The 144,179-nt window shown below is 42.5% G+C and overlaps 3 protein-coding genes and 1 long non-coding RNA gene across 6 annotated transcripts; 1 reads left to right on the top strand and 3 right to left on the bottom strand.

Moving 5' to 3' along the window:
• Positions 1-23,151: 23,151 nt before the first annotated feature.
• On the bottom strand, positions 23,152-47,746 carry ROPN1L (rhophilin associated tail protein 1 like). Of its 2 annotated transcripts, XM_064375749.1 has the most exons (6): positions 47,622-47,746; positions 47,326-47,497; positions 40,725-40,848; positions 39,033-39,194; positions 26,441-26,616; positions 23,152-23,330 (listed from the first exon to the last, which is right to left on the bottom strand). In XM_064375749.1, the coding sequence occupies exons 2-6, from the start codon at positions 47,454-47,456 to the stop codon at positions 23,231-23,233; spliced, it is 693 nt and encodes a 230-aa protein (XP_064231819.1). In that variant the 5' UTR covers positions 47,457-47,497; positions 47,622-47,746; the 3' UTR covers positions 23,152-23,230. The 2 variants fall into 2 exon arrangements, with proteins under 2 accessions (XP_064231819.1, XP_064231820.1); XM_064375750.1 differs by having other exon boundaries at positions 47,326-47,746.
• Positions 23,359-24,198, bottom strand: LOC135274745 (uncharacterized). The gene is given in 5 exon segments (XM_064375737.1): positions 23,359-23,782; positions 23,784-23,871; positions 23,874-23,991; positions 23,994-24,041; positions 24,043-24,198. Coding segments are annotated over 5 exon segments (834 nt in total).
• A 4,218-nt stretch (positions 47,747-51,964) lies between the features above and the next one.
• On the bottom strand, positions 51,965-134,852 carry MARCHF6 (membrane associated ring-CH-type finger 6). Its single transcript, XM_021675374.2, has 26 exons — positions 134,642-134,852; positions 112,841-112,937; positions 111,926-111,999; positions 108,768-108,911; positions 103,830-103,902; positions 100,468-100,636; positions 99,225-99,414; positions 96,828-96,889; positions 96,215-96,247; positions 94,071-94,122; positions 90,198-90,256; positions 88,886-88,966; positions 88,582-88,650; positions 88,427-88,501; positions 87,488-87,622; positions 84,779-84,898; positions 83,267-83,367; positions 78,990-79,127; positions 77,729-77,933; positions 74,808-74,877; positions 73,639-73,820; positions 72,603-72,737; positions 66,320-66,409; positions 63,266-63,398; positions 59,416-59,551; positions 51,965-55,493 (listed from the first exon to the last, which is right to left on the bottom strand). Exons 1-26 carry the CDS (start codon positions 134,658-134,660, stop codon positions 55,403-55,405), a joined length of 2,733 nt encoding a protein of 910 aa, XP_021531049.1. The 5' UTR covers positions 134,661-134,852; the 3' UTR covers positions 51,965-55,402.
• Positions 134,853-134,988: 136 nt separating this feature from the next.
• On the top strand, positions 134,989-143,231 carry LOC110569235 (uncharacterized). Of its 2 annotated transcripts, none has more exons than XR_010342568.1 (3): positions 134,989-135,171; positions 136,021-136,948; positions 141,430-143,231. It is a non-coding gene; the product is annotated as an uncharacterized LOC110569235 (long non-coding RNA). The 2 variants fall into 2 exon arrangements; XR_010342569.1 differs by having other exon boundaries at positions 136,021-137,177.
• The last annotated feature ends 948 nt before the right edge of the window (positions 143,232-144,179 follow it).

Raw genomic sequence — 144,179 nt, 5'->3', positions numbered from 1 at the left:
TGAAAGTGTGGCGTCCTCTCGTTCTTTGCGCTTTCACTGGGAGGTACGTGCCCGAGCTGCTAATCATCAGCCATCTTGGATCTCTCTCCCATTTTTGTATTTTTTGTAGAGACAAGGTTTTGCCATGTTGCCCAGTCTGGTCTTAAAACTCCTGGGCTCAAGCGATAACAGCTCATTTTGGCCTCCTGAGTAGCTGGGACTAGGCATGCACTACCATGCTCAGCTAATTTTTAAATTTTGTGGACTCACTATGTTGCCCAAGCTGGTCTTGAACTCCTGGGCTCAAACTATTTCCAGTCTTTTTGTTTTCTGCCAACACTTGGGTGTCTGCACCTGGACAACAGCATTCTCCCATCTCATTGTTATAATCAGCATCTCTCTTTCCCCTGGCTAGACTGGAGGCATTCCAGAGAGACACTGGGCCTGCTAGCCCGGGGTCCTAGTGGATTTCGGATCATAGAACAGGCCCAACACATGTTATTGACAGGCCTCCCAGACTCTCTGTGTGGCTTTTGAACTCCATGTTGGAGAACACGCTGCGGTTCGGTGAATGTCTGTGAATACTCTCAGAAAGGCCATAACCCACTTCCCTGCCTCAGCCTCCACCTCTGGAAAATGGAGTCAATAAAAGCTCTCTCTCATGGGGCTTGTCAGGCATACCCAGTGCCCATGAAACATTCAGGACAGTGGCCAGCATCCAGTAAGCGTCTCGGAGCATTTTGTGTGTCATTTATGTTTTGTTTCCTCTCCCACTTCCTCTGTTTCACTCACTCTTTCCTTCTCATCTTCTCCTGTAATGTATTCTTCCCATCCCTGTCTCTCAGTTGAGGAAGCCATTGGATAACATGGGCCCCCACCTCTGCAACAGGGCAATGCTTCGGGCTGGCCGTTTGGCAGCTGAGAAGATCTGCTGAGATGCCCCTACATAGAAGTCTCCCTCCAACTCTGTGTGTCTATCCCATCTGCTTCTTTCCAGCCTCACCCTGCCACCCCAATTTTCAGCCGCTGTCTAGTCAGGTGCTGATGCTCTGACCCTCCAGACGTAGTCCCTGATTTATCTTGCTGGGAGCAGCAGGCCGGAGACCCCTGCAGAGGACACTCGGCAGCTGCGCTGGCCCAGGGAGTTAGCGCAGGCTCCTGCCTTCTCTTGGCCTCCAAACAATCTTTGCTTAAAAGGTGAAAACACTCATTTTCTTTTGCACATGTGCTTTTGACTCTGATGACTCCATTCCCACTAGTCAGAGTCTCTTAGTAAGCATTAGCATAGGAGCAGTCGGTGCCAACTGTCCGGTTATATTCTCTGAGCAGCCAGGTGAGCTTGGGCGTGTCCTTCTGTCACTCATGTGTGCAGCCTTGGACCCCAGAGTCAGGGCACAGGGCAGGGAGGGGCCCTCTTGGTGAACCCCCTAGGTCAGCAGCTGGCACACATCTGGAAGATGCTTCCTCACAGCTGGATCATGCTGCTAAGTTCCACCCCGCTGAGCTTTCAAAGTGACACTCAGTGTTGTCATCCTTCTCTTTGTGTAAGGACAAAAGTCACTGGATTCAGGGCCCATCTTAAATCCAGGACGCACAGAAATGTGAGAGAACATTTCTCCCAGACAGAGGTAAAGGGGCAACCTTGAGGAAGGTCGGGCTGCCCAGGTCAGAGCAGAAACAGATCTGACGTGGAGGCAGGAGGCCAGCACCAGCGTGATGTTGGGGTGGAGGGAAAGGCGAACCCACAGCTACTGGTAACTGGCCCCACCATGGGGCGTGTCCTGCCTTAGCTCGCCATCTTGTCAGTCCTCACAACCACGCATGGGCAGGTATTAGTGTTCTTCTATTTTGTAGATGAATAGCTTTCAGCAGATTAAACTGTGGATTCATGTAAGAGCTTGGATTCCCATCCAGCTCTTTAACTTCCTAAAACTTGTGCTCCTGGGTACACACGGATATAAAGGTGGGAGCAATAGACACTGAGAACCCTAGGAGAAGGGAGAAAAGAACGGGGAAGGGCTGGCTACTTCCTATCAGGGCCTGTGCTCCCTGTCTAGGGGATAGGGTCCACAGAAGCCCAAACTTCAGCACAACACAGTGTACCCTGGCAACACACCTGCACGTGCGCCCCTGAATCTACAGTTAACGTGTGAAAGAATAAAATAAAAATACAAAACAAAACGTGGCTCTTGACCACGACACTAGGCTGACTTTCCCAGGGCAGGGACTTCTAGAACTTTCCTGCAGAGTTTATACAGGGGAAGGGAGAGCATCACGTTCAAATCGTACAAAAGGGAGAAAACTTTCTGTTGCTGTATACTCATTCCAAAACGACTAGGAAAAACCATGGAGGAGACACTGAAAATACAAAACTTCAATTGACATCAAGCTGAACTGGAAGCTGCTGGAGTAGCTAAAAGCCTTTTACTGGTGGAGGAGATTCTGCAAGTCTAGGCCTGTTTCCGACAGGCCAGGAGGTGGCGGCAACCCCAGTGTCCAGGGTCGGATGAGTGGTGAGGTGAACGGATAAACAAAACGTGGCAGGGACCCGCAACAGGATTTGATGCCCCCTGAAGGAGGAAGGAGACTCTGCAGGTGTCTCAGGCCTCCCGGTGGCTGGTCCCCAGACGGCAGGCTGGGCGAGCCAGTCATCCATGCCCCTTTGAGCCCATAGTTCTGGGAGACAGGGAGACCCCAGGGCCCCTAAGCGGAGCCCAAGAGTTGCTGTTAGCAAACAAAACATTTTTGGCAACCAAGTTGAGCAAAATCTCAGTTTTGGGTCATTTCACTGAAAGGGCAAGTCCCCGGCCTCGTACCACCTGCCTTTTTGTTCCCCTCCCCTCCCCCTCACGGTCCACACTCCTGAAGGACCTCCGGCCACCCTCGTCACTGTTCTGTGTCTCGGCTTCTTCCTCCTTCAAGCTAGAGGAGGGCAGATCCGCCTGCAGCCCATGCAGCCAGCTCGGAGAGGGCGTGTGCCTATTCTGAGGGGTATTTGAATATCTGAAGGGCAGTTCGCTTAGTCTTGGAAGGAGCGACTAGACGTGTGACAACGCGGGTCTGCTCCCGCACCCACGCTGCCCACTCCAGGACGCGGCAGTTACTGAGGCGTCACTGTCCAGCCAGACGCTACATTTCCCAGCAACCCTTGCAGCCAGGCAGGGCCAAGCGGCCTGTTCCCGCCAGTGATGTGGGAGCGGGAGCGAGGTGAGTCCTGTCCACGTAAGGCAGGGAGACGAGCGTGCCCTCCCTCCCTTCCCTCTGCCGACAGCACTCCGAGACCCGAGAGCATGGGGTGGCAAATTCTTCCTGTAGAGATAATAAATATTTTCAGCTTCCCAAACTGCACCATCTCTGTCATAGCTAATGCTGGAAAGCAGCCAGAGACATATGAAAATAGGTGGGCCGGGCACGGTGGCCCACGCCTGTAATCCAGGCACTTTGGCAGGCTGAGGAGGACTTGAGCTCGGGAGTTCGAGACCAGCCTGGACAATGTGGCAAAACCCTGACTCTACAAAAAATACAAAAATCAGCCTGGTGGGGTGGTGCATGCCTGTGATCCCAGCTACTTGGGAGGCTAAGGTAGGAGGATGGCTTGAGCCCAGGAGGCAGATGTTACAGTGAGCCAAGCTTGCACCACTGCACTCCAGCCTGGGTAATAGAGCCAGACCCGGTCTTAAAAAAAAAAAAAGACAAGATGAAGAAGATGAAGACAAAGACGAAGAAGAGGAGGAGGAGTGGGCACAGCTATATGTCAATAAAACTCCCCTTTATTTTTATTTTATTTTTTCCAAGGTGGAGTTTCGCTCTTGTTGTCCAGGCTGGAGTGCAATGGCACAATCTCTGCTCACCACAACCTCTGCCTCCCAGGTTCGAGTGATTCTCCTGCCTCAGCCTCCCAAGTAGCTGGGATTACAGGCATGTGCCACCACACCTGGCTCATTTTTTATTTTTAGTAGAAATGGGGTTTCACCATGTTGGTCAGGCTGGTCTCAAACTCCCAACCTCAGGTAATCCACCCACCTCAGCCTCCCAAAGTGCTGGGATTACAGGTGTGAGCCACCATGCCGAGCTGTTAATAAAACTTTATTTACAAAAATAGGCAAGGGGCCATAGAGAGCAGGGGTTGGCACCCAGTCGTTCACACGTCAACCTGTGCATTGCTCATCTGGAGGCTCAGAGAGATTCCGAGTTCCTCATAGTGAAAAGATGGCTGCAGGGCATCACAAGGAGGACTTGACCCCACCGCCAGGTCCCTGTGTGGAGAATGGATTGTAGCAGTAGGTCTCAAAGTGAGTATACATCAGAATCACCTGAAGGGCCTGTTAAGCACAGATGGCCAGTCCCACCCAGGGTTTCTGATTTAGTAGGTGTCTGAGTCCATTCCTGCTGCTATAACAAAATAGCTCAGACTGGGTAATTTATAAATAAGAGAAATTTATTTCTCACAGTTCTAGAGGCTGGGAAGTCCAAGATCAAGGTACTGGCAGTTTCACATCTGGTGAGGGCCGCTCTCTGCTTCCAAGATGGCACCTTGTCACTGAGTTCTCTGGAAGGTACAAACGCTGTGTCTTCATGTGGTGGAAGAAATGGAAGTGATGGAAGGCCGGGCAGCTTTCTGAAGCTTCTGGTATAAGGGCACCAATTCCATTCACAAGGGCAGAGCCCTCAGGACTTCATCACTTCCCAAAAGGTGCCACCTCTTACACCACCACAGTGGGGATTCAGTTCCAATGTGAAATTCAGAAGAACACAAACATTCACACCACAGCAGTAGATCTGGGATGGGCCCAGGAATTTGTATGGTGGATATATCCCCAGGTGCTGCTGCTGGTCCCAGGCAGACACTTTGGGAACTACTGGATTTAAGGAAAGCTTGGAAGCTTCCAACCAGGCCTTCCTGACCACCCAGTCGGACCACAGCTCCTCCCTCTGTCACGTCACCTGCCGCCTTTCCTCCCAGCACTCGTCACTCTCTGAAATGCTCTCCTTCCTCACGTTCACTTGTTTCCTTCACTGGAATGTCAACCCCCAAGAGCAGAGACCCTTTCTGTCTTGTTTGCTGCAAAGTCTCCAACACTGAGAAAGTTTTCAGCTTACAATAGGTGCTCGGGGGGTATTTCTTGACAAGAAATCAGCTGATGAGGGGTGACAACAGGAGCTGGTAGGAGGGACAGTTGCAGCGAGGCCTGTTAGGAGACAACTCTCCATGGGTCTTGAATTTCTGCGCATCTTGCAGGCTGAGGTACTGATGGTCCTTTCTTTTCTTTTCTTTTCTTTTTTTTCTGAGACAGAGTCTCACTCTCTCGCTCAGGGTGGAGTGCAATGGCACAAACTTGACTCACTGTAACCTCCACCTCCTGGGTTCAAGTGATTCTCATGCCTCAGCCTCCCAAGTAGCTGAGATTACAGGTGCATGCCACCATGGGAGGCTGATTTTTGTATTTTTAGTAGAGACAGGGTTTCACCATGTTGGACAGGCTGGTCTTGAACTCCTGAGCTCAGGGGATCCACCTGCCTTGGCCTCCCTAAGTGTTGGGATTATAGGCATAAGCCACCATGCCTGGCCTGACTGTCCTTTTGTTCCAGACTGTCCTTTCAGATACAGCAAACGGCCCTGGAGAAAGAAAGAGGCGGTGTCTCCCTACAGAGCAGAGGGCAGGTTTGGTATTGTCCAATATTATAGAGATAATGTCTCCCTCTGGGGCAAAGGTCAGGTGTGTGCCCTTTACACTGCCCATTATAAAGCATCTGCATACCCTGAGCTCAGGGTTTCCCCTGGTGATGCCAATTCACTTCATGGCAGCATTCACCTGGGTCCTCCACGTCACCACCATGGGGCTTTGGGAACATGGGAACCGGGGCAAACATTCGGTTTGGATTGACCATGTCTTCCGTTCTCTGCACTCTGATGCTTTGATATCTGGGACCTTGCTGACCCTGGAGGGAGTGACTGCCCACCAGTACTAGCCAGTCCCTAGAGATGGTAAACCAGGCTCCGCAAACACGCTCTTCAAATGCAAACCAACCAATCGCAAGCCCATGCCCCAAACGCCTCCTCTATTGGGTTTTCACAGTCCAGGCCACTACCCCCCTGCCTAATCACCCTGGGAGCAGGTACAGACAGCTAGGGACACAAACAAGGCTTTCGCCAACGTGTCTGCTGTCTCCTGAGTCTGTGGACAACGTGTGTGGTCCTGCATAGCTCAGCGCGGCCCCTCCTCCTGGGAACTGGGAGTACCACACTGTCCTTTCAATGGCATCATTTCGTGATCTGTTGGCCTTACTATAACTCAAATATTGCATGAATACACCATATTTTGAAGCAAAACTTATGCTGCTTGCTGTGCTGTGCTGTGAGAAAGTCCTTTGTCTCTGCCCCAGGAGTCTCAGGTCATTAGGAAGCATTTGTCAAACCAGCAGGCTAACTTTTAGCCTAGAAGCAGGTAAAATCTCAGACCCTTCACAGCGCTTCACAAGACCAAGGTCTGCTACTGGTGCGAGTTTCATAGGAACTGTGGTGTTTGACAGAAGATACAGATGATTTAGAAGCAGAGAAGATGCCCTTCCCCTCTCCCCCTGCTCAAACTGGATGTGAGAGGAAGTTGGAGCCACTGGGAAGAGCTGTGGGTTGGCGGGGAGCTGGATTATCTGGCTTTTTTAAAAGGAGGAGGGAAGTTTGAGGTCAGAGGGGGATTTGCCAGCCCCGGTTGTGGAGTTCTCAAACAGATCCTCTCAGACTTCAATGTGCACCCAAATCGCCTGGGAATCTGATTGCAACTCTGGGTCTGGGCTGAGGCCCAAGATTCTGCATTTCCAAGGCCCTCCCAGGGGATGCGATGCTGCAGGTCCTTGGACCACACTCGGAGGAGCCATTCACACTGGAAGACACGCTCAACATAAGGCCACACTCGCTGGCACGCCTGGAGGATGGGGAGGGGAGGGCTTCCGTACAGTTCCCACGTGGACTCCACTCCTTACATTGACCCACCCCAAGCACACGCAACCTCAGTTTCAACGTGTGCATCCATTCACCAACCAAAATAGGATTCTCGAGACCATGCCTTCCAGGGGATCCTAGGAATTTCCTGGAACAGACATGGGGTTGTCAGGGTGACCCTGGTCTCTAGTCCCCTCCTGACAACCCTACTCCAGGAGGTTCAGCTGGATCCCCCTCCAGCCTCCTGGAAGTCCGGCTGTGCATCAATTGCCTGGCACATAGATGACAGCCATTAAATGCTTTTTAAACTAATGAAAAAACTCTATTAATCCATATTTGTGTATTTTGTAGTTCCAGGGGACAATCAAAAGAAAATAAATTCCCCAGCCGAAATAACTACATTGGTTTATGGCCTATTTATTCATTTATCTGCTCCCGTGGAAGCTAAGACGTTCTTATTTATTTTTAGAACCTCCCATGCTTGGACATGGCTTATTTTTTGTCTTCAAGCTCTCCTGAAGAGCTGACATGTCCCAGCCTATTACCGCAAAGCCATGTCGTGCATTCATTCAGTGAGAGGAGACAGGAGGGACATGAGATCACATAAGAGGTCTCTCCCAGGGCTCCCAGGAAATAGTCACAAGGTGGGACGGCAGACAAGAGTGGCCCTGAAGAGTCGGCGGAGCTGCCCCCGAAACAGCCACCAGCCAAGTCCCAGCCTGGTGTCCTGTGCTCTCCCTCGGGTTTCCAGGGAAGCAGGTGTGGCAGCCCCACCTCCCCCGACCCTGTTCTCGCTCCACTTCCAGAGAGGACGGTGCTGGCATGCACTCTGCAGCCCACGTTTGCAGCTCTGCCAAGCAGGCGTGCAGTGACTCAGTGGCGGTTTAAAAGCCACTCACCTAAAAATGTGGAGGGAAGTTTGAGCCAAGACTGAGTCCCGATCCTAATCCTGTAAAAATATTTGAAAAAGAATAGTCATCACATCTCGGGGGCTGGGCTCAAGATTTTTCTAGCTCTGACTCACTCACAGAAATTGGGCCAGTCTTTCAATTCTCTGAGTCTCAGTTTCTGCCTGGATGCATGGAAAGAGTCATTGTAGATCACTGTCACCTTCCCTTATACACTGGGGACTCGAAAGAGCTGTTACACACTCCAAAGTGACTAATTTGTAGCTTAATTATTTGTAACGTCTTTCTAACATATCCACACAAGTTACCGGAATTATAGCAGCCACCTCAAAAACAGGGACACCGGGAAAATCATGATAACAATAAAAACAGCGTGCTAAAATGTGCTGATAGCGAAGGTATTGATCTTCCTAATCCTTCTGTGTGGACAAGAGGCTGCAAATATTGGTGAAAACGTCATCCTCATCGTTATGACATATCTTTACAACACACAACATATGCTTTCCAAAATTGGCCATGCCATTTTGCCATCTTCCCTCACTCCTGAGATAAGTAGAAAACAATTCTTATTTTCTCAGATTAGCACTTCTTTTAGGCATGAGAAACCTAGCAAGAGTTGGGTAGGAAGATGTACTGGGTTGAAGAGTGTCTCCCACCCCAAAATTCACGTCCAGCCAGAACTTCAGAATGTGACCCTCTTTGGAAGCAGGGCTGTCGCAGATGTAATTAAGATGAGGGCATACCAGCATAGGGTGAGCCCTAAATCCAACGACTGCTGTCCTTTAGAAGAGGTGAGGACGCACAGTGGTACACACAGAGAAGGCCATGTGAAGAGGGAGGCAGGGATTGGAGTGATGTGCCCACACGCCAAGGAATGCAGGGGTTGCCAGCAGTCACCAGAAGCTGGAAGAGGCAGGAAAGACCTCCCTGCCTCCACCCCGCCCAGAGCCTTGAGAGGAAGTGTGGCCCCGCCAATCAAGTCCAAGAAGCTAGAAGTTCAACTTTTTAATTTGGACTTCTAGCCCCCAGGACTGTGAGAGAATAAATCTCTGTTGCGGAAGCCCCTGAGTTTGTGATACTTTGTCAGGGCAGCCCCAGGAAGCTAATACAGAAGAGGAACGGGGAAATTGGGAGCCAGAGGCTCAGGAAAGAGCTCACACCTGATCCTTTCCAGAGACACACAGTGCAGGGCCCATCCATGTGCAGTCATGAAGCCGGTAGGACCCCGGGCCTCTCTGTCCACTCCCCTCTGAGCAGCCAGCACCTCAACATCTCTGGCTACACCCATGGAAGGAGAGCACCACCTGACCAAAGCAGAAGGAAGGCAGGATAAGAAGGTGCAGCAATGCGTGTGCCCCATGTGCACACTGCTGACCAAAGCTTCCTTCAACAGTTTTATCCCAGAGGATTTTGAGTGTTTTTTTCTTTTTCTTTTTCTTTCTTTCTTTTTTTTTTTTTTTTTTTGAGACAGTCTCACTCTGTCACTGGGGCTGGAGTGCAGTTGTGTGATCTTGGCTCACTGCAACCTCTGCCTCTTGGGCTAAAGTGATTCTCCTGCTTCAGCCTCCCAAGTAGATGGGCTTATAGGTGCCCACCACCATGTCCAGCTAATTTTTGTGTTTTTAGTAGAGATGAGGTTTCACTATGTTGCCCAGGCTGATCTCGAACTCCTGACCTCAACTGATCTGCCTGCCTCAGCCTCCCAAAGTGCTGGGATTATAGGCATGAGCCACCGCACCTGGCCTTATCCCAGAGGATTTTCCAGAATATTAAGCATACGTGTCCTCTTCCTGCCATCCTCGTGGAGCATCTGCCCATCAGCCATCTCGCTCCTAAGTTTTCTACCCTTTTCTGCAGGTCCTGAGAGAGTCTTGAGGGCCAACCCAAATCCTTCCTTCCTGCCCGCCCATCAACAAATGTCAGCCCAGTTCCCGGCCAGCTGCATGTCCTTGTTCCACCTGTGGTAGGACCGCTTTGCTTTCTTCATCTATGAAGTGTGAATAATGGTAGCAGGAGCTACCTCTCAGTGAAGGTAGCAAGTCCGTGGACCAGGACACAGAGCACCCCGCACAGTGCCCCTGGCAGTGGCACTCGGTAAATGTGGCTTAACCTCTTTAACATGCTGAAGCAGGTCAAGGTTAATTGCATAGTCCCAGGGTCAGCAAACAATGGTCCACAAGGTAAAAATGGTTTTTACATTTTCAAGTAGTTAAAAAAGATTCAAAAAGAACAGTATTTTATGACGTGAAACTCTGTGAACTTCAATTTTAGTGTTCATTAATAAAGTTTTATTGAAATACGGCCACAGTCACTCATTTTCACATTGTCTGTGGCTGTTCTCATGCTACACAGCAGAGCTGAGTGGTTGCAGCAGAGACTGCATGCCTGCAAAGCCCAAAAGATTTGCTATCTGGTGCATTACAGAAAAGGGTTGCAGGTCTCTGACAGATTTGAGACAAATGATCTAACTTCAACTCCTAGATCCAAGACTTATTAGCTGTTTGACTTTAGACAAATTATCTGCCTCCATTTCATCTTTAAAATGGACATGATACTCCTTATTTTAACATATTTTTTGTGAGAATTAGATGCATTATGATTTTTTTTTTTAGATGGAGTCTTGCTCTGTAGCCCAGGCTGGAGTGCAGTGGTGCAATCTCGGCTCACTGCAACCTCTGCCTCCCAAGTGCCGGTTCAAGCAATTCTCCTACCTCAGCCTCCCAAGTAGCTGGGATTACAGGCACGAGCCACCCTGCCCAGTTAACTTTTGTATTTTTTAGTAGAGATGGGGTTTCACCATGTTGGCCAGTCTGGTCTTGAACTCCTGGCCTCGTGATCTGCCCGCCTTGACCTCCCAAAGTGCTGGAATTACAGGCATGAGCCGCTGTGCCCAGCCAATTTTTAAGGTCTTAGTGCCCAGCATATAAAAATACAATTAGTGGGTTAAATTATTTTCATGTCTTCATTTTAACGCTCATTCTTTCTAACTCCTTAAATATCACCATCCTTCTATACCAGAGTAATATGCAAAAAAAAATTATCAAGCCTTCTTTCCACTTGAAACACAAAATAAATTCTTTAAAACTGACTTATCATTTTCTTCTTTTCATCATTGTTCCACATGCAAACAGATCCAGGAAACCTTAGCTCAGACTTCTGAAATCCCAGATGGATTCTAATTTGTTATGTTGGAGAGAAAAAAAAATCTGTATTCCCTAGCAGATGCACAAGGACTGTTTTGTTAGTCACATCTGCCACCTTCCTACTTTCCAGCACTAAAAGAACTTTTTTGCAAGATCTTCAGATCTTGATTCTAAAATGCAAAAGCAGAATGATGACGCATGTATTTCCCACCTTGCCAGAGATATTTTCCTTCTTTGCCTAAATGGTGTCTAGAGTTTACATGTAATCACGCTTCATAACACATAGAGGGGTCTGGCAGAGCTGGAGCAGGGGTCGAGGACATTGAAAGTTGCCCCCCAACCTGCTTTCACTTCTTCGGTGTGATCAAAGTGTGGCTGGGCATGTGGCTGCTCAGCTAGAGACTCCATTTCCCAACCTGCCACGCAATTCAGTGTGGTCACATGACTAAGTGAACCCCTGCTGGGATGTGAGTGGAGGTGACAGACACCACTCCTAAGTCTGGGTCTTAAGACACTGACCTCCTGCCTGCTCTTCACCTTCCTATGAACTGCACCCATGCAGATGAAGATGAAAGTCCATGTGATGGCAAAGCAACAAGATGGGTGGAACCTGGATCCCTGAATGATCATGTGGAGCACAGCATCTCTATCACCAAGGACCCTTCATCTGAGGGCTGGTATTTGAGAGAAAATAAACATCTATATGCTTTAAGCCACTGTGAGATTGGTTACTTTGTTACTGCAGCTTAGCTTTACTCTAACTAATAGAAAGTCTCTGAGTCCATCACCTTCCATAGTTTACAGTGAGGAAACAGAGTGATTGTGCAATCCTCTCCAAATCCCATACTTAGTTGCAGAATCAGGTCTGGAACCCAGTCTCTTACCCTGTAGCCCCATGCTCTGTCTGCTTAACTTGGGCATTATTATTTATTTTATTTTATTTTATACTTCTCCCTTCTCAAGTATTGAATTGGGCATTATGTTTACTCTTTAGACACAGGCCTGTGTCACTTCCACTCTCTGAAATTATCACCTGGTGCTTGGCACACAGTGCCACTTGCTGCTGGGAACAGTGCATCAGTCTGGGTCCAATCAGGAGACAGAAATGACAGAGTGATTTGAACAGGGAAAGTTTTATATAAATAATTAGTAACTACAACAGGAACTGGCTGGCAAGAAGTAAAGAAAATTTTACAGAATATATGAATAGCAGATATGAATAATAGACATTACCCCACAGACTGGAATGGTACACTCAGAGAAACCCCCCAGCCCTGGGCTGAGATCCAGGTCTTGTTGAAGAGGGTGTGTCTGTTGCTTGCAGAATTGCAGAGAAGAGGCTGTGGTGCCATGCTAGCGGAACTTGCTAGAAGACTGCCCACTAGATGGTACCAGGGAAAGGCATCCCTGGAAAGCTGTCTCTCTGGAGGTTTTCTGCTACAAAGCCACCTGAGGGGCTTTTGAGGGGAGCTGCTGGCCATACCAACAATAAGAAGCAAGCAATTTCTCCTCTGGAACACATTTACGTTTAACCAACAATCGACTTTTGCTCATCTGTTCTCTATTTTCTTTAGAGACTTTTAAACTTTTTGTTTGTTTGTTTGTTTTGTTGTTTATTTGTTTGTTTTGTTTTGTTTTGAGACAGAGTTTCTCTCTTGCCCAGGCAGGAGTGCAATGATATAATCTCGGCTCACTGCAACCTCCGCCTTCCAGGTTCAAGTGATGCTCCTGCCTCAGCCTTCCAAGTAGCTGGGATTACAGGCTCCCGTTCCATGCCCAGCTAATTTTTGTATTTTTAGCAGAGACGAGGTTTCACCATATTTGGCCAGGTTGGTCTTGAACTCCTGACCTCGTGATCCACCTGCCTAAGCCTGATTTGTCTCAAAATATGACTTTAAAATATACACCTGTTTTTAATACTGAGTCATTAAAAAAAACCCCACCAAATCAGCAAAAAAGCACAAAATCAAGGCTCAAGCTTAGCCGCTCCTATTGAGTTATAATACGGGAAGAACTTTGGTCAAAACTGCATTCCTTTTCTGTTGTTGTATAACCAAGTGTCATAAACTTAGCAACATGATCCATATTCATCATCTGACCTTCTCCCGGTGGAGAGCCCAAGCCCAGTTTGGCTGAGTTCTCTGCTCACCTGGCAAGAAACCTCATCAGGGCGTGGGCCAGGGCTGCAATCTCAGCAGAGGCTCCGGGTCCGCTTCCAGCTCATCCAGGTCACTGGCAGAATTCAGCTCCTGACGGTGTAGAGATGAGGTCCCGTTTTTTGGCTGGTAGTCAGCTGGAGGTCATTCTCAAATCCCAGCTCATGGTGACAGCTCATGTTTTCGAAGCCAGTGTGAGAATCCCTTTCTAGTCTGCTACATCTGAGTCACATCACCGAACACAGTTGAGGGGGTAATTGTCCCACCGTGTACTGTCCTGTACCTGACTGTACACAGACCTACCCACACTCAAGGAAGGAGATTCAATGGGACGTGTCCACCAGTGGATGGAATCTTGAAAGCCACCTTAGGAGTCTGTCTGCCACGGAAACTCATTGAAAACCTGTAGAAATTAGAACGTGGTTTTTTTTTGTTGTTTGTTTTTTGTTTTTGAGACAGAGTCTCACTCTGTAGCCCAAGCTGGAGTGCAATGGTGCAATCTCAGCTCACCAAAACCTCCACCTCTGGGGCTCAAGCAATTCTTGTGCCTGAGCCTCCAGAGTAGCTGGGACTACAGGTGCACGCCACCACACCCAGCTAATTTTTTGTATTTTAGTAGAGACGGGGTTTTGCCATGTTGCCCAGGGTGGTTTTGAACTCCTCAGCTCAGGAGATCCACCTGCCTTAGCCTCTCAAAATGCTGGGATTACAGGCATGAGCCACTGCACCCAGCCAGCCAATTTTTCTAGAGCAGGTCTATCTTCTCTCTATTCTAGAACTCTCTATGATCCTCCAGATGAGCAAGATTCCTTCACTGTTCAACTTTCCTCAGCCTCAACCTCCCCCACACTCTTGATTCCTTAAAGGGCTTTTATTTTTGGAATCAAAAGAAAACCAAACCCGGGTCTTGCTTCAGGACTCTGTCCCATCTCTGGTGCCCCCTTCGTACTTAGTTTGCATGAAAAGAGGTAATAAGTGTGCTCATTTCCCAGGGCTGTTGAAACAGATCACCACGAACTTAGTGGCTTCAAACAACAATTTCTTGTCTCATAGTTCTGGGGGCCATAAGTCCAAAATCAAGGTGTCGGCAGGACCACGCTCCCTCTGAAGCTTTTAGGAGGGATTCCGTCCTTGTGTCTTCCAACTTCTGGAGGCTCCAAGCACTCCTTAGTGATGGCAGCCTCACTCCAGTCTCTCTCTGTCTTCACATGGCCTTCTCCCCTGCATTGGTGTCTCAATCTCCCCTTTGTCTTTCTCTTATAAAGGGCACCAGTTATTGGATTTAGGGTCCACCCTAAATCCAGGATGCTCTCATCTTATGATCCTTAAATTAATTACATCTACAGAGACCCTTTTTCCAAACAAGGCCACATTTGTAAGTTCCAGAGTTAAGACATGGACACAGCTTTCTGGGAGTCACTCACTATTCAACTGACTACAGCCATGGAGATGATTGATTTAGAAGTTAGGTCACATTAATTGCAAAGGCCAGGTGTTCACCCTGATATTGTGTAAGCCTGGTGGGGGCCTGGCCTGGTGGGTCTAACTAAATTGAGAGCTGAGCTGAGGTGGTGCTGGCCTTAGAGAGGAGGAGGAGAATGAGGATCCTAGCTCCTGAGAACCCTGACACTCTGCCCTCCTTCCTCCTCACCACCCCCCTTAGTACAGACAGGCTCCATGCTGGGCTCACAACAGACTGGGAGAGCCAGGCAAGCAGGACCACTGTGGGGTGTTGGACTGGGAACTTAATTAATCCCTCTTTCTCATCACCCATCTATAGTATGAGGTTAATAACAAAAATTTCCACTTGATAACAGTTATGAAGAGTAAATGAGTTAGCATATGGAAAGCAAGCTGAATTTTAAGGCAGCCCCCAAATCCCCAACACACCCTGTATAATCCACTGTCCTTGAGGCCTGGCATTTATGGGGTTGAACTAGATGAAATGGCCATTTGGGGGATGAAAATTTGAGATTATCAGTAGCTAACATGTTTCAACATAATAGTGTCACATGTGTTAGTGACTGCTAGCACCTACTAGCACTAGATCCACACCCTAATAAGGTTTTTTTTTTTTGAGATGGAGTTTCACTCTTGTTGCCCAGGCTGGAGTGCAATGGTGTGATCTTGGCTCACCGCAACCTGCACCTGCTGGGTTCAAGCAATTCTCCTGCCTCAGCCTCCCGAGTAGCTGTGATTACAGGCACGCGCCACCACCGCCCAAGGCTAATTTTGTATTTTTAGTAGAGACAGGGTTTCTCCATGTTGGTCAGGATGGTCTCAAACTCCCAACTTCAGGTGATCCGCCCACCTCGGCTCCTCAAAATGCTGGGATTACAGGCATGAGCCACCGTGCCCCGATCCTAATAAGCTTCTTAATCAAAGGAAGAAGAAAAGGACCTCTGCCTCCCAGCGCCAGGCCAAAAAACCCAGAGAAAGCTCTCATCAGTCAAGTGCAGGTCATGTGCCATCCCTTTTGGGCAAATCACTGTGGCCAGGAGGTGGGCACTATGATGGGCATAGCCAAGATCACAAGCATCCCCTATTGGCTATACCCCAAGCCCAAAGCACTTAGACACCAATTCTTGTTCATGACTGGATGATGGGTGGACTTAATACATAATAAATGCACAAGTGAAAATCAAACAGTAGAAAAAAGTTACACAATGAGACGTAGGCTGCCTTTTTCCCAACTTCTCCTCCTCAGAAGTGTCTTCCTTTTTTTTTTTTGGTACCATTCCAGAAACAATGTATGTACTGCAAGCTTGTATATGAATATGTAGAGATACGAGTCTCCCCGACCGTGTCTTCACCTGAATGCCCACGTACTGGATATTTTGCACTTCTTTGTTCAGGGCTCTGTTATAGATAAGATTTTTCTTTTTGGTGCTGCAAAGAAAAATTAGTACCAGCACAAAGGATCTCTCAGCAAAGCAATTCTTTTCACTTCCTGCAGAAAGGGTACTCCCATTAGCAACTTTACCATGAGAGTATAATGAACAAAGCAAAGCAGACATATTTATTTCTTACACATTTGGGGTTGCCCTTACTGCTGTGTCTGATCTCCATTGGCTGAAGCCAGACAACACAATCTAAAGTAAAACCTGATTGGCTATTAACTTGAAACTTTTCTAAACAGGTAAAAGCAATGGAGAGCCAAAACAAAGGAAGTGCAAACAAGGAAGGGGCATAGGCTGCCAGCTGGGACACGCCTGTGAGCCCGTCCAGCACAGATATCCTGGTTAAAGCACAAGGACACAGAATGTACCATGTTACCATAAGCACGTCTAGCCGCTACATAGGATAGGGCTTCTAGCAAAAAGGCAAGAAGGATTTTGAAGAAAGTGTTTAAAACAAACTATTATTTCTAACACTTATAAATTTTTCTTAAACAAGAAAGAAAACTTTAAAGAGGAACTTTTCTACCTCCCACAGGCACTGTCTTCTCTCTTTGCTCCGCCATGCCCTGAGCCCAGCATGGCCGACCTGCGTATGATGAGGCTTTCTTCTCTCCAGGTTCTGGGTGAGCTCAGCCAGGATAAGACCCTGGTGGAAGACCCCAGGGTGGAAGACAAACAGGAGGAGGGTATTCATCCCCCAGTCACCTCCCTGGGGGGATGTGGGGATTGGCTGCACCTGTACTAAAGCCACAGCTCTCACCAGGAGCCCTCTCCTCAGCCCCGCCATCTGCACCGGGAGCCCCCTCCTCAGCCCCGCCATCTCCACCGGGAGCCCCCTCCTCAGCCCCGCCATCTCCACCGGGAGCCCCCTCTCCTCAGCCCCGCCATCTCCACCGGGAGCCCCCTCCTCAGCCCCGCCATCTCTCCCGACCCCCGCGACAACTTCTTCTGCACTTTCAAGCTGAGGGACATAAAACCCCACCGCAGCCAGCCCAGGAGACTACAGCCTCTCTCGTGGGTTTCCCTCAGCCCTCCCCAAGCTTTAGTGAGCGGTCTCCTGTGCAACCTTCCTTGAAAACCCTGTTCCAGGGTTCCTCACAGGCGGCCCCACCTACACACTTCTCCAGTTGAAAGTCAAGGAACGGATCAGACCTGTAATCCCAGCACTTTGGGAGGCCAAGGTGGGCGGATCACTTGAGGTCAGGAGTTTGTGACCACCTTGGCCAACATGGTGAAACCTCGTCGCTACTAAAACTTTTTTAAAATACAGAAAATTAGCCAGGTGGGGTGGGTTGTGTCTGTAGTACCAGCTACTCAGGAAGCTGAAGCAGGAGAATCTCCTGAACCTGGGACACAGAGGTTGCAGTGAGCCGAGATTGCACCACTGCACTCCAGCCTGGGCAACAGAGTGAGACTTATCAAAAAAAAGAGAGAGAGAGAAAAGAAAAGAGAATCAAGGAAGGAATTCTCCCACTCCTCACTGTCCCCTCCCCGAGAGCCACTTTCCTCGGAGTTGGGCTCCCAGGCTCTGGAGTCAGACTGTCTGGACCCAGTTCCAGCCCCTGCCTTTCCTGCGGCTGGAACGGGAACTTCATTAGCTGCAAAACCCGCACGTGGCAAGGGGTCTAGCCCTTAGTAGGTGCTGGGTAAATGCATTTTCACCTGAGCCCGAATATTATCCCCACCCAAGTGTCCTTCCAGCGCCAAGGCCCCGCGGCCAGGGAACTCCGTGGGCTCTGTGTGGCTCACCTGGTCGCGCCCTGCTAATACTTTCAGCGAGATTCGAGCATGGGGCTGGGGTTTGAGGCGGCGACTGCGTGGGACACGCGCCCAGAAGGGAGCCATTCTATAACCCAGGCCAACGGGCTCCAACTCAGCACAGGAAAGTGGGACCCCTGCTCCCACCTCGGGGAAGGCGAGGAGGTTCCAGGAAACGGTGCAGGTCAACCCCGCCACACCCATCCCGTTTCTTTCACCTGTGGGGGCTTCTGCCCTCACCGAAAGCCGCAACGGGGAGTGCTGTTGGATGTGAAGACTTGAGAGACGGGAGTGTGAGGCCAGGTGGGCGGGCCTGGGCCCTGGGTGAAAGGAGGACCTGCTGCCCCTGGCATCTTAGTTCCAAGCCAGTCCCTCTAAAGGGGGTTAATTCTGCTGTCCACTAACAGGGCCCTGGTGGGGATCCCCTTCAATAACCAAGGAGAACAATTGTACAAAGCGACTTAATGGAGTTGGGGTTTTCCTTACGGGCGGGGACCTGAGCCCATTTCACATGAGACGCTAAGGCACAAAGCCGCAAGCCTACAAGGGTTTCATCCACCTCTGAGAATGTTTAAGACTTGAAAAAAATTATTGGCTGCAAATTATGGAAATGGCAAAATCAGACTCAATAAATGATTAATTTCTGTGTTCATTCCTCATTAATTGTTAAATTGAGCATACATAATCTCACTACATTTGAAAACGATTTGTAAGTTAGATTCTCTCACACAAGAACTCACAAGTTGCTAGTGATTGCCAAGAAAAAACGACTAGTTGTAAGTTCAACGAGTGATTGTTAGCACAATCATTTCAAAAGCAAATCATCGGCCCTGCTCAGCCACCTCAGAACTCCACCATGCTGAGTAAGCACATATTTCTGGATTCATCCCTGCTTTCATTGTTTCTTTTCCTATAAATCATAAACCAACAGAAGAAACATACTCCACTTTCTTTAGAGATGAAAACTATAGAGGCTAACAAAGTTAGGTTGAAACCAAATAAGCCGCTGGCTGTTGCTGCCTGGACAAAGACTTAAGACCTTAATTTCAATGGGACAGACCATTCTTATTTTTAATTTTTATTAATTATTATTTTTTTTGAGATAGAGTCTTGAATTATAGCCCAGGCTGGAGTGCAGTGGTGCGATCTCCGCTCACTGCAACCTCTCTCTCCCAGATTCAAGCGATTCTCCTGCCTCAGCCTCCCAAGTAGCTGGAATTACAGGTGTGTGCCACCACACCTGGCTAATTTTTGTATTTTGAGTAGAGACGGGATATCGCCATGTTGGCCAGGGTGGTCTCAAACTCCTGACCTCAGGTGGTCCACCCACCTCAGCCTCCCAAAGTGCTGGGAGTACAGGCATGAGACACCTCGCCCATAATTACAGACCATTCTTTAAGTCATAAAACCACCATTTACTGATTCGCATCTTGTAGCTTTTCAATTCTGCTTCCCACCCCCCCACACTGCAATTAAGGAAAAGCAGATATTTTTCAAACTCACACCATATGAATGCCAGGGACTTTTTTTTTTCTTTTTTAGAGACAGGATCTCACTCTGTCGCCCAGGCTGGAGTGCAGTGGTGCAGTCATCGCTCACTGTGGCCTCAACTTCCTCAGCTCAAGCTGTCCTCCCACTTTGGCCTCCCAGGTAGCTGGAACCACAGGCATATGCCACCACTCCCAGCTAATTTTTTTTTTCTTTTCTTTTCTTTTTTTTTTTTTTTTGTAGAGAAGAGGTCTCACTACATTGCTAGGGCTGGTCTCAAACTCCTGGGCTCAAACAATCCTCCCACCACGGCCTCCAAAATTGCTGGGATTAAGGCATGAGCCGCGGTGCCAGCAAAGGCTCCATCACCTTTAGAGTTTATTTTTAAAGTGGCTTTAATTGGAAAAATTGTCTCTGTCTCTTGAGGTGCTAAATCCAGATGTGGCTTTCTCTCCGTGTGCTAGCAAATTCTCCCTTCTGGTACCGGAGCCCCTACCAACCCCGTTAGGGTCCGCAGGCACCCCTCCCAGCCCCATTGCAGCAAAGGAGTTTCTGCTGTTCTCCCAGAGCTACTTTGTCCAAACACACCAGCCACTTGAATAGTTTATTTTATCCAACATCTTGACCAGTTAAAGATATTTGCAACAAAGCTGGTAGTTATTAAATAAACCATTTGAGTTAACCCTAAAGACAAATAACAATCTGAATGAAAGCCCAACTCCTATGGCTATTTTAACAAGAAATAACTGCAGGCTATGAAGGAGAATATAGATGATTCAGCCTGTAACAAGAAGAGTCCAAATCAATGGAAGAAGAGGGAAAGTGTTTTCCTTGATGAGAGGAAGCCCTCTGGCTGAGTATTCTGGGATTAGGAATCCGGTTTATGAGGCACAAACAATCCAGTTTTTGCTCATAGAAGCCTGGCACCTTAATCAGGTATTAGAGCAAGATATTTAAAGCTCCTCGACTAAATGGCATGGAGAAGGGATCCCCCTTCAGACTTTGTTAGTTACAAAATCAGCTCATCTTCCACCCTTGATGGAGCTTGGCCTCTGGGCACTTGGAGCCCCAATGGCGACAGTCAACCCTGAGGCAGGGACAACCCCTAGGGGCTGGAGTTAGCTAAGAGTGACCAAAAACCAGATGAAGACCCCAAATCCTGTTGGGGGAGGGACAGGGACAGAGCGTTAAGGAGGAGAATCCAATGCATGGGTGGATCTAAGGGCTGTGCAACTGAGTCTCGTGCTGAGCCGGCCGGTGGCCCAGCACTCAGGGGACGGGACCTGGGTGGGCGCCCACGCCAACTCTGCTTTGACCCAGAGACCACTCTAAGGAGCGTCCTGAAAACCCTGGGTCTGGCTGGGCAGATGAGCGCTTATACTCCAATGAGGCCTTGGCATTTTGGTCACCACTCTGAGATGACACAGGTGTTCAGACGGTGTCATGAAAGGAAAATGAAAACTCAGGACCCCAGTTCACTCTGCCAGAAGGAAAAAAAAATTAAGTGGAAAGCTAAGTCATACAAGAAGCTGCCTTTCCTTTTGCTCCTAAGCAAAGCGCTACAGATAAAAGGTTGAACATCTCAGATAGCAGCTCTGCGTCCACCTTGTCTTAGGTGAAATGCAGATTTACTGAGCACAAGAGGACGCATAACTGACAATTCCCCGCCTGCTCCTTTTCCCTGGCAGCCTGTGGACTCAGTGATGACCATAGCCTCCCTTTTCCCCTCCAGCCCACTTTTCCGCTTACAACAGTGAAGCCCTTTGGAGAGAGGCACCGAGCACAGACTGCCTCTGCGATCCCGTGGTTTTTTCCTTCCAGGCATGTCCCAAGCCTTGGCAAAATAAACTTATAAGTTAATTGTGATCTGTTTCACATACTTCTTGGTTTACAGTATCAACTAGGCAAGATTAGTTCATGTTTCTTTCTTTTTTTTTTGTTTTGAGACACAGTCTCGCACTGTCTCCCGGGCTGGAGTGCAGTGGCGCGATCTCGGCTCACTGCAACCTCTGCCTCCGGGTTCAAGCGATTCTCCTGACTCAGCCTCCCGAGCAGCTGGGATTACAGGCACCCACCACCACACCCAGCTAATTTTTTGTATTTTTAGTAGAGACGGGGTTTCACTATGTTGGCCAGGCTGGTCTCAAACTCCTGACCTCGCGATCCACCTGCCTCGGCCTCCCAAAGTGCTGGGATTACAGGAATGAGCCACCGCACCCAGCCTTCCTCCCTCCCTCCTTTCCTTCCTTTCTTTTCTTTTTCTATTTAGGTTTCTTTTTATACCAGTAGAGCCAGTTAATGTTTCCACGTGAAAATCTTTCTGTTTGAACATCAGATCTCTCACTTGCTAAGTCAGGGTAAAGCCATTCTGGGGGCTGGAGAAGGAATGCACTGTGGACGAACTCCTGTCCCCACGAACAAAATTCAATAGGTGAAGTCCGAACCCCCAGTAACTCAGGCTGTGATTGCATTTGAAGACAGGATCTTTAAAAGGTAATTAACATGATGTCATTAGCATGGACCCTAAAACAATATAACCAGCCTCCTACTAAGAAGAGGAAATGAGGACACAGAGAGGCACATGGGAAGACCCGGTGAGGACGCATGAGGAGGACAGCAGCTACGAGCCACAGAGAGAGGCCTCCTGAGAAACCAGCCCTGCCGACACCTTCACCTTGGACTTCTGCTTCCAAAACAGTGAGAAAGAAGTGGTTCTGTGATGTAAGCACCGCGTCTTTGTGATGTAAGCACCGGGTCGGTACTGCGTCCTGGCAGCCCTTGCTGACTCATACAGAACACTGCTTCTCTTTCTATGACCAAGTCATTCCCAAGAAAAACTCACTTTTTGAGACAAAAGCCCTTTCAAGGGACAAAGCGGGGGGTTGTCCACCAGCAGGGGTGGGTCTCATCACAACCACACTGCTGTGTGTCTCCACGCTTCATTCTTTTTATTACTGAAACACCACCTGCCTTTTTGACAGGGTGAAAAACTGCTCCTGATTTATGCTGTATACATTCAGATTTTCACACTGAGTTTATCTACGGTGATAGTCACCTACGCTCAGGCTTACCAAACTCCTCTCCACGTGCCTTTTCTTGGGTCCAGTGATGCTGTGCTGCTCACTGAGCTAGCCGGCAGTTTGATGAGGTTCTCCTGGTAAATATGGGCAGCCTCAGGGGTGAGAGGAGGCAGGGCTCTACTTCCCTCCCCATCACCTCCCTATGAGACAGTCACAGTGAAAGCAAGTCTCATCCAAATGCTGCCAGATGGAAACTTAGCAAGCTGTCCCCAAAGTCGTCATGTAATCTGCCCCTCTAAGTTTTACCGATCTCACTCCTTGGGCCCCCAGACAGGCATTCGCGTGAGTTCCCTCCGTGGCCTGAGCCGTAGCCTTGAAGCTAATCTGAATTATCCACCAGCTTGGAGTCATGAAGAAGAAAAGCCACTTTTCTTTTTTTTCTTTTTCAGATGGAGTCTCGCTCTAGTGCAGTGGCACGATCTTGGCTCACTGCAACCTCTGCCTCCCAGGTTCAAGCGATTCTCCTACCTCAGCCTCCCAAGTACCTGGGATTATAGGCACCCACCGCCATACCTGGCTAATTTTTGTACTATTTTTAGTAAAAATGGGGTTTCACCATGTTGGCCAGGCTGGTCTCGAACTACTGACCTCTGAAAAGCCACTTTCCAAACTGCCCAGACCCCACTTCTGACTCTGCAGTTTCCAAATCGATTATTTAACTAAAAGAGTTTCTTTTACTGTTTCGAATTTCTTATAGTTAAGATCCTCACAAGACAGTGAAGAGCCATCACTGAACAGGCCCCACGAAGCACCGCCACACTCAGTTTCCATGAAGAAAAGCCCTCACACTGCAGCTGTGTGTGATTAATGAGAAGCTGTATTTGGTGCCAAAATTGTAAAGAGGGCTATTTTGACATGAAAATGTGTTCTTCTCTGTATTAATGGCCTACGTCTTCAGAGTTTTCAAGGTTTTCTAAAAGTTTCCTCTTTGGAAAGAAGAAATCTGAAAGTCCTATCATGCCGCTCCTCCTAGCGTCTCTAAATTGGAAACAGATAAAGATACTTATTAGTAATTTCTCATAGCATACTCAGTAACATTTTGTAAAACACAGTATGATTTAAAATGTCTACTATAAAAAACTATTTTTGGTTGCTCATCAGTAATTCTTACCTCCAAAATTAAAGCATTCTCTTTTCTTGTACAAAATATACCAAAACCAAAACCTATAATAAATGTCCCTTTATTTCTAGGGGAAAAGATCGGTACTATATTCAGATGTTTTTCTTTTTTGATGATTTGCAGTCTCAGGAAGGTGGTGGGAGATGGGGATGCTGAACAGGGCCCCAGTTCTTTGGAGGCTGGGGACATGGGTTTGGAACGAGATGGGAGCGCCTGTGTCCCAGGCGGCTCCGTCAGGTGGAGCAGCCAGGTCAGAGAGTATAAGAGGAGAAAAGAGGTGAGCGGACCAGGCAGGAGAAGGGGGCGGCATGGCCAGTTGGCGGTGCAGAAGCAGAGACTATGGGAATCAGGAAGAGAGCTGGGGACAAAGTAGCGGGTCATCTGTGTGACTGCAGACACAGGGACGGCTTGGGAACTGCCATCTTCCATGAGGGCAGAAGAGTTGGAGTGACTGTAGATGACAGAGCAAGGACAGAAAAAGGGGACCATGGAGTCCAGAGGCTCAGTCCATGGTGGTCACCCCAGAGGGAATGTGAGTTTGAAGGAAGGAGAGGAAACAGGGGCAAGGAGGGACAAAGAAGGGACAAGGAGGGGAGGAGGGCTGGGACAGGCAGGACAGGGGGCACAGGACACAGGGCTCTGCTGGGGCAGGAAGGGAGGCCGAAGCTGGTGGATCACTGGAGCCCCAGCTCCTGGTGCCATGGCCTGCATCCCGGGCAGCACCATGGCAGGGCGGAAAGGGTGGAAGGAGGGACAAGTCTGGGTGGTGATGACAGGTCAGGAGGCCAAGGCAAGGAGGAGTGTGTGCCATGCCAGAAGGTGGCCCTGGGACCAGCCTCCATTGGTCCCCATCCCTGGCTTACTGTCCTCTCGGCACTCAGTACGACCTGCTGTCTTAAAATCTGCATGTCTGGTGTCTGCTTCACAGATATGACCTGTTCACTGACTACATCCGGGCACCTGCGCCAGTGCCCAGCACAGAGCAGGTGCTCAATAAACTGTACTCAGGGCAATTCAAGATGAGAGGTGTGGGGCTCAGGGACAAACCATCACCAGCACTTGGAGGGGTGGTGGCCCCAAGAGGAAGTGCTGGGAAGACCTCAGGGGCACCATCTCCTTTGGGGCTGGGGCCTGGAGGACCTGGGCCCTTTCCTCCTGCTCACCAGGCTTACTCTGCAGCAGCGCAGCGTCCCGGACCCTGCCCTGCCCTGTACTGTTACCACTGCCTCTGCACACCCCACCGGCCCCAGCTGCTTTCTCTGCCTCCCCATAGGTGAAGCAGGGCGCAGAGCCAGCACCCAATGATGGTTTAAGGAATGAACACAAGAACTTCCACAGGACCCAAGAGCTTTGTTCCTTTTTACTCTGTATCTTTAAAGGAAGAACTCATTAATCTTGTTAAAAATGTCACAGGTGATCAGAACACTGGACAATATATTCTAATGTTAGCACCAGCTCATGCTTTAGAGCAGAACCAGCCTTACATCGCACACAGCCTGGTGCAAATACAGTATCACATGCAATGTGTCGGGGTCACATAGCAAGTCCATCAGAACAAGAATTGTGTGACCGATGTCAATGACATCCTCAAGTTTCTACAAATGATCCTGCATCCATGGCATCACTGCCAGGCTGTCCACCAGCAGAAATCAATGTCTACGTTTCACTATAGTGAAATGAATTATTATTATTTTTTGAGATGGAGTTTCGATCTTGTTTCCCAGGCTGGAGTGCAATGGCATGATCTCAGCTCACTGCAACCTCCACCTCCAGGGCTTAAGTGATTCGCCTGCCTCAGCCACCTGAGTAGCTGGGATTATAGGTACCCACCACCAGGCCAGGCTTCTTTTTGTATTTTTAATAGAGATAGGGTTTCACCATGTTGGTCAGGCTGGTCTTGAACTCCTGACCTCATGATCCGCCCGCCTCGGCCTCCCAAAGTGCTGGGATTACAGGCCACCACACCCAGCTCTGTCTCACTTTTTAACATACTACAATTTAATACCACCTGACACACTGTACATGGGAATCAGGCTAGATTTGGGATACACGGGTCTTAATGACAGGTTACATTCTCTCCCTCTAAAGTCTAAAGAAACCTGAGCCTCAACCTACACGGGTGGAAGCCACAGGGGAGGAGGGCTCCCTTCTGAGGTGCTGCTTGATTTCACTGATGGCCTTTGATCTGCAGCTCCACATACGCCCACCCCGAGTACCATCAGGTGTGCTTGAATCTTCTGTCAAACACAAGATTTGTTGGGACAAAGTTATTGCAGACGAGGGGCACGATATTGTGAAATCTATATTTGGTCTTCAACACTGTCTCCTGTCATCCAACTCCTAAAATCTGTGGAATCCCCAAAGTGACTTATTTCTGTATGCTCGTGACTGGCTGGCGACCCAGGCAGCTTCAGGACGGGGCTGGTCACTGGAGAGCCTGAGGCAGGATTAGAGGGGTGGGACTTTCAGCCCAGCCCAGCCTGGGAGGTGGGGAGGGGCTGATGGCTAAGGGGATCCCTAATAGCCAATGATTTAATCAGTCATGGCTACATCATGAAGCTTCCAGAAAAAAAATCCTGAAAGGACAGGTCATGGGAACCCCGATTTATAGCCAGTTGATCAGAAGCACAGCCAAAATAACCTGGGGCTTGCAACTGGCATCAGCAGTGGGGCAGGATGGGGGCAGTCTTAGGGACTGAGCCCTCATCCTGTGGGATCTCACACTATCTCCAGGTAGACGGGGTCACGGTTGAATGAGAACGCACAGCTGGTGTCTGCTGTAGAACGGCTTGCTTGCTTTTTGGTGAGGAAAAACCCCCACACATGTGGTCAGAGCCATCTTCTGTGTTGATTATTGTTGCAGTGTGAGAGTAAAGGGAAAACTGAGTTTTTCCCTCCATGGGAGAAGTCAAACAGGAAATTCTCCCACGGCCAACATACCTGGATCCCAGAGCGTGTGCATACTTACATATTTTCCTTGAGAGAGGCAAGGTAGGACTCAGTCTCTGAGGGAGAGATGTCGGGGTCTAATTTGGCCAAGTAGCGGTAGACGTAGGAGAACGTCTCGAAGGGGATGCGAGCGGGCCCGCCCTCTGGATCGTCCGTGAGGATCTCGCACAGGTGCTTCAGTGCCGTGTTCAAGGACTAGGGGCGCCACAGCCAGGCGGGGAGAAAAGCAGTTACTCCTGGCATCACTAACGCTGAGAGCAGGCACCAGCAGAATCAGCACTCTAGCATGTTAGACAGAAATTCTCCAAAAAGTATGAGCTTTGTCTGAACCGAGAACTACGTGAATGTACAATTGCCACAATGAAAAATCAAAAGGAAAAGTCTGAACAGGGTGCAATTGACCAGAAAAAAAATTCTAATTCACGGATCTTATTTTCTATTAAAGTAGTAATGACTGTTACAGTCAAGAGAAAGCATCAATGTCTTTAAAACCAACTTCCTAAGCTAAAGCAGGAACGTGCAGCCCCATCTGGCCCAGAGACCCACCCGGGGAGGTGCCCAGGATGGTGCTGCAGGCAGAGGGTAGGGCTGGCAGCCAACGGCCTGCGTGCCTACCAGGAGGCTCTGTGTATCGCCGACACCTGCCTGCCAGGCCCAGGGAGGGCTCTGTCCTGGCTCCGCCCTGCTCACACAGAAGCCTCTGGGCCCTGTCTCAGCTCCAGGACAGCACCTGGACTTCCTCCCTGCAGACCGTTCATCTCTCTCACACCCTTCCCCACTGCTGGGCTCATCCCAGACAGCAGCCCACCCTCCGCTTTCAGCGGGAAAGCAGGTCATCTGAGCAGCCTGCCTGCCTGCCTCCACACAGCAGACGCTTTCAGCACCTGCCCTCTCCGCCAAGCCCCTGGTGGGAGCAGCTAACAGGCCAGGCCAAGGTCATCTTCATGAGACCAGAGGCTGCACAATGCTGGAGCTGCAGGCCTGGGCACCAGGGTTCCCCTGGGACCAGCCCATGGCCTCCCACCTCCAACCTGCTCAATTCATCCTTATTGAAAAAAATATGAGAGGAGTGAGTGTGTGTGTGTGTGTGTGTGTGTGTGTGTGTGTGTGTTTAAGGAGGTGGGGGAAACCATGTAATGTAAGATTACTATCTTTTAAAAACAGAATACATAGCCCAGGTCTCTTTTTCTCCTTCTGTACCAAGACATCATGACCTGCAGCCTTCAACACCCTGGCCAGGGTGAGCTGTGGGGACAGGTATTCCAATTCCGCAGGTGGCCTCTGAGACCCACGCCTCAGTCCCCACCTCAAGTCCCTTCTGTGAAGCCTGTGCTTGCCAGAGTGACTGTCTCATACCTGCCTGGATGATGACATTGCCTACTGATGAAGGTGAGCTCACAAGGGTGGCTGCTGAAATGTAACCCCCCTCTCCAACACACACACATGGACAGCCCTTCCTTCCCTCCACATTCGCCAACGGCCTGTTACAGGCCAGGATGTAGCAGTGAACAGACTAAAGCCTGCTCAGGCGGAGATCTCAGTGGGAGAGGCGCAACACCTGGATTCTGGAGTGCTCTGGAAGGGGCTTCCCGGAGCAGTGGGCAGGCCGTGCCAGGATGGAGGGTGACATTTTCAATCGGGTGGTCAGGGAAGGTCAGAGCAGATAGCATTTAAGCAGACCCAGGGGAAAGGAGCCAGTCAAGTGGGATGCTGGGAGAATTCCAGGTACACTTCTGTGTGCTCCAGAAACAGCCAGCAGCTCCGGGCAGCTACAGCGGGCCATGGAGGGGAAGGAATGTGGGAACTGAGGTCAGCGGGATGGGGTGGGGCAGGCCACGAGGATCTTTACAGGCCCAGCGAGGATTTGACTGGGTTCTATGGGAAGGTGTCAAAGGGTTTTAAACAAAGATGGAGCACTTTCTAAGTGGAGTGTTTCTAAGGAGTCTTTCTGCTGATGTATGAAGAGGAGGCTCCAGCGATGAGGGTGGAAGGCAGAACCCAGTGAGGAGGCTGCTGGAATAATCCAGCCAGGGGCCTGGGTGGCGGCGGCTGGCAGCTGGTAAGGGCCGGACTCGGCCTCTCCTGAAGGTGGAGTTACCAGAACTCACTGGCGGCTGTATGCGGGGAAAGACAGAACCATGAAAAGTGGCTCCAATGTTTGGAGCCTGAACAGCTGGAAGGGTGGATTTGCTATCAACTGGGAAGTTCCAGAGAGAAGCAAGAAGCTGAGTTTGGGGTGGTTTCCACTGACATTGTCAAGCGCCCAGTGAAAGTGATGACTAAGGTGGCTACTTAGTGGGCCTGGTGCTCTGAGGAGCATGGGTGAGATGGTGTACACAGGCGAGATGGTGTACATGGGTGGGATGGTGTACACAGGAGGATGGTGTATACGGGCAGGACGGTGTACACGGGCGGGATGTTGTACACAGGTGGGATGGTGTACATGGGTGGGATGGTGTACACGGGAGGATGGTGTATACAGGCAGGACGGTGTACACGGGCGGGATGTTGTACACAGGTGGGATGGTGTATATGGGTGGGATAGTGTACACGGGGGGATGGTGTACACGGGCGGGATGGTGTACATGGGCAGGATGGTGTACATGGGTGGGATGGTGTACACGGGGGGATGGTGTACACGGGCGGGATGGTGTACATGGGCGGGATGGTGTACATGGGCAGGATGGTGTACATGGGCGGGATGGTGTACATGGGCGGGATGGTGTATACGGGCAAGACGGTGTACACAGGGGGATGGTGTACATGGCGGATGGTGTACATGGGGGGATGGTGTACATGGGGGGATGATGTACATGGGTGGGATGGTGTATATGGGTGGGATGGTGTATATGGGTGGGATGGTGTACACGGGCGGGATGGTGAACATGGGTGGGATGGTGTATATAGGAGGGATGGTGTACACAGGGGGATGGTGTACATGAGGGGATGATGTACATAGGTAGGATGGTGTATACGGGTGGGATGGTATACACAGGTGGGATGGTGTACACGGGAGGGATGGTGTACATGGGCGGGATGGTGTACATGGGCGGGATGGTGTACATGGGAGGATGGTGTATACGGGTGGGATGGTATACATGGGTGGGATGGTGTACACAGGTGGGATGGTGTACACGGGAGGTTGGTGTATACGGGCAGGACGGTGTACACGGGTGGGATGTTGTACACAGGTGGGATGGTGTATATGGGTGGGATGGTGTACACGGGGGGATGGTATATATGGGCAGGATGGTGTACACGGGTGGGATGGTGTACATGGGGGGATGGTGTATATGGGTGGGATGGTATACACGGGGGGATGGTGTACATAGGCGGGATGGTGTACATGGGCAGGATGGTGTATATGGGCAGGATGGTGTACACCGGGGGATGGTGTACACGGGGGGATGGTGTACACGGGGGATGGTGTACATGGGGGGATGGTGTACATGGGGTGATGGTGTACATGGGTGGGATGGTGTATATGGGTGGGATGGTGTACATGGGTGGGATGGTGTACAGGGGCGGGATGGTGTATACGGGCGGGATGGTGTATATAGGAGGGATGGTATACACGGGGGGATGATGTACATGGGTGGGATGGTGTATATGGGTGGGATGGTATACACAGGTGGGATGGTGTACACAGGAGGGATGGTGTACACAGGCGGGATGGTGTACATGGGTGGGATGGTGTACACGGGAGGATGGTGTATATGGGCAGGACGGTGTACACGGGTGGGATGTTGTACACAGGTGGGATGGTGTATATGGGTGGGATGGTGTACACGGGGGGATGGTATATATGGGCAGGATGGTGTACGCGGGTGGGATGGTGTACATGGGGGGATGGTGTATATGGGGGGATGGTGTATATGGGTGGGATGGTATACACGGGGGGATGGTGTACATAGGCGGGATGGTGTACATGGGCAGGATGGTGTATATGGGCGGGATGGTGTACACGGGGGGATGGTGTACACGGGGGATGGTGTACACGGGGGGATGGTGTACATGGGGTGATGATGTACATGGGTGGGATGGTGTATATGGGTGGGATGGTGTACACGGGCGGGATGATGAACATGGGTGGGATGGTGTATATAGGAGGGATGGTATACACAGGGGGATGATGTACATGGGTGGGATGGTGTATACGGGTGGGATGGTATACACAGGTGGGATGGTGTACACGGGTGGGATGGTGTACACGGGAGGGATGGTGTACACGGGCGGGATGGTGTACACGGGCGGGATGGTGTACACGGGGGGATGGTGTATATGGGCGGGATGGTGTACTTGAGCAGGATGGTGTATACCACCGAGCCCCATGAGGTTGCTGAGGGGGGAGGAGAGCACATGGACACACCACACCACCAAGAGCTGGGGAGATGAGGGACCAGCATGGGGATGCAGAAAGGGTGGCCAGGAGGGAGGCTGCTGGTGAGTGAAGGAAAGCGTTCCCTGGTGGAGAGAGCAGTCTCCTGTGTCAAAGCACACAGGACAGGCCAGGAATGACAAGGACTGGCAGGAGGCACAGGATTTCCTCAGAGCCGGGTGCTGTGCTGGAGCCGGCTGATGGGAGCCAACTGCTAAGTTTCCAGCAGTTGTGTGAGCTGGAGGACTTCACCTTGGCAGCCTGAACTCAGCAGCGGTGGGAGTATTTACACCACATCACTTGGCAAACATGACTGAGAACCAGGGCCTTCCCAGGCAGGCTGGAACCCCGCAGGCTGCTGGGTGGAGTCTGAGGGCAGGCTGAGGAGCTCCTGCTTGCAGCAGCCTCAGAGGTGGCCCCGCATCCCTGGGGAAGCGCCTGCAGGGATGAATCCAGGCTGTGCTCCCAAGGGAAGCCAAGAAACAAACACAGCAGGGCCAGCACCAAGCACTGTCGCGGCGGGAGAGCTGCAAACGCAGGGAAAAGGCCTCCAAGAGCCAGGCCAGGCCTGTCTGGCTCCACAGCAGCTGTGTCGGGAATAAACCCCACATCCTCAGGGTCAGGAAAGGGCTCTGAGCCCGCTCCAGGCTGTGGGGCAGAACGAGCCTCTCCTACAGAACACCATGGTCAGAAGAAAGCTGATAATGCAGCATGCTGTCCTCCTCTGGGAGCGAGAATAATGACAGTCACCTCGTGTGGTTACCATGAGGAGCAGAGAGACACCTGGCCAAGGCCTGGAGGGGCTCAGCAATCACCCAAGGTCACCCAGCCAGGCCTGGAGCACAGCCAGTGCGTCTCTGAGCTCATGCCAGGGAGTACTCTATTTTGTCATGCCTAGCAGTCACCAGGCAGACTCTGGGAGCAAGGCCTGGGGCAGAGACGTTGCCTATTTGGGGACTTAGACATTTGGCTGCAGGAGATGGAGCCCTGACCAGAACTGATCTCCCTGTCCCCAGTGGCCTGATGGGGCAGCTCCTCCCATTTCCAGCCCCTGCCCATGCCGGCAGTGCCAGTGGAGGTATTGCTGAGGTGGACATGGTTCGGGGTGAGTGCAGCCCCCAGGGCGATGCGATGCTCTCCCTAGGAAAAGCACAGAACCCAGCCTGCGGAGCTGCGGGCACCTCTCCAGGACCACTGCACATGTGGCTCCTCTAAGAGACTGTCCCCAAGAGAAGACTTGCTGAGGGTAGAGTCGTGCATTTCACAATCCATCTTCCTTGCCTGAAATTTTCAAAGACATGTTGTTATGCTGGGATTTGCGTTTACACCTGACATGAATGGAAGTCCGTCACCACTGCGTGCAGAACTGCCGGGCCTCAGGAAGGATGAGTCAGGAAGGAAGGAGTTGGCATGGATGGAGCAGGCAGATGAGATCTGTGTAACACGCTGTTCCAAGGCTTCAGAGGAAGTGGTATTTCAGGAAAAATACATCAAAACACTCAAGCATCGCTGCCTCTGCAAAGGCGTGATGACACTACCCATGTCAGTGTTTCTGACAATAATCTGCAGCAATTTTTATATCCAGAAGGATTCATAAGGCAACTTCCTTGATCTTGGGCTGCAAGTTACATTTCTCAAAATGTGTTTCTCAATTCCAAAGGCCTGTGGCTGGCATGGTCACTTGCACACCAGCCAGAAGACCCTCTCCTTGGCCCGGCTGTCCCATGCTGCCCTCCTGCCGGTTGCTGATTGAGTCTCCTGTGTGCAATAGGTGCTGGGTAGAGGTGACTGGCAAGCTGCACTTAGTTTTTTGCTTTTGTTTTTATTTTGAGATGGAGTCTCACTCTTCTCACCCAGGCTGGAGTGCAGTGGTGCAATCTTGGCTAACTGCAACCTCCGCCTCCTGGGTTCAAGCAATTCTCCTGCCTCAGCCTCCCCAGTAGCTGGGATTACAGGTGCCTGGCACTATGCCTGGCTAATTTTTGTTAGTAGAGACAGGGTTTCACCATGTTGGCCAGGCTGGTCTCGAACTCCTGACCTCAAGTGATCCACCCACCTCAGCCTCCCAAAGTGCTGGGATTACAGGAGTGAGCCACCGCGCCTGGCCAAGCACTTAGTTTTTAACCAAGTATTTCCAGCTGATCCATAATCTGAAAGTAAAATGGAGATGTGTGCAGATCACAGGCACGGAGGCACCTACTATTTTCTGGGCATTTCCGGTGTGTCACCTTGGCGAATTTTTCAGTTTCTGAATTACAGCTGTTCCTATGACACGAGGCCCCTGAAGAACAGTCACCTCACGCCTCCCCCAGGGCCCCTCTCAGCGAGCATGGACACGAAAATAGGACTGTTTTACACCGAATAGAACACAGGAAGTCCCCCTCCGCAGCGTGGCTGCCTGTGCTGGGGTAGAGACTGGACTTCAATAAAGTCACGCTGATAACCCCGCACTGCATTTTCAAAAGCCTGAGGGCCTTTTCATCAAATTCTATCATCCTCTTGAGTTTGCTAATTTAAAACCGGTTTCTGGGGCTGCCAGCAGGTGAGGGTGGGAGGCCCGTGGCTGGGGTGTGATGCCCCTGTCCAGGACAGAAATGGAGAGGCCACAGCAGCCAGCATCAGCGGCCCATGGGACTCTCCAGCGGGCGGGGCAAGGTTGGTCAGTGGAGGCTCCTGCCTCTTACCTGCAGAGGGAGGGATGTGAGCAATCGGGGAACTGGAGATGCAGCCAGGGGAGTCAGGAGCCTCAGGGGCTCCTTTGTCTTCAGGAACAGCTTCCTAAATGCGCCTGTGGCCTCAGGCTCCCACTGGGGGCGGGGAGGTTGGCTGGGCTGCAGGCGCTATGAGAAATTCTGTTGGCCTTTCTTGGACATCTCTGAATGGGCTTTCGAAAGCGGCAGCGAGTAGTAAGCAAGACGCAGCCTCTGTCACTGGTGCAGGCGCCATCACGTCAGGCCAGCAGGGTGCCGCGATGGGTCAGTCACCAAATCCGACACACTGTAGCACAGCTGGATGGGGTGAAGTGCTGAGGACTCCCGAGTGAGTGTTGTCAGGGGAGGCCGGGGCCGAATGCAGTCCAGGATATGAATCACTTTAGGACACAAAATAATTTTGACAATCGTCCCGAGGAGTTGTTACTCTCCAAGACAGGAAATCTCAGGCATAAACTCGAAAAAGGTGGTCCTAACCTGTGGGTTGCACACTCCTTGGGCGACGGAACCACTAGGAGGGGTCCTCCCTCTCCCCACTTCCAAGTCACCTGCTGTGACTCGGCCTCTCTCTGCCTTGGGGCACCAGCCTGCATTCCGGCGGCAAACGGTGCCTTCCTCAAAGGGCTGTTGAGAAGATTCCAGAGAATACACACACAGGGCTCTGCACACTCCTGCACACAGGAAAACACTAGAAATCATGCCCACTGCATGCACCCTGTTCAGATGGAAAGCTACGTTAGACACGTGTAAATCTATGGTTATAAATGGAGAGGCTTCTGTGGGTAATAAAGTTCAAATGCGTTTAAAAGCCTGACTGAAGTCATTGTTATTTGTGTTGATCATAATGGACTGTCAGTGTGAGTATGGTGATGAAAGACCTGGTTCACAATTATTTTCTTATGTTAAAAAAAGATCCCCATCCTTAAAAAAACAAAACAAAACATTTTCATCCACAGCTTTAATGCTCAGGATCATTAACAGCATTGCAGAAATATAAAAAAGAAAGATAAAAGTCAGCCAGGCTCTGTGTCTTGTACCTATAAATCCCAGAACTTTGGGAGGCCAGGGTCAGAGGATTGCTTGAGCTCAGACAGCCTGGGCAACATGGCAAGATCCTCGTCTCTACAAAAAATGAAAAATTAGCTGGGTGTGGTGCCAAATGCCTGTAATCCCAGTGACTTGGCAGGTGAGAAGATCGCTTGAGTACAGGAGGCTGAGGCTGCAGTGAGCTATGACCACGCCACTCCCCTCCAGCCTGGGTGACAGAATGAGACCCTGTCTCTTAAAAAAAAATTTAGTAAAACAAAAGTCACAACATGCACATCAAGACATTGAGAAAGAGGACAGGAGTCTTTAAACACCCAGATGGCAATTTAACGTCCTATTCACCTGCCTGGGGCAGCTCGCAGTGCCCCCTGAATGGGTAGCTTTGGATGTAATAACTAGAGCAGTGTTCAGGCCTCCAAGGGTACAACAGGACATCGGCCCCAAGAATCTGGGGATGTTTGCCCACCTTGTTCACTCCGGAACCTTCGGCACTTAGAACAGGGCCTAGTGCAAAGTAATCCACAGTAAACATTTGTGGAATGAATGAATGATACGTATGACTCAGAAATTGAAACAGAGGTTTCCAGTCTTTTTAGAGATCGTCAACTCAATGGGTTTGACGAGTTACTTCTAAGAGAAATGTAACAGCACAGAGAGCACATCTGCCACCAGCCACACCCACGCCATGGACGCAGGGAGCAGGAATGACATCTATCCCGCTCATGCAGGCAGTGGCTAGACACCAATTATGCAGCATCCTATGAGAAATAAACTTCTGCAGGCACTAATCCACTACAAATTACTTCTCATCGCACTTCGCTTCTTTATTTCCTCCTTTTTGAAGGTGTTTTTTAAAATCAGAAAAATGAACGCTTATGATGCCAAACAACATGAAGAACCCCCTTCTGGAATTCACAGCTTTGTGTTCTTAGCACACCTCCAAGCTACCCGGGGCCAGCATGGTCAACGACACACGTGTCCACACCAGGGCCCGGCGGGTCCAAGCACCTCCTGTCTACCTAGCACACCCCGAGACAAGTGTTTGAACTCATGCTGAGCACTCTGTGGGCTGAGGGAGCCAGGGCAAAGCAGGCGTCCCTGGCAGCTGACATGGACCCCAGAAGACCACATGCTCCTCTGAGGGAGGAGAAACCCGTTTTCACACTTGAACCTGATCCTGAGTCCAGAGCCACACGGGGCCAGAGCAGAGGGTGGCTGTGGCTTTCTACAACCAGCAGGGGCCTCCAGCACCTATGGAAGGAGTCAAGGGCAAACCCGGAGCCCTGCTGCCAGAGGTGGCTCAAGTTAGGAGACAGGCAGGAACCTGCAGTGACCCACAGCACACTTCCTTGTAAATGTACTCCCTGTGGGTAAAGGCACATATGATAGGAAGGAAACAAAAGAATATGTGCTGTCTGTGATGTCTCTTCCCCAGGAGTCAGGTGAGATGGTGAAGCTCTATCCTAAACACAATGTCTCCATCTAGTGTCACACACTCGAAAGGGACATCAGGCCTTATTTTCCAAATCAGATTCGACTTTGTTTTAAATCTAGTTCTTAATTTTCACCATTACGAAGGTGAAAATTATAAAGATAGATCCAAAAACATGAATTATTCTACTTTCTCATCATTGTTAAATCAAAATTTTACAACTAAGCTTAGAGGCAGAAACCACCAACATTAATTCAAATACTACATACAATTATACATTAAGATATTGATTTCAGGGCTGGGCGTGGTAGCTCATGCCTGCAATCCCAGCACTTTGGGAGGCTGAGGCAGGTGGATCACCTGAGGTCAGGAGTTCAAGACCAGCCTGGCCAATACACGGAAACCCTGTCTCTACTAAAAATACAAAAAATTAGCCAGGCATGGTGGTGTACGCCTGTAATCCCAGCTACTTGGGAGGCTGAGGCATGAGAATCACTTGAACCCAGGAGGTGGAGGTTGCAGTGAGCCCAAATCACACCACTGCACTACAGCCTGGGCAACAGAGCAAGACTTTGTCTCAAATATATATAGATAGATAGATAGATAGATAGATAGATAGAGAAATATGTTGATATATATATTTGTATATTATATATAATATACAAATATATACATTTATATTATATATATATTTATATATTATATATATTTATAATATATAATTACAGGTATAAGCCACCATGCCCAGTCTGAAATATATGTTATATATAATACATTATATATAATACATATGTTATATATAATATATTATATATAATACATTATATATAATATATAATTATTATATATAACATATATACTATATGTATATATGTATATATACTACATGTTATATATATATTATATAAATATATATATATATTTCAGGCTGGGCACGGTGGCTTATACCTGTAATCTGTAATCCCAGCACTTTGGGAGATAGATCACCTGAGGTCAGCAGTTCAAGACCAGCCAAGCCAACATGATGAAACCCCATCTCTACTAAAAATACAAGAATTAGCTGAGCATGGTGGTGTATGCCTGTAATCCCAGCTACTCAGGAGGCTGAGGCAGGAGAATCGCTTGAACCTGGGAGGTTGCAGTGAGTCAAGATTGCACCACTGCACTCCAGCCTGGGTGACAGAGTGAGTGAGACTCCATCTCAAAAATACATAGCTAGATACAGATATAGATAGATAGATAGATAGATAGATAAATAGATAGATAGATTGATAGACAGGTTTCAAAGAGTTCCAGATGAACAAAGTGACATAAAAATGTCTCCAATAACAAAACATATTTGCCTTAGTCTATCCTGATAGTAGCCCCCGAGACACTCCCCTGGTGCCATCTGCACCTGTCCTTGCTACTGGAGGGTACCCGGGCTGCCAGCATCCAGGCCTTGGCTCAGTTAGCCAGGGGCTGACGGGAAGCACCTCCACTGCCTTTGGGCAGTTACACAACAAAACTCCTGCTCTCTCTGCAGCCACACCACACCCGACTCCCTGAGGGCACGGAACTTCCCACTGGGGCCCTCCGCTGGTGAACTGCGCTACGCTGGATGTGACATGGTGGAGGAAGCGAATGAGCTACGCGGCCTGTGATGCTACAGATGAATACATCTAGTAATATCATTTAGAATGAAAAATTCAGAAAATTACAACACAGTTGTCTTTTCATCAAGTCAAAACCAACTAAAATTCCGCAATGTACCTCTTGGGGGACACAGAAACCTGTGTTTAGGAGGCCAGGGAACAGGAAGCAGGAGCTTCGGAAATGTCGTGGCTTCAGGCCACAGGGCAGGGGGATGGGACGTGGGAGAGGACACAGGTGGTTGGAAGTGACTGTTGGTGTGTTCGTGACCACACTAGGTAGGTTTGTGGGTGTTTACCATCACCCGTTTCAAGTCATTCATTCCGATTAAAATGGAATGAAAGAAGTCTATGCATGAACCAGAGCTGAGTGTGGGCTGTGAAGCAAAAACCACGGCGCACCCAGTTACACTCGTAGGGCCACAGATCAAAGGGAGGGAGTAAAAGAAAAGTGTTTGTCTATGTAGTCAAGGGAGCTGGTTCTCCTTTCTCTGCCTCCTTTCTTCATAAGGCCAGGTTACTCTTCCTCCACTCAACCACGTCTCACAGTGAGACCTTAGCTGAGAAGACTGACGCTGGGTTTGCAAAGGAAGTCCTGCCGACATAGTCCCAGCTCCGACCTCTCCCTTCTCACCCCGACTTCCCAGGCTCACCTTGCCACCTGGAGGATCATGTCCTATTCCTACGTCTCTTGGCTTATACTCGAACATCAGGAAAGTTGCACTGTATCTATGAGTTATTAATAATAGATTTCTAAGGCTGGATGTGGGTGGCTCACGCCTGTAATCCCAGCACTTTGGGAGGCCGAGGCAGGTGGATCACCTGAGGTCGGGAGTTCAAGACCAGCCTGACCAATATCAAGAAACCATCTCTACTAAAAATACAAAATTAGCCGGGCGTGGTGACACGTGTCTGCAATCCCAGCTACTCGGGAGGCTGAGGCAGGAGAATTCCTTGAACCTGGGATGTGGAGGTTGCAGTGAGCAGAGACCACACCACTGCACTCCAGCCTGGTCAACAAGAGTGAAACTCCGTTTCAAAAAATAAATAAATAAAATAAAAATAATAGATTTCGACTAACGTAGAAAATAAGTGTATGCCTCTTTCCACAGATGAGCAAAACAGGTAACAGTTTACAAAATGATTTGTAGTTTTAAAAAGACACTGATGCATTTTCTTCTAAAACCTAAATATATTTTAATAGTATCCAAATCTTTCATCTACTATTAACTTTTAAATTGAGGTATTCATTAGTAATTTCTGTAACCTTAAACAACTATAAGCCTGAAAATATTAATATAATAGGCCTCTGGGGGGAAAAATGCTTTTCTAAGACAAAGATACTAACGTGTTCCCTTTAGCTACTGAAACTAAATTTCAGAATTACTAATATGCTGTATATAGGTACGTACCCCACCAAGCATGCTACATCCAAGTGCCAAGAATTTTATCCACTCGATTTTGTTATCACAGGGATCCAGTTGTAAGAGCGCTTTGAATTTTTCCTTCGGTAGGCACAAATTCTTCCACTTCTGCTCCAGATCGGTTAGTCCCACGTATTTCTTGTGGTGGCACTGTTTAGAAAACACAGTATGACACAATGTAGGTATGTTTTAAAACCTGGGAAGCAACAGAATGCTCGTGACTGCTTCAACATACACCAAGTAAGCCACCCCACGCCGCTGAAGGATGAACTCTAAACTCATGGCAGTGGGTTGCATCAGCCCTGGGGAGGGGGGCAGAGAAGGTGGCGAGCGGCAACCTTTTATTTCTTAAATGAATAAAGGATGGTGAAGTGGATACGGCATCATGTTATGACTTAATGAAATGGGCATACAGATACTGGGTATGTGATACTCTACTATCTGTCTGAAATGCTTCGCAATAAAAAATAAACCTCAGTAAGTAAAAACATTTTAGAAATACAGTCTCTAAACACATTAACAGTTAGACAGGATAAATCTTAAAACTGAAAATAAATGTATTCCTTTTTTTTTTTTTGAGACAGTCTCATTCTGTTGTCTGGGCTGGAGTGCAATGGTGCGATCTCGGCTCACTGCAACCTTCACCTCCCAAGATTAAGCAATTCTCCCACCTCAACCTCCTGAGTAGCTGGGATTACAGTGGCATCACACCCTGCTAAGTTTTGTATTTTTATTGAAGATAAAGTTTCACCTTGTTGGCCAGGCTGGTCTTGAACTCCTGGCCTCAAGTGATCTGCCCACCTCGGCCTCCCAAAGTGCTGGGATTACAGGCGTGACCCACCGTGCCCAGTCTTCCTTTTATTTTAAACAATCTATCAAGACTGATAACTTCTGCACTCTGCTAGCGGTATCTTGGGTGAAAAGGCTTTGAGTGATTTCGGCGTGTCTTTTCCCAAGCTACACCATTCAAAAGTTATTTGTTTCCCTTAAGGGAAAAGTCCAGTTTCAAAATTCGGCATATCCCGTGCAGAAGCACAGCACTTCACAACGTAAAATGGGGATGAATCAGTTTGAAAATCAAGGTTATGCCACTGGTGTCGCTTTTAGCAAGAGAACCAAGTCATGAGGAATGCCAAGCCTTGCTCCGTTACCCACGTCTCTAAAAACAGGATGATGTGTGGGGCCAAGTGCAAGGCAGGAAGGGGGCCCAGGCTCTCCACAGAACTGGACGCCAGAGGCCGCTGCCCACCACGGGCGCCAAAGGGCAGCCCCGCCTTCCAGATGGAGAAGGCAGAGGCTCACTCAGGCCCACACACGGCTTTCACAAATGCACACCTGGAGAACAGACTGGAAACTCTCTGGGTTCTGGAAATTTGTATTTTTTGCCTAGCAGAATCTAGTGTCATCTAAACTTTGCATTTAAAAGAAATTATATTTCACTTTTCTAAAATCCACCCCGGATAGTTACTTTGGGTTGTTTAAGCTAGAAAAAGACCTCGTGAACACAATGTATCTCTTCCTTGAATAAACCTTGATGATGCGTGGCAGAGAAGGCAGGGCTTCAAGGACCTCTGGAGGTTTTGAAACGCACCGCTGGGGTGGGTCCCGCTCCGTCGTCACCACAGTGAACAGTAAGGCAAGCACAGGTCAGCTGCCTGAGGCCACAGACCCCCCTCGTACCTGCTTGTGCAAAACTTTAAGGAGTCCTTGAGTCAGGCCCGTGTCTGTTTTCTGGGTTGCCGTGGGCATTTCCATCCTTTCCTTTACAGGAAGTGGGTTTCCTCTCGACAAGGCTGAAAAATATCTAATAAATAACAGACATCTCTGGAAGCTCATCAATACACAAACAGCAGCTATGCAATACATTTCTTAAATAACCCCTGAAAACAATGGTGATGAGGAAGGACCAGCATCCCGGGCTCGAGTCCTGGATCCTCCACTAAGCTCTCTGACTTAACCTTTTCTGCATGCCTTAGTTTTTCTGTTGGCCAAGTGGATAATGAGAGTGCCTGTTGGCAGGTCCGGGAGCACTGTGTGTGTGAGCAGGGCTTGGCGCAGTGACCACCACTCACTCCTTCAACGTGTATTATTCTTCCCCAGCCCCCAACACCCTGCTGCACTTCATAATTAGCTGGAACTCCATGTAGTGTTCTTTTTTTCCTCCTAAATTTTTTGAGACAGAGTCTCACTCTGTCACCCAGGCTGGAGCGCACTGGCATAATCACGGCTCACTGCAAGCCTCGACCTCCCAACCTCAAGGGATCCTCCCGCCCAAGCCTCCTGAGTGGCTGGGAATACAGGCATGCACCACCACACCTGGCTAATCTTTTTCATTATTTCTTGTAGAGCTGGGGTCTTACTCCATTGCCCATGCTGGTCTGGAGCTCAAGGGATCCTCGCAGCTTGGCCTCCCACAGTGCTAGGATTATAGGCGTGAGCCACTGTGCCCAGCCAACATCCCACAACAGGTGGGTTTGGTCTTGCTGCTTTTTGAGGTGCTTAAGCGTCTCTGCATATTCAACTCTGAGGCAGCCCGGGAACACACAGGCCACCTATTTCCGCACTGCGAATGACAGGTGCCGGCCTGTCCCACCCTTCCACTGTTCCTGCCTGGCATTTGTCCCCTTAATTGTTCCTTTCTGGGACACTGATATTGCTGCTGATGTTGGGGACAGAGTGGGGAACTACTGGGGCAGTAAGTCAAGAGGGAACCCACACCCAGCCTCTGGCTCGTGCTGGCATGGATGCCAGGCAAGACCTTCTGAGAAACCCATGCCCCTTGGTATCTTTGCCAGAGGTGGCGATACTGAAGCCACCTCCTTTGGGGCCCTAATGACTTTAGCCTGATGAAAAGAGACAGCATGTCCAGGAAAATGAACATGAAAGCATCCGCCAGGGCCACAGGTCAGAGTTTAAAGCCATGAGTAGTTAGAAGCTTCTCGTACAGATAAATATGGGTAAGTTGATATTTGATAGACTAAAATAAACTTCCTATCTCATCCTTTTTCTTTTCTTTTTTTCTTTTTCTTTTCTTTTTTTTTTTTTACAAAGATGGGTTTCACCATGTTGGCCAGGCTGGTCTTGAACTCCTGACCTCAGGTGATCCACCCACCTCGGCCTTCCAAAGTGCTAGGATTACAGGTGTGAGCCACCATGCCCGGCTCATCCTTTCTCTTTACGTCCTTCCAATTTGACTTTCTTTTCTTCTTGTAAGACAACTTCAGCTCCATTTTGTGGCTTTATTAATGATTGGAAGGAAAGTTAAAATGATGGCGGCAGTGAGTGAGACAAACGTGGCCCTAAAGACCTAAAGGGTGCAGGTGAAGAACGGGCACCCAGTTTGCCACATTCCTACTAATCAAGGTTTTCATCTATTTCGTAGGGGTAATTCCTCATAACTCAGGTAAGGAACCCGGGCTGGATGCAGCCTCTGGAGGCAGGGCTCTCGGCGGGGAACAATGCTCCCCCTCTTCCTACCCCAACAAGGCATTTGGCAATTTCTGGAGACTTTTTTTTTTTTTTGAGACACAGTCTTGCTCTGTGGCCCAGGCTGGAATGCAGTGGCACCGTCTCGGCTCATTGCAACCTCCACCTCCTGGGTTCAAGCGATTCTCCGGCCTCAACCTCCTGAGTAGCTGGGATTACACATGTGCACCACCAAGCCCAGCTAATTTTTTTGTATTTTAGTAGAGACAGGGTTTCACCATGTCACCCCGAGGGTCATCTCAAACTCCTGAGCTCAGACAATCCACCCACCTCGGCCTCCCAAAGTGCTGGGATTACAGGCGTGAGCCACTGTGCCTGGCCTGGAGACGTTTTTGTTTGTCACAACAGAGGGTGGATGGTACTCCAGGCATCCAGCGGGTGCAGGCCAGGAGGCTGCCCAGTCCCACCATGCACAGGACGCCCCTTCCTCCTGTGCCCTCCCCAACGGTCAGTAGAGCCGAGGCTGGGAAAGTCTGCTTTTGAGGCGAGACCAACTAATATTACTCTCTGCCAGTTCCCGGAGGTGCACGCGAGCCAAAGCAGCCTCTATTACTTGACCGATTCTTGCGTTCATTGTCCTGTGTGAGGCCCAACTGCACAGTGGTATCATAGGAACAGCCGACTCACCTCACGGTGGAGTCCACAGGTTCGGGGGGAGGCTGGCTCATCTTTGATATCTGGCCACCTGAAAGGCCCCTAAAGAACCCTAACCTGAGGAAACAGGAACGCCTACTTGTTTGCTCTTTTTCTTTTTTTTTCTTTTTTAGACAGGCTCTTGCTGTGTCACCCCAGCTGGGGTACAGAATTGTGAACAGGGCTCACTGAAGCCTCCAACTCCTGGGCTCAAGCAATCCTCCTGCCTCAGCCTCCTGAATAGCTGGGACTATAGGCACGTACCACCACAGCCGGCTCATTTTATTTTTAGTACAGACAAGGTCTTGCAATGTTGCACAGGCTGGTCTCAAACTCCTGAGCTCAAGCAATCTGCACACCTCATCCTCCCAAAATGCAGGGATTACAGGCTTGAGCCACGCGCTCAGCCCACTTGCTTGTTCTTGGGACTACAGGCACGTACCACCACAGCCAGCTCACTTTCAGTACAGACAAGGTCTTGCAATGTTGCCCAGGCTGGTTTCGAACTCCTGAGCTCAAGCAATCTGCCCACCTTGTCCTCCCAAAAATGCAGGGATTACAGGCTTGAGCCACATGCTCAGTCCACTTGCTTGTTCTAAAGCAGTTATGTCTGTGGGTATCCTGGTTTCCTGTTTCGGTTTTGATGGGTTTTCTTCTTCCTGTCTCCACCCACTTCTTCCTGTGCTGCTTCCTCTTCCTGGAATGCTCTCCACCCCACCTGAACCCCAATCTCTCTGCCCACAAAATCTCTCAAGGACCAAGTCACTCTTCACTTAACTTTCATGACCCTTCATTTTTGCACCTACCAAGTCCCGCTTTGAGTTACTTATGAACAGCTCTCCCTAACAGATTATGTCCTGTGACAGCTGAAATGCATTTGAGCCTATTGCATACACACTGCCGAATGAATAACGCCTGGGTTTTCTCCTAAACTCAAAAGTTGATATTGGCCAGCCACCGTGGCTCAAGCCCGTCATCCCAGCACTTTGGGAGGCCGAGGCTGGAGGATCGAGGTCAGGAGTTCAAGACCAGCCTGGTTAACATGGTGAAACCCCGTCTCTAGTTAAAGTACAAAAATTAGCTGGGTGTGGTGGCATGCACCTGTAATCCCAGCTACTCTGGAGGCTGAGGCAGGAGAATCGCTTGAAGAGGTTGCAGTGAACCGAGATGGCACCACCATACTCCAGCCTGGGACACAGAACAAGATTCCATCTCAAAAAAATACAAGTAAAAATAAAAATAAAGGCTCCTGAGAAAAATTAGTAGCATGGTGCATTCAGAAAGTTCCTAATTAAGCCATTTATTTATTTATTTGATGGAATCTTGCTCTATCACCCAGGCTGGAGTGCAGTGGCACGATCTTGGCTCACTGCAAACTCCGCCTCCCAGATTCAAGTAATTTTCCTGCCTCAGCCTCCCATGTAGCTGGGATTACATTCGTGCACCACCACACCAGCCTAATTTTTGTATTTTTAGTCGAGACAGGGTTTCACCATGTTGGCCAGGCTGGTCTCAAACTCCTGATCTCAGGTGATCCATCAGCCTTCGGGCTCCCAAACTACTGGGATTACAGGCGTGAGCCACCATGCCCAGCCTCAATTAAGCCTTTTAGAGTGAAGTTTAGGCCAGGTGCAGTGGCTTACGCCTGTAATCCCAGCACTTTGGGAGGTTGAGGTGGGTGGATCACTTGAGGTCATGAGTTCGAGACCAGCCTGGCCAACATGGTGAAACCCCATCTCTACTAAAAATACAAAAATAGATGTGGTGGCAAGCACCTGTAATCCCAGCTACTCAGGAGGCTGAGGCAGGAGAATCGCTTGAACCCAGAAGGTGGAGGTTGCAGTGAGCTGTGATCTCGCTACTGCATTTCAGCCCGGGCAATGAGTGAAGCTCTATCTCAAAATAAATAAATAAATAAATAAATACACACATGAAGTGAAGCTTAAAACAATTGTCTCTAAGCTATTATTAAATACAATTTAATGTTCCAAGAAAAAGTTGTTAAATCTTGGAATTTTTTTGTAGACACAAACTCTTATAAATCCTTTTATTTAAGCTTGAGTAACAGTTAAAACCAGAGGCTATATTTCTTTAGCAGGAACCTTGAAAGAGTCTTTCAGAAACAATTGATAAAAGGGTTTCTCAGAAGGCAAGCACTGGAGGGAGAAGCAGCTCAGCTGGTGGGTAAAATAACAGCCCCAAAGGTATCCAGGTCCAAGGCCCTGGAACCTGGAAATGTCACTTGACATGGTAGCAGGGATTTTGTAGACTGATTAAGGATCTTGAGTGGGAAAATTGCCCTGGACTCTCTGGATGGGCACTGAATGCAATCACAGTGTCCTTGGAAGAGGGAGGCAGAGGGAGATGTGAAGATGCTGGCCTTGAAAACGGAGGAAGGGGACATGAGCCAAGGAGTCTAAGGAACACAGCTCTAGAAGCCGGAAAAGGTAAGGAAATGAGCTGGGTTCTCCTGAGAGCCCAGCAAAGAGCAAAGCCCTGCCAATGTTGGGATTCACATGGGTGGCTGGCAAAATATTAGGGAAGATATAGATTATAGTCTCAAACCTTTTGGAAGGCTGAAAGGTTTTAATGACAATGGGCTGAAGGCAGCCAGTTCATACATTAGAGTATTAAGTTATAGAGTAAAAAGATTAGGATAATAAAAGCTTCCCCAATTAAATCCATGTACCCCACATTCCTTTGTCTCTACTCTGTTTATTCATGTAAACTCTGTGCCGGATGGTCCTCTCCGGGGAGGTTGAAGGATTACCTGTTAATGGTGTTTATTCTGGGCCCAGAATCAAGACCTTTTATCACTCGTAAAACCTCTCTTTTAACCATGTTAATTATCCACAAGCATGTTGACTTAGAAGCTCTGTTATTAAATCTATACTGAATAAATGCAAGGAGGAACAGGGAGTGGTGGTCAGTTGGCTGCAATCTCCCTCTGAGAGCAGCCAATGACCATCCCTAGCCCACTCGACACTGTATTGTGTGTGTGTGAGTGCATTCATTCACCTGGTCACTAAGTCAGGATCTGCAGGACAGACCTCCATAGGTGGTGATCAGTGTCTTATGCCAACACCTTGATTTTAGCCTAGTGGAACTGATTTTGGACTTTTGGCCTCCAAAACCGCAAGAATGTATGTCTGTGTTTTCAGCTGTCAAGTTTTGTGGTGATTTGTTACAGCTGAAGGAAATTAATTCACCTTGGTTATAGAGTTTAGAGAAAGTCAGCAAAATTTGACTTTTTTTTCTTTTTAAATTATTTTTCTTATTAAAAAAATAGAGGTGGGGTCTTGCTATGTTGCCCAGGCTGATCTCAAACTCTTGGGCTCAAGCAATCCTCCCAGCTTGGCCTCCCAAAGTGCTGGGATTACAGGCGTGAGCCACCAAGCCCAGCCAAAATTTGACATGTTGATGACTAAAATATTTAAATTAAACTTACACTTATGTTGACTCTTGTCATCATAAGAGTTTTTGTTTTACATCTGTTTATTGAAAAGGGGCAAAGAGCTCTCCTGTAAAACCAAGATTTATTTTAATGCCTCTAAGATCTGTTTACTTGTAACTCTGAGATTATGAATGTGTATTCCTGGAAAGGGTTGGAATGTTTGTGGCAAAAAAACTGTGAAGGTTCATTCGCTGGACAATTTACCCTGAGCCCTTCTTGGATGATGACCGCAGTATGACCTCGGCCATTCCGGTTCTAATAAATTTAACCAGCTCTGGGTATGCATAGCTCTGAGAGGATTCTCTGCAGATGAGGAACTTAGCTAAAAGAGTCCTCTTTGTAAAATCATTTCACAAATAAAGTGACCGCAACCGTGTAATATTAACATAATATAGACACTTCTTGCCCAATGCAATTGCTTTGTTAAGTTTTAGTCTATCTTCATAAACACCACTTTTTAACAATTGAGTTGACATTACTTTGTAGGTAAGTGAGCATTTTACAGTAATTTCGGGTTTCATGGTCAATACATCGAAATGGTTCCTAGATAGACACTCAGGTATAGATGTCACCAATGCTAAGGGGAAAATTTTGCCTGATATTCTAAGGACGCTGGGCGCTGCGTCGGGCCCCTGGTCCGGGAGAAGGGCTCTCTGGTTCTGTCTTGGACTCGCAGACCGGACCGCTCCCCCGGCCAAGGGCGCTTACCCCGCGGACCACTGCAGCACGTCGGCCGGCTGGGTGCGGATGGCAGCCTTGGTGAACTGCTTCAGGATGTCCGGCAGCTCCGGGGGTACGTGGATCTGCTGAGCGCAGAACATGGTGTCCGGAAGCGGCATGGCTCTCCACAGACCGGACCAGACTGGGAAATCGCGGCGCGCTGGAGGGAGGAAGAGCGACCGTAGGCTCAGGCGCGGCGGAGCAGCTAGTAGCGCGGGGCTCGTGGCCTGGGCCGCCCGCCCTCTCGCTCCTGAGGTTGGGGCCGGCTTCCCGAGAGCTCTTACGGGCTCCTCCGCTGGTTTCTCGAGAAATGAGGACCAACTGCCTCTCCAGCTACACACCAGACCCTGCAGTTCGCGAGCTCCGGCCGCCGCTAGGGACGCGCTCGGTATCCAGGCAACCGGGACGCGCGCAGGCCCCGCCCCCGGCACCGCGCTCGCACACGCGCACGCGGCCTTGAGCGAGGCGGAGCTGCCCCGGGGCGGGATAGGGAGGTACTGGCGGGGTCCGGCTGGGAGCACTCGCCGCTCACCAGTGGTTCAGAGCCGCGAGAGCTGAGCGTCTCACCTAGGAAAGGGTCTTCGGATCTGTTTCCCACCGCCGAATGTGAGCGGCGAACTCACAAAAGACTCTTTCTTCCCCGTGCTCTGGCTACGTGAGGCTGAGGCGAGGGTACTCGGGCCTGCTAGGAGGGAAGCGGGTGAAGTGACGGGGCTGATCGCCCGGGCAGCGCGGGACCGCCTGCGCCCGAAGCCACTTCTCCCAACTTCTCTGGCCTCGAACTTCGCACTTGCTGTTCCCTTGCCTAAGCGGTCCCTTAGCGAGTCTCAGTTTCTTAAGTTAAAAAGCCACTTAGACAGTGGGCAGTTCCAGCTAAAACAATATTGTATTTCTTAAGATAGGGTGGTTGAGCCAATGTGACCGGCTCTAGGAGAAAATAAGTCACATCTCCTGTCAAAAGAGCTTCGAGTGGAAGGATAGGAGAAACCTCGAATTTGGTGGGTGCTGACCAAGGCACCATAACTTTGCTTTAGGGAGTGACGTGACTGGCTGCTGCAGTTGCCGTAAACAGCCACCGTATGGATGAGACCCCCCAGACCCACCTCCTCCTGCTCACCTCCAAACAGGAAGATGGAGAAAACTACAGTGAGCTACTTCCAAGAGGGGTCAATGGCAAGCCCTCTCTTCAAGAAAAACTGGGGAAGTTGCCCGATTTTGATCGTTTCCGTTGGGTCCAAAATACACATATAAACATTTCTAAATTAACAGCATTGGCAAAAACTGAAAATATTTCTCAACAAAGGAATCTGCGCCAGGCGCGGTGGCTCAGCTTGTGAATCCCAGCACTTTGGGAGGCCGAGGGGCGCGGATCGCCTGAGGTCAAGAGTTCTAGAACAGCCTGGCCAACATGATGAAACCCCCGTCTCTACAAAAATTAGCTGGGCATGGTGGCGCGTGCCTACACTCCCAACTGCTTTAGAGGCTGAGGCAGCTTGAGCCCGGGAGGCAGAGGTTGCAGTGAGCAGAGACCGCGCCACTGCACTCCAGCCTGGGCGACAGAACAAGACTGTCTCAAAAAAAAAACAAAACAACAAGGAATCTTAACACACTGTTGAGGATGTTAATTAATACCTTTAGGGGGCAGTTTGACACTATAAAATTTTTTATGATTGTGCAATATTACTTCTGGAAATTCATCTTACATAAATACTATAAAAAGTAGTATGTACCAAAACTTTTACTATACCATATAATTAAATGGGATAATTGTCTTCTGTAAAACAAATCATGGCCTGGCTACACAATGGTATGAAAAAAGACACCCATGATATATAAAGTGACAAAAAGCATCTTGTCAATCTGTGTAGTATGACACCTTTACGGTGATAAATGATTTTGTGAATGTATGTCTGGAAGCACATAACTAAATTATAACAGCAATTACCTATGGGAAATGAGACAGGGCTTTCAGGTTTTATTTTGGCCACATTATTTTGATTCTAAATTCATAATTTATTTACTAACTTAGCAATACTATTGAGTACCAAATATGTGCCAGGAGAGTGTTCTGGAAATACAGTAATAATTCAGTTAAAAAAATAAAATCTTTGGAGCTTACATTCAAGTGGGTAAAATATGCAAATATAAACAAAGGTAAACCACATGTTTAAAAGTACAAAAGAGAGCAGGGAGTACAAAATACAGCAGTGAGATGAGACAGGAATTCCCCAGTAGCTGCAGCTTTCGATAAGCCTCAGTTAAGAATGACACTTCAGGAAAGAAATGAGGAGGCTGAAGAGCCTGAATGAACATTTGGGTATGGCAAATAGCAAGTGCAAAGGCCCTAAGGCCTGACCTGTTTTGGAAGCAGGGAGGACGGCGGAAGCAGGATGAACACAGAGGTGATGGGTCACAGAAGGAAGGAGAACATTCTGGATTCAACGCTGAAAATGAATAGAAAAAAGAGAGCAAAGGCAGAGGCAGCAAGCTCAGGAGAAACAGCAATTGAGACTTCTTATGTAATCTAGATGCAAGTCATTTATCAGAAATGTTTTGCAAATATTTTCTGCCATACTACAGCTTATCTTTTTGTTCTCTTAATGGTATCTTTCAAAGAGAAGTTTTCAATTTTGATAAAGTACAAGTTATCAATTTTTCCTTCTTGGATTGTGCTTTTGGTGTTGGATCTAAGAAATCTTTGCCTAACCCAAGGGTGAACATGTTTTCCTAGTTGTCTTCTAGAAATTATAGTTTTGGGTTTTATATTTAGAACTATAATCCATTTCGATTTTAATCTTTGCATGTGTTAAGATATGGATCAATTTTTAATTTTGCATCTGATTACCCAATTATTCCAGCACCAGCTTTTCAAGACCTTTGCATCTTTGTCAAAAATCAGTTGTTCACATACATGCTGGGCTATTTCTGGACTCTATTCTGTTCCATCAGACCAACGCACAGCCAGCAGAACGGACTGATCCCAAAAACATATGAGTGAATGAATGGGGGTACTGGGTATGAAGCTCTTCTTTAGGTGTGTCCTAAAGATGAATTACTGAACAAACACTGAGCAGAAAAACTCCAGCACTGTTAAATACATAAAGAAGTTTCAGAACAATAATTAAACAATGTAAAATGAGGCAAAAAAGGGCCACCATGTAGCGTTTACATATGGGTGGTTTTGGAGAAGTGTGTAAGTAGAACAAGATAGCAGAAGGCTAAAAGAGTAATGGCGGGGCGCTACATACACAGAACAGTGACCACGGAAGTGGCTAGGCCATCTCTCCCGGGTGAGTCTTTCTCTGTGTTCCCCATGGCATTTTATTCCTACCTCTGTAATACAATCTTTTGCTCATGTTTCTGTTCCACTTTGAGCTCCTTGAAGGGAGACATTGTACCTCATTCAACTACAGTACTAAGTACAGTGCTAAAAATAAAACGGACACCAAAATAAAAGCATTGGGGAGGAGGGGAATGTTACCTCCTCAGCCCAGTTCTCCTTTCTCACTGTACGTTTGCAACAAGAGTAGCTATGAACCGCGGAGTGGAAGGGGGAAATTCATGGCCACTTTCTGAACTTAACCATGCAATTTCCTTTGCTCAAAAATTTCAACTTCACAGACTAAGGATATGTATGATTCAAATAGCATTTCCTCTATCACCCCTGCATTTAAAGTAAATAAAAATGCATTTGGTTGGGGGAAAACAATCATGGAAAAAATCTTGAATCTAGAAACAAAGAAAAATCACAGTCTGTGAAGCAAAAGGATCCCCTCAGGGCACTCAAGGAAAAAGACATCATGCAAATCTTTCCTTTTTCTCTGGGACATATGGTGAAGTATGTAAAATGGATTTGATTGGTTTTACTCAAGTATTCAGCTAAAAGACAATCTTAGCGAAACTCTTTCTGATCTCATAGCAGACATGCAAAAGTGGGCAGTATCTTGCCATCGCACAAAATGTGGGGCTTTCCTCTTCCCAGTGAGGAGAGTCTACAATCCAAGTTGGGGAGACTGGACGGAAGGAATGTGTTCTCTGCAACTATACATAAACTTATACATAAAGGGGAGGAGCCAGTCACATTTAACTGGAGTTATTTTTCTTTCCTATTATATTAAAAACGTCTAGATTATCTATGCGGGTAACAATGCGTAGTTCTGCAATCTTAAAGCAATTTTGCAACAAGGCAAAAACAAATTTAAAAAAACTAGACTACACCTAATATCCATTTTATTCAATTTTGTTCTCAACTTAGAAGGCAATGTATGACCATCAGAATATATGTACATAAAATTGGTCTGGGTACCTAAGGTGTTTAATAGAAGATTAACTAAATGTTCTATCTAGCTTCTACAACAGTTATTCCTAGACCTTAGTCATTATATCTTTTTTAAGGTACTACGACACTTTCATGAGGCACTCGTACAAAACAGGAATGAAAAAACATACATAGAGTGTCTTATCTTTACGTTGTATTAATGCCAAAGATATTGTCAGGAATTATTTTAAAGAAGCCCTTACTCATGATAGCTATTTTTAAAAATGGCACAGAGCAGTAACAGGCTGAAAAGAAAACATTTGATCGAGGGGACAAATTAAATAAATATAAGACAGCTTAACCAAGAAAGTTAGCGAATCTCCACAAATGAGGCTTTTAATAATACTTCAGTGGTAAGACATTTTAGTTTTTTTTCTTGATGGCTGAATAATTAACAACCTAAAGGAGTATTTTAAACATAATCTTTTAATTTTACAATGTAGAAAACTTCTCACATTAAGGAGAGAGCTTAGAATACTCAACCCTGAAAATGAAAAGAAGTAGCTAACTTGCCAAGTTTTAAAAAGTGCCAGTGTGGCACTACATTTTCCTGCATGCGTGCGTGTATTCACGCACATTCGCAAACGCAATACAATGTAGAAATGTCCAGTGTTTGTTTTGTTTTAAAAAGTCATCAATTCAACCTAAATTCAAGAATTACACTTTAATAGTGGCATTTTGCCAATACAGAAATGACGTATCTTGGATCAAATCATTTGAAGGAAAGTTGTTACTTAAAGGAAAGAAAATACACAAGAATCCACAAGAATAACAGTTACATTAAATGTTGAAATAAAATTTTTTTGTTTACATCTGGAATTGAGATGGCCCATCTTCACTGTTTCTGCAGAGAACTAACGGGGGAAAAGAAAATTACCTAAATACATGGAGGCATTTTTTAAGGCTAGCTATGCACAAACTCCACATTGGCATTTTTCTTGTCTTCATCTCAACTATTAGCATTAAATAGTTTAAAAATCAAACATAATTACTAATAATGAACAACTGCACACTTCATATACTATGACCATTTGATAACCAGTACAACTAACCCCAAATGCTGATTTGTCCTCAATTTATAAATAGTAAAAATAAAACAAAAAGGTCTTTCCTAGTTAACTTTCTTGAAGGTTGTTTTAACCCAATATAAAATGAAGCAAAATTATACTATGATTTAAAAAAAATGTGAAGGCAGCAATACTAGCATTTTCTGAACTATGAGTTTTAAATATTTAAAAGACTCTTGATTAATATGAATAATAAAATCTGGATGCTGCCCAAGCAAATACTATGCCAGAAAATGCTTTCCCTATGAAAATACTTATCTCATTGAAAACAACAGGATATAAAGTACAACTGAAAAACTAGGGGAGAATTCTTAAGTAAGACAATATTAATTACCTGCCAGTAGAACAGAGGGCAATTTTTTGGCCATTCATATTGTTTTTTTTACAAAACAGCTGATAAGATTCATTTAAAATTCTGTAGGATTAAGAATTTTTAACCTTTTGAAGTACCTGCCTAGGATCTCTGTTAAAACAAGGTAAGTTCCAATGACTTTATACCAAGATCCACAAATTCTTTGAAAATTAAAAAAAAAAAGTGAAATTATCAAGTTGGCCAGGCATGGTGGCTCACGCCTGTTGTAATCCCAGCACTTTGGGAGGCCACGGCAGGCAGATGGATTACTTGCAGTCAGGAGTTCAAGACCAGCCTGGCCAACATGGTGAAACCCATCTCTACTAAAAATACTAAAATTAGCCAGGCATGGTGGTGTGCACCTGTAGTACCAGCTACTCAGGAGGCTGAGGCAGGAGAATTGCTTGAACCTGGGAGGCAAAGGTTGCAGTGAGCCAGAATCATGCCACTGCACTCCAGCCTGAGCAAGAGAGACTCCATTTAAAAAAAAATATATATATATAAAATCAAGTTATATGCCCAATTCAATATTTTTCTCTCAAATAAAATAATTTACATTAGAAATACACCATGACAGGCAGCATTACATTTTAAAATCCTCTTACATTTTTATAGGCCTAAATTTCTGAGTAAAGGTAGGGCAACAAAGACCTTACCTTCCAATGAGAGAAAGGGCTACTCCAAAGTGCCAAAGAGTGTTAACACTGAATCCTATGTCAAGCATTATTTCTGATACTGATGTTTTTAAAAATATATTTTAAAGTAATCATTACTTACCACTTAGGGGAAAAATTTCTGATGTATAAAACCACCAGAACACATTGCTCTTGATTTTGGTAGCTTATGTTTGGCTGACTTGCACATGTTAAAAATTCTCAGATTTTAGTTCATGGAGTTTAATACTATATGATAATTCTTTTAGTTTCTGAAGACCTATGCTATATACTTCCTGTGAGACCTTCTAAATTATCATCCAAAAACAAATACTAAACTTACAATGTACCTCTAGCATTAAACACTTAGATCATGTACCCAACCATTCTATTTTTCTAAACTTCTAACTCGAAGCTTTGGTTTTGAGGGAAAAAGTCTGTAAGGTTCAGTTCTCTGAGATTTTTCAAAAAGTTTCCAATGAAATAAATTCCTATGTTAAAAGGCCACCTCGGCCAAGCTTCCTCCTCTGGATGCATAATGAATTGGTTTTATTTGAAGTTTTATTCTGTAAACAAAAAACTTTGGAAACTTTGGGATTTCCTGATGAAAAGCTCGGAGAAATGCATACGTAATCCTCACCCAGTGAAGCAAGACTAAATGTTCTAACCAGTCTTCTCCAATGCTGTCAATCTAAGACCATGACCGCATCTATACTTCGCAAGCATCTCTGAAGTCCTAAATCCAGTAAGATGCAGTACAGTTGGTGATGTCATTCTGAAAGATGTATGACCTTGCATGACTTTTGGCCACTGCTACGAAAAAGAGATAGTTGTGTGTGGAAAAGGGAGGATAGTGGTGGGGGTTGGGGGGAGTGTTGGGGAGCTACTGAAAATCTTCATTTGGACTTTTTTCTAAGTATAGACATGCCCCTAACAAGCACTGAAACCCAACTCCCAATGCTGATCACATCAGGAATATTAAATTACCAAATTAAAAATAATTTCCTCACCTAGCACAAGATACTATACAATATAACAAACACAGACACATGAAAAAATCAGGCAGTAGAAAATGTACAACAGCTTTGGTGTTATACAAAATAACCTCGACAAACAACTAACAGTGAAGCATAAAGTTCATGTTTTCTTACCACAGACACTCCACTGCTGATTTCTGCTTGTTTCCTTTTACGTTCTTGGTAAGGTCTGAATAGCCAAGAAAGAATGAATGTACAGTTCCCTTAGTGAGAGCTGCTAGGAGCATCATGAACTGTGCTCCACAAGACGTCACTGAAAAGTCTTGCCTGTGCACTACTGCTCTGTGGCACATTTCCTGTCAAGATCACAGCAGGTCCAAAATAAAGTGACAACTAGATTTAATAAATTAATATACATTTTGTTTAAAGATGTACAATGCACATTCTGTTTAATCCAAGGTTTTAGGGTATCAAGGAACTTCTATTTACACATATACAAATCTCAGACAGCAGTAATGTCAGAAATGCAGGGAAGAGCAGCAGAGCCTTACACCACTGCTCTCTGAATGCTGAGAACAAAAGTCAAATACATTTAACTTAAAAACAACGCTGAGAGATCACTGGGAAAAATCTCCAAGGAGAGAAGTCCACAAAAAAGGACACGAAAAGGAGAAGGTCAAGTTGCTGAGACAACCACTTTATTCTTGGGATGACTGTGGAGGTGGTGGAGATGAGCCTTGTTTGCCAGATTTCCGTTCATAGTTCACAAGTCGTTGCCCCACAAGGTATCTAGGTTGCAAAAACAAAGTGGTTACTCTCTTCTGTGAACTTACAGAGTAAAATATTCTTATGTCTTTTTTAATCTAACTCCTACTTAAAATTCGTCAATGGTTGGGTGAGTCAAAGGGAGTCATGAGTGAACACCTGTGTAAAGGCCGGCACGTCTAGCTGGGTATGGGTTTGTAGGAAGCTGCAGGAGCAGCAAAGGCTGGAAGGCTTCCAATACTGTGCAATGCAGGACATGATTCAGTCAATGGTTTAGGGGGTTCTTATAAACTCAGACACTTGGAGACCAGGGGGAATACAGTAAACTTATGCAGTGGATTTATCTGTTAAGGTTCAGATTTTATAAAACAACTTAATGAGCAGATCTAAGGAGATGGACTGAAAACAAGACCATCAGAAAGCTAGGAAAGGGCTGGGCAAGGTGGCTCACACCTGTAATCCCAGCACTTTGGGAGGCCGAGGTGGGCAGATCACCTGAGATCAGGAGTTTGAGAGCAGCCTGGCCAACGTTGTGAAACCTCATCTCTACTAAAAACACAAAAAATTAGCCAGACATGTTGGCGTGTGCCTGTAGTCCCAGCTACTAGGGAGGCTGAGACAGGAAAATTGCTTAAACCCAGGAGGTGGAGCAGTGAGCTGAGATTGCACCACTGCACTCCAGCCTGGGTGACAGAGTGTGACTCCATCTCAAGGGGGAAAAAAAAAAGGAAGAGACAAAAAGTAAAACCAGAAGCTCTTGTTACAAAAAAGGAAGGAGAAATCAAGGGACAAATCTCAGTGAAGTCTAAGGGAAGATGGCATGGCACTGAGTGTGAGTGATAGGAGGTAGGAGAAGAACATGGTTCAACAACAGAATGGCAAGTGTTATGTATGTGATGAAAGGAGAAGGCAATGGCAGAGCCTGCAGGGCTGCAGAAACAAGGCAGATGTTACTGTGGTTGGAGCGCCAGGGCTGGAGATCCTGCTCAAGGAGACAGATATCTCCAATGCCAGGGAAGGGTGACAGCTGCATAGAAGGCTCACTGAGGGGCTGCCTCACTTAATGTGAGCAGATGGCTTACAGGCTGACCCCCAGAGAACAGCAGTGACAAAGCTGGATGGCAACAAACTGTAGGTGGCTGGGCACAGTGTTAAGGGCACTCGTTTGGAGGCAGGGATATAGATCAAGGAGAATGTCCAGTAAAAGCCCCCAGAGTTGTTAAGGAGACTGAGGGAAAATGAAGCCTGCACATGATGGGCTGCCAGGGAGCTTTCCTCCATCCCCTTCCACCATTTAATCATCAGTGAAACAAGAACGATAGTCCCATGCTGCAGTGTTGTTTTAAGAAAGGGAAGTGTATGAAACCCGGCAACAAAGGCTTAGCATGTTTTAAGGGCTCACTGTGGAATTCTTACTTTTCACTATTACCTTCTCCACCTTGACTTTCATCTTTCACTTTTCTGTAAATGTACACAAGGCTACGGAAATATTTTGGCAGTTTATGTACAGTACCTTAATATGTCACTTTTTGGGCCGGGCGCAGTGGCTCACGCCTGTAATCCCAGCACTTTGGGAGGCCGAGGCGGGTGGATCACGAGGTCAAGAGATCGAGACCATCCCGGTCAACATGGTGAAACCCCGCCTCTACTAAAAATACAAAAAATTAGCTGGGCATGGTGGCGCGTGCCTGTAATCCCAGCTACTCAGGAGGCTGAGGCAGGAGAATTGCCTGAACCCAGGAGGCGGAGGTTGCGGTGAGCCAAGATCGCGCCATTGCACTCCAGCCTGGGTAACAAGAGGGAAACTCCGTCTCAAAAAAAAAAAAAAAAAAGTCACTTTTTAAAAAGTATGGAAATCTTACTGCTTCTTTATCTATAATGTCACTGTTTTATTCCTTTTCTTTTGTCTTACCTTCTTTTCTTAAAGTTAACCATTCCTTACCCCACTGTTCCCCAACTAACCAGTTTTTTTTTTTAAACTTTGAGGATTTTGTAAATGTTTAAAACAGTGAAGGGTGAGCAATATCTAATAAAATATACACAGCACTACCTGGTACATAGTAATGACCAAATATCAAGACACACAAATAATATGGTCAGCATTGTGGCAATGACAAAATAAGTAAATAAAAAGCATACAGAAACAAAGTTAACTAAATTGTCCAAGTCCAAAAAGTAACTCAATGGCAGAGAAAGATTCTGAACCCAACTCCCTCTCTTCCACCACCACTCTCTCACACACAAGCCCACCACACACACACACACACACACACACACACGTGTGCGCTCTCTCAGCACCTCCTATAGACCAAACACTATGCTAAAGAGTACATATACCTTAGCTTTCTAAAAACCAAAACAAACAAAATGCTTCAAGGCTTTGCTTTGTTAAAAACAAACAAACAAACAAACAAAAAAGTACATATACAACAGCAGACAAGACATGCCCTCACCAAAGTCTACAGTTCAACACTTTTCTGCATGAAGGAATATATCGGAAAAGAGGAAAAAGGACACTGGGCTACAGGAAAAAGCAGAAGATAAAGCATGAGAAATAAGAGGTCAATGGGAACAGACCCTGGCAAAGGCCGAGAAGGACAGGGTACAGAAAGGCAGGCGCCCAGAGTAAAGGAAGAAAAAGGCAGAAACTTCCCTGAGGGCATGTCTTGCTTGTCATTCTGTTCGCAGTAACTTACTTTTCTGCTAAAAAGTTAAGAGCTAAAAGTTGATTTTCATCATCGGAAAGACCCTTCCTCTTCTTTCAGTTGACAGTCCTTGGTACTCTGAATGTCGAAGTATATGTGTATTTTTTACTGTCAGTAAATGCTTTGGAGAAGTCTTGAACACTATAAATTTCATTCTCAAAAATATTACTCCTCAGAGTAAATAAGGTAACTCTATAATTTGTTGTGAAAAGGGGGACAAGCCCAAGTAAAAGGGGATACTGTTCATAAGGACACAGAGGCAGCAGGTGTAAACTGGGACTCTCTCAGCCAACTGAGATGGATAACAATAAACTCACTTTTTCTGCTAGACCCCATTGAAGCAGATCATTCAGCTGACACTTAGGACAGGAAAGGTCAAATATTACCCTGGGAAGGTGTTTTCCTTCGCTTTCCTCAAACTCTCACTGAGATCAAGTGACAGAGTTTTCAATGGTTTCCTCAAGACAGAGAGTCCCACAACATTTTTACGGCAACCCTCAAGCCTCTCTGTGCAACCTCAGAGGCCCTGCATAAGCAAGAGGGGCTTACGCAGGCACTGCTGGTTTGTAATGCAGGCTTATTTTTATCTAAAACTATTTAATATATCGTCAGACCAAAACATTTGAAAACTAAAAAACTATTTGGAATAGGCATTAAAAAATCTCCCGGCCAGGTGTGGTGGCTCACACGTGTAATCCCAACACTTTGGGAGGCTGAGGTGGGCGGATTATGAGGTCAGGAGATAGAGACCATCCTGGCCAACATGGTGAAACTCTATCTCTACTAAAAATGCAAAAATTAGCTGGGCGTGGTGACGCACGCCTATAATCCCAGCTACTTGGGAGGCTGAGGCAGGAGAATCGCTTGAACCCGGTAGGCAGAGGTTGCAGTGAGCCAAGATCGCACCACTACACTCCAGCCTGGTGACCGAGCAAGACTGCGTCTCAAAAACAAAACAAAACAAACAAAAAAACAAAAAAATCTCCCTCTCCAAAATAGTTTCTCCCAGTCTTTTCCAGCTCCATAAATGACAACTCCATATTCCCTCCCTGTTCTTTGGACCAATTAAGTCCTTGATTCCACTCTCCTTTACACCTTATACCCAATCTGTCAAGAAACCTTGCTAACCCCACCTCCAAGTATATCCAGAATCTGAGCACATTTCCCTCCTATGATTTGTCACATCAGACACATAAATTAAGAACTGAAAACACAAGAGATGAATAAAACACCAGACTTACTTGTCATTTTTAATATGTTCATAAAGGCGCTTAAACTGGCGGACTTGGAAGGACAAGATTGCCATCAATACCACAACCATCAGTAAAAATGGATAAATCCGCCGATGGACTAAGTTTTGCATTTCTGCAGTAACACCTAGAAAACCAAAAAAGAAAAACTTTAAGTGTATGTGAAGTAACAGTGACATGAAACATAAACACGTCCTTCCCCTGGGAAGAATGGACTAGGGCAGACAAGCTTTCTAAGCCTCAGGTCTGTTGACTTTCTACAATCTGTGTGGGTCATGAGCCCTTTCTGACACCCACCTTTCTCAGTTGTAAAACAAGGAGGCCAGGCATGGTGGCTCACGTCTCTAATCTCAGCACTTTGGGAGGCCAAGGCGGGTGGATCACTTGAGGTCAGGAGTTCTAGACCAACCTGGCCAAGATGGTAAAACCCTGTCTCTACCAAAAAATATAAAAATTAGCCAGATGTGGTGGTGTTTGCCTATAGTGCCAGCTACTCAGGAGGCTGAGGTGGGAGAATCGCTTGAACCTGGAAGGTGGAGGTTGCAGGGAGCTGAGATCGCGCTACTGCATTCCAAACTGGGCAAGAGAGTGAGACCCTGCCTCAAAAAACAAACAAACAAAAAAGGAACTGGATAAGATTACTTATCAAGTTCCATAAGCAGTGGTGTCATTTATACATTTCAACTGCATCATGGTTTAAAGAGACAAAACCAAAACCGTGCTTATATAATAAAAAACATCCTTAAACTTTTAACACACATGCATTTGTTTTTCTGTATGTAACTCATGAGTTTTAATACTTCCTTGGCAGAGGGAGTTGGGGGCTTTAAAATCAGAGCAATATTTCAAAAAAAAATCAGAAAATTAATACCCTCAGGTGGATTATTCCAAACACCACAACAGTGTGCTGTACATAAGCTCTGGAGCTGAGCTTGAATTTGAATGCTGCTCTTATCCCTTAAAAACTAGACTTTGGGGTAAGACTATCAATCTCTAAAAACCTAAATTTCTCATTTCTAAAATAGAGTTGATAAAACATATTCAAAAGCTACCCTAAGAATAACATGGAAGAATTACATAAAGCATCTAATCAGGGCAAAACAAGTACTAACATTTTTCATTTGCCACTCTTTTTCCCTTCCAAAGACTTTCCAGAAAGGCTCACAATAAATTTTTTTCATTGTATTTTTTTTTTTTTTTTGCTACTGCAAATCAACACAACAAAATTTTTAAAAATGAAAATATGAAGGACTGGTTTGGAAATCCAAATTCTTAAGTCTATGTACTATTAATGGGCAGAACATAAAAAAAGAAAATAGGGCATTCCTATTCTAGACAAAACCAGTAAATAAAGAGTCAAAATGATTTAATTTTAATAACGTATTCAACTAATAAGCAATGGGTTGGGCTTGGTGGCTCATGCCTGTAATCCCAGCACTTTGGGAGGCCAAGATAAGGTGGATCACCTGAGTTGAGAAGTTTAAGACCAGCCTGGCCAATATGGTGAAACCCCGTCTCTACCAAAAATACAAAAATTAGCTGGGCATGGTGGCGGGACATGCCTGCAGTTGCAGCTACTCAAAAGGCTGAGGCAGGGGAATTGTGTGAACCTGGGAGGTGGAGGTTGCAGAGAGCCGAGACTGTACCACTGTACTCAAGCCTGGGTGACAGAGAGAGATTCCATCTCTCAAAACAAAACAAAACAAAAGTAATAAGCAATGGGCTCTGAAATATATTTTGCATGTATATTTTAATATGGTATTTATGATACTGGGCATAGTCACAATTCAAGCCAAAAAAAAGCCTTGAAGTTTCTATTTAGAAGGAACCAGGAGGGCCTGGCGCGGTGGCTCACGCCTGTAATCCCAGCACTTTGGGAGGCCGAGGCGGGTGGATCACGAGGTCAAGAGATCGAGACCATCCTGGTCAACATGGTGAAACCCCGCCTCTACTAAAAATACAAAAAATTAGCTGGGCATGGTGGCGCGTGCCTGTAATCCCAGCTACTCAGGAGGCTGAGGCAGGAGAATTGCCTGAACCCAGGAGGCGGAGGTTGCGGTGAGCCGAGATCGCGCCATTGCACTCCAGCCTGGGTAACGAGCGAAACTCCACCTCAAAAAAAAAAAGAAGGAACCAGGAAACGATGCAGTTTGCACACTGTGGGTCCTCCGATTAACTGTTCCCTGTTTCCCATGCCACCCTGAAGACTGAGGAATACATTGCTTAGCTTCTGTCTATACAAACCTGCGTTTAGCAATTTTTTTTAAGAGACAGGGTCTTGCTCTGCTGCCTGGGCTAGACTGGAGTGGCACAATCTGTAGCCCTGAACTCCTGGGTTCAAGTGATCCTCCTGCCTGAGCCTCCAGAGCAGCTGAGATTACAGGCATGCGCCACCACCCTCAGCTAATATATTTAATTTTTTTTTTAAAGACTGGGTCTCACCATGTTGCTCAGGTTGGTCTTGAATTCCTGGACTCAAGCAACCTCCCACCTCAGCCTCCCAAGTAGCTGGGATTATAGGCACAAGCTACTGGACATGGCTAATATCTTTACCAGCTGAGAAACAATGAGGCTGTTAGAAGGCAAACCAGTAGCCAAAGGTAAAGAAGGGCAAACACAAAAAGGGCTTCCAAGGGGCTGGAAAAGTTCTATTTCTTGACCTAGTAAGGTAACATACAATTATACATGTTACACTGCAAAAAAGTTTGGTTGTGTTTTTTTTAAGCTCTTCTCTCATGGTTAAAGGGAGGAGGGGGGCATTTCTGGCAGATGGATAAGACAAAGTGTAGAGATAGGCATGGGAGAAGAGGACATGGTGTGTTTGATAAGAGGCCATTCCAAGGCTGTTTAATCAAACTCAGAGTATATGACATAGAGTGAGAAAAAAAGTAAGGTGAAACTGAAGCCCACATCAACGCAAACAAGCAGCCTTGTAAACTATGCCAAAAGGTTGGACTGTATTAAAGGCCACAGAGGGACCAATGAAAAAATGTTCACCGAAGAGGTACAGTGAGACACACTCTTTTGAAAGGTCATTGTGCCCAGTGTGAAGAAGTAATTAGTGGTAGCAGGTTCAAAGCTGGGAAACCAGATATGAAGGTGTCATAGTTAAGGTAGGAGATGAATGACTCAACAAGTCAGGAGCAAAGGCACCAGAGAGAAGAGACCAGATTCCTCAGGGAAGAATGAGACACTTGGAGACCATATGGACATGGAGAACAGAATAAGGTGACATGGATAGTCTTCAAGGTTTCTGACTTAAACATTGTTGGATGATAAAGTTTGTGACTGAGAGATGGAATTCTGGAGAAGAAAAAGATTTGGAAAGAAAAGTCTCTGCTTATAATTTTGAAAATATGCTGGGTTTAAGGAGCTATGAGGATATTTCAGTACACAATCAACAAGACAGTATATTTCCAAGTATAAACATGCTGCACATTAGCATCTCCTCTTTGAGTCTCCTTTTATGCCCAAGAATATATATTTTTAAATTAAATATAATGACACTGTTACTTAATTTTACAAGTATATGATCACAGCACTTCTAGTCAGGAGACAACAACTTGAAGGAAATCTGATCCTGCCTATTTTGGACAGCACGTACATTTCAAATTTTACCACCTGCTAGAGAAAAGAACTGTACCAAAGAGCTTTATGATCCTCTAATCTTACCCAGAGTAGTCAAATCTAAGAAAAGTGGTATTTTGAAATCACTGTTTTAGCTGGATTCATGTTTAGAAATAAAGCATATGAAGTGAGACATCCTTTTTACTGGGGGTGAAAAGAATGATCAATGTTCATAAAAGTGCTCCTTCAAGGCTCCACAACCAGCATTACATACCTAGTAAAGGAACAACACCAGAAGCTATGACATAAGGTACACACAGGGAAAGCAACAGCACAGAAATCACTGGAGCTGCCAGTTTACGAACAATATAGTGAAGGTCAATGTTCCGGATGCCATTTGCGTAAACCTGAAACATTACAAAAAACAGTTAGAACAAAGATACAAGACAAATTCCTCCAAGTTATTAGAGCAATCTCTAATGAATACATACAACTAAATCTGCCAACCCAAAAAGAGTCAAACTGTTTACTTTTTCTAAAGTCAAGGCAAATTCTGGCATACCAATATAAAGCATGGTGCCCACGAGTTTCTAAAGAAATGTATTTACCCACTAACACTCTGCAGTTAGCGCTGCTAAATGATGAAATAAGATACTAATCTAGAATAATTTATACCTACTTGCACTATACAATACCAGACGACATTCAGTGGTATTCACCGAAGACCACATAACTTGAAGTAACTTCATACATCTTATGTAAAAGACATGTAATATGTAATGTTGTATTATACAAATACTGCATTCATTTTTTCTGAGTATGACAAGAAAACACTGAAGCAGGAAAAGTTTCTGAAAAGCTTGCATAAATCAAATTTTAACAAATCAAAAAGTATTTTATTTAAAAATTTAGTGTGAAAGAATTCTATAGTGAATATAAAAAAAGAAAGTCCAAGAATTACTAGAATGTTTCCATCATCTTATCCAGAAAACTCTACAAGAGTACTGCAGAGGAAAGAATGGATGGAAATGGGAAAACCTTGGGAACAGAAATTTAGATGGCATGCAGACAGAGATGAGGCAGAAGAATGCTATTTAACCTTTTAAAGGCATGTTTCCATTCCCAAAGACACCTAGCTAACCCAAATGCATTTTAATCAATGAAGTAAGGCATCCCAGTGTTCCTCAACCATTCCCAACCATTTTACTTAAATTTACAGAGACACATACACATGCAAGATAAAATAATGAATAAGAGAACAAAATATTTAGAAGATCAATGATATTCCACAGCCTCTAGTATGAATAAACCTCATCTCCACACTCCTTTTACAAGGGCAGAGTTTAACTTGGTGACTCTAGAGTGGACTGGCCTGCATTCTGATCCTGAAGGGATATGCAGCCAGAAGCCCCCAATCCATCACACTCCCAGTGGACTTCAGAATTAGCCCATACTCTAGAGAAACACACAAACACACAGCAATTCTCTGGCTTCCCCACCTCCCACCCCTAAGAATCAAAATCTTGAGGTACAGGCACTTTTTGAATGAATTTTCTTGAGCACACTTGACTAAGAACTATTGTCTTATCTTTTCATACCTCAAAAAGAGGTGTACTTTACTGCTGGAGAACTGTAACGTCTTATTTATGCAGCACTGGCCTAAGAATAAAAGGGGTCCCCACAAGTACGTTTGCTAGATAACTAAAGTGTAAAGAAGTACCAAAATCTGTTATGTTGGCTGTTTGGGATAGAAATTTTTCTTAAATGAATTACCATACTTCCTAGTCTTATTATCGGAGTGCTAAAGCACAATCGACCTTTTCCAAGGTATTGCCACAACAAATTATCTGGCAGTTCTGTAATACAATAATAGTCTTAGGTACTATGTAGCTAGAGCAATCCAAAACAGCTCTCCTTTTGTAATCTATTTTTTCCTCTGCCTTTTCTTTTATTACCTCGAGCAATAACCTTCCCCTTACCCCTAATGTACTATTAGGCTTAGAAACATCAGTATCAAGCTTCACCAGAAAAAAGCACATATTATCATTTTGTCTCCACTATGGACAGAGTTCTAGATACTGTAAGCTACTGGTTAACCTTCAGATAAAGGATGACTTAAACATGGTTGATGAAAATTCATGGGAGTATAGAAGACCATAATATGTCACCCTAAAAATATGCCTCTCTGGCATAGGGATTGTTTTGAGCTGAAGGCAACTAAGAAAGAGTAGATGCAGGAAAACTTTCTGCCCACCCTCTATTGCCTAGAAGCAGGATATAAATGTATAAAGACAAAAGGAGCCCATCCCACCTCCCTCTACCAGTGAGGACAAAGACTACCCACTGAAGAGAGCTTCAGACCTTTCCGGGCCTCTAGATGGCACCAGAGGAATCTACACTGCCAAGTTTGACTAAGGAGAGGCATCTGCCATTTGAGAAGCAATGAGACTATTAGAAGCATTTGCCACCCCTAGAGACTCAAAGTCCTTTTCCTTTATCTTGTCACTTCTCTAAAAACTTATTGTTCTTTGTTGAAGATTAGCTGAATCTCAAAGCCACCTCCTCTTTGAAATTACTCACTCCCTGGGTACCTCCATATCTCCATGTATATATGTATATATATTTCCATGTATATACAGGAAAGGCAAGTAGCTTAAGGTCATAAATGGAGAAGAAGCAAGGTATTTCTTCAAAAACTTGGGGGTTTAATGCAAAACATTAAAAACAGCACACTGCACATATCTGTCTACAGCTTGTACTTTCCCCCCAGCTCAGAAACATGACTGGGAGCTATCACTATCAAAACAAGTAACTCTACTTCATTTTTCCAACTGCTGCATTGATAGTCCACATTTTATTTGGCCATTCTCTACCGGTGGACATCTGGATCACTTCTCATTTTTTGCCATTATAAAAAATGAATTTGCAGAAACTGCCTTGCTCATGCCTCCTGCATACATGCAGTAGATTCTCAGGTCAAACTGCTGAGTCATAATATATAAGCATTTTTAAACTTTGATGGTGCCAAAGAATTCTCTAAGGTGATAATTTCATATATGACATATGTACATTAATAAACTTTTGTTTTTCTGTTGTTAGAGTTTTATTACAGGGTTCCATTTTAACTAAAAAAACAAGGGTTGAAGAAAAAATTATTTTCCTCCCCTTCAGTGGTAAAACAAAACTGCCATCTTTAAAAAGTTATATACACTCATTAAACAAAAAGTAGAAAACTCAGCAAAGTAGGAAGAAATAAGAGGCATATCCGCCAAACATAAACACACAATTCCAGAATGTCTTTCCTAAAAATTTTTTTGATTTTCCTTACCTGTTCAATTACAGTTTTCAACCACCACTGAGGACCCATCAATGTTATAGCTGCAATGATTTTGGCATGCAGAACTCCAAGTGCCCAGTCCTAGAGTAAAAAAACCATTTAACAGATTTCTATTGTTTTTTAACAATAAACCCAGCAGATAGGCTGTATAATTTTCTTACATTATTTCACATCAAAATAGAAGTTCTACAGGATTGAAAATAATTTTACAAAAGACTAACATATACTGAAAACCCAGAGAATATTTTTTCCCCAACAGCTGAAATTCAATGTTTCCATAAAAAATCGTTCTTCTACCTTTTAAAAATCTATATGGTTTTCCCAAGAATTAGAAAAAAGTCTGGACATTAATGGAGATCTCAAAAAGCAAATAAAATAAATGCCAAGATTTTATTTCAAACTATCTTTAGGCGATTTCACTGGTTTCAACTGAGCTGATTTATGTCAAATTAAGACTGTGGAGCAAAGTTTGACCATTCTAAAGGCTTACATCTTAGATAGCATCTAGCTTGAAGCATTTGTGGTTCTACTGGGGAACTGTTACTAGGTTCCTCCTCATGGTGCAATGAACTCTTTTGGCCTGCCCACTCTCCAACTCTCCACCGGACAGTCAGAGTGAGGACTACCTCCTCCCTCCCCATCACTCCCTCTCCCAACCACCAAGTATCTATTTAAATGCAAATGAGATCATGAATGTAAATTTCCCTGCTTAACAACCCTAAAGTCCTTAGCAAGGCACACAGAACCCTTTATAACCTGGTCTCTATCTAGCTTATTTAAAAAAAGAAAGAAAGAAACCACATGTGACATTTAGACTTATTCTTACATAAAACCAACATCTTTACAGAGAAGACTGGAGTCCTTTGGGACCTATCTTAAATCCTGATCCCTCCCCAGTAATAACTACTATTAGTTTTGGGTACATACCAACCATGATTTTCCCCATGCATTTGTCTATCATATATATATCTGGGATATAGTCATCTATATCCCATAAAAAATATTTAGTATCATTTTTATACAGACTTCGCTCAGACTGTTAATTCTTGTCTTCACTGTCTACCATCTTGAGGCCAATGTTCCCATTTCTTTACTGGTTTGATTGGTTAGTCTTCTAAGGACCTTCTTCAAATGGGGTGAGAGGTTGATACACATACTGAATTCTTGAATACCCTCAAATATCAATCTTCATCCTGATTAGTGAACAGCTAAATGACTTTTTGTCTGGGTAGAAGAAGCTTGATTTTTGTCCCTTTTATCTCAGCTGTCTACAAACTCTCTAATATCTTATGATTTTCAGTGCTATAGAAAAAAGTCCAATGACAGTGTAGATTTTTTGAAGATTGTATAACCGAATAAGTGTTTTTCTCTTGAATTCAATCTTACCAAATCTGGTGAGCCCTTTCAACCTACGGAATCAGATCTTTCTTTAATTCAGTTAAGTTTTCTCCTAGTTTTGTTTCAACGCTGCCTCACATTTGCTCCTTCTGGAACCCCCATTATCAGTATGCTGTCTCCTAGATGTTTCCTCCAAAACCCTTCTCTTTCTCCTCAATTTCCTCTTCCATTTTGCTCAGTGCTTTGCATTAATAATCTTCAAGACCTCCAAGCCAAGGCCAGTGGTGACTGTCTATATCTTTTTTCACTACTAGATTTGTCTGAAATCCATGTCATACAGCTCCACAACTGCGTTTTGCTTTAGAGCTGCTGTTCGTGTGTGCGTGCGAACATACTGCACTCGGTGTCCTGTGTGTTTGCTCTTCTCTGTGGAAGCTCATGGCTCTGCAAGCAGTTCTCTGTCAAACTGGCTTCTGTTCTGACTGCTCAGCCTTAACTTCCTTTCTGTGGCTGCTGAGTCTCCTGAATATAAAGAACTTGCTATAATTTCTTCTGCAGCCTCGAAGAGACTTGGGCCTGGCTGAGAATACCCTAAAGGGCTTCAAAAGGATCTTTTACCTCTTCAGACCTTTAAAATGACCATCCAAACAGTCTCCTACTGAGGAATATGAAGAAAGCTTCCCTGCTTTTTCTACACCCTTCCAGGCTCACGGACAGAGAAGATGCAACCCACCAATTCAGCTTTCCCTCGGCCTTTTGGGAGTCCAGCAGACACCCAAATGAAATTGTTTACCCAAGGAGGTCCACGATCACTGTGATTCACACTCTCTAAAACCCCACTGCTTTGCAGTCCTTTCTCGCCAGACAAGACACACTATACTAGCTCCTCTGCTAGAATTCCAAGTGAGACCACTATCTCACAGAGCTGCAGCCACTTGCTGCAGGAAAGGCAAGTAGCTTAAAGTCATGAATGGAGAAAAAACAAAAACTTGCGAGTTCCTTCAAAAACCTGGGGGTTAAATGCAAAACATTAAGGACAGTACACTGCACATACCTGTCTATAGCTTGTGTTTTCCTCCCACTCAGAAACATGCATGGGAGTTATCGATATCAAAACAAATAACTCTACTTCATTTTTTCAACTGCTGCATTGATAGTCCACATTTTATTTGGCCATTCTCTATTGATGGACATCTGGATCACTTCTCATTTTTTGCCATTACAAAAAAAAGATGTATTTGCAGAAACAGCCTTGCTCATGCCTCCTGCATACATGCAATAGATCCTGAAACGTCAACTGCTGAGTCATAATATATAAGCATTTTTAAACTTTGATATCACTGAAGAATTCTCTAAGGTGATGATTTCACAGGCAATGCTGAGTACTATAAAGACCACCAAAAATACAAGTATAACTAGAACAAGTTGCATTTATTTCTCATTGCAACAGGAGAGTAACATGCATGGAGAACTTGGGGCCCCTCAGTAACAGTGTGCTAGAAAGGGCTTATTACAGGATTTCAGCTTGTGTTAGGAATCTGAGGGATTTAAGGAAGCAGGAATTTGTTCTGTATCAGATGCTGTTAGAAAGCAGAGCAATCTATGAATGGTTATCTTAATAAATAAATCTTATCTAGAAAATGAGGCAGAAGCTAAAACTGTAATTGGTAATGAAGCAGTAGCCAATCATGTTAGCCAGTAAAGGGGAATGTTTCGTCATTTTTGTGGTTTGAATAACGCTCATGTTCTGTGTTCAGACACGACTGCAGAGGGCCTTGCTTTTGTCTTCCTCTATCATGATCAGAGTGACGGGGTATGATGTCACGGCTGCTTTGCCCTTTTTCAGGGCTGCATATTGTATAACATTAAAAGGCAGATAGTATCTGCTTGTCTCATTTGCAGCAACACTATGCTTGATCACTGACTGGGTTAGGGTATTGTCAGCCTGACCCCTCCGCTCGTTGTGTGTTTCCCTTTGAGCCCATCAAGTAATCCATAAGGTGACACTTTGCCCCCATGCAAACAACCACTTCTACACTGCAATGATATCATAACATACCTGCAAATTTTTTTCCCCTTATGTGGTAGGGGGTCTATGGCCTCTTCCCTTGAATCTTAGCCAACATTTGTTACTTGCTTATACTCAGTAAAATGTAGTGAACAGTCATGCTATAGGGCTTCTGACATGGGATTATAAAAGATGATGCAGCTTCTTGCTTGTGGGGTCACTCATTCCTCTGAACTACAACGTAAGAAGCCCAAGTACCTTGAGGTTACTGAGCTATTAAGGAGGAGCTCCAGTCAACAGCCCCAGATAAGTAGCAACCAACAACAAGCATCAACTCTCACACTGTTAAATGATGCTACCTCCAAATGATTCCAGCCCTAACTGTCAAATCATTCCCAGCCATTGAATCTTCCCAGCTGAGGCCCCAGATATCACAGAGCAGAGACAAACCGATATGCAGTCTTAATATCTGACTCACAGACTATGAACAAAAGTAAGATGATTGTTTTAAGCCACAAAGTTGTGAGCTAACTTGTTACACAGCAACAGCAACTGAAGATCAATCAATCTTTCATCTGTTGGGGCCAACAGCCATTAACAATCCTTGTTAGAATCAATTATTTTGTTAGGTATTACAAAATAGTATTTTTCTAATCGTGTTAATTTCTCTACCTTTATTTGCTGGCATTTTTCTGTAAAAACAAGATAGCTTTCTCCTTCAATTACTGATACTATTTGACTACCCAGGAATACGGCTCTTATAGAAAGGCGTAACATATGCTTAATTAGATCCTCCTTAACTTACAATGATGTTAGGTCCTAATAAACCTATCTTAAATTGAAAACACTGTTAAGTCAAAAATGCATTTAATACATCTAACCTACAGAACATCATAGCTTAGTCCAGCCTATCTTAAATCTGCTCGGAACACTTACATTAGCCTACATTTGGGCAAAAGCTTCTAACACAAAACCTATTTTATTTTTTGCCTTGTTGTGTAACTGAGGCCTAACAAAGTCTATTTTATAATTACGTAGTGAATATCTCCTGCAATTTACTGAATACTGTACTGAAAGTGAAAAACAGAATAGCTGTATGAGTACTCAAAGTACAGTTTCTACTGAATGTATATCGCTTTTAACCATCAAAAAGTTAAAAAGTCACAAATCAAAACAGAAGTCAGGTCTGTACTTCTTTGTGTTACTCATTTCTCACCTACTGTAGTCTATGAGCCAGACAGCCTACACAGGAGGCAGTTCCCCACATACGCATGGCATGTCTCACTCCAGGTCTGCCTATAGGCGCCCTAGTGGAATATACTTCTTCATTTCCTACCCACTTCTCTGTACTCCACTAGTTAGGTTGGCTTAGATATTACCTCTTACAGAAAACCATACCTGAAACTCCGAAAGCTAGGTTAAATACCTCTCCTACACAATGCCATGGTTCCTTGTGCTTCCCCTAATCACACCACACAACACCTGTGTACCTGTCTAGCTTTCCCACCAGAGTGTAAATTCCTCAGGAAATTCTGCACTAGCCTCATTTTCATCTCGGTGATACAATACAGGGTGTGGGTACACATTAAAAGCACTTAACTAAAATTTTCTGGTAAAATGAAGTTTGTGGCATTCTCCATCTGGAAAGCAGAGAAAGGGAAATATGGCTCAAATAATTTTCATTTTCTGAAAAATCCACTGTAATACACTAAGAGAGAAAAACAAAGCTAAAAAGCCTTTGAATGACTCAAGTCAATGCCTAGCTCTTTCCCCCAAATATCTACTAAGAACTTGAGATCTTAATTCTATAATATTAAAAACCTCAGGCTCTAAATAGAATAGAAAAGTTCAATTTCTTTTTCCATGAGCTTTAAGACCTTTGCTGTGACTTACATGGTTTCCCTCGGGATGCTCTTAGGTTTTTGCTTGTTTGTCTTAAGACAGGGTCTCACTCTGTTGCCCAGGCTGGAGTGCAGTAGCATGATCTCAGCTCACTGCAACCTTGGCCTCCCAGGCGTAAGCGATCCTCCCACCTCAGCCTCTTGAGTAGCTGGAACCACAGGTCCACACCACCACAGTTGGCTAGTTTTTGGTATTTTTGGTAGAGACAGGATTTCACCATGTTGTTCAGGCTAGCCTTGAACTCCTGAGCTCAGGTGATCCACCTGCCTTGGCCTCCCAAAGTGCTGGCATTATAGGTGTGAGTCACCACACTCAGCCAGAATACTCTTTTTAATTAATCTGTGACTTTGTGAGAAAACACGCTATAATAATTCAAAAGTATTAAAGCCTCCAAGTCAAAAGGAGTAAGACTCACTCTACCACAAAGGTGAAAAAAAATCAATACCTATTAGTTTGCATTTTCAAATATTAGAGAAGCTTAAGTGAATAGTCAGTAACAATTTAATCTATAAAGTAAGCTCTTTTAAAGGAGTTGTAAGACCTACATATTTCTGAAACAAAAGATCAATTAGACAGCATTACTTAAACAATTTTGTAAGGTTCCTAAAATTAAAAATAAATAAATTAGAGTCTTTCCAAACCAGCTGCTTAAAATCACCTAAAATAATTAAGAATTCATTTTTTTTTCTTCTTCTTCTTTTTCTGAGGCAGGCTCTCACTCTGTCACATAGGCTACAGTACAGTGGCATGAACATGGCTCACTTCAGCCTCAACCTCCTGGACTCAAGCGATTCTCCCACCTCAGCCTCCCAAGTAGCTGGAACCAAAGGCATGAGCCAATTTTTTTGTAGAGACTAGATCTTGCCATGTTGCCCAGGCTGGTCTTGAACTCCTGGGTGCAAACGATCCTCCCACCTCAGCCTTCCAAAGTGCTAGGATTACAGGTGTGGGCCACATACCTGGCTAGGATTATTTTCTGATCCCAAATCCTTAATAAAATAACATGAGCAAAAGATATACATTTACCTGCCATGGATAAAAAAGAGGAGTCTGGTCCAAGGGAACCCTCAGGGGAGCAACGATGACCAGCTCAAACAGGAGCCCCAGAAGGAGAGGGACAACTCCAGCCAACAGCACCGCAACTATCAAAGTCTTCATGATCTATTAGGAAACAGGAGACTATATCACTAAAGAGGGTCTTTCTGACTGAGCCAAACTCTGTTTTCATTTTGAGGTTTAAGACCTGATGCCTAACAGAGCAACTACAGTCATCCCTCAGTATCCACAGGGACTGGTTTTAGGACCCTTGCAGATAACAAAATCTGCAGGTGCTCAAGTCTCTTATACAAAAAGCACACAGGTGGGTGGGCTGTTTTTTCTCACAATCCAATTCTCAGGTCTAGGTTTCTGTTTGTCCAAGAAAAGCCACTGACTAGCCAAGGCCCCTGCTCTAACAGTGGCCCACCCATACACAGGCTGATCTGTGAACCTTGAAGTGGACTGGTACCCAGGAAGGGCTCTGCACACTCCTAACGTAATAAAACTGATCAAACTGCCTCCCTCAAAGAACAGCATGGTCCAGCAGAATTTACTGTACTGAGAGAGAAAGAGTGTGTGTGCGTGTATGTGCACACACATGCATGCTCATGCACATGTATTAAAAAAAACATACTACTAAGTGATCCAGTAAAAATTTAATATATATATACACTTTAAAAAATACAGATGGGGTTTTGCTTTGTTGCCCAGGCTGGTCTCAAACTCCTGGGCTCAAGCAACCTTCCCATCTCCGCCTCCCAAAGTGCTGGGATTACAGGGATACGCCACTGTGTCTGGCCTGTTTTTCTTTTAAACCTCAAATACATCTAAATGTAGGACTTTGAACAAGAATGAACCAGAAAGCCACTATCTTAAAAAAATATTCCTTCTAATTCAAAAAATCAACTATTGAAACAATATAATAAGGAAATAAATGTGCAAAAAAAAATTTTTAAGAAGATGACTGGAAAAATATTCACTATTCCTAACAGACAAGATTAGTTTTTTTATTACAAAAACGTACCATGAGAGACCACTCTTTAACCTTCTGGAAGATCACTCTGCGTCCCTGAGGCATCCATGCCACCAGCACCGTCACAGCCCTTATGGTTAGCCAGCAAACATAGAGACCACAAGCAGCTGTGTAGAGCTCATGGATTTTGGCAGTCCCCGTCCAAAATGACATTAACCAACGGCCAGCAAATACTGAAAATAGAAAAGCTGATAAATGAGAATGTGGCTAGGTAAAGAGAATTGTAATCCTCATGTTGTTCTATTAGTATTTTCACATTAGAAAAAAGATACCACATTCAATATATTAATGTCTTCATCAAAAAAAAAAAAAAAAAGACAAAAACCACAACATCTGAAGAGTACACGATTATTTGATGAAATCAACCAAAACAAAGTAAGTTAAATGGAGGTGAATACTCCTGGGAAATGCGCTCTGATTTGTCATGCCAATTACTTGTTCTTTTAGGTCTAAAAAAAGCTTTTGGGAGAATAGATGTTTTTGTTGTTTTTATCACCAAATGAAACTTTCATGAAAATAACAGGACAAAAGAGGTGAATTACTTCCTTTTGTGATGTCAATACTTTTAATATTTAGGAACATTGCAAATAATTTAGAGTAACTTTCTTCCAATTGGCTCATTCATCAAGACAGAAAACTACGCTTATTTTGATAAGGAGTGGGCACAATAACATTCTAAAGTACAATAATCAAACAATACTATATTAATTTTCTTTAAAAAAAAAGAGTATCTGAATACACTGGAATGTGAAAAATGGATCTGAGAGTAGTTAAGGGAGTGCCTCATACAAAAAGTTGTTAGGAATAAACTCTACAGTGCCCGACAACAATCACTTGAGTACGATCATTTACATAATTTAGTAACTTACTTTACATTGATCACTTCTCAATAGGCTAGAGAGAACAGCAGGACCCAAATTTACAGTGTAATTTTTCCTACTGATTGCCTTCCTAATATGGCACTATAATTTTTGTATTCCTAAAAGGAGTTACAGACCTAACTGAGGTGGGAGGATTGCTGGAGCACAATAGTTCAAGGCTCCAGTAAGCTATGATCATACCACTGCCCTCGAGACTGGGGAACAGAGCAAGACTCTGTAAAACAACTACGTAAATAATCTTAATGATGCTATTAGCTGAAGGCTAGGACAAGCTCATACCTGGTAAAGTAAGGCAGATGAGGCTGGCAATCAGTAATGTTATACACATGAAGACAATCAACAGAAATATCTGCAAGGTAAAACATAAAGAGTGCATAAATAGTGAACATATGCTCAATATATTTTATAAAAGAATCAACATAATCTTCCCATTAAAAAGAAATCGCTTGTATTTGTGTTGCCAGGTTTCCTGAAATTCCACATAAATTTTTTATTTTCAGTAAAATTACCTATGATTTAGGCCAAAATGAAAATAAGTATCCATTCTCACATAACCAGATACATCCCACAAGTAAAAGGCAAATAATATGTTTTAATCAGAGAGCATAAAAATAAAACATTCAGTTTGTTATTAAAATAAAACATTACAAATTAAAAACATTCACCTTTTAATCAAACAACAGCGCCATCCAATTAGAATGTTCTATGATGACAGAAATGTCTAGATCTGCACTGTTCAACACAGTAGCCACTAGGCCACATGCGGCTGCTGAGCATTTGATATGTGATTAGTGTAAATGAGTAATGGAATTTTTAATTTTATTTAATTTTAATTAAATTGAAATGTAAATAGCCATGTAAGCTCGTGCTCTTGTACTAAGAAGTTGGTATGGTGTGGCTGTGTCCCCACCCATATCTCACCTTGAACTGTAATAATCCCCACGTCAAGGGCAGGGCCAAGTGAAGATAACTGAATCACACTGCTCTCATGGTAATGAATCAATCTCACCAGATCTGATGGTTTTTATACATGGGAGTCCCCCTGCACAAGCTCTGTTGCCTGCTGCCATGTAAGATGTGACTTTGCTCATCATTCACCTTCAGCCATGACTGTGAGGCCTCCCCAGCCATGTGGATGCTATGAGTCAATTAAACCTCATTCCTTTATAAACTACTCAGTCTCAGGTATTTATTAGCAGTGTGAAAACAGACTAATACAGAAGTACAGATAAAAAGGGATCACACAGAGGAGGAAATCAGTTTCCCTGAGTAGAAAGGCAACAACTGTGGCTTGCCTGCTACCTTACCAGGTTCATCTTCACAAGACCAGAAGGCAGAGCTCTGGTGGGAAGCCTGAAAAGTACAGATGACAAAATCCAGGAGACTCTGAGGCTCCATCAGCTCTAACTGTCTGAAAAGTCATTTATTGATTCTGTCTCTAATCTGGCCAGAAAGTAACTCTTGCTCAGAAGGCCTTTTCTGTCTCCGAAGAGGTGAAAGAGCTGAGTAAAGACGGGGGGCGGAGAAAGGAGCTGAATATGAGGTCTGCTATTAAGATTAAGAGATAAAGGAAAAGATGACCTTCATGTTTTCCTCAGGGTTATGCAGCAAAGTCCTCTAGAATAAGCCACCAAATCAGGAACAGAGATATGCCCTTCCAGGGGACAAAGGAGCAGAAGAACAATTCAGTGAGTACAGACACTTGCAGAGATGGTGCTAGAGGCACTCCATTATCTGGTTCCTGCCCATCCAAGAGCCTTATCTCCCACCACTCCTCTTGTCCCTGACCTCTTCCATGGCCCCTCATTTCTCCCCTTGCTCCTCACCACTCCTGGACACAGACCTCACCCTCTAAATATATTCAATTAGGTCACGCGCAGTGGCTTACACCTGTAATCCAGTACTTTAGGAGGCCGAAGAAGGTGGATTGCTTGAACTAAGAGTTTGAGAACAGCCTGGGCTACATAGCAAAACCCCATTTCAACAAAAAATATAAAAATTGGCCAGGTGTAGTGGCATTCACCTGTGGTCCCAGCTAACTGGACAATTCAGGGTAGGAGAATCGCTTAAACCCAGGAGGTTAAGGCTACAGTGAGCCGTGATCGCAACACTGCACCCCAGCCTGGAAAACAAAGCAAGACCCTGTCTCCAAAACAAAACAACATAACTCCCTTATCTGCAATTCCAAGCCTACCACCTCATGTGCCCTAGTCCTGATATATTCCTGGAATCCCCTTCCCACTTCCTTTTTTCTTACTCTCTGCCCAGCCTCTCAATGTTTAAGACAGTTCAGGCACCACCTATTCCAGGAAGATTCCTTTGGGCTCATATTAAGAACGAGTGGTTCTTGATTGAAGGAGTCACAGTAGCCATTCTAAACACCCACCATTAGAACCCAAATCCGCTGCTTTCCTCATTTCTCTGAGTAGACTGTAAGCTCTTTCTGAGCAAAGATCACGTATGCTCTCTATATCCTCACGGACACTGAAAATATCAATCACAGACACTCAAGACATGTTTGCTGAATAAATGAATGGACATATGTCACCCACAGTAATCTACAAAGGTATAATGACTATTTTTACAAAAACAAATCTGAGGGTGAGAGGTTAAATAACCTGCCTAAGTTTTTAAAATGATCTGACTCACAAGCCTATCTCATTATTAAAGGGCATTTAAAAATAACAGACTTGATATAAATGAAGGATGACTTCATTGTAATCATACAGCAGTCATCAGCTTACATTTCTGACAAAATTCTGAGTTGCACAAAGACTGATCACTTGCTAGTTAAAGAACATAGAATAGGTACCTTCTTAACCAGTATTGCCTTCAGTTTCCTCAGCTATAAACATGAAATTATTGCCTATACTTTGTAGTATTTGGGTGGAGATTAAATGAGACAACATCAAAATGCCCATTCTAGTTCCTGACACATTGTTGAACTGTATCAATAAATAATATTAGTTTCTTATTTACTCTAGAGTCTTTTCCACTTAAATAGGGAGCAAGAGCCCAGGGAATCCCAACTCTGTATCTCTAAAATGTAAGAAACTTACCTGATCATTTACATTACATAATGAGGGTAATAAAATGTGGGACATGTCGACACAGAGGACTGGATGCTAACAGCACCAATTCTCAACAGCAATTTGAAAAAAAAAAAAATCTATATCTGATTAAGTCTGCATAGTACCTACCCTGAGTGGAAAATTTAAAGGTCGGCGGTAAGGCTGAAAGCCAACAGGCCCTCCCTGCTGGAGTATGGCTTGATGGGCTGCATGCAGGCCTTCCCCGACCACAGGAATAGCATTGTTATTTCGAGCATGTTGATTATTGTTGACTTGTTGATTTGCACTGTTCTCATTTTCTTCCTGGTCTCCCAATAAGTAAGAATGAAGATCTCTGTGCAAAAATTACATCAGTAACAAGTCTCATTTCAAGTCAAAATAAAACGGCAGACATGACACTCATTTTCTTCTTATTTACTACTAAGGGTAGAAAATGTACAGTGTAGAACCTGTACACCATATTATTACCACGTTTTGGTCTAAATGTTTATACCTGCTTTAAACGAAAACTTTCTAAATTTAACGTTAATTAACTTGTAGAATACCCCATACTCCACAAATTTAATCTATTTTATGTTTTCTTCAGCCAGTATCTGAGAAGAAATCAGTAACTGAAAGAAAAAAGTACAACATACAAAAATACTTACAAGTACACTTGTAAGCACAAGGTGTTAAGTACATACTTAGAATGTATAATATTGTTAAGGATCTACAGGAGGAAAAGAAAAATTTCTTCTCTACAGATGACTACTGCAACATGTAGCTACAAGCTATAAATCTGTAAAACCTCCAAGCTATAAATCAGTTAAGACAAAAATGAGACTGGGAGAGAAAGCAGTTAGAGAAGGACAGATCTGTTCGATCAAATATAACCAAATCTGTACTTCATCTTTTAAGATACCTACAAGATGCCAAATATTTTCTGAAGAACTTTGAAAGATTCAACTTTTAAATAAAGTATATAAAGCTTGAAGCTTGAAAAAAAAATAAATGCAACATGTTCACTGAAAGACTGAGCAATCAAATCTGAGAAGCACCCACTTACCAGGTTATGAACACTAAATAAAGGTAAGTTAGTTGGTTTACATAAAGGTAAATTGGTTTGTTTTTAATGAGCTAAAAAAAAAAAAAGCTTACTCCATGAAAGCCGGACCAGCAGCAAATCTCTGTAAGAGGGCAAAAATAGGCATACACTCTCCATGAAAGGATGGACAATGATGAGCAAAAAAAATTTTATTTAGAAGTATTGTATCACTTGCAGATATTACTAAATTGTCTCTTATTAAAACTAATTTTTCCTGAGTGGGCCATGGAATATACTTTTTCTAGAAAGGTTATTCAGTAATCACAAATGACATGCATGTACAAGGAGTCAGCTGCCCATACTCACAGCAAGTATCCGGCGGTCACGGTCCACGCTCGCACCAGCCCCTTCAGCCACTGTCTCGTGTGTCCCTGTTCAAGTAATGCTGGTAAGACAACCTGAAGCAGAAGCAGCTCCAGAGACAGTTCACTCACTGGAGCATCACTGAAAGAGCCAGGATTTTTAATGTGAATTGTATTTTGCATATGACTATATTATATTAAAATATTTAATGGGATTATAACAAAACTCCTTAAGAGTCTAATAAACTTACTGTCTTTATTACCTCTCCTCTCTCCAACTCAGTGAGGCTTTCCCTGCAAACACCACCAAAACGCTTCTGATAAGGGTCATCAATGACCTTCATTGTGCTAAACAGACGGTTAGGTCTTGGTTCTCTCCTCATTTGCTATATCAGTAGCAGGTTACACGAAAGGTCACTCTTTCCTTTCACATTTCATATCCAAACAGCTAAAGAATCCTTTTGACTGTACCGGAACAATATCCTAAAAATTTCTCATGGCCTCCACTGCTACCTCCCCTTCATCTCTGCCACCCTCACCTCTCACCAGGATCATTGCATTATCCTCCCAGCTGGCTTCCCGCTTCTGCCCTAGCCACTCCAACCCAGTTTCCTCTCATCACAGCAGTCAGAATGATCCTGTTTAAACCAAAGTTAGATCACTCCTTTGCTCAAAGCTTTCCAAGAGCTCCTCAACTTACTCAAGTACAAGCCAAAGTGCTTATAATGGACTACAAGGCTCTCTACGAGGTGGCTCTCCATGACCTCTCTGGCTTCAGGGCCAATTACTCTGCCTTCCTCCTCCTATTGCACACAAACTGGCCTCCTTGCTGGTCCTCAAACAGACCTGGGCGCCACTGCACCTACTTTCTGCAAGGATATTCCACCTTCAGGAATCCACGTGGCTCACTCTCTCATCAACTTCTTCGGGGCTTTCCTCAACTGCCGCCCTCTCAGGTCTTTATCAGTCACTCTTCCTAAACTGTAACATCATCCTGCCCACTCTCTATCCCCTTTTCCAAGTTTAATTTTCCCTCATAGCACTTATGACCACTTGGCATCACTGTATATTTCATCTATTTTAATGTCTATCTCCAGCATTAAAATGTAAGCTCTACTAGAACGGGATTTTTTCTTGATTCTGTTTGGTTCACCGTTACATCCCTAGTACTCTGAAAAGTAAACCGCATATAATGGGCTCTCAATTTTGTTTAATGGATGAATGAACTAAATACCGCTATAGCACAAACACTCTGCTAATCTTCTAGGTATAACTGATCACCACAATGAGTTTATCCCAACAACATGTAAAGCCCAACTTGTGTGTGTTTCCTGGTTCTCATTATGACTGGACCCTCCAAATCCATAAAAATCCTAAGTGTAGAAAAATAAAGTTTTATTACAAAAGAGTAACAATTTTAAAAGTCATGAACTGATGCTTCATTTTAAACTACTTCCTGGCATTTTTTCTGCCATTTTAAACAATCAGGATATAAATACTTCCCAATTCTAATTTACTAAAATACATATTTGAGATTTTACGGTGTGTACAATAAACCTTTTGTTTTTGACCAATCATGTTCCTATGCAAAGCATTAAGATCCAAATAAGAGGCTAGGCGCAGCGTCTCACACCTGTAATCCCAGCACTTTGGGTGACCAAAGTCAGGAATTCAAGACCAGCCTAGCCTGGTCTTGAATAGTCAGAACCTGTCTCCACAAACAAAAAAATTTTTAATTAAAAAAAGAGAAAAAGACCTAAATAAGACATGATTTCTGCCATCTTGGATAAAACAATAAATACTTGCAAAGTAATGGAACAAATGCTCTAAAAAAAGATAAATATTGCAACATTGAAGAGAATTTTTTTTTTTGAGACGGAGTTTTGCTCTTGTTGCCTAGGCTGGAGTGCAATGGCACAATCTCGGCTCACCGCAACCTCTGCCTCTTCGGCTCAAGCAATTCTCCTGCCTGAGCCTCCCGAGTAGTTGGGATTACAGGCATGCGCCACCACGCCCAGCCAATTTTGTATTTTTAGTAGAGATGGGGTTTCTCCATGTTGGTCAGGCTGGTCTCAAACTCCCAACCTCAGGTGATCCGCCCACCTCAGCCTCCCAAAGTGCTGGGATTATAGGCATGAGCCACCGCTCCTGGCCTGAACACAATTTTACAGTATGTAATGATGGCACGGTGGCTCATGCCTGCAATCCCAGCACTTTGGGAGGCTGAGGCAGGCAGATGGTTCAAACTCAGAAGTTCAAGACCAGCCTGGGCCACATGGTGAAACCTGTTCTCCACAAAAAATACAAAAATGAGTCAGGTGTGGTGGCTTGCACCTGTAGGTCTCAGCTACTCAGGATGCTGAAGTGGGAGGATCACTTGAGCCCAGGAGATTGAGGCTGCGGTGAGCCTGATCACAACACTGCCCTCTAGCCTGAGTGACAAAGCAAGAATCTTTCTCATAAAAAATAAAATAAAATTTAAAAACCTTAATGTGGATTTTAAAAAGAATACCAAATGCTTGCCAGTCAAATGTGGACAAGAAAGTTATTGTAAACAGAGAGAAAAAGACAAAGAACAGCTAAGTAACTCAGGGGAGCCTCAATGGTAGTATAGCACAATTAAAAGAATTCAAGTCGGTCAATGAATGCTAAGACAAGATATTGAAAAAGGAACGAGATTATGCCAAGCCTTGCATCTCATTCTAAACAGTGTAGATATCACATAGACTACAGAGGAAATGCTGACAACTTTTAAACAGAGGGCTAAAATAATCAAACTTTTAGAAAATCTAGAGGCAGAGGTGTTGAGGATGAATGGAGAGCAAGAGGAAGGCCTAAATTAAGTTAGTAAGTTGCAATCAAGTTGAATTAGTAAGAGGTCTTAAAAAATTAGAATTGACAATACTTTAAAGACTGATTAGAAGTAAACTTGAAGTTGGGGAGAGAGAGCATGGGGAGAAATGCCACATATAGGTGATGGGGAGGAAGGCAGCAAATCACACTGCCATGTATGTACCTATGCAACAATCTTGCATGTTCTTCACATGTACCCCAAAACCTAAAATGCAATAAAATAATAATAATAATAAAAACAAAAGCAAAAACTACAGATTCCAAGACAAAGTGGCTTAGGTATTTGATATGTAGCGGGGGCGGGGGAGGGAAGAGAAGGCAGAGAAATATAGCAAAGCAACATTTACTTTGGAGTTTGAAGAAACTGATGGATCTTGCTTTCAATATGTTAAGGGTGTGACTTTTGAATGTGTAACAACACCTCTCAATAAATCTGTGTGCTAATGTAAAAAAAAAAAAGAACATAGTACATACTACTCGTGTAGCTAACAAACAAGTATATAAACAAATAAAAGAGCAAATACAAAAAAAAAAGAAGTAAACTTGAGGATGTAATCCAATTTGCCTGCAATTGGGATAATGACTGTGGAGATAATGTAAATCCCTAAAGAGCATACAGGATGAGTGTTAGAGATAAGGTTTCTGGATGACTTAAGTTTTTTTGTTTTTTGGGGTTTTTTTTTTTGACTGAGTTTCACTCTTGTAACCCAGGCTGGAGTGCAATGGTGAGATCTCAGCTCACCACAACATCTGCCTCCCAGGTTCATGCAATTCCCCTGCTTCAGCCTCCCGAACAGTTGGAATTATAGGCATGCGCCACTATGTCCAGCTAATTTTTTTTTTGTATTTTTAGCAGAGACAGGGTTTCTCTCCATGTTGGTCAGGCTGGTCTCATACTCCTGACCTCAGGTGATCTGCCCACCTTGGCCTCCCAAAGTGCTAGGATTATAGGTGTAAGTCACGGCGCCCTGCCTATACTTGGGTTTTTAAAGTAAAAAATATTTTCCATCCACACTCATTGTACCCTATTTTTAATCCATAATTAAATGTGCAACTTTGGCTTCATTCCTTATAATATGTTTCAAAATAAAGAGGATACTACTAATACACTCTCATTAGGTATGGTAAAACATTTCAATGCTGTGCAAATGCATACTTTATGTGCAGAAAAAAAGTCTTTCTTTAGAAAACGTAACTACTAATGTTTATATGATCTAGAATAAGGCAAATTTATGTAAAGTGGAAAAGTTCCAGAAAATTTTTTAAAAATTTAATTTTAAAAACAAAAATAAGGGTAGAATAAGGCAAAATTTAACTGTCAGATGATTTCCAGTACACATAAGAAATGTTTTAAATGTTTACTGTAATCTGAATATCAAATCCCTAACAGACAAATTAGTAAAGGTATTCTGACTTTTTAAAACTTACCTGTAGAGCATGACATTATATGGAAGAAAATTAGGCAGCAGACTCTTAATTATACGTATAGGAAGCCAAAGCATCAGGAGGACAATGGAGCCAAAGACAATCTGCAGAAGGAAACAGGGTATGACACCACCGTAAGAGTCAATCACTTCTGTGAGAGACAGGCAGACTTCTGAGCATACTCAAGCATTATGCAGTCCAGGCATCTAATTACTCAAAGACCAAGTGGTTCCCACTCTACACATTATCCTTGAGTTGCTTCGTATAAAAACGTTTTCCTAAGATGGCTGCCCCTCTCCTTTTAAGGACCTACCATCTCGGACACAAATGCTAAAACGGAAGCCACAAAGGATACACACCGCATGCTACCTGAGGAATGAGCTAGAAACTTAAAATGAAGGAGAAATGCCTGCAACTTAATAAATCACTTGTAACCAGCTAAAAAATGGCCCCATGTTAATGGCTACAAAAGCTTTCAAAGGACATGATGTTACTTTTAGAATTTTATTTTAGAAAAACTTAGATTTAGGGCCAGGCACGGTGGCTCACACCTGTAATACCAGCACTTTGGGAGGCTAAGGCAGGTGGATCACAAGGTCAAGAGTTCGAGACCGCCTGGCCAACATAGTGAAACCCTGTCTCTACTAAAAATACAAAAAAATTAGCTGAGTGTGGTGACGGGCACCTGTAATCCCAGCTACTCGGGAGGCTGAGGAAGGAGAATCGCTTGAACCCAGGCGGCAAAGGTTGCAGTGAGCCAAGATTGCACCACTGCACTCTAGCCTGGGCAGCAACAGAGCGAAACTCCATCTAAAAAAGAAAAAAGAAAAAGAAAAACTCACATTTAACTAGGTAATTTCTTCTTCCAGGTGGGGAAACTGTGACATGCTTCTGTTAAGAGTTTAATTTACAAGCCAGCAGGAAGTCTCCATTGCTTCAATGCAAATTAAACGTAATTCAGACAACCGTTAATTTAACTATCAATCATACCAGTGGTCCCCAATCTTTTTGGCACCAGGGACTGGTTTCATAGAAGACAGTTTTTCCATGGGGTTTCAAGATGAAACTGTTCTGTTTCAGATCATCAGGCATTAGATTCTCATAACGAGCACACAACCTGATCCCTCACACTCGCAGTTCCCAACAGGGTTCACAGTCCTGTGAGAATCTAATGCCGAGGTTGATCTGACCTGCTGGCCCGCTGCTCACCTCCTGCTGTGCGGCCATTTCCTAACAAGGCATGGACTAGTACCCGGCCAAAACATGGGGGCTGGGGACCCCTGAATTATACTACTATAGAACAAGAAAGCATCTTCTTTTCAGTAAATATCTTTTTACTCATTTATATTAACAAAGTAACCAACAGCTACTTGACAACTGAATACTGTAGGCTTAAAGAAATATCTTATTCAATACACCCTAGGAGCTCTCTTGAGAAATTGAAAAAAAAAAACACTAAAGAAAACTACAGGGTAGCACATCTTATTCAAAAAAACAATGGAAACATCTTCTTACCACTGACAAAATAAATCTTCGGAGATGCCTATATATTGGCAAATGGATCATTTCCTGTACTGGATTGAAATCTGGATCATTCAAATTCCTTAGAAACCATAGGACACCAGGTCGAAGTACCTGCAAATACATTTTAAATACTATAAATATTCACCAATGTCTTCAAATTCTATATATGAGCTAAAACATTAACAGAAAGATAAGCACTTAAACTTATTCTGGTATCTAAAATGGGCCCCAGAAAGTGTATATGGTATTCCTAGGAAAAAAAATTTCTGAACCAGAATCTTAATGAAAACTATCATGTCTGATGATGTCCTCTGACATCATTCACTGAAAAACAAAACAAAACACTGTGTCCAATGTGTCAAGAAATCTAGACCTCTGATATGAAAAATAAATGAATACAACCATTACTATAGTAAAAGGGTTATGTTGCAATTTATAAATGTCCTAAATAAAAGATCTGATTTCAGTCTTACACTTCCACAGAGGGATTATTTTTTAAAAACCCTACAGCCTCCGAATCTTCATTTTACTATCTATACCTTCCCCCTGTGAATGAAAATCATCACCCGAGATGCTGTAGGTGATGGGGTAAAGGAGGAGTCTGGGTACTAGTCCTATGTGGTCTAAGCTTACTGAACTATCTTCTGTAACACATCTAATCTGCCTAAACTTCTGTTCTCATTTTTTTTTTTTTTAGAGACGGGGTCTTGCTATGTTGCCCAAGCTGGAGTGCAGTGGTTATTCAAAGGTGCGATCCCGCTACTGAATCAGCACGGGAGTTTTGACCTGCTCCATTTCCGACCTGGGCCAGTTCACCCCTTAGTGTTCTCCATCTTCTAAACAAGGGAGTTACAATAAATTACTTCTAAGGTTCTGCCTAAGTTCCAAATTTTCTATCAACAAAAACCATCACATTGATAAAATGAAAAAAAATCATTATAAAACATTTTATTCACATTTAATGAAGTAATTTGGAGTTCACATATAATTTCATTTTTAAGAAACAGGTTTCTGCAGTTGCTTTAGTTCTCAATCATTTCTTTTCTTTTTTTTTTTTTAATTGACAGGGTCTTGCTTTGTTGCCCAGGCTGGAGTGCAGTGGCTATTCACCGTCGCTATCCCACTACTGATCAGCATGGGAGTTTTGACCTGCTCCGTTTCTGACCTGGGCCGGTTCACCCCTCCTTAGGCAACCTGGTGGTCCCCAGCTCCTGGGAGGGCACCATATTGATGCCGAACTTAGTGTGGACACCCAATTGGCAGAGTGCACTACAGCCCAGAACTCCTAGGCCCAAGTGATCCTCCCACCTCGGCCTCCCGAGTAGCTGGGACTACAGGCACGTGTCACAGCACCCAGCTCAATCATTTGTTTCAAAGAAAGAGTGAAAGCTTCAGTTACCAAGAGAATTTACTGAATATACTGTATGATTCAGAAGAATGCTTTGGCCCCTGAACCCTCTTCCTCTTCCTCAAATCTTGCAAAGAGCAATGCACACCAAGAACAGCATTCAGCCTTTATGCTTTTGTGTTCCATTCCCACTGGAATTGTCAACCTGCTCCTCCACACCCTGCACAACTCCATCACCAGTCTGAGTGTAAGCTGACTTTTTCAATACTGTATTCGTTTTCAGGCTGTAACATTGAGGAATTGTGCCTTTGTTTCTCACTGATATCCCAGAAGACAGTATAGTGTCCGGCACACTGAACATTCAGTATTTGGGGAATGACTGAGCTTGAGATGTACACTAATAAAATATTCACCTGCTTTCGTCATCTTCAAATCAGTTAAAACTAGATTCCAAAAACAGGATTAATAAAGGTACCAGGTCAGGTGCAGTGGCTCACATCTGTAATCCCAGCACTTTGGGAGGCCGAAGTGGGTGGATCATTTGAAGTCAGGAGTTCAAGACCAGCCTGGCCAACATGGTGAAACCCTGTCTCTACTAAAAATACAAAAATTAGCTGGGTGTGGTGGCGGGCGCCTGTAGTCCCAGCTACTTGGGGGGCTGAGGCAGGAGAATCGCTTGAACTCAGAAGGCGAGGGTTGCAGTGAGCCAAGATCATGGCACTGCATTCCAGCCTGAGCAACAGAGAAAGACTCAGTATCAAAAATAAATTAATTAATTAAATAAATAAAGGTACCCATCAGGCCAGTGGAGGAGAATTGCCTGAACGCAGGAGGCGGAGGTTGTGGTGAGCCGAGATTGCGCCATTGCACTCCAGCCTGGGTAACAAGAGTGAAACTCCGTCTCCAAAAAAAAACCCTCTATTATTCTATACTTAAGGTACCTAAATCAAAACCATTTTAAATGTTTGATCCTACAAAGCCATATCCTTTTGGTTACTTCCAGCATTACATTTCCTTGAAGTCTGAGACACATTCACATCATACAAAATTCCAAGTCTGTATTAGAGGATGGCTAAAATATATATGAAGTATAATAAAATGAGTACTCTTACTTGTTTCCTCAGTTCAATCATCCTTCCAACTCAGAAAGATTAAAACTTGCCAATTATGAAGACAACTGAAACAGTTTAAAGCAATCAAGTCAAAGTCCCCTATAAATTATTCCCTCTCAGAATAAAATACTAGAGAATATGATTTAGTTAGGAAATCATCATAGCCTTTGAGACATGACTGGCAGTAAAAGCAAAAGTCCTTTTTAAAAATGTACAGCATCAGCATTTCCCTGTACTTACCTCTCTCAGTAATAGAATGAAGGAGGCAAAGTAGAAGACATACACCATTCCCACTAGCCAATGCAGAAACATGGTAGTACCTGGAGCAGACTGAAAGCTCAGTTCTCGATCTTTCAGAGTAGCATCAAACATTTCCTGAGCCAAAAGAGGACAGGTAAGAGATTTGTGTCCCCTACATTTGCAAAGTTAACATTTCCATCTTCTAGGAAATAAATAATCAATATGCACGTGAGGAATGATTTCTAGAAATGCAATTTAGGTATGTCATTTTATGGTGTCACAGAACTATATACAAGATTGGCTACTGCTTCAGATATAAAGAATGATAAACCAATTGGTAAAAGCTTTATTAATATAGATTCTATTAAAGAACTATTTTTGATGAATGTAAAACTTTCTTTTCTTGGCTACAGGTCTGCATTCTTAAGAAGTTTTAAAAGTAAGGTATGGGAGGGTAAATGTTATCTCAGAACCAAAGGGAGCTTTTCTACACATAAAATATTTTTGAAAAAATCAAAAACTGATTATCCCTAACAGCAATTAAAGAGTATAATCAAGACTGAGCATCTTAGTTAAACCAAATGATTAGAGTGGAATTCATTACTACAAAGATAGTTTCCTTATCAAATTACTCTCTATGTATATAATATCTTAGCATTATCTATAAAAATTTGAGAGCGCAAAGTGGGCAATAAAATTCTCCATTAGTTATTAGAAAGATTTCAGCCAAAACATCCTGACATCAAAAATTTGCACAAAGCCTCAAAAAACTCAGGTACTCTAGAAAAATTAACATTAAGATTCTATACTAATACACTTGTCAAAAGAATAAGCAAATTATCAAATATTTACTTTCCTTTAAAAAGAACCTATACTGAAGACTTCCTTTTTTGAAGCTTTGAAATTATGCTATTATACAATAATGAATACTCAACTTACCAAGGAACAGATATCCAGCCACCAACCACAAATGAGAGGGAATACTCCAATTTCTACCACGACTAACAAAGAGACCTTAAGTGAAAATAAAGGTCATCAGTATCACCCAAGTGTAGGAGAAATCATTTCCAATTTTAAGTTATAACAGGAATTACCTTAACAACAATATAGCAGACTCCTAGTAAGCGACGAGACCTATGAAATTTCACAAGAGTTGCCAAGCCCTACAGCATCTAGTTAAGGAAAAATTGAGTAAAGGTACAATGAAACAGGCAACTACTTAGTTAGTATTTTTTGACAGAATTAATTTATTTCACATTTTGTCTACACTGACCCTTACTGCAAATACCTACAACTTTCACCAAGAGAACAAGGAGAGAGACAAGTTTCACCATTAATGAAGAGTTCTTTGGTATGAATAAGATTACTGAACACCCAAGTTGGTTCATTAAAGGATACATGACAAATTATCAGTGTTATTGCTAGAAGTATATACCCAACTATGGTGGTGATTAGGCCTTCAAAATGAGATGCTTGGACCTGGAAATAAGAAAAAAGTAAATAAAATTTAATTTTACCACATGTCCTACATCCCAGTTTTCCCATATTAAACAATCCAAATGAATAAAAGTGAACTGTCTAGACAATTTGTAACTAGAAAACAACTGTAAAATTCCCTTTGGATGACATCTCTGAAAACCAGATTCTCTCACTGTTATATATTGCTAACAAATGAAGAAAAAATAACACTTTACCCAAGGAGACAAAATAAAAGTAGAGTGAATTAAATTTTACTAAAACAAGAGCACTGTAATACATCAGCCTGCCCTTTATTCTCACTCTAAAGCAGATTTGCTAAAGACTAACCACTGAAAGCAGGAGCATACTGCTCAAGTCGCCCACCAGCTTGGTAATATCCTAGTCACTTCATTTCCTACCACTAGAAATAACTGTTCAAGTTTCCCTTGCTCTGCAAATCTGTTCCATTCTCAACTTACAGTCAGTAAGAATTCTGAAAGTAGCAATGCCTATTGGTATTTTTTGGTTCCCAAGTTTTAGATAGCAAGTGGCAATAGCTTGGAAAGTCAAAATTTTTCAAAACACTGATCTGAACCTTTTAAGTTCTTGCATTCAACTAGTGATAATCAGAGGTGTACTAAATATTATAACACTTCAGAATGTGATCTCTCTGGTCTCATATATACAAACTGAGCAGATGATCCCAGATAGTCAACTCTTCCTTAAAAGACTGAATTATTCTAGGGCCTCAAGAGAAGTAATAATCTTTCCAAAATTTATTTACCTCTGAAAAATAATAATAAAATGTCAAAACTAAAGCACTCTAGAAAACACTATAACCCGTCATTCCAATAGTCTACCCTTTTAAAATTGACTGATATATTGTTACTTTTCTAAATTCAGCAGGGGGCACCTGGGGAAAGGGAAAGAAGAGAACATACAAGTTCATGAGATGAATGGAAAATCAGCTTGTGGAAAACTTTCCACAGTATGCCTCAGGCCCACCCAGCTGAATGGATTTCAGAGCACATTTTCATTAGTTAGCAACATGACCACTATCTCTTGAGCTGCTGTTATTTTTTTTAAAAAAAGAATAAGACAGTATTGGCTAACTATTCCCTCGCAAAATGCCAATTGAGAAATGAAGTAACTCTTTCGAATACTATTTGATTATCTGATTAATATTTGATTAATAAATAATCAAATTTGGGAGTAATGAATGAAAGTAAGTTTGTAAAAGTATTATACTCACGTGTTCTTCAAATCCCAAACCAACAAGGGAGAAATGACCAATATGGTAAGGGCAAAATGCTAAAAGGGGGGGAAAATTCAATAAAAACGTCAACATCAAAACAATGAACACTCCTATTACAATCCCCCACTAAAAGGAATGAGGGCTTCTTGGAGAAATGAAAGAGTCCAGAACTAGGCTAAAAATATACGGCCTAGGACATTCTCTGTAACTAGAGAACAACAAAGTTATTAAGGTCTAATCGGGCCGTGCCAAAACAACACAGAAACCACTGTGAAAACAGGCCAGAGAGGATAATGACTAAAACTGATGTAAAAACACCGAACATACACAAATTCATGAGTTTATGATGCTCAAAAAAGGAAAAGCCCAAAACAATAATAATCACGAAAAGAGAAAAAGCAACATCAAAGAAAACACTTTCATGTTTTGGAAGCACTTAGCACACCAATGGGAGTAGTTAATGTACCAATTCCTTATTCTGAAAACTAAAATTAAGGGGGGAAAAATGAGCATCTGTCCTACTTGTCCTGGACAAACAGGTTCGGGTTGACCAAAGAGACCCAAATTAATAAGAATTTCTTCTTTACAGAAAAGCCAGCCAATAAATGTAAAAAAAATGACAATTTAAAAATCACCATTTTGCCACCCTTAATGAAGTAAATAATTCTGGCAAGAATCATCAAGAGCTAATAAAAATCATTAAGTGGAAGGCTGATGGAACACTATAAGACATAAAAATACCACTCCCAACAGACTACTTTCTAACGGTAAAGGGAAAAATAAAACCTAAGATTACAGGCTCAGGTTGATATCGCCTGAATCCAGTGTTAAAAGTGGACAATCCAATACCATGTACCTCAGATCCTCACATATCCTATTAATAGGCACAGTGTGACCAGTGAAGAATTTGTTCCAGTTGTATCAAACCTGAATCTAATAAGGCCCTTTGATCTGATTTCAGGTTTAAGAGAAATATGGGAGACAAAGGATAAAAGCAGAGGATATCCAGGAAGCAGATGGACAGAAGGAAGTTAACCTAATCCTAGCAACAAATCAATGGCCAAGTAGGGTGGGTTGGGGGAAGCAAAGAGAAGAGTACTCTAGATTAAAAGACTGACAACTTGGGACTTAACAACTAAAAGTAGTATGTGGACCTGATTTGGATCTTCATTAAAATAAACCAATGCAAAACGGTATCTAAAGGGACAACCCAGAAATTTTAAATATGATGGATTATTAGGAAATATTAAAGAAATTCTAGTAAATTTGTAAGGTGAAATAACAGCATTATGGCTAAGTATGAAAATCTTCTTAAAATCTTTATTGAGAATTTTTACAGTCTTCTTTTTCCTCAAGTCTTTCTGGCCAAATTTTACTTCATTCTTAATAATAAAATGTAGTTATCTTTTCTTTATGGTAGAAAAAACTCAACAGCATAATAGATTACTAAGGAAGTGGGGAACTCAATCATGAAAGCAGAAATCAGAGTGAACGCACTAGGGATCTGGCTTCTAACCCTTTCTCAGTATTCCATGGTAGTAATTTTTTTTTTTTTTTTTTTTTTGAGACAGTGTCTCACTCTGTCACCCAGGCTGCAGTGGTGCGATCTTGGCTCACTACAACCTCTACCTCCTGGGTTCAAGCAATTCTCTGCCTCAGCCTCCCAAGTAGCTGGGGTTACAGGCACCCGCCACCATGCCTGGCTAATATTTTGTATTTTTAGTAGAGACGGGGTTTCACCATCTTGCCTGGTCTTGAACTCCTGACCTTGTGATCCACCCACCTCGGCCTCCCAAAGTGCTGGGATTACAAGCATGAACCACTGCACCCGGCTGAATCTTTCTGAACATGTATCCTCAATATGTTTAAATTCATTTACAAATTATATATATATATATATATATATGTATATATATATATATATTAGTTTACTAATATACTGTGTGTACTATAAAGCATAAGAAATTTTAAAAGGCAAGAAGAAAAAACTGTATGTTGAATTTTGCCTATTTTGTTCTCATATCCCAGTCTGAAGATGACTCAACTAGGCCCCTGGGAGGGTCAAGTTTTAACTCTATTTGCAGATGTATTAAAGAATGATTAACATTAAATACCAGTTGCAACAATCAATTTCCATCCCATTACACACACACTAATGGAAAGGCATCCTGAAATTAAGGACAGTTTTTCAAGACTGTCGCCTTCTGCAGGAAGACCAGAGCTTGGTCAGATTACATTTCTGTAAAGCATATGACTACAAGAGCCAAAAAATTGCCTGCAGAAAACTTCCAGCAGAGGAACCCATGCAGGAAAAAAACATGAGGGTGTTTAAATCCCAATGATTAAAAGAAAAAGTATGTTCCTAATGGAAGAAAACTTATTTTATTTCAAAAGATCCTAACTATGTAATAAAACATAAGTTTACTAAGAAAATTTTTTTCGCAGTATAAGCTCAGGAGGTTATATTAGAAAAACCTTTACTTAGATTTGACTTCTATAAATGAGAGTTCTTATTTGTATAATTCATGTTTTAAATGTGACCTGTTTCTCCAAACATCAATTTAGCATTAAGCTTTTCTGCAAGAGTAAAGACTTAAATCTATAAATTTTTCTCTCAAAAAAATAAAAATAAAGATCAGTTTCACAGTCTATATATGAATTATTTTACCTAACAAAAAATAAACGCAGAATAACATACAGACACCCCCACATGCAAGGAGAATAAAGAATGAGCTTCCTATTAAATCTGCACATTTTTGAGTGTCTACTAAAAATTAAGAAATCAATGCAGGTTATGCAAAATACTTTGTTAGCAATATACAAGTAAATTTCCCTTTCTCTTTTACAGATAATATACAGAAATCAATTTTTGGTCTCATCCTCAGTCCAAATATTCAAAGCCCCTTAGACCACATGGCTTCTTATTAAAGACATCTGCTTTACAGGTCACAATGTAGTCCTCAACAGAGCAAAATAACTTGGAATTTGGTGGAAGAAGCCTGGGGAAATCTCTACTCATCCTCTTCAGCAGAGCTGAGGGGTAAATCACAGGTACTAAGGAAGGAATTGTTCATAGATTATCCCTATATCGAGACATGCTGCCTGAGGTCTCAGACACAAATCATAGGACCCCTAACAATAACCCCATTCTATCAGACTCTACCTCCTCATCCCTAAAAGATACAGAAACTGAACTCTAAGGCCTTGATTTACTCAATTTAGTTTTCCTTACCTCTTCTGGAAAGGAGAGAAACCTCATCAACAGTGTTTCATCAACCTCACCTTTCTTTCTCCAATACTCCCAATGGGAGGGACTATTGTGTGTTGTCACAGAATCTTCACAGCTGCCCTCACAGAAGTATTTGGAAGTGATTTTGCACGTGCTGGAATCTGGTTCTAAGGGGCGCTCACATTTGGGGAAGGCTTACTGCCTTCCCACAAGTCTACATCCAGCTCTGATAACAGCACCCAAGTCAAGGTCTCTAGAAGGCCTTGGTCAGGAATTTGACAGATGAAAACAAGATCTTCTGCCATAGGGAAGAGCACACAGACAATCAGCACAAAACTAATTTCAGAAGTAGAAAACTGTATATTCTCAAGTCAGTCTAAAACCAGCTTCTACAAAAAAAGACACAAATGCCCAACAGAAGCAGAGACAGGTAGGTAACTGCAGTCACTGCTGCTTGAGAAAGTATCTGTCTGTCTGGGGCCTATCTACACAGGATTCCTATCTGAAACTATTTTCATATACCACTTAGTATTTATTCCTATGCTAAAAAATTAAAAAATTAAAAATAAACCTATAACAAGGTTCCTACAAAACTAAATTCCTACCATAATATTATTAAAAAAAGCACAAACACAACTTACCAAAAACAAGAATGAACAGTGTATTTAAAGATACCACCCAGAAGACATGTTCCTAAAGGAAAAAAGCATCAATAAAGCATATTGAATTCATATTTAACATATGTTTAACTGGACTACTCCACTTATTTAGCTATAGCCAAATACTAAAATTAGCTAAGACTGAAATTTTCCCTCTATTGTTTTGGGATTTCAATCTAGAAATAATATAACTTTCATTTTTCATTAGCTTATATAACTAAGCCTAATAAAACTCAAAGTTCAAAATATTACATGTAGAAAAAACAAATTCATTTATAAACATTTCCTTTTTAGAAATAATCTATGGTAAATTACACAGATGTTAATAATACTGGATTTCATTTAAATCAAATGACACTGAAAAATTCCAAATGGAGAAAAATTTGAAAGCCAAATTAATTGTAAACATCATGTTAATGTCAACTGCAGTGTTTCTTTCAATGTCCATTCTGCTTTCATGACACCTGCAGGGTCACTACTGCCTGGCTACCTCCCCTTTGGAGAACTCTAGCTTGTTCTCCTCTGGTCCCTCCACTCCCTAAGGTGTCCTGACTTTCTTTGTCCTGTCTCACCTGACCATCTGGTCCCCTCTCACAGTTACATACTGTCACGTCTGTGACAGCTATCTGCCTATTCCTTCAGCCATGTTACACACACACTTTATGCCCCATGCTGACACTGACCAGACTGCCCAAGTCCATTCATTCATGCCCACAACCTTCCCCAACCATCAAGTTAAAGGATCCTTCCAAAAAGCTTTTGTTTAAAGATTTCTCTGTTCAGGTCCCCTAATCGTCTACAAATCCAATCAGCTAGAAGGGTGATTAGTTTGTAAATGACTACTACGTTTCTTCTCACTAGGTTGGCTCAATTTTTCCAACCTCTCTGCCTTCATGGCTCCTAAATTTTCCCTATCTCCAACATTTGTTATGCTTCAACGTCTAAGTTAATCTTCACTGAAAACTTCCTGCTGACGAACTCCGTTCCACTAAGAAACACCTAATCAAGACCTCTTTTGTGCCCCTCTTGTGTCGTATGCATACTTTCTGTCACTGAGTCTAACACATACCTCCAAAACATTCCTTGTTTATATGTTCATTTCTCTCTACCACACTATAGAGCATCTTTGAAAACAGGGACTCTGTCTCATTAATCACTGAATTCCCCAGTGCCTATCACAATAGCTGGCACACTATACATATTAAGTATTTTTTACTGAATGAATTCATCCTGTGAATAACTCACATGGGTTTGAGTCAACACCACTACCTTAATGACTTCTGTCCTTCATTTATGAGGAACTGATGGGGTAAGAAATATAAATCAGTATGTGGGCAAATAATGCTTTCTATACTGACTGTGATCAAACCATGACTAGACACTCATTAATATCACATTCCCACAAAACTGTGGAATTATATCAGATATGTTCCTAAAAATCCACACACTGTTAAATTCAACATCCTCATCTGCAGCCAGCCTGAGGAGAAGGCCAACACTGAGGACAGCAAAGGAGATCGACAGAGATATCTGGGACTCTGATGACATCGTTGGGCCTATAGATCAAGCAACGCTCAAGCCCATTCTTCCTCTGGACTTCCTGTTAAATTAATGTTTCAACCAGTAGGGGTTCTGCTACCTGCAAGAACAAGTTTTCTTTAAAGAACAAGTTCTTTAAAGAACTGCTCCTCACCTTAGAGTTGCAATCTTTACTAACAAGGCAGAGTTCCTAGGTAAAGACAGGTGGAGTTCAGCAAACAGGAAAACCTAACATCAGCCTGGGGGGCTTTCACTGTAAAACTATGCAAAACTGCTTTGCTTCCACCAGTACAGGCAATAAACATTGCAAGATGAAACTTTAAAAGAAGACCAAGTTCTTTTTAACTACTATTAACTCTGGAGTTTATTTTCTTTGCTAAAAATCAAATATTTAATAATTTTTTTTAAATAGTTATTGCCTATATGCTTTTTCAGTATTTTCAGCACACAAAACATACAATCTTCAACATATAAAGTAAGCAAAAGCCAAAGGGCATCTAGACCTTTACCATATACTATAAATGTGAAGTTTCTGAATCACTAAGATAACTCCAATTCTGTTATTAAAAAGAATTAGTTTTACTTACCAGAAAAACTAGTGATCCATCAAGTCCTAGCATCTAAAATAAACAAAAATGATATGCATTAATTCAAGATGCAACAGAATTTTCTATTCTAATTTATGAAAAAAAACTCATTTTCTTTCAATATCTTTAAACATAGTCCTCATCAACTACTTCCCAATACCTCCTATCATTTTCAGAAAATAAAAAAATTTGTTTATGAGTGTTTTATATTTTGGGTCTCCTTTTATTCAAAATTATATGATTTATAAAGTCTAAAAAAATTCCATCTTGGATTTGTTACTGATGATATAGAGCTAATCAAGACTTCATAATACAACTATATTATTTTGTCAACTAAAACATGAAAATACTACTTAAATTTAAATTGTTACTTTGTTTTTCAAAAGTCCACAATTTTAGGTAAAACATCAAGGTTTTGTAAGATACAAAAAAAGCCACCAACGTCACAATATTTTCACCACAAAAAGTATATGACTTAACTTTCTCTAGGAATGAAAATTCTAGTAACTTTTCATCAACTGTAACTATAAAATTAGTGTATATTAAATATATCAAAGTTTAAAATATATTTTAGGATTAAAACACCAGGATAGTTGACAGAAAAAGGTCATACTCTTTCCCATGTAAGCTCTTCAGCAGCTCGGTCCCATTCTAAAGCATTCCAGTTCATGTCATCTGAAAATATAATTGCAATTTAAAGGTTACTGATGGAATTTGAACTAAAAATAATAATTAATAAAAAACAGTAAAATGCACTAAAAATAGTAAAATTTGGTACTTTGTAAGCTGTTGTTCAGAAGCTAAGCCATATTTCAATACTGAGTATTTGCTTGTCAGGGAACAAATAAGAATTAAAACATACATATAAATAAATAATACATATAAAAGAAGGTAATCCTAGATTGAGATAAAAGCTAGAAAAGGAATAAATAGGGTTATGTGAAAGAGAGGAATTCAATAGCTCTAAGTCAGGAAAGAATCTGGCAGATTTGAGAAAAGTAAGGAAGCCAGGGGACTAGCACATTCTGAGTGATGATGAGGGTAGTAGACAGACAGAAATCAGATCAATAGGAATGTGGAGTCTGGATTTTATTCTTTAGTAATATAATGGGAAAATTACTTAAAGATTTAAAGGCAGCAGAGTAACATGAACTATGTGGAGCAAGAATGGAAGGAGAAAGAATAGTTAGGAGCTACTATATTAGATCAAGAGAGAGAAACAATGGCCAGGCCCTAGGGTAGCAGCAGACTGCATTCTTAAGAGCCTCTGACCTCTCCTGCAAAGGCCCCCGTTCCCATTACACAAGTCACTTTTTCTCATCCTTCAGAGGTCTCAGCTCAAATATCACATACTCTGAGCTACCTGGGAAACCTTATTTAAAATAGGTCTAGGTGAGGCACAATGGCTCATGCCTGTAATCCTAGCACTTTGGGAGGCCAAGGCAGGAGGATTACTTGAGCCCAGGAATTCAAGACCAGCCAGGACAACAGGAAGAATTCATCTTTACAAAAAAAAAAAAAAATTAGCTGGGCATGGTGCACACACCCGTAGTCCGAGCTTCTTGGAACTGAGGTTGGAGGATCGCTTGAGCCCAAAAGGTCAAGGCTACAGTGAGCTGGGTTCATGCCACTGTACTCCAGCCCGGTGACAGAGCAAAACCTTGTCTCAAAAAAATTAAATAGGTCTCTCCCCAACAGCATCCTCAGAGCAACCTGCACAACACTTATCACGACATGTATTTTCTACTTCTTCACTAAACCAGAAACTTTGGGAATGCAGCGGCCTAATGTTTTGGTCACAGTTATATGCTTAGTGTCTAACATTGCCTGACACAAAGAGACACTCAAATATCAGGCATGTCAAGTAGACCCAGAGACAGTGCAAAGCTTGACAGGAAAACTCTGGTGGGAGAGAGGAAAGGAAGTGAGTGACCGACAGCTGACGAGCAGACCCTGACCTCGACCTTTTTTTTTTCAAGATGGAGTCCTGCTCTGTCATGCAGGCTGGAGGTGCAGTGGCGGGATCTCGGCTCCCTGCAACATCCACCTGCTGGGTTCAAGAGATTCTCCTGTCTCAGCCTCCCAAATATCTGGGATTACAGGCGCACACCACCACACCCAGATATTTTTTGTATTTTTAACAGAGATGGGGCTTCACCATGTTGGCTGAGCTGCTCTTGAACTCCTGACGTCAGGTGATCCATCTGCCTCCTGTCTTGAATCTCCTTTTACATTCTAGAGTTAACACTGCTAGAACATGAGACATCTGATTTCTTTAGATGGCACCTTGTCTTCAGTATACACTTGAAGATTCTTTCTCAATTTTATTTTTTTTTGAGACGGAGTTTCGCTCTTGTTACCCAGGCTGGAGTGCAATGGCGCAATCTCGGCTCACCGCAACCTCCGCCTCCTGGGTTCAGGCAATTCTCCTGTCTCAGCCTCCTGAGTAGCTGCGATTACAGGCACGCGCCACTATGCCCAGCTAATTTTTTGTATTTTTAGTAGAGACGGGGTTTCACCACGTTGACCAGGATGGTCTCGATCTCTTAACCTCGTGATCCACCCACCTCGGCCTCCCAAAGTGCTGGGATTACAGGCGTGAGCCACCGTGCCCGGCCTATCTTTTTCAATTTTAAAAGTTGCACTGACTCAAGGGACATGGAAAAAGAAAAGCAAATAAATGAGGTAAATCTGTATCAAAGTCCTTTATTTTTAAAAAAGTAGTACCTAATCCAACGTAAAAAATAACTTCCTCCTATCTATCCTATAAAAAAGTCCTGTGTAAAAAGGATTTCAAAACACAAAACATGCCCTGCTTCATAGGAAAAAAAAACCATATTTATGCATATATACTTCCATAAATGCCAGTGTGCCAAAATAAAGTAAAAATAAGTTAGAAATAGAATTTCAGAACATTAAAATTTGAAAACACCAGTTCTTTTCCTCTATGCAAATTGAGAGCAGATTTGCAGTGCTGAAGGAAGAGTGAGGACATACAAGCAGCCATTACCCTGAGCTCCGTTATTAGCATCTGCCGCATCTTCCACACCAGCATCATCTTCCTCCTCGTTCTCCTCCTCCTCCTCTTCTGCCTGGTCATCCTGGGCGTCAGGGTTTTCCCCCACCACTGCATTCTCAGCTGGTGGGTTAGCAGGCTGATCAGCAGCAACATTTTCTGCACCATTTCCTCCTGCTGGAGCCTAAAAATCACAGAAAAGTCCAGAAATTTAGATCTACTTATCTATTTTGCTATTTCCAAATTACATTATTCTTACATTTAAAAAAAAAAAAATCAGGCCGGGTATAGTGGCTCATGCCTGTAATCCCAGCACTTTGGAAGGCTGAGGCAGGCGGACTGCCCAGGAGTTCGAGACCAGCCTGGGCAGCACAGCAAGACCCTGTCTCTACATAAAATTTAAAAGTTAGCCCAGCATGGTGGTTTGTGCCTGTAGTCCCAGCTACTGAGGAGGCCGAGGTAGGAGGATCTCTTGAGCCCGGAGGCTGTGAGGCTGCAGTGAGGTATGATCATGTCACTGCACTCCAGGCTGAGTGACAGAGCAAGACCCAATCTCAAAAACCCAAAACAAACAAAAAAACTAGAAAACAAATATAAACCATACTAAATTTTTTTTAAAAAAGAAAATCTTTCAAAGATATCTTTTTTAAATGTATCCAATGTAGGATCAATTTTAGTATATAAGAACATAACCTCACTTCATGTACATATTCATTCGGTATAGTTAAGGAATCAACAGTTCACAAAGCATCATAGAAAATGGTTAAGAAATCTAGCTCTCTCAAAAATAACCTTTTTATAAGACATCTTTTGTCTTTACTGACAACATCAGGGATGAAAATACATTTTTTAAAAACCTTACATACACACACACACACACACACACACACACACACACACACATATATATATAAAACTTAATTCTCTGTTATCAAACACTTGAGGAAATGTTTTCAAATTTCTGCTCAGTGGGTAAGACTGCATATGGACTTTAGTAAACCCCCTAATGCTGTTTCCAAACTAGCTAGAAAATTAAGAGCTAGAAAATTAAGAGCTAGAAAATCATAATATCACTTTCTTGATTTTTCACATCTCTCTTAATCTTCACCCAAACCTTTCCACTGCCCTTCTTTGTAATAACAAATGAATTATAAGGGACCTGGAAGTCAAAAGTTTGAGTCTTAGAGACAATAATTTCCATGAACTACCTAAATAAATTTTGGGGTGGGGGAGTTACCTCATTTTGGTGATGTCCCGCAGCATTGAAGGGTGGAGCAGCATGCTCCAACCAAATTGGTGCTCCCCCATGGACTATCTGCTCTCTCAACCACACCAGGCTGATGAATGCACACAGGGTACATGTCACCACAAAACAACCCTGCAAACAATCTGCCAACAAATTTTCCCTATTAAAAAAAAAAGTACATATAATTACTCAAAAGAACACTTAAAATTAGGAAAACAAAGGTAAAAAGTTTTCTTTTACACTAAAGTCTCAAAAAAAAAAAAAAAAAGCCAGAAAAATAAATCATAATTTTTTGGATGAAAATCTCAAGTTTCTCCAAAAGAATTATTTGTGATGATGGTGAAATTCTATTTATATGAGAACCTATATATATTTACTTACTTGTATTTTATATCTTATTTAGGCATCAAATACTATCAGAACTATATGGAAATTAGCTATCCATAGCCTATCTTTTGAACGTGGCCTAGAAACAGAAAGGCACAAGCAGAAAAGACAAAAGCAGCCTGACACCTGACAAAAGCCATGCATTAAATTTATCTAATTTACCAAAGGTTAAAAACTCTGTCCAACTCTAAGAATTTCTGTATCTTTACACAAGTTTTAAAACTTGATTAGCTGACACCTGAACCCACACAAATTAACAGAATCATCAAATCAGAAAAGAGAAGCACCCCCAGAAAAATCTAATGACAACATTAAATAATGAAGGCTGAGAAATACTCAGTATGCCATGCGTAAGACAAAGAGGACTATTATAAATTTTATAGAAGTCTGTCACACTTGGCCAGGCGTGGTGGCTCACACCTGTAATCCCAGCACTTTGGGAGGCCAAGGCAGGCAGATCACTTGAGGTCGTAAGTTTGAGACGAGCCTGGCCAACAGAGTGAAACTCCGTCTCTACTAAAAATACAAAAATTAGCTGGGCATGGTGATATGCGCCTGTAATTCCAGCTATTCAAGAGGCTGAGCAGCAAAACTGCTTGAACCCAGGAGGCAGAGGTTGCAGTGAGCTGAGATTGAGCCACTGCACTCCAGCCTGGGTGACAGAGTGAGACTCCATCTCAAAAAGCAGAATCACCTGAACTCAGAAGGCGGAGGTTGCAGTGATCCGAGATTGAGCCACTATACACCAGCCTGGGAGACAGAGTGAGACTCATCTCAAAAAAAAAAAAAAAAAAGAAGAAGTTTTTCACTTAGAAAGCAAATGAAGTTTTGATGCTAACTGCAAATGCACCAAAAGTATATTAGTTTCTCAACAAATCCAGAAAGGTGAAGTATGTTTCCTTTAGTAATCATACAAGAAAATGCACCAAGTATTGTCATACTGAGGACCATTTTGTCTTTTTCCTCTATTAAGAGGCTTAGCTTTCCTTCCCTAGTCCATGTTTATGATTTCAGAATTATTCAGATAACTCAAAAACCTCTGGAACGTTAGCCCTCAGAAAATCCAGTATTTTAATGGAATCACGTTTTCCCTCCATAGAAAACCACAGGAAGTGTTAATTTGGTAGACCTTGACCCAGCAGCTCCAAACTTTAACTAAATCGGCATGGCCCCTAGGAGAATACGGTCTTCAATATGTCCTAAATCAAGAGGTATTCAAACTACCACTTTACTAAGGAACTCTCCAGGCCATTAAATTCTGAAAGGTTGGGACCAAAATATCCCCTTTACCTCTTCCTTGCCATCAGCAATAATCCTTTTTATTACAGATATTAAACATTTGGTGACAAACATTAGAGTCCTTTTCCCTTATTCCTTCACTCTGGACAAAGGTGATGCTGCCCAAATTCCAGAGCTCAGAAGAGGGCTTGCAAGCTTCCATTCCTGCCCTTTTAGAATGCTGCCCTGAGACTACCATGTAAAGAAGTCCCACTAGCCTTCTAGAAGATAAGAGGCCTTAGGAGGAGAACCAAGACATCTCAGACAAACCACCTTAGATCATTAAGTCCCAGTAAAACAGCTCAGTGACCTAGACAAGCCCAAAAGATGAAAGGCTCAGCTGAGCCCAGCCCAAACTGCTGACTCCAGAATTATAAGCAAATAAAATGGTAGTTGTTTTAAGCCACTACGGTTTGGGACAGTTTGTTTTGCAGCAATAGATTAAGTGACACAGTGCACCTACAGATGACCTCAATTACTGAGTTACAGAATATACAACAACTTATAAGACATTAAGGAAATTTAAAGTAAAATTTTGCAGAAAAAAAATCTATAGAGAATATAAAATATTATTCAGAAAAAAAGTAAGTTTAGTTACAACTTCTATCAGAAAAACTGGCTAGATTTTTTCAAACTGTTAAAACCAAGCCATGTTTATAATTTCTTTCGACTATCCCCACCAGGCCTCCAGTGTTCCTCTGGAGTCAATGAGTAGTCTAATGAAAGCAATTCAAGCAACTCTCAAGCCAATTAAGTCAGAGGGAAAAAGAAGCCTGCCAATATAAGGCAAGCAACAATGCTTAATGTCAAGATACAGTAAAGTAACTACAGGCAAGTTTTAGCATTTATATTCTAAAAATTATGGAAAAAATTTTAAAAATATACCTGAGTTCAAATGCGTATATTAAAAACACACGTTAAAATTAACTCTTGGCCAAACACAGTGACTCACGCCTGTAATCCCAGCACTTTGAGAGGCCCAGGCGGGCAGATCACTTTAGATTAGGAGTTTAACACCAGCCTGGCTAACATGGTGAAATCCCATCTCCACTAAAAATATTTTAAAAAATAGTCGAACTGGGTGCCACACGCCTGTAATCCCAGCTACTCAGAAGGCTGAGCCAGGAGAATCACTTGAACCCAGGAGGCAGAGGCTGCAGTGAGCTGATTGTGTCACTGCACTCCAGTCTGTGTGACAGAGCCAGACCCTGTCTCAAAATAAAAAAAAATACAAAAATTAGCTGGTTGTGGTGGCGGGTGCCTGTAATCCCAGGTACTCAGGAGGCTGAAGCAGGAGAATCACTTGAACCCAGGAGGTGTAAGCTGCAGTGAACAGAGATCACACCACTGTACTCTACCCTAGGTAAAACAGAGCAAGACTGTCTTAAAAAAAAAGAACCCTCCTTATATGAACATAAGACAGTAGTATGTATCTGAAACTGCATGACAGCCTATTTAAAAAGTCATCCCATCATTACAAAACAGTCCCAAAAAACACATATATTTTAAAAGAAATGTCATTTACATTTATCAGCTACTTCTAATGTAGCTATAACTGTTGGTATAACAGACATAAATTACTCGTCCTCAAAACATAATTTACAAATTATAACAAAAATAAATATGCGAAGAAAAAAGCAAACATCGTCTACACTATGCAATATTTGTCACACAGGTTCAATACTCACGTTGACAGCATATCTAATGGCAGTGTCAGTAGTGAGCTCACAGAGCCAGTAAACAAGCACTTGTAGATGCGGCCTACCAAAAAAGAGCATGAGGGCATACAGTCACAACTCACATCAACAACTCATAGAGCTGCTCAAGAAAGAACAGGTAAAGTGGAACGCCACAAATGCCACTGAAATAAACATTTAGTCTTTACAAGCCTGAGTCTCAAAATATTAGTCTTTACAAGTCTGAGTCTCAAAATACGAAAGTTTTAAAAACATGGTCAAGCACAAATATAGTGACAATGAAGAGTAAATGTTACACAATCATGTTTACCACTTAGATTCTCTCCAGGTTTACTTGCTTTTTTTTTTTTTTTTTAATTGAATGAGCATAGATGTTTGAAAAGAAAAATCTACACTGAAGATCACCAAAATTATAATATAAATCATTTTTTAATTCTGGAATTCCAAAATTCATTAAGTCTGCTCATGAAAATAAAAGGTTTCCATTTTGGAGGTACAAGTCTTTGAAATTAAGAGAATTTTTCAGTAGAGTATGTACTGCAATGCCATAAATGGCAACCTGACAATCAATATTTTAAAAGCACAGATTCACAGGTCCTCTAAAATATAGAATATATTATTCTAAATTCTGGCCATTTAGGGAAAGACAAAGTATGGGTGAATGTACTGCTATTCCCTTACCATCTTTGTCAGAAAAGGCAGAAAGTCTTTTAGTCAGAAAGGCAGAATTCTAAACAGAATGAGATAACAGACCACAGATTTGAAAATGGGGCACAAGAATAAAAACCTGAGGCTTTCTTGCAAACCAGTATTTGTTTAGTACCTTAAGCATTCCCTATAAAACCTTGTATCAGAAATTTTCAGTGACTTAAATGGCTGTTTTCAAAACCAAGTCAAAATGGAAAGGTAAGAAAAGATTTTCTGTAATAAAAATTACTTACATGTGTATAAAATACTCACACAAGTATGCTTTTAACAATGTAAAACTGACATCAAACTAAATGTTTAGATAGGTAAATGAGTTCATATGCAGTAGCCCCTAATACAGTGCTGTGCGTCATTAAAAAAAATAGTAAGACAGCAGAACACGCACTTAAAATGGAAAGACAGCCGGGGTACGATGGTAAGGTAAAGAGAAAAGTTACAGAATACGTATCGTGTGATGTAATTTAAATTACATGTGTGTATCTGAATATAAGTAAGTTAGAACAGAAATCAAGCTTGTGATTAATAACTGTGTTAAGTCTTGTAAGTCTTTACTTTTGCCAATTTGATCTACTGATTTCAGAGAGGCACGTTAGTCTTCCACTATGGCTGTGAGTGCTTTACATATTTCAAGGCCCAGTTTTCTAGTATATAAAAGTTCTTTAATTCTATTTTCTTAATGAATTATGCCTTTTATTAATATGAAATATAATGCTTTGCCCCATTTAATGCATTTGAATGATATCTGACTGATTAACATTGCTCTGGCTTTTTGTTAGCCACTTGCTAACAAAATTATTTTTCTATCTCTTTAGTATTAACCTGTGCTGCTTTGTATATTCTCTTGTAGTGCAAGTTTTATACCTACACATTTATGGAGTTCTCTTTTGTAATAGAGAACTCTAAACCCTTATGATTACAGATATATTTATCTATTTCCCTACTTCCCTCCTCTGCCTACCCTTCCTTTCTTTCCTGCCTTTGTTTGAAATTTCCAAATTTTATTTGCTGTTTCCCACTCCCAGTTCCCAGGATGAAAAACTGATCATCCTATTTCTATTCTTCTAGCAGTTGCCCTTGAGTTTTCTTATGTCTTTATTAAAGTATATTTTTACATAAATCTTAAGTGTACAGATGGGTGAATTCTTAAAATATATATATCCTGGGTAACTACCACCCAAATCAAGATGTTCCATACTTTCAGCTCCCCAGAAGGCTCCCTCAAGCTCCTTCCCAGTCAACAGCCCCTGCAAAAGGTAATCACTATTCAGATCTCTATCACTATAGGATGAATTTAACCTGTTTTAAAATTTCACATACATTCAATCACACAATTTTATGCACGGCTTGTTTCTGTCAAAGAAGCAAAATTCATCTATGTTATTTCAAGTCACGATAGTCAGTTCTTTTTTCACTGCTATGTAGTATTCCATTGTATGAATAAACCACAATGTACTCATTCTACTATTAACAGGCATTTGACTGATTCTAGTTTTTAAGTACTATTAATAAAGCTGCTGTGGTCATTCTTATATATATGTCCTTTAGTGAACAGAAAGTTCTTGTTCTGTTAGTTATATTCCCAAGAATGGAACTGCTAGATCATAAGGTATCTGCAATATTTAGCCTCAGTAGATATTGCCGAACGGTTTTCCGAAAAGTTACAACATATGCACTCCCCCTTGATCACTGTATACATGTTTCAGATGCTCTACATCCTAAGCAACATTTGGCACAGTCTACTCTTTTTATTTCTTGTCACCCTCTGTGTACATTTTTCTAATGATGCTGAGCACTTTTCCATGTTTTTATTGGCTATTGTTGTCCCCTGGTATCCACGTTAGCTGGGTTCCAGGACTCGCCTCAATAATAAAATAAGCAGATGCTCAAATTCCACATTCAGCACTGCAGAACCCACAGATAGGAGGGCTTAGTATATTTAGCTATCTTTCCAGAAATACCTGTTCAAACCTTCTATCCACTGTTTAATTGGGATGTGCTTGCCTTTGTTATTGTTTTATATACTCTAGATGTAAGTCCTTCGTTGGATATGTGTACTGCAAATATCTTCTCTCACTCCATGGCTGGGCTTGCCTTTCAAATTTTTTTTTTTTTTTGAGTGCCAGAATTCAACTGCCTTTTATTCTTAAGCGTCTAAGGATGAAGAGAAGTTCTTAATTTTAATTATGTTCAATTTATCAGTATTTTCTTTTATGCTTATTCGCCTATATTTTATTTTAGAAGTTTCTCTTTAACATTCACACTCAGGCTTTTAATTCATCTCAAATTAATTTCTGTGTTAGGGTGAAGTTGAGGTAATGATATGATTCATTTTTTTCTGTATGGCCATCTGGTTGTTGCTATACCATTTATGGAAAAGGCCATCTTTTTTCCACTGATCTGTGGTGGCACTTTTGTCGTTAATCATGTAACAATGTAGTTGTGAGTCTAGTTCTGGACTCTGGTTACTCTTGTATTTTAATGCATAGTCACACTATATTTTTCTACCTACATCTAGAACATCTATAATCTCCCCACAAATGAGATAAGAAATTTTAAAAGCTTTAATTTCTATATTCCCCTCACAATTTCTCCCACGTTAAGATCATATGGAATTTTAGTTCCAGGCTGTTACCCAAAACCTATTAATTATTGTAGACTAACAACTGAGCCTTAGCTATATGAAGCACTTCTTCTTTGTATCTCACATCCTCCTCTCCTTGCTCATTTAGTAAAGTATATCCTCAAACAGTTTTTTCAAAAAGGTTTAAGGTGGTAAATTTTCCAAACCTGTACATCTATTGAAACAATTGTAGTTTCTCCTTCGATCTGAGAATAATTTGCAGGAAGGCAATTTTAGGTTCAAAAATGTCAAATTTTGAAGATTCCATTGTCTTCTAGCATTGAACACTGCTCATTTTAAGTCTGATGCCACCCTTATTTTCTTTACTTTGTAGGATAATCTGGAAGCATACAATCTCTATACCTCCATCACCAACACTTTACCCAGCTCTGAAAAACTTGAAACTATGTCTAGGTTTGTGAGATTTTTCCTTTACCATGGCCAGCATTCTCTTTCTATCTAAAAGACACCAATTGTTCCCTCATCTCCACTAGGCTAGCCTCCATTTCTCAATATGTATTTCTCATACTTGTAACTACTTTGTCCCTCTGAGTTACATCCTGTGAGATTTCCTTGGTACAATTTTCTAGTTAACTCACTCTTCAACAGTACCTATATTCTGCTAGTTGGTGTATCTCCCAATAATTTCATTTCCATAGGTCATCAAGCTTATTGTATCATATTATAAGGAGACATGAGGATACTAATTATACTAATTAAAACTCTTGTTTAGCTCTGATGAATCTTTCTATATATTCTGCCACCCATATACTATCTACTTCTCTCCATGTCTATAAAAACAACAAAGAATCCAAGAGGACTGCGGGATTGCAGGGTTGATTAGTATAGCAACCTCCCAAAGAGCTTCCTATATCTGAAAGATAAGCCTCCCAACTATTTAGGACCATTACATGTGTGAGTACTTTTTAATTTTTATTTTATCTTGATTTTGTTGAGGCAAGTCTCACTCTGTCGCCCAGGCTGGAGTGCAGCAGCATGATCTCGGCTCACTGCAACCTCTGCCTCCTGGGTGCAAGTGATTCTTCTGTCTCAGCCTCCCAAGTAGCTGGGATTACAGAGGCATGCCACCACACCCAGCTAATTTTTGTATCTTTAGTAGAGAGGGGGTTTCACCATGTTGGTCAGGCAGGTCTCAAACTCCTGACCTCAAGTGATCCGCCCCCCTTGGCCTCCCAAAACGCTGGGATTACAGGTATAAGCCACCACACCTGGCCATGTGAGTATTTTTTTAAAGGAAGGTTGCAGAATCCCAAAATAATTCATCTTTTGCAGTCCTTGAAAGCTCCAGTATACTTCAAATCTAATTATGATTTGATTTTACTTTTTGAATTCTTTCACAAACTTTCATGGTTAGCCTCTCTGTATGCTGTGTTCTTTTCCACATTAATTCAAGAAACTGACCTGTTAAACTCATTCTTAGTTCAGTTGAACATCTTCGAAGTAAGGCTTTCCTAATACATGACATTATGGCGTCAAATAACTAAACATCATTCAAATAATAATATGATACGATATTGTTTTATAATATTAAATACTTATGCAATGTTTAAATAACTCCAACCAGGGGCATGAATACTCACATGCTGTAAGAGGAACAACTCCCAACCATGCAAAGGCCACAAGTGTATAATGAAACCAGTATCGTATTGCAGTACCAATACTTGTAACCAGTCCAGCAAATATGTCTTGAATTGGAAGCCGTGAAGGCATATCTGGAGAATAAACTATAAGCAGGAAAAAAGTACTTACAATTTCATGAATATTTCAAAAGAGCTTAATTCATAAATAGAAAATAGACATTAAACTTCCAATATTTACCTTGTGCTTAATTTTTTTCCTATTTAAAAAAATAAACCAAATAGTTACAATATCACATTTACCCAAGAAGTCATTCATGAGGCAAATCATATCTGAAATGTGGAAATCAACAAAAGGCTCTGAGCAGGAAAATTGTTCAATAGATGTTCACATCCCTTGCTCATAGCCATGAACCTCATATAAGGCCCATTTATACGTATTTTAACATTCAACCAATATAATCATCTGGTTTCCCAAACTATAAAACATATGTAAAGCAAGCAGGAGCAAAAGATGAAGCTGACAACATGCCATCAAAAAATAACTCCTCCAAATATAAGCATTAGATAGCACTCAAAAAGCACAACAGTCTGCAGCAGATCATCTCAAGTGGGAGCAAACATCCCACTGACATTTGTGAGCCACTTTCCCAATGTTAGCATAATACCTAAAATTTCAAATGATAAATACAGATCTTCCCACTACTCTGCAAAATGTAGTGGGAAGAGAGAAAAAACCATTCTTTTTTCTGAATCATTCTGGACCATTCAGAAAAAGAAAGATTCTCCCACGTTTTAGAAGGATTCCCTTTTAAAATGGTTCAATAAAAAACCATTACTTATTATTAAAAAGCTCTACTACAGGTAGCTCAGAAAGAACATATAAAAAAAAAACATATGGGAAACATACAGCAACGTCCAGGAAAAACAAACACCTCTTTCTCCAATAAGGCCAAAACAAAAAATTATGATATATCAGGTTTTAAAAGCAATGACCTAAAATTTATAAGAGCACTATTACGAATGGTTCACCCCTATGAACACTGAGAAATAAACAATTAACAAATGGCAACTTGTTTTTTTTTTTTTTTTTGGGACAGAGTCTCACTCTGCTGCCCAGGCTGGAGTGCAGTGGTGTGATCTCGGCTCACTACAACCTCTGCCTCCCAGGTTTAAGTGATTCTCCTGCCTCAATCTTCCAAGTAGCTGGGGTAACAGGTGCCCGCCACCATGCCTGGTTAATTTTTGTATTTTTAGTAGAGACAGGGTTTCCACCACATTGGCCAGGCTGGTCTCAAACTCCTGACCTCAGGTGATACGCCCACCTCGGCCTCCCAAAGTGCTAGGATTACAGGCGTGAGCCACCGTGCTCAGCCACAAATAGCAACTTTTAATAACACATGCCCACAGATCATTGACTTCAATAGGATATCTAGTATACAAGAACAAGTCATTAAAACCAGTAACAATATAGATTTTTTGAGAAAGATAAAAGAGAATATAACTATTAAATACCCAAGTGAGTATTCCTATCAACAGAACTTCATGAAGATATTCAACTATTTAGTCTTAGTCTCCTATAAACCTTGACAAGCTGTATAGCTTTTATGTACTACAGAAAATGAATGACTACAAAATAACAGAACTGGCTTTTTTTATGATGAATATACAGCTCCAAAAGTGAAAATGTAGTAACTTTAATCATTTATACTCATCAAATAAAAATAAAGTCACTACTTTATGGCATTTATATTGAGAAGCTCAAGATGCTTTAAAACACACACACATACACACATACACACACACACACACACACAACTAAAACATGAAAAATCCTTTGTAAGGGAAGACAATATAGGGGATTCCAGAATAAAAAATTATGCTTCAAATTTTTAATAATTTACTAGCACAATTCTCTACTTATTTAAGATGAACCATATTAAATATTAATAGCCACAGGAATTATAGTTAAAATCTTAAAGGTTGCAAAATATTTTATGAAGGCTTATGATTATTGACCTTAAAAAGTTTGTCTCATGAAAAAAACGGTAATTTTTTAAAACTTTGTTTGGCCAGGCAATGTGGCTCACGACTGTAATCCCAGCACTTTGGGAGGCTGTGACAGGAGAACTGCTTGAGGTCAGGAGTTCAAGATCAACCTGGCAATATAGTGAGATCCCTCTCTATTTTTAATTTATTATTTAAAAAAAAAAAAGCTTTGTCTTTATGACTATTATTCTAATCCACACAAGTTTAACTCAAAACATAGTCCAAATTTGAAGATAACTGAATATCTGATGAAATCAAGGCATCATTGAATTTTTCTAGGTGGATAATCGTATTCTAGTTATGCTTTTTTAAAAAGAACCCTTACCTTTTAGAGATACATACTGAAATATGTACAGATGAAATTATAAATGGTAGAATTATTTTTAAAAGAATGGAGAAAAAAAGGCCAGGTGTGGTGGCTCACGTCTGTAATCCCAGCACTTTGGGAGGCTGAGGCGGGCAGATCACGAGGTCAAGAGATCGAGACCATCCTGGCCAACATGGTGAAAGCCCATCTCTTCTAAAACATACAAAAATTAGCTGGGCGTGGTGGCGTGCGCCTGTAGTCCCAGCTACTAGAGAGGCTGAGGCAGAAGAATTGCTTGAACCCAGGAGGCAGAGATTGCAGTGAGCTGAGATTGCACCACTGTACTCCAGCCGGGCACCTGGAGACAAAGCAAGACTCTGTCTCAAAAAAAAAAAAAGAATGGAGAAAAAAATAAAAGAATAAAAAGGTAGAGAACAAGAGCATATGTAAAACAAGACAAGCCATGAGTTGAAACTAAGTGATGGGTACAAGTGGACTTGTTAGATTTTTGCATGTGTTCAAACTTGTCTACAATTAAAAGTAAAAAAAAATTTAAAGACAAAAAACCCCACCCCACAAATTAAATCTCAAACATATGTGTGTGTTGAAAGGGAGCATACAGTTTTTAAAAATATTTTCCTAAATAAAATAGCAATATTTGATTTAGCAATCAAGCTGAAAACAGTTACTTTAAAATTGCTTAAATACTTTTATTCCCTCTTCCTCTGTCAACTGATCGTATTAAACAACTTTATGCTACCCATAATAACCAAAAAAATGCAGTGAAAATGTCTTAAGAACTTACTTGGTGTAAAAGCAAATCTGTGCTTGCATAATTCACAGTATTCTTTTCGACTGTGTTTCAGCCACTGAACTAAGCTGTAATTATAAACAGATTCATAAGTACAGTGTTTACAACAAAGAAGCACTACAGTTTTGTTGAAAACATTGTTTTTATTAAAAATTTATATATCATAGTTTTTATAGTTTCAAAAATTTCAAATTTAGAATATTTTTAACTTTTTGTAACTGCTTTCTAAGAATAAAAACTACAACAGCTAGAGATAAAAGCGACACATTTTTCTACCATTAAAAAAGGTCAATTAATCAAAATTAATGTCTTCAAAGCAAAATGAATATGAAAGAATCTCCAAACATCAACATCAGTTCTAATCCTGGTCTGATAATACTGGTGCCTGGTAGCTAGGTCTGAATCCTGGTTCTGCCATTAACTGGCTGGCTATGAGGCCCAGAACAAGTTACCTAACCTTCTTATGCTTCAGTTTCATTTGCATAACAATACTCCACACTTCACAGTTTTCTTATAAGGATTAAATGAGTTGAGATGTATAAAACACTAAGAACAGTTCTTGGCACAAAGTACTTCATAAATGTAACTTATTATTATGCCGAGCCAAACTAGAAAACCGTAACACTTTTAGAGGACAAAATAAGCTCTCCATGGTAGAAATAAACAAAAGGGTAATCATGTGTACCTGGAAGGCAATACACCAAAATAACAGCCATGGTATTAAGAATTACTGGATAATTTCTTCTCCAAATTTTTGAATTTTTACCAAAAAAAGAGCTTTTTTAGTTTCCTGTGATCAGGACAATCCAATAATAATTACAGAGAAACTTCATCGAAATGATCCCTGTTATCATATACAGGACAAAACTGAAGCTCAGACTTACACAATTTTCTAAAAGTATGACTTACCATTCTTGATGGATAAACTTAATACTGCCAGTACATACACAAGGATGATAAAGCGGTTTCTCAGGTGTTCCTTCCGACCGACACACTCTACATATGTCTGACAATGAAAGAAGAAAATGGAATTTTCCTTTGGTTATAACTTTAAGAAAAAAAAAGATAACCATAAACCGAAATATTGCACATTAAAGCAATCTATCACTTGGCAAAACATTAATAGCATGGAGAACTGAAAGTTGTGATTAAGTTGCTATTCAAGTGTATATTTAAAACTAAAAAATTTCTTAAATAATATATTAAAAGATGAGCTGTTCCCTTTGCATGACAGCTTTTAAATAAATCAAAGTTGAAAATAACAGGAACACATGGTTTTATTTAAAACTGTATTCTCCCACAACAAATAACAGAAATAGGTAAAATCAGGTCACCATTAGCATCCTAACAGTTTTAAACTTCAGTCTTAACAATTTAACAGTTCAAAGTCCTAACAGCTTAAACTCCACAAAACACATTTGAGGACTCAACATAATAACAGCAGTTAGACTACACGTCTTTCATGTCACCTCACCCCACAAGAGTGTGAGGTAGACAGAAACACACACACACTCTCTCAATCACTCTCTTTTAAGAGTTGGTGTCGGGGAGGAGATGCTCCAAAACCAAAAAGGCACCAGGCCAGAGAGATGAGCCGGAGGCCACCTTAAGCAAAAGATAGGAGTCCAGTGCTGAGGGGTCCGAGGACTGCAGCCCACCCCTCTCACCCAGCACTGCGCGGCTCTAGGGGCACATCTGTCTGTCTTCCTGCCCGGAGTGGCCCCGAAGCAGCGCAACGGCAGAAGAACCGCAACTGATCCTTCGCACTCTCACTCTAAAGCTCCTATGTGGATCCACTTAGGGAACCCTAGTTATAACGTTTATTTTAGACTGTTCTCAGCTATCCATCAGGGCCAAGCGCCAATCCCTAGTGGCCAATGGGAGGGACAATGGGCAGAAGCTTAATGCACACTTTTGGCCTGCTCTCTTACAGGCAATTCTTCCTTAATGGAGAATTACTACAATCCCAATCCCCATCACTAATGAATTTAACAGGTCTCTGGCACCCATCGGACTCCAGTGAGCACATGCTGAGAGCAGTGTGGTGCATGGTTCCAGGCATTTAAGAGCAACACAGGCCTGTGGCTACTCTTCTGCATGTGGGGGTGCACGCCTTTTCTACACTGGTGGAGAGAGCTGTCTGGTTATTCAATAACCAAGGAGACTACTGGTGTGCTAACCAGTTGGGTGATCCTGAGCCTAACTGCTCAATCTCAGATGGCTGAATGCCACTTGTCTAAATTGGGGGATGCCCAACACTCACCTAATTGGTTAGCATGCTAGTCTCCCTGGTTATCGGTTAACTACCAGTAGAATCTCTTCATCAAGTAGAAAAGCCATGCACCTCCACCCCCAGAACAACTATCGATGGGTCAATCCGGTCTGTGCTGGAAGCAGGTAAGGTTGCTCATGTTGAGCCAAATTAAGCTCTCTACTGCTGCTGCCTTTCAGTTCCAGCTTTGAACACAGACCTTTCCCCTACCACACCCAAAGGGCTCTGGTTTCCTGGAAGCTGCCAGTAGGTCATGGGCATTAATGCAGTGGTCAACATCACCACATTTATGTTTGTAACTACACAGGGCCTGAACCTCTTTAAACTTCCCACTTTCACCTTCATCCTTGGTTAATGAAAAAATCCTTGGCAAAAGCTTTCACTCTGATCAGACTTATTAACAGCCCAGAATTTGAGTCCTAGTGGTGCAATACTAATGCCCCAACTGCCCTGTTTAATCAGCTTCCGCAAAGTTCTGGCACAAAATAAAACCACATTCCCATTCCATGATTCCTACCAGCAGTATCTAGGCAGCCCATGCTACATTGAACACTAATTTTCTTTAGTGCACACTTTATCTCCAGGGAAACTCAGGGAAGAGCCCATAAGGTATCAAAAGGCAAGGAGCATGGACTTTATTGCAATAGACCCCAGCAGCACCCAAGATCCTAAGATCCAAAAACAAGCTTTATTTTATTTTATTTTATTTTATTTTCCCCAGTGGAGTTTCACTCCTGTTGCCCAGGCTGGAGTGCAGTGGCGCCATCTCGGCTCACCGTAACCTCCAACTCCTGGGTTCAAGCCATTCTCCTGCTACAGCCTCCCAAAAAGCTAGGATTACAGGCATGCGCCACCACACACAGCTAATTTTGTATTTTTAGTATAGATGGGATTTCTCCATGTTGGTCAGGCTGGTCTTGAACTCCCAACCTCAAGTGATCTGACCACCTCGGCCTCCCAAAGTGCTGGAATTACCTGCATGAGCCACCATGCCCAGCCAGAACAAGAATTTTAACTGCCACAAAGTCATCACACCACATTGAAAATGAGATTACTGCGGCTACCAGCACCAGACTTGCCCTGCCATAGATCCTCCTTAAAGGACTTAAAGTGGATTCTTTCCAACTACAAGGCCTTGAAAGAGTCCTATATTGTTTTCATCATTGTCCTCCAGGATTAGGAGTGGGTAATTTGTGCACCAGCTACCTTCCTTAGATAGGGTATTAATTTATCAGGCTCTCTCTGCAGAACCAAATTGAGTTTCCCTATTACTAAGATTCTTGGTCATGGTGGTCACCTCAGTATGCACTACAACTGCCACCTAAGAGTGACAGGGCCATGGCGGGGCGGGGGGCGGGAATGTGACTGATCAAGGTTACTGAAAATCACCAGAGTCACTAAGCCGCAGGTGTGGATCAGCTCTACAATGACCAGTTATTTATGTAGGAGCTGAACCCAGCCCAGATCCAGCCATTCACAACACCACTGAGGAGTTAAGCGCCTGTGGATTAACTTTTGAGACTGGCATGTGCTACTACTGTAGGATCTACCAGGGAGAGTGGGTGCAAGTGTGGATGTACAGGTGCCAGGTGTAGGGTCTGGGCTCCCTAGCCCACACTCAGATGGCTGTATAAGTAGGAAGTAGGGTATAGCAGCCACAGCATGGCAAAGGGTGTCCCACCTATGGGACGCTGCCCTCCAGGAATATCATGACTGGTCGGCCATTGAATATGGCCTGGGATATGGCAAAGATAGTCCTATTGGTACACTGCTGCCTGTGAGATGCAAGGACAACAGGTGGCATGATATCCATGTGGGTACAGCAATTGGTCATTTGGTGGGTTCATTCCATGATACAGACCACTGTCACCTAGGCAACCTAGTCCTGCACAGCCTGAGAAAGCTGCAGCTGGAAACAAAGCAGTGGCAAATTCCAGGGCACACTCACCCACAGGAGGCACTGCTCACTCCAAGAGGATGGCCAGCTAGTGAATGGTGGAACAGCACAGGTGGAGCGGGGAGAGAGACATGGATCTCCACTTAGGAGAATGTAAACACACACATGAATTAGAACACTGATTTTTCAGAAGACTCCTGTCCTTCTGAATGACAAACCAACAAACAAGATACTAAGCAAACCCAACAACTCTAAAATTAAGCCCGAGGGGGCTCTGTTTGGCCTAGAGGAGAGAACTGGGATCCCAAGTTTCTCACTCAGAGAATGGAAGGACACAACTACTACCCTAGTAACACTAAGTTGTTTGTTTGTTTGTTTTAAGAGACAAGGTCTTGCTGTGTCACCCAGACTGTAATTCAGTGACACCATCATAAACCACTGTAACCTCCAACTCCTGGTCTCAAGTGATCCTCCCATCTCAGCTCCCAAAGCGCTGGGATTACAGGTGTGAGCCACCATGCCCATCCCCTAAGACCTCTTTTTCACTTATTGTCTTGCCAGTTTGCAGTGGTTTTTCTAGAGGCTATATAAGACAATAGAATGAATGCAGCTAGAGATGAAAAGACCCAGCTGCTTCTCATTAAAGTAGATATTAAACAGATCTGCAAATATAAAACAAATCCACTCTTTCCTCATCAATTCTGGGGGGTCTGGAGTATTATTTTCATGAAAAATAGTATTTATATTAATACATAATGCGTGTTGTTATTTTAAAGCAAATTAATAAATACTTTCAAAATTGTTCTTTAAGGAGTTCAAGAGGAAGAACAAGTGCATTAATCCATTTGTTACTTTAAGTGGTTTTGATTACATGAAAACAATGACAGGCTAGGTCTCAAGTGGGGAAAAAAATAATCCTAAAGGGAATTCTAACATATCATTATTTCCAACCAGTATGAACAATTCTTTAAAATCTCTCTTGTATCTATTTCCACAGAGTCTATTGTATAATTAAGTACAAAAAATTCTAATGAATGAATTAATGATCACTACTGCTATACACATTTAAGTCAAAACATATTTTATAAAACCACCAAAATGATCACATTTCATAAAGCATTATACTCACTAACAATAGTGCACAGACATGATAAAAGAATAAAGATCTTTAAGATGCTGTGGGTTTTCTCCCCCTCAATTGGATCTTAGAAGAAAAACGAAGAAAAAGAAAAATTTCTGCTCCATTATACAGCAGAAAACATCAAAATCCAAAACAGTGTTTTTGTGTTCTCAAAATTAATTTTAAGTAATTAACTGGCATTTCATCTTGCATGTCCATATGTCTCTCTCTCTCTCTTTTTTTTTTTTTTTTTTTTTTGGCCTACACACATTGGCAACAATAAAAACTACCATTTTGAAATCTTTGTGGGGAGTGGGCATTATGGGAGCACACCACTACATTCAGCTTTTTTAAGAGATGGAGTCTCACTATGTTGCCCAAGCTGGTCTCAAACTCCTCGCCTTAAGCAATCACCCTGTCTCAACCTCCTGAATAGCTAGGATTATAGATGCCAGCCTGCATCTACTTTCATGTCTTCTAATTTCTATTTGACATTACGTTCTAGAAACTTTAAAGAAGGCATTTTAAAAGACTAGCCACTGCCTAAAAGAAAAAAGAAGTATAAAAAAGCACAACATTCATTTATTACTTTGACATTAGTTAAGAACTACCTTTTATTTAATTACCTACTGATATGGTTTAGCTGTGTCCCCACCCAAAAATCATCTTGAATTCCCACGTGTTGTGGAAGGGACTCAGTGGGAGGTAACTGAATCATGGTAGCAAGTCTTTAGTGCTTTTCTTATGATAGTGACTAAGTCTCACGAGATCTGATAGTTTTAAAAAGAGGAGTTCCCCTGCACAAGCTCTCTCTTTTTGCCTGCTGCCATCCATGTAAGAAGTGACTTGCTCCTCCTTGCCTTCCACCAGGATTGTGAGGCTTCCCCAGCCATGTGGAACTGTTAAGTCCATTATAAATCTCTTTCTTTTGTAAATTGCCCAGTCTTGGGTATGTCTTTATCGGCAGCATGAAAACAGACTAATACACCTACACCATTTCTACACACAGTTCTAAGCACTCTGAATGTATTCCATCATTTAATCCTCACAATACCAATCTCACAGTTCAGGAAATTGAGGTTGAAAGGGGCAGGGTAATGTAACGTATCTAAGGCCATACACGATTAAGGAGAAGGCAGTATGCAAGAGATCTAGGATATTACTGAATTGTCACTCTTTCAGAACACTGGCTGAAAATCTCAGAATAGCTAATTCTATTTCAGTTACTGAGAACCAAGTAATTATGAAGCAAGCGGCAAATGAGGATTAAAAATTAGCTCCCAATTCCAAGAGTACTCTCCTTTTGACCTTATCATACTTCTTACCCCCAACTACCTTCATCAAGCAATGAGGTTATCTTGAATGTTTTATTTTTTCATAATGTCAATATTCTATTTATCTGCTCCTCCAACTTTATCATATTCACCCATTTGCACAGTAGACTGCTCCCTCTAGTAAAACATCTATTACTGAAATATAAAGATAAAAAATAACCAGGTAGTATAGCAGCTAGTTAAAAAGTAGTTTTATTACTGCCAACCTGAACATTTCCACAGTTTACCAAGTTCTCTTTCTTTATGAATTATCTGTTCAAGTTCTTTGTCCAGCTTACCAATTAAGGTCTCAACAATAAGAAAATTAAAAAACAAACCAGCTTTGTGCTGGGCTAGGTTAAAAAAACAGAGAGAGAGAGAGAAAATGGTTTAAAAAAAAAAATCAGCAAAAAATCTAAACACACTCACCAAAAGAGGAATAAAAAATTTTTAATGTTCAAGTCATTCAGGAAATGCAAATTTAAATCACAAGAAGATAGCGACAGCTGTACAACAAGATGTACTCAATGCCACTGAAATATATACTTAAACATAGTTAAAATAGTAAATTTTATTACATATACTTTACCACGAAAGTTTTTAATAAAAATCACAGTAAGGCCAGGCATGGCAGCTCACACTTGTAATCCCAACATTTTGGGAGGCTGAGGAAAGAGGATCATTTCAGCCCAAGAGCTTGAGACCAGCCTGGGCAACACAGGGAGGCCCCCGTATCTACAAAAATTTAAAAACTAGCAGGGTATGATGGCACTTGCTTGTAGTCCTGGTCAGGAGAATAAGGCAGAAGATTGCTTGGGCCCAGGAGCTTGAGGTTGCAGTGAGCTTATGATGGCACCACTGCACTCCAGACTGCATGATAAGCAAGGCACTGTCTCCCAAAAAAATAAATAAATAAATAAAAAGGCTATGGCAGGAAAATCGCTTGCACCTGGGAGGCGGAGGTTGCAGCAAGCCGAGATGGCGCCACTGCACTCAAGCCTGGGCAACAGAGCAAGACTCTGTTTCAAAAACAAACAAAAAATTCCTGGGCTCAAGTGATCCTCCTGCCTCAGCCTCCAAGCTGGGACTGCACATGCACACCACCATGCCCAGCTAAATTTTTATTTTTCATAGAGACAGGGACTCACTATCACTATGTTGCCCAGGCTGGTCCTGAAGGGCTCAAGCAATCCTCATTCATTGGCCTCCCAAACTGCAAGAATTACAGGCATGAGCCAATGTACCTGGCCAAGAAGTGATTAACCTTTTGATGCTTTAAGCTCCTGAGGTTTAGGGTAGTTGTGACTATGACATAACTTAGCTGATCCTATGTTATACAGAATCTTAGCAGCTTTGCAAAAACATGAAGCAAGTACGACTATTACAAACATACAAAATCAAAAAAAAATAGCCTGTTTTGTATACTAATTCCAATCCCACCACCCAAAACCTCAACAGAGTAATAAGGCTAAGGCTACAAAAAGAGTGAAGTCTAGAAAAGGCTCAGCTTGAAGTCCTTTACAAAAAAATTAAATCATGAAGTAGGTTCTGTGGCAGATTGAGGCTCCCATCAGACTCATGTGCAGTAATTACAAATCTTGCTTAGGCCAAAGTAAAGTCAATGCAACTTGCTTGTTATGAATGCAAACCTACTTATAAACAATATGGTAAAGCTTTTCCTGGTTTTCAAAGGGAAATTTATTCTATTTAATACTGCGGCAATTTTTGTTGCAGTATTTGGATACCTAAGTATCTTTACACAAGCATACCTTTTAAAGATTCCGGTATAGAGCTTGGCTCAATAAATAAGTGGGTTTTCTTTTTTAATAAAAAACTTCAAATCCTTAGTAATCTTTCAAATTCTTACGGAGATAGCCCAGGAGATGAGAAAGAAAGAAAACAACAACCAATGAGAGAAGGTTATCAAATTGGAACCTACTGTGGAAGTCAGCCCATTCTATCAGTTTTTCTAGCCAACACTACAGTTCAACAATTTATCCTAAGTGCCTAGTATGAGGAAAAAAATAAAACTCTAAGTTTTGGGGTACATGTTATAACTCTTAAGTTATTATCTATCTTGAAAGTTCTTTGATGTAAGACTTCAAAATCTCTCCACTTCTCTTCTAGTGACAAACTGGTAATAATTTAATATACAAAGGATTATTATTACTAGCAGACTTTACTTTGTACAACAGTCTTAAATTTACAGACTAAATGGATCACTTGAGTCCAGGAGTTTGAAACCAGCCTGGCCAACATGGCAAAATCCTGTCTCTACCAAAATACAAAAATGAGCTGGGCGTGGTGGCACGCACCTGTAATCCCAGCTACTCAGGAGGCTGAGGCACAAGAATCATTTGAACCCAGGAGGCATAGGTTGCAGTGAGCTGAGATTGCACCACTGCATTCCAGCTTGGACAACAGAGCAAAACTCAATCTCAAAAAACAAACAAACAAATAAAAAATACGTAACTATCTGGTAATATGGAAAAAGATATAACATTTTAAAATGACCACACTCTTTACTTCCAACCAGGTAAAAAGACCATAGCCTAAAGGAGAAAATGTAAAAAATGACAGCCACTATAATTGGTTAGATGAGAACATGGGTAATTATTCTTCCTTCCTCATCCCCAAACATCTAGTGTTTCATTGCTACTTTTACAATTACAGGCAGAAAAAAAATGTTTAGCTGCTCAAATTTTACAAAAACTTTCCTTTTTGATGGTGAAAGTATACCTATAAACAAAATATGTGGGTTTGGGAATTAGGTCTTGCAAACACAGTTTAAAAATGCCAATTCTCTATGTACCCCAAAGTTTATTTTAGCTCACCAGATTACTATCGTTACTATATTAAAAACTCACCTGCCGGGGTTATGTAGCAAGACCCCATCTCAAAAATAACTGCCTTTTTTTTTTTTTTTGACAGACTCTGGATCTGTTGCCCAGGCTAGAGTGCAGTGGCACGATCTCAGCTCACTACAACCTCCACCTCCCAGGTTCAAGCAATTCTCCTGCCTCAGTCTCCTGAGTAGCTGAGATTATAGGCAGGCACCACCATGTCCGGCTATTTTGTATTTTTTAAAATTAATTTATTTACTTTAGGTGCATACTATATCTGGCATTTCTCCCCATGTTATCCCTCTCCACCCTCCCCTCCCTTCCCACCCCCCGCTGTCACTCCCCTACCCCCCTCAACTGCCCCCAGTGTGTGATGCTCCTCTCCCTGAGTCCACATGTTCTCGTTGTTCAACACCCACCTATGAGTGAGAACAGGCAGTGTCTGGCTTTCTGTTCTTGTGTATTAAATTAGATAATTAGTATGCAGGCAGGCAAAAAGGAATTATAAAATTTTAAACTGCTTCTGTTAGCCTATATCTAGAGAATATAATTTATTCCTCAAATATTTGTCTTTTATATGAGACTCTTACCATATTCTGCTAAATATGTGTGTGTGTGTGTGTGTGTGTGTGTGTGTGTACATATATATATAATTTAGCAATGTAAGGCTATTCTTTGCTTCTAAACTTGGATTACAGTAGTTTTATTTTGTGTAAAAATAGCATATATTTAAAACTTAAAAATTGACACGTTTCTTTTAAAGGCTTATCTAATAAAGTTTCCCATTAGCATCTCCTAAAAAAAAAAAAATTCACCTGATTGTGCTCACTTCAAACTATACTACAAGACTATAGTAATCAAAACAGCATGGTACTGGTACCAAAACAGAGATACAGACCAATGGAACAGAACAGAGGTCTCAGAAATAATGTCACACATCTACAACCATCTGATATCTGACAAAAACAAGCAATGGGGAAAGGACTCCCTATTTGATAAATGGTGTTGGGAAAACTGGCTAGCCATATGCAGAAAGCTGAAACTGTCCCAGCACTTTGGGAGGCCGAGGCGGGTGGATCACGAGGTCAAGAGATCAAGACCATCCTGGACAACATGGTGAAACCCCGCCTCTACTAAAAATACAAAAAATTAGCTGGGCATGGTGGCGCGTGCCTGTAATCCCAGCTACTCAGGAGGCTGAGGCAGGAGAACTGCCTGAACCCAGGAGGCGGAGGCTGTGGTGAGCCCAGATTGCGCCACTGCACTCCAGCCTGGGTAACAAGAGCGAAACTCTGTCTCAAAAAAAAAAAAGCTGAAACTGTATCCCTTCCTTACACCTTATACCTTACACCTTATATAAAAATTAACTCCAGATGATTAAAGATTTAAACATAAGACCTAGCACCATAAAAACCCTAGAAGAAAACCTAGACAATACTATTCAGGACATAGGCATGGGTAAGGGCTTCATGACTAAAACACCAAAAGCAATGACAACAAAAGCCAAAATAGACAAATGGGATCTAAGTAAACTCCAGAGCTTTTGCACAGCAAAAGAAACAATCATTAGAGTGAACCGGTAACCAACAGAATGGGAAAAAATTTTTGCAATCTACCCATCTGACAAAGGGCTAATATCCAGAATCTACAAAGAACTTAATCAAATTTACAAAAAAATAAAAACATCAAAAAGTAGGCAAAGGATATAAACAGATACTTTTCAAAAGACATCTTTTTGTTTTTGTTTTTCTTTTTCTTTTTCAAAAGAAGACATCTTTATAGCCAACAAACATATGAAAACAAGCTCATCATCACTGGTCATTACAGAAATGCAAACAAAACCACATTAAGATGCCATCTCATTCCAGTTAGAATGGTGGTCATTAAAAAATCATGAGACAACAGATGCTGGAGAGGACACGGAGAAATAGGAAGGCTTTTACACTGTTGGTGGGAGTGTAAATTAGTTCAACCATTGTGGAAGACAGTGTGGCAATTCCTCAAGGATCTAGAAATAGAAATACCATTTGACCCAGCAATCCCATTACTGGGATTATTAAGGTGGGACTGGGGAGGGAAAGCATTAGGAGAAATAGCTAATATACCCAAAGGATTGAAAATCATTCTATTATAAAGACACATGCACACGTATGTTTATTGCAGCACTGTTCACAATAGCAAAGACTTGGAACCAACCCAAATGCACATCAATGACAGACTGGATAAAGAAAATGTGGCATATATACACCACGGAATACTATGCAGCCATAAAAAAGGATGAGTTCATGTCCTTTGTAGGGACATGGATGAATCTGGAAACCATCATTCTCAGGAAACTGACACAAGAACAGAAAACCAAACGCCACATGTTCTCACTCATAAGTGGGTGTTGAACAATGCAAACACATGGACACACGGAGGGGAACATCTCACAACGGGGCCTGACACGGGGTGGGGGGCTAGGGGAGGGATAGCAGGGTGTCAGGAAATTGGGGAAGAATAGCATCAGGAGAAATACCTAATGCAGATGATGGGGTGGTGGATACAGCAAACCACCATGGCACATGCATACCTATGTAACAAACCTGCATATTCTGCACATGTACACCAGAACTTAAAGTATAATAAATAAATTTTTCAAAATTAAAAAATAAATAAATAAATAATTTACCTGTACTGTTGGTCCTGAAAAACTGAAAACTGTACTTTCTGGCCTCCTTGCTAACTAGGCTCGAGTTAGTCTTGCCAATGAGAAGCACTTCGATGAGATCAGAAGCAGCAGGGAGGCTGGGCACAGCGGCTCACACCTGTAATCTCAGCACTTTGGCAGGTCAAGATGGGTGAATCACCCGAGGTCAGGAGTTCGAGACCAGACTGGCCAGTATGGTGAACCCCATCTCTACTAAAAATACAAAATTAGCCAGGCGTGGTGGCATGCACCTGTAATCCCAGCCACTCGGAGGGCTGAGACAGGAGAATTGCTTGAAACTGGGAGGCAGAGGTTGCAATGAGCCAAGATAGCAACACTGCACTCCAGACTGGGTGACAAGAGTGAAACTCCATCTCAAAAAAAAAAGACAGCCGCAGGGAAACAGCGAAATCATTTTCTACTTCTGGTTCTAAAAACCAGCAGTTGCAGCTAATGGCAGGCACCGCAGACTCCTGCCAACAGATATAGAAGTAATGATGGTGATTCTGCCAGCAGCAGTGGGCAACACCAAGCTCAGCAGCACAGGCAATGATTCCAAAAATTTCAACAGTAATGAGCTAGTTATCCATGTATCCCCTCTCAACTCCAAATTCTCCTCCCTTTCAGTCCCAGTTCAGTGATAGGGACGCTAAGCTGGTTTTTTTTTTGGGGGGGGGGGCAGTTAAACTTTGTCAGTGTAGAGTGCTGGAGGGTATCTAAGGTGGAGGGATATCTAAGAAGAAAGGGGTGTTTTCTAGCTCCTGTTACACTGTCAGTAGTTTTGTTTTAATGACCACCTTCATACGGCCCTAGTGACGAGGATCCAGCACACTCCAGGACTTGTACAGGTACACACAATGATATTCCAACTCCTTCTGCATACCTGCCCATCAACCTTGGCTCACCTGTACCCTGGAAGGTGGTTTTCTGCTCCCCAGAAGAAGTGGTGTACCACTTTACATTCCCACCAGCAGCATATGAAAATTTCAACTGCTCTACATCCTTACCAATACTTGGTATGGTCAGTCATTATATTATCATTTTAGCCACCCTAATAGGTAGGTATGTAATGATATCTCACTGTAGTTTTGTTAATGATTTTACTGAGATATAACTTACGTCATAAAGTTCACCAATTTTAAGAATGCAGTTCCATTGTTTTGAGTATATTTACAGTTATGCAACTATCATCATAATCTTTTAGAGCATCATCATCACCCAAAAAAGAAAACTTGTAACTTTTAGTGGACACTTCCCACTCCATCAGCTCTCCCTAGTTCCAGACAACCACTAATCTCTCTTTCTATAGATTTGCCTATTCTAGACATTTCACACAAATTGGATCACAGAAAATATGTTCTTTTCCGACTGACTTCTTTCACTTACCCTAACGTTTATGAGATTCATCCAAGTTGTACCATTCATCAGTATTTCATTCCTTTGTATTGCTGAGTAATATTCCATTTTAAGGACAGATCGCATTTATCCACTCATCAGTTGATTTGGCTATTATAAATAATACTGCTATGAACACTCATGTACAGGTTTTTATGTGAATATATATTTTGAATTCTCTTGAGTATATACCTAGAAATGAAATTTCTGGGTCACATATTTACTCAGTTCATCTTTTTGAGGAATTACCAAAATCAGTCACACTATCTTACATTCCTACCGGTAACAAATGAAGCTTCCAATTTTTCTACAATGCTCACCAACACTTATCTGTTCCTTTTTATTATGGCCATCCTGGTGGGTATGAAGTGGTATCTCATTATGGTTTTGACTAATGACGCTTAGCATCTTTTCATGTGCTTAACAACCATGTACATATATTTTTAGTGAAGTGTCTATGCAAATATGTAGGCCATTTTAAAAACTGAGTTATTTGTTTTCTTATTACTGAGAGTTTTTTTAAAATACTCTAAGTTCCTTATAAGACACATTTTCTGTAGCCTGTCTTCATTCTGTTAACAGTGTCTAATTTTGAAAGAAATTCTGAATTTTGATGCCATCCAATTTATCCACTTTTTTTTATGAATCATGCTTTTGGAGTCATACCTAAGAAATCTTGGTCTAACACAAGATTACAAAGAATTTTTCATTGAGGTCTAACATCTCCCACTTTTTTTTTTTTTTTTTTTTTGCCTATAGCTATTCAGTATCATTTGTTGAAAAACTATACCTATCCTTTATATTTTATGGGATTACTTTTGCACTTCTGTCCAAAATCAACTGTCTATGTATGCATGGATCTATTTCTGGACTCTCTACACTATCAAACCAATGGACTTTAATTTAACAGTTAATTTAATTTTTTAAGGTGACTGACATGTTTTCAGATATGACATTAAGAAACCACCACTTGTCAAGTTTTGACATAATATCAAAGAACACACAAACCTGAAAATATTCATCCCTTTTCAAGGTATATATCTGTGCGAAGCCAAAGTTTTATATACACTAACCAAAACATAACAAAGTGACTGGAAAGGCAGAGATGAGAATTCAGTTGTCTTATGATAATCCAGAAAAAGTTATTTTATTAACATATATTGAATTTATTATTTTTAAATATTCTAAATTATTTTTGTTCATTTTTCATTTCTAATATGGTAAATATGTTTACCTTTATATATATAAAACCCACATAAACAAAAGTATTTTGGGTCCTCAATTTTAAGAGTGTAAAGGGGTCCTGGGACAAAGCTTTGAAAAGCACTATTCTCCGTCAGTGGTCTTCGAACTGTTCCATTCAATAGAAATGACTCTTGGCACTTTCAATGACTTGGAATGGAAGAAATGAAATATGCAGAAAACATCATTGGCACAAGTCCTAAATACAGAGTAGATATGTACCCAATATTTCGTAAATGGGCAAGTAATCAAATAAGACATGGAATCTCCAAATATTCTATTTCAAAAGTGTTATAACAGAACTGCACCCTAGAAAAAGTAAATTTGTGTGTAAATTATACTTTATTACCTGATTCCATCTTTACAAAATACACTAAGGTGACAGAAGAGAAGAAGAGAGACAAGAAAGTACAAAGGATATTATAATGAAGTTGTTGTAAGAAATAAGTGTACAGGGAATGCTTCAGTCTTCCAAGTCTTCAAGAATTCATGTCTATCATGGGCTGAATTGTGTTCCCCCTCCCCATGTAATTCATGTGTTGAAGCCCTAACCTACCATATACATAATGTGACTGTATTTGGAGACAGTCTTTAAAGAGGTAATTAAGTAAAAATGGGGTCCTCAGAGTGGGCCCTAATCCAGTATGACTAGCATCCTTAAAAGAAGATATTAGGAAAGAGAGGGAAAACTACATGAAGACATACAGAGAGAAGACTACAGGAAGACACAGAAGACAATCATCTACGAGCCAAGGAGAGAGGCCTCAGAAGAAACCAGGGCTGCCAACACCTTGATCTCAAACTTCTAGCCTCCAAAAGTTGAAAAAATAAATCTCTTAAGCACTCAGTCTGTAGTACTTTGTTACAGCAGCCCCTGCAAACTTAAACAATGTCCAAAACTGAACTACTTATCTCTTTCCATTCCCATTTGAAAAAATCTAAAAATCAATCATTTTTAACTCCTCCTCCCTATATTACCTCTTCAATAATTACTATGTTCTATTAATTCTACCTTGGTCTATTTCTTCTTTTCTATTCTTTCCATTCCCTCTACCTTAATGTAAACTCCCAGATCTTATCTAGTCTACTGCAATAGTATTCTAAAATATAGCCTGAATTAGTAAGTTTTCCCTTGTGGGTGTTACTTCCTATTCACTTTTTAAGAACTTTTTCTGTTCTACCTACAATATACTAAAAATAATTGACATTCATATCCTTAGAGGACAGAAGTAAAACCCACTAAAGTAAGCCTGGCCTAGAAGAAATGGGAAGTAGGTGTCTGGAAGAGGATAGCCCAGCAATAATCACTCACAGGACTTCAGTCTAAAAAGTATTCTAATTCAGTAATGTAGCAGATCTCTTTTGGACTGTCTTCTCAGATCAAAATGGACACAGCCAGTCATGATTCTTATTCTTACATTACCTTTCCCACCATCATCCAGCTACCTGGATCAAGAGGGTAGTCCACTGACCCAAAATGGGCCAGTGAGAGCCTAACTTCCAGAAATTAGAGTTTAAGACAAACAGAAACTTGTCTTAAACAACCAGAAAAAGAGATAAACTCAGTAACCCTGGGGGATTGGCTTCAGGAACTCCACAGATACCAAAATCCACAGATGCTCAAGTATCTTATGTAAAACAGCACATTTTCAAGTAACCTACGCACATCCTTCCATATACAGGTGACCCGTGAACAAGGGTTAGGGGCACTGACCTCCCGCACAATCAAAAATCCACATACAGCCCGGGCGTGGTGACTCACACCTATAATCCCAGCACTTTGGGAGGCTGAGGCAGATGGATCGCCTAAGGTCAGGAGTTAAAAAACAACTATGGCCAACATGGTAAAATCCCGTCTCTACTTAAAATACAAAATTAGCCAGGCATGGTAGTACATGCCTGTAATCTCAGCTACTCAGGAAGCCGAGGCAGGAGAATTGCTTGAACCTGGGAGACAGAGGTTGCAATGAGCTGAGATCATGCCACTGCACTGTAGCCTGGATAAAAAGAGCAAAACTTTGTCTCAAAAAAAGAAAAGTCCACATACAACTTTTGACTCCCCCAAAACTACTCTACTAATGGCCTACTTCTGACCAGAGGCCTTACCATAGCATAATACAACATAAATAGTCTTATGTTACACTAGGTATTATTAGTTCTCTAGAGATGATTTAAAGTACAGTAGATCTGTGAACACCTCAGTTTGAACTGCATGGGTCCACTTACACGTGGATTTTTTTTTTCAATCAATATATTGGAAAATTTTTTGGAAATTCACAACAATTTAAAAAAAACTTGCAGATGATCTGTGTAGCCTAGAAAGAGCAAAAAAAGAAAAAAGAAAAAATTATGCCATGAACGCATAAACTGTACTATATATATTGTATACTGTATTATATGCTGTATTCTTACAATATATATTGTAACATGTGTTATATACTGTATTCTATATACTTTATTCTTACAACAAAGCTAGAGAAAAAAATTAAAATCAGAAGGAAGAGAAAATACATTTACAGCACTATACCGTATTTACTGATATCTATCTGTTTACAAGATAAATCATTCTGAAATGGCCGGCAACCAAGCAACAAACCTCAATCTATGGCTCATATGAAGCAATTCTACTTTTTCTCATAATGTCATGCCTTTTCTGAGCTTCCTGGAGAACCTCCAGCATCACTAGTGGCACCTCATATGGATCCAATCATGTTATTCAAGGTTTAAGGTACTGCACTAAACACAATGAAAAATACACGAGAATCCAGAGAGATACCTTTTACTACACGCAATTTACTGGAGAGTTGAACTGCTCATGCAGAGGTGATTAGCTTCACAAGTTGTTTTAAGTGGACAGGATACTCCCAACACTTGAACTCACAAAAGCAGCAATGGAAGGTGGCCACAAAATTATTATAGTAGTATAGTAAGCATTTCAGTTAATTTCATGCAGTTATGATTTAATATTGTATCTTTAAATTTGTTTACATCTCTCAACTGTGAATGGTGCCTTGTACAGTCTCCATTACATTTTTGTGTGTATACATTTTGAAAGATATTAACATTTCATGACAGATTTGTATATATTTTATGACAGTGAGTAAAATACACTAGTATCTACATATATTTTATGCATTAATGACATAACTTTTTAACTTTTTCACTATTTCTATGACTATACAGTTCATCTGCAAGTTTTTTCAAATTGTTGCAAATCTCCAAAATTTTTTCCAATATATTTATTGAAGAAAAAAATCCATGTGTAAGTGAACCCATGCAGTTCAAACCCATGTTGTTCAAGAGTCAACTGTACTTTAAATCAACATAAATGTTATGTAGTCATCATACTATATTGTTATAGGAATAATGATTTTTAAAAGTCTGTACATGTTCACTACAAATGCAACCATCTATTTTTTCCAAGTATTTTCCATCTGACATTGGATGAATCCACAGATGTGGAACCCACAGATACAGAAGGCTGGCTGCATATCAAGACAATTTATGTCTCACCTCAGCTCAAAACCCTCCCACGGCTCCTTATCTGACTAAAGTAAAAGTCAACGAAGTCCTACATGCTCACTCCCCATTGGCTCCATGATCTCTCTGACCTCATATTAGACTTACTCTTCTCCCAAGTCTTTTACTCCATTACAGCTACACTGCTCTCCTGGTTATTTCTTGAACACTCTAGGCATGCTCCCATCTTAGAGACTTCACGTAGGCTATATTCCCTTTGCCTGGAAATCTCTGCTCAGACTATCTGCATGGCTAACTCCTTCTCCTTTGCTCCTTCTCAGTAAGGCCTTCCTTTACTGCTATATTTAAAACTGCAACCCTCCTGAGCCGAGATTGCACCACTGCACTCCAGCCTGGGTGACAGAGCAAGACTCTGTCTCAAAACACAACAACAACAACAACAAAAAACCGGCAACCTCTGCTCTCACATCCTGGCACTTCTTATTCCCTCCCAATTCACTGTTCTCCATGGCGTTTATAACCTTTTAGTTACGCCATATAATTTATTACATGTTTATTTTGTCTTAAGCTAATAACTACAATGTAAGCTCTGTGAAAGAAAGGATTTTCTCTATTTTGTTCCCTGACTAGCCCAAATGCATAACATAAAATAGTGCCTGGCTCATAACAGTGTTCAATAAACATTTAACAAATAAATGCACCTATACTTGGTCACAAGCATGCCAAAGCAGTGAAAGGTGATGTGTGGTAAGAAACATACAGCAGACATGTCTAGAAACAAAGAAGAAAGACCATGTAGTTCTAGAAAGAGAGTAACTAGCTGTCTAATTCTGACAATTTTCTATCCTTTTAACTCATTTCTTCCAAATCTAAGTTACCTCACGTTTTGCCAAAGTGCATATAGAACATGATCAACCACAAAACTTTAGCATCACACCTTTCAAATGAGTAGGTTCCATAAACCATAAAGGACAACTGCTTTGATACCTGTAAAAAAATTACCAACACTTTGTATTATGTTCTGCTAATATAACTAGTAATTTAGCAAAATGGAAAAAAAAAACAACAAAAAAAAAACCTCAGCATTGTATCCCTGAGCTGAAATGTGAGCATTCTATGGCAAAATGTTTAATATTATCTTTGAGAACTTCACATCAACACTTGCAACATCTTAACATTGTACTGCTTTTCCTTTTAAAAAAAAAAAAGGAAATGAAAAGAAAAGAAAGCATATCCTTGAGCAAAGGGTAGATTTTTCTCTGAAACTGAGAAATTTCAGTGCATTGCAGAATCAGACTCCTAAACCCATAAAATGAGGAGGGCAAATGTCTAAGGTCTCCAACTCTGAAGCTGAAAAATGTGAGGATGGATAGCAGTTGACATTAACACATCTGCACTCACACAAATAACATATCTACAGTAAGAATGATTCATCCATCCTGTATTATGAGAATGGATTAAAAATTTGTTGATTTTACAAAAATTAATTTAATACTGAAGACACTTTAGAGATCTTTAAAATCTAGCGAACAATTACTATGAAACGGCCAAGTCAGAACTCAGTATTACTATAAATACACAATATTCTGAGCATTAGATTATCATATATGGTACCATCAGAGGCAAGCAAGATGCTGTTTTTAAAAGGAAGGGAAGATTTACACACTATATGCATGGTTGGTGTTTTTGTAATATTCTTAATCTCTTTACTCAGAATATTAAAATATGTTTTTAAAGAACAGAGAACTGGCCAGGAGCGGTGGCTCGTGCCCGTAATCCCAGCATGTTGGGAGGCCAATGCGGGTGGGTCACCTGAGTTCAGGAGTGCGAGACCAGTCTGGCCAACATGGTGAAACTGCCATCTCTACTAAAAATACAAAAATTAGCATGGCTAGGTGGTACGTAGGTGGAGCACACCTATAATACCAGCTACTCAGGACACTGAGACAGGAGGATCACTTGAACCCAGGAGGTTGAGGTTTCAGTGAGCAGAGATTGAGGCACTTGCACTCCGGCCTGGGCAACAGAGCAAGATTCCATCTCAAAAACAAACAAACAAAAAAAAAACAGAGAACCACAACAGTATTGGTGTTTGCAAAAGTAAGTGATATTGATTTTTTTTTTAATATAGTTTTATGTTTGGCCATATTTTGAATATCTCCTACCAAAAAAACTTCTAATCAGATTTTAAAAACCTAAGTTGCATTTTTTAAAGAAATAATCTATAATAACTAATTTAACACACAGAACATTTATTAGCTTTTTGGCATTTTCACTCTATCATTTTTAATCTTCTATAACCCTTCCTTTTCCTTTAAGTGCTATTTCAACTTAAATTTAATTGTAAAAATTTCCAAATTGGAATTTTGCAAAAGCAGGCATGAGAATACAGCACTAAAATTCACTTGCCTTTCATGACTACTAATTCCATAAAACAAAATAAAGAAAAATAAAGTTTCCACTAAATCATATAAATGATTCATCCTATAAAGTGACAAAAATAAATTTCAACATTGGATATTTAGTATACACTTATAAGTAAATATCTAATTTAAGTACAGAGTCTGACAGACATGAGCTTGAATCTTGCCTCTGCCATTTACTACCTGCATTATCTTGGACAAGTTTCTTAATCATAGTAACCTTCAGTTTCCTCATCTGTAAAATGAAGATGCCGCCTAACAATGTTGAGAGAATTAAATGTATAGTATTTATAGTAAAGCATATACTACACGTTGAGTCTTCAGCACGTTAGTTATTTTAATAGGAAACAGTGTTCAATAAATGTCATGTACACCTTATCCAGATTATAATTTTACAAGGGAAAAAATATATTTAAGCACTAGAAGTATGATGAAAATATTTATTTCCTGATTCCATACATATTTCGAGTGCAATTCCTGAATTACCATCGATTACTATCACGCCATAAAAGCATCCAAGTACCAATCCCCAGATCAAAAGAATAATTGAATATAATACGTCCGTACCTGTCACGTTATAAATAAATACATGCCTTCCTAGATTTATTCATCAAAACTTGAATCTAAAAGGATGTGAAACCTACGTAGATGGAAATTCACACGCAAGGACCACCTGTCAAAAAGAAAGTAGTAATTCCAAACCTTCAGCAGTTTTGCTTTACTATTTTTTTTCCAAAGGCGTCTCTAGTGGCGATTAGCTACACTCAGTGTATATAATAAATACACTGTGGCATAATGAAAGGGAAACTGTTTGCAATCAGAATGCCTAGGTTCAAAACCGTCTCTTACTACCTGTGTGACCCTTCGACAAGCTATTAAAATAAGCCTAAATTTCCACATCTATAAAAGATAATACCTACCTATTCCACAGGCCTTTTACAAAGATCAAACGCGAATGTACATCAAGTGCCACATGTCATTATGGTTGAGGTTTTTATTAAAGGCAAGACTTCTTTTTAAAAAAAATCAACTCATAGATAATGTCAAACTTTTTTCGCTCATTATTGCACTCCATGACTGCTTTTGATAATTCATTTTCACTGAAAACCGCCAAAACAGCAACCAGTAAGGATGAAAGACGCTTATCCCCCCATAAATATACCTAAAGCAGAAAAGCATTTGCACTGATAACTGGAACATCAAAAATGCCAGAATAATTTACTAATTTCCGCTATATATTCCGCACTCATTTAAAAACATCTAAAAGCACAGTTGGTTAAAAATAATCTACTATCGTCAGTGGGTAAAAAAAAAATGCGCTTCAAGACACATAAGGTGTGGACGTTTTATCTTATGTATACATTTTACAAGGGTCAGTTTGTTCAAAGCAACCGTATCCAAAACACACGCAATCGCAAAACAAAACAAACAGAACCCTGCTTATAGGTGTCAAGGATTTAAAACCAAATGGATCACAACAAAAGAGCCTTCCCCTCCCCGTTCAGTCAACAGATTCTCGAGCGGCAGGCCAGCCGAGGACCGGGCTTTTCAACAGGGGTCAGCTCACGCCACTCGGCCGTCACCTGGCGGGGTATTTTTCGCGAAGTTTCAAAGTCAACAAAGAAGTTCTGTGGCGAGGGGGTAGGGCCTGGCAGGCGACAGCAGAAGGACGTAAAGAAAGACAGAACCCAGTGGGGGAAGGGTGCAGAAAACGCCCCCGGACTCCAGCGGTGGCGACAGCGGCCCCGTCCTCTGGGCCAGCGCGCTACGGCGGGGGCGAGGGAGGCCCTGCCGGCCCGGAGCAGCCCCGACCCGGCAGGGTCCCCGCCCCCCTCGGCGGCGCGGGCGGGAAACGGCGAGGGCCACGCGAGGGGTCACCTTCCGCTCCCCAGCCCAGAAGCCCCGCGGGCGGACAAACGGCCCAGGCACCCGCCCCGCCGCGATCCCGCTGCTCTCCTCGAGTGCCTCAGGCCCGGCGGGGACACGAACCCGGGCGCCGACGCAAGGGCTCGGGCGCGGCGGCGCCGCCGACTTACCTTCCTCGGCGGTGTCCATTTTGTCTTGGGGGGCGGCGGTGACGCAGCCAAGAGGCTCCCGCGGCCGGGCGGGGAAAGAGGGAGGGGAGGAGGAAGAGGGAGCCGGACCCGGGCAGGTGCGTACGCTCAGGTGCGAGAGAGGAAGCGAGAGGAATGAGAGGGGAGAGGGAGAGGGAGAGAAGCTGACAGAGAGCTAGCAACAGGGGAGGGGGAGGGGCGGGAGCGCCGAGGGGCGAGGCCTGGGCGGGGCCCCGAGGCGGAAGAGGCGGGAGCGCCCCAACGACCGGTGCCGTCACTTCCGGCGACCGCGGCGCGCACGTACGGCGGGCGGCGGAGGCTGGGAGGCTTCTTGCTGCGGGGCATGGCAGGGCCAGCTGGGTTAGTCGCCGAGGCTGCGCCGGATCGCTAGGCCGAAACCTAATCAGGAGCTGATCTTTGATGGCAGCCTCTGGAGGGACAAAGAAGGCGCAGAGCTGCGGGATTTGGGCGCGACAGCCTGGCGCCCGCCCCGACCAACGTGCGAGACTAAGGTCCGGGCGCGGGTCTCTTCGGAAGGCCGGGAGGTGCCTGTGACCGTGCGAGTGTGCGCCCTCCGCTCCCGCCCCGGAATGCCGAGACCGAGTGGCTAGAGTGGCCTTAGGCATCAGCATTTCTGTTTGGCGCCCGGGCAGTTGTGATGCACGTTTTGAGGAAGTACTGAAGCCTCACTGAGATGAAAAAGGCAAACGCTGACTTCACCAAAATTACTCCCAAGGAGACTTCTGCATTTGGCTGGAAGAACTATTTGAGTAAACCGCTGAGGCTGGGGTTTGAAACATAATCCTCCTCTAAGGGAGATCGGTTCCAATACCCTGAGTTAGAGATGTTTGCCTGGGCAGAGCTAAGGGAAGAGTGATCAAAGGCCAAGCTCTGCCCCCGTCAGCACGCCACCTTACCTCAGTGTAATCCTTGACTGTTTCTCTAAATGAAGAATTATTTAGAGAATACAAATTAGAAGGGCCGCCGCGTTAGAACTGCCTGAGTGGGAGCAGTCTTTCCAACCTCGAAAAATGTTTAAACGATATGCAGATGACCTAGCACAAATAAAAAAATGCTAGCAACCGTTGTTCTGTGTGAGTAGAGGAATTGGGAGGACCCCTCTCCCAATCTTCATCAAACAGAGCAAGGTTTAAAATAAAAATAATGAAATACAGCCCTTCAAAAAGAGCGGCGCTTGACTAATGTTACTGATGTCACTCAGGTTACTCAAGGCAGGAAAGAACTCAAATTTTACATAGTAACCACTGATTTCAAGGACTGACCTTGAGAATTAAGCAGACAGCCATTCTTTAAATATGTTTTTTTTGTTGTTGTTTGCTTATGGTTTTTTTTTTTTTCAGACGGGGTCTTGCTCTGTTGCCCAGGCTGGAATGCAGTGGCGCGATAACGGCTCACTACAGTCTCACTATGTTGACCAATATGGTTTTGAACTCCTGTCTTTAAGCGATCCTCATGCCTCGGCCTCCCGAAATACTGGGGTTACAGGCATGTGCCGCTACATCCTGCCTAAATATGCTTTTATATACTACCTCTCAAGAAACTAAATTTAAAGACAGCTTTTCCCCCAGTCCCTATCCATCTGATCCAGTTCCAGCAAGAGCTCACCCTCCCTGTAAGACCTGTAGCAGAGCACTTGTTGGCCTGCTGAGACTAGGGTCAAAGATCAGGACCATCAGACCTATAAAATGTTATATAGCATAAGGGTGAAGCATTCTGAAAGAAAGACTGAGACATGCTGGAGGAAGTACTGGTAGTGCTAAGGGCAGGTCTGTGACCCTGGGAGCCAGAGCCAGGTTAGGATTAACAGAATGTGTGTGTATGGGAGGGTCGGGGGAGGAGAGAGCCTTCCTTTTGTCTCTAGGTGCCTTCCCTTGTGATGCTCAAAGTTAACCTTTTAACCAGTTCGCCCTTCTACATAGTAATTCCTTCTGGAATTGCCCTAACCTTTTTGCATTCAGACTTTAGGCATTAAATGTGAGTAATAAACCAACATTTGTTGAGTCCCCACTGTGTGTTGGCACTGGTTCTCACAATACCCCTTTGAATACATGAGTCAGTCATGCCTCTCTTGATTGTCATTGACAGGACCTCAACTGTTAGGCAGAAGGAACAAATGTACCGTTGATATGGACAGACTGCAAGAAGGGAGGGACTGCAAGAAGGGGAGCTTCTCTCCACCCCACAGTACACGCACATTCCATTGATCTTAACTTGATTCTGGCTCCGAGGGACACATACCTGCCCTTAGCACGACTAGTTCTTTCTCCAGTAAGTCTCCATCTTTCTTTCAGAATCATTCACCCTTGTGCTATAAAACATAGGTCTGATGGTCCTGATTGCTAGAATGAGAATGCCTCTCTGCCCCCATGCCTCAGCTGTACCTCTCTCTCTGCACACTGGCTTCAGGCTGTTGGACCAATGTCCTCCAAATGTCTGGAAACAAGGCCACTGATAGCTCCCAACATTTCATCTTCTGCCTCATCATCAGACAGGCAAGGTAAGGGTGATGATCTCTAGTCCCAAGTTAAAAATTCTCAGGGAAGGATACTTCATTGGTCCAGCGAATTGCCTGTCCCTGAATCAAATGATTGTACCAAAGATCTGGGATCTTTAAGAACATGGACATTTGTCATGTTCTTGTAACTGCCGTGTTCAGGTAAGAACAATGGGCATTACCTTATGGAAGTGGAGAAAGACTGTTTCCCACAAGAAGAGGGAGGACAAAACAATGATGTCCATTAGAATTAGAATTCTCATTGTCCAATCAAGAAAAACACTTTTTTTTTTTGAGACATTGTCACCCAGGCTGGAGTGCAGTGGCATGATCTTGGCTCATTGCAATTTCCACTTCCCTGGCTTAAGTGATCCTCTTAACTCAGCCTCCCAAGTAGCAAGTAGCTGGGACTACAAGCATATAACACCCAGCTAATTGTATTTTTTTTTTTGGTAGAGATGGGGTTTCACCATGTTGCCCAAGCTGGTCTTGAACTCTGGGGCTCAAGCAGTCCGCCCACCTTGGCCTCCAAAGTGCTGGAATTACAGGTGTGAGCCACTGTGCCTGGCCAAGAAAGATACTTTATTAAAGACATAGTGGCCAGGCGCGGTGGCTCAAGCCTGTAATCCCAGCACTTTGGGAGGCCAAGGCGGGTGGATCACGAGGTCGAGAGATCGAGACCATCCTGGTCAACATTGTGAAACCCCGTCTCTACTAATACAAAAAAAAAAATTAGCTGGGCATGGTGGCACGTGCCTGTAATCCCAGCTACTCAGGAGGCTGAGGCAGGAGAATTGCCTGAACCCAGGAGGCGGAGGTTGCAGTGAGCCAAGATCGCGCCATTGCACTCCAGCCTGGGTAACAAGAGCAAAACTCCGTCTCAAAAAAAAAAAAAAAAAAAAAAAAAAGACATAGTATACCTATGATTCCAGCCTCTGTGTGTGTGTGTGTGTGTGTGTGTGTGTGTGTGTGTGTGTGTGTGTTTACTGTGCTGTGAGAATGCTGTGGTCTAGCAATGCTGGCTTTCCATACAGCAATAAGCAATGAGTAAGAGGGGAAGTGTAGGAGGACACAGTGTAATTTTTGAGTACTAACTGTAACAAACTAGCAATGACAACTAACCAAACTCCCTATTATGTCCCGTGAACATCCATAGCAATCCTGTGAAGTAAATATTATGCACATTTTACAGATAAGGAATCAGACTCATAGCTGATAAGTAATTAGCCCTCAGTCATACACACAGCAGGAGAGGAAGCAGAATTAAGCCACAAGACTGTCTGACTCCAGGCCTCCCAGTTTTAAACCTCAGGTTTGCCATTAGCAGTTACTCTCTTTACACTGCCACTTAACTCTCAACTTTTTTACTGTGAAGAAAGTTTATATTAAAACCTGTGACTTGGCCTGGTGTAGGTGTGCACCAATAATCCCAGCTACTTTGGGTGTCTGAGGCAGGAGTCTCTCTTAAGCCCAGGAGATTGGAATTTCAGTGAGCTATGATCAGACCACTGTACTCTAGCCAGGGTGACAGAGTGAGACTCCATCTCTAAATAAATACGTAAATAAATAGAACCTTTGAATTTACAGAATTGCTGCTGAAGAAGCATGGATATGGTAATTAGGCAAAACACATTACTGTATATTAATGTTACGGACATTAACAGATTACTAACGGCAATTTGTGGCATTATCTTAATAGTAAGCTTCCCCCTCTGTTCTTCTCTTTCTATTTTGTCTTCCTTTTTCACCTTCCCTTCCTTCCATCATTCTTTTCTGTTTCTCTTACCTTACCCACGTGAGACCTAACAGTGATGGGGCAAGAACATGGGGACTGAAAAGAGGGCATGCAGGTGGCAGAGAGAAGACTGGTATGATCAGACAATTTATTACATTGAGCAAATAAGTAAATATATTGAGACTACTGATGGCCATGTTATTCCCTGTTGGAGAAAATGCAAACATGGAGAGGAGGAAGGCTAGAAAACCCTGAGGTGTTGATTGGAAATGTATGTATCATTATGAACTCACTTTTTAAAATATAAATATAAATAACTATAGAAATATATATGGATGTGTATGTATCTCTATATATATTTATATATGTGTATGCACATAGTATATTTTACGTATATATACTAGGAAATAAACCTATTTCCTGGTGCCGTCCTGTGGGAGGATCCATATGCAATGATAGCCCAGTAGCTGAGCACACTGATGATACAAATTTTGGTTTCTAATCCCATGCTCCACTAAGAGGAGCCAGCACTCCTTGAAGACATGACAGATTTTAGGGGTAGAGTAGAAAAACAACAAGATAAGCCTGGAACATCTTGTGCCAGAAGTTAAGGAGTGTTCAAAGTCTGTTAGGCATGTGCTGCATGGACACAGAACCCAGCTCAAAGGGGCTCCAGTTGGCCAAATTATGTACAACTTAACTACAAAAGTACTTACAGTAACAGATTATAGTTTATTGAATACAATAGGAATTCAGGAGCTCATACTGATGTAAATAAATAAATGGGGAGAAAGAAAAGCTGTTCATTTGCATTATAATGCCAACCAGTCAATGTGGAAGGAATGATACAAATAGAAAATCATTGGCCAACCATCACAGTGGAGTGACATTTTGATGAGGAACAGAATTTTGGCATGTTGTTGGAATATTTTCCAAAGGTTACAAAAGAAAAAACAGTAACTTTACAATGAAGACAGCAACATGACTTGATGTTTAACATCACCAGTGATGGAATGGATCAATGTAATGAGAAAAGCAAATTCTGCCAAGAAAGCATTCCTGAGTCTGGTTATGAGGATGGCCTCAGTTGGGGGTCATCCTACAGAATGTAATGCCTGTATTTTTTTGAACTGTCAAGGACATGATTAGACAAAGACCAAGGGACTGTTCCAGATTGGAGGAGACCAAAGAGACATGACAACTAAATGAAGTATATGTATCTGGATGGGATACTGGACCAGAATTTTTTTTTTTTTTGAGATGGAATCTCACTCTGTTGCCCAGGCTGCAGTGCAGTGGCATGATCTCAGCTGACTGCAACCTTCGCCTCCCAAGTTCAAGCAATTCTCAGCCTCAGCCTCCTGGATAGCTGGGATTATAGGTGCCTGCCAGCACGCCCAGCTAATTTTTTATTTTTAGTAGAGACGGGGTTTCACCATCTTGGCCAGGCTGGTCTTGAACTCCTGATCTCTTGATACACCTGCCTTGGCCTCCCAAAAAGCTGCGGTTACAGGCATGAGCCACCGCTCCTGGCCCAGAAATTTTTTTAAAATATATTCTTTTTGTTTTATTGAGAAGGAGTCTCGCTGTGTTGCCCAGGCTGGAGTGCAATGGCACCATCTCGGCTCACTGCAACTTCTGCCTCGCAGGTTCAAATGATTCTCCTGCCTCAGCCTCCAGAGCAGCTAGGACTACAGGCGCATACTACCACGCCCAGCTAATTTTTTGTATTTTTAGTAGAGACCGAGTTTCACCGTGTTAGCCAGGATGGTCTCAATCTCCTGACCTCATGATCCTCCTTGGCCTCCCAAAGTGCTGGGATTACAGATGTGAGCCACTGTGCCCAGCCTGAAAAATATATTCTTCAGACAGTTGAAAAAATTGAAATTTAAATAGATTCCGTGAATGGTTTTGTAGCAATGTTAACTTCTTAATATGGAAGATCCTTGTCTGAGGAAATACCCACTATAGAATTTAGAAGTAATGTAGATTCAGGTCTGAAGCTTGTTCCCAGATGGTTCAAAAAAAGACTAATTGTGTGTGGGGTCAGGGAGGAGTTAACATTGGTGAATCTGGGTGAGGACAATGTGGAGATTGTCTTGCACTCTACTTGCAGATTTTCTTTAAGTTTGAAATTATTCTAAAAAGTCATTTTTTCATTAAAAGTTAAGTACTGCTAGAACGCTAAAGTAATAGTTACCAAATTTGATGGTGTCTCAGTCATTGGCACCTTTTACAATTTGATAAAATCTATGGATTTTGTTCCCAGAAAAAATTGCTTAAACACAAAACATTGCATACAATTTCGGGGAAGGGGGTGGTTATAGATACCTTGAACTCCATGCATGATTCCTAGGTTAAAAGAACCTATAATTGAGAAAAGTGGTGATGTTCACTTCCATTTCCAAGACTAGCAGACTGGGTTATTTAGACCAAGAGTTGAAAATTCTATATAAAATACAGAAAACAGATTCTTAAAAGCACTGAAAGGCTGACAAAATCTTTTTTTTTTTTTTTGAGATGGAGTCTTCCTCACTCTGCCGCCCAAGCTGGAGTAGTGCAATCTTGGCTCACTGCAACCTCCACCTCCCGGTTCAAGCAATTCTCCTACCTCAGCCTCCTGAGTAGCTGGGATTACAGGCATGTTCGACCATGCCTGGCTAGTTTTTGTATATATTTTTTTGGAGACAGGGTTTCGTCATGTTGGCCAGGCTGGTCTCAAACTCCTGACCTCAACTGATCTGTCCACCTCGGCCTCCCAAAGTGCTGGGATTACAGGCATAAGCCACCATGCCTGGCCTACCAGGCCAAAATCTAAGGACAAGAGAGAATACCAAAAAGTAAATGGAACATGAAGACTGCTTTTGTTTTGCTGAACCAAGCAAACCTGAACTTCTATTTGACAGTTTCTAGCAGCAAGAAGGACGACTGTCAAAGCCCAGAGCCTGCCCAAGGTGAGGCCTCTGTTAAGAGACCTTCCACCAGGAGCCTCGCCTAAGACCCACACAGCTGCTATCTCAGGGGAATGGTGAACCAAAGTGAATCTGACTTCTCCTGGAGACTTCTAGGAAACTTAGCCTTATTTTTTAAGTCCCTGAAAATTTGTATCTGTGAATCAGCCCTGGCATGGACTGTACCCCAAATTCATACCCTAGTGATCAAGTAATCTTAAATAGTGAATTTAGTTTAAAATATTCTTAGACTACTGAGACCCCCTGAGCACCTGGCAAAAGCAAACACAAATTCTCTGTGGAAGAATGTACCTGTGTGCTACTCATTGTCCCTATAAATTTATTTGTGGAGATTCTTTGACGTGTGTGTGTGTGTGTGTGTGTGTGTGTGTGTCTGTACATATAAATATATACAGTACACACAAACACACATCGAACCCAAGAACTAGCACGCAACAGGTAGCAGAAACCATCCACAAAGACCTCAGCTATGGAAGTTAGCCAACACATCGTAAAGCTACTACTACACTATGACTTTAAAAAAAGAGTGATGAAACAATTTTATTTTAAAATCTCAATTTTTAAACTGGAATTACATTCTTTGCCACCATTTAAACATAAAATATGAAATTGTATTCATCAGGAAACAAAGATGTGCAATGCATAATTTTTTAGGTTGCACGCAAGCAAAATCTTCAGAGAACTGTGTGCTTTTCCATGGGTGAGGGCATGGTTGTCTTTAGGCATATGAGCATCTGTGGCCTCTGGGTTCCCAATGACAGAGGCCTCATTTCATGTACCAGTGTCTCCCTGAGGCCAACACAGGCCTTGACACATAGTCGGGTGTCACTAAATTTTGGATAAATTAGTAATGTATCGTTTTCCAGGAGATACTTTATGTCACTGAAATCTGAAATAGCAACATGTGTGTGAATGCTTTTCTTAGGAAGAGACAAATTCTACAATAGCTGAAAAATTGATTCAGTAACAGGCTTAGTGTGTCTATACTCTTATTATATTGGGATTTCGTGGTTATAATAAATTCATTTTCAGTACTTCATGCAAATATGCTCAACAGTGATATATACTGAGATCAAATAATCAAAATAGAGCACCATGTGTTTCTCATACAATATTCACATAAAAATTACTTACAATTTAACCCAAATTGCCACTGAAATGAAGGCCTTGAAGACCACAGTTGTTCTTTTCTCCAAACTTTTGTTATAAACATTTGGAAATATTCAGAAAAGCTAAAGGATTAATATAATGAACACCTGCTTGCTCAACCTAGATTCAACAATTGTTTAGCCATATTTATTTCAATGATATTCATTTCTGTATCATTTGGAAATATATATATAATATCATAATATTTCTATATATATGTATGTAGTTCTCTTTTGTTTTGAAACAGTTTTGCTCTATTGCCTAGGCTAGAGTGCAATAGTGGGATCTCAGCTCACTGCCACCTGTGCCTCCTAGGCTCAAGTGCTTCTGGTGCCTCAGCCTCCCAAGTAGCTGGAATTATAGATGTGCACCACCACACCTGGCTAACTTTCATATTTTTAGTAGAGATGGGGTTTCACCATGTTAGCTAGGCTGATAGCAAACTCTTCAGTTCAAGTAATCCTCCTGCCTTGGCCTCCCAAAGTGCTGGGATTACAGGCACAAGCCACCGACCTCGGCCAAAATATATATATTTGAACATCTTTGCCCCTAAATACTTTAGCATGTATCTCCTAAGGTTAGAATAATCTCCTTGAAAACCATTTCCACGTCATAATAACATATAGACTCTAAAGTTTCTTAACAAAGGTCCAATCTGGTTTCCTGTATTGCCACTGGTTTAGTCTCTGTAGTCCATCTCCTTTAGTCTAGAATGGTCCCTGTACCTTTTGTTTTCCAATGACAATGCCTTTCGGAAGTCCACAGAACAATTGTTTCATGCAATGAATGTCCTTCATTATAGATATATCCGATTCCTCTTCATGTCATTTAGCTTGCTCCTTTAGCCCGTGTATTTCCTGTAAACTAGAAAGTAGGCTTAGAGGCTTGATCTGATTCAATTTAAACATGTTTTTGCAAGAATATTTGACAGATGATTATGTGTTTTTCTTTTCTCTCTCCTTTTTTTTTTGAGATAGAGTCTCACTCAGTTGCCTAGGCTGAAGTGCAGTGGTGAGATCTTGGCTCACTACAACCTCTGCCTCCCAGTTTCAGGCTATTCTTTTGCCTCAGCCTCCCAAGCAGCTGGGATTATAGGTACACACCACCACGCCTGGCTAATTTTTGTAATTTTGTATTTTTAGTATTTTA

Source organism: Aotus nancymaae, unplaced genomic scaffold (assembly GCF_030222135.1).
Source record: "Aotus nancymaae isolate 86718 unplaced genomic scaffold, 86718_ANA_hifiasm-v0.15.2.pri h1tg000014l, whole genome shotgun sequence".
In the NCBI taxonomy this organism is placed as follows: Eukaryota; Metazoa; Chordata; class Mammalia; order Primates; family Aotidae; genus Aotus; species Aotus nancymaae.
This window is presented reverse-complemented; position numbering and strand designations above follow the sequence as displayed.

What these genes read in the sequence shown, in the direction of transcription:
- ROPN1L (XM_064375750.1), bottom strand. Translation starts at nt 47,456, where the DNA reads ATGCCGCTTCCGGACACCATGTTCTGCGCTCAGCAGATCCACGTACCC. An exon ending in GTGCTGCAGTGGTCCGCGGG is followed by an intron (nt 40,849 to 47,325) that starts GTAAGCGCCCTT and finishes GTTATTTATTAG; the next exon opens with ATATTTTTCAGCCTTGTCGA. An exon ending in GATGTAGCATGCTTGGTGGG is followed by an intron (nt 26,617 to 39,032) that starts GTACGTACCTAT and finishes TGGCGCCCCTAG; the next exon opens with TCCTTGAACACGGCACTGAA.
- MARCHF6 (XM_021675374.2), bottom strand. An exon ending in TCATTCTATTACTGAGAGAG is followed by an intron (nt 84,899 to 87,487) that starts GTAAGTACAGGG and finishes ATGTATTTGCAG; the next exon opens with GTACTTCGACCTGGTGTCCT. An exon ending in TGAAAACTGTAATTGAACAG is followed by an intron (nt 63,399 to 66,319) that starts GTAAGGAAAATC and finishes GTAATGTTTCAG; the next exon opens with GTTTACGCAAATGGCATCCG.